General features: G+C 33.5%; 2 protein-coding genes across 2 annotated transcripts; one reads left to right on the forward strand and one right to left on the reverse strand.

Annotated features, from left to right (window-relative positions):
- Nucleotides 1-1286: 1286 nt before the first annotated feature.
- On the reverse strand, nt 1287-33229 carry LOC134688601 (exostosin-2-like). Its single transcript, XM_063549427.1, has 11 exons — nt 33140-33229; nt 31162-31701; nt 30622-30828; nt 28387-28579; nt 27797-27936; nt 27284-27509; nt 7189-7372; nt 6573-6642; nt 5782-5878; nt 3943-4086; nt 1287-2149 (listed from the first exon to the last, which is right to left on the reverse strand). The coding sequence occupies exons 2-11, from the start codon at nt 31647-31649 to the stop codon at nt 1799-1801; spliced, it is 2100 nt and encodes a 699-aa protein (XP_063405497.1). The 5' UTR covers nt 31650-31701; nt 33140-33229; the 3' UTR covers nt 1287-1798.
- Nucleotides 33230-33265: 36 nt separating this feature from the next.
- Nucleotides 33266-98968, forward strand: LOC134688603 (diacylglycerol lipase-alpha-like). Its single transcript, XM_063549428.1, has 17 exons — nt 33266-33485; nt 39674-39894; nt 48841-48942; nt 49859-50027; nt 66710-66794; nt 80761-80895; nt 82467-82669; nt 85366-85510; nt 86733-86816; nt 87109-87186; nt 88586-88666; nt 89566-89708; nt 90489-90557; nt 91236-91308; nt 91859-92058; nt 94029-94167; nt 96619-98968. The coding sequence occupies exons 1-17, from the start codon at nt 33391-33393 to the stop codon at nt 97801-97803; spliced, it is 3207 nt and encodes a 1068-aa protein (XP_063405498.1). The 5' UTR covers nt 33266-33390; the 3' UTR covers nt 97804-98968.
- Nucleotides 98969-104159: the final 5191 nt, after the last annotated feature.

Consider the following 104159-nt stretch of genomic DNA (forward strand, 5'->3'; position numbering starts at 1 on the left):
ATATTTTTGTCGAGCCTGCAACTTTTGTTGCAGAAAGCTCGACATAGGGATAGTGATACCGCGGCGGCATTAGCTCACTTCTTAAAAGATTTATATTTTAGAAGGTGGAAGACTTGGATGCTTCATACTTTGTATATAGATGCTTCATGTTACGAAGTTTCTGTCAGTCACATGTCCAATGTCCTTGACCTCATTTTCATGGTTCAGTGACCACTTGAAAAAAAAAAGTCCAGATTTTTTGTAATGTTGAATTCTCTCTTATTATAAGTAATAGGATAACTATATTTGATATGTGCGTACCTTGCAGGGTCCTCATGTCTGTCAGACAGTTTTCACTTGACCTCGACCTCATTTCATGGATCAGTGAACAAGGTTAAGTTTTGGTGGTCAAGTCCATATCTCAGATACTATAAGCAATAGGGCTTTTATATTCGGTGTATGGAAGGACTGTAAGGTGTACATGTCCAACTGGCAGGTGTCATCTGACCTTGACGTCATTTTCATGGTTCAGTGGTTAAAGTTAAGTTTTTGTGTTTTGGTGTGTTTTTCTCATACTAAATGCAACAGGTCTACTATATTTGTTGTATGGAATGATTGTAAGGTGTACATGTCTAGCGGGCAGATGTCATGTGACCTTGACCTCATTTTCATGGTTCAGTGGTCAAAGTTAAGTTTTTGAATTTTGGTCTGTTTATCTAATACTATATGCTATAGGTCAACTATATTTGGTGTATGGAAATATTTTATGATCTTTATGTCAGTCGTGCAGGTTTTATTTGACCGTGACCTCATTTACACGGTTCATTGCACAGTGTTAAGTTTTTGTGTTTTGGTCTATTTTTCTTCAACTATAATTAATAGGTCAACTATATATGTTGTATAGCAACATTGTTAGCTGTACATGTCTGCCTGGCATAGTTCATCTGACCTTGACCTCATTTTCAAGGTTCATTGGTCTTTGTTTAGTTATCTTGATTTTAAAAATGTTAAGTTTATGTGACAGTTGTAATGAAGCTTTATACTTAAGACTATCAACATAATATCAATGATTAGTACAGAAGGCGAGACATTTCAGTGTGTGCACTCTTGTTTTTAAAATCAACAATAAAGATGTTGATAAGAGGGGTATACAATTGGGATGTCAGATTTGAATGCCAATTTGAGGAACAGATGTAGCTCTGAGTCATATATATCTCCTCTGAAGATACCAGCCATTAATCCATGATGACAAAAATCAAGAAGTTGAGTTACATTTATTTATTATATTATATAAAATACATAAACATAAGACAAAATACATGAAGTGGTTAACAATACAATTAAAGTGACACATTTTGACGATGAAAATTTAAAAAAAAATGACCTTGATAATTTGTCTTTTTTACAATGAAATTTGAGACTTGTTTTTTTTATTATCTCTGTTTAACAGTATAATAAATTGTCTTATGCACAGTTCCTTTCTCGAACATCAATTAATCAATAAACACATAGTATATACAGTAAATATAAAATAGCACCATTTATCTTAACATGCAGATCATATGTTTAAAGCACTGAAATAATAACGTTTGTAAAATTCATCTTTCGTTCATCGCTATCAATCAAATTAAAACTAGTAAATTAATAAAACATCTGTTCTTGTGAGGAAATAAGAATTTATTTTTTAAATGTTTGTATTTCAACATTTCAAATAATAGAAAGATAGAAATACTGGGTCAGTTAAAAACGACGCAAAATTAAAAAAAAAACTAAAAATACGTTATGCATGTATTCTATTAATTTTTAAGTAGGATTTCTATCACAGCATTCCTATATCTTTATATTTCTTCAGTACATCAGGGAAGTCATCTTTATACAGCACAGGATCAGCACGGAACTCTATGTTCTTTAAAGGCATAGACTGGTATATACGTGTAAACTGGTTAATACAATCTGACCTCTCTATCATGTGACTGAGGTCAGAGGACAACATCTCGGTGTTCACACACTCAGGACATTTAAACTTTTTCCTTGGCGTGACCTTGATAGCAGCCTTGCCAGTGACATTTGACATCAGAAAGTTCATGGCTATGTCCTCACAGTTCATGTGCTCGTCTACCCATGTCTTCAGTTCTACAGGCATGGCATGGGTGTATAGGTAACTAAAATACTGAAAAATACAACAGGCATATCATGGGTGAAAAGGTAACTAAAATACTGAAAAATACAACAGGAATGGCATGGGTGAATAGGTAACTGAAATACTGAAAAAAACAAAGGGCAACTTGTATACTGCATACATATAGTATGTATTGAAAATGCATTGATTATTGTTTAAATAAAGACTATAGGTAAATATGCACAGAAATATTGAAAATAATAAGTAAATCTGGGGCACAGAAAGTTTATGACAATGGCTACACTTATGTAGACATGGCATAATTATATGGTTTACTAAAAACACAGCTCAATAGCATGTTTATTGGTATATGATAGAACGTTCAATTTGATGAACATCATGCATTTATTTTACTCTGTAGATAAATAAATCTTAGAGCCGTAACTAGGGTTTGAATTCAGGGGAGGCAGGGGTTTAGGGGCCACCAATTGCCCCCTATGATAGGAGGTGCGCCCCCTGACGATTTTTTTTTCTCTCTCAGTAACATGGCTAAAAATGACCCTTTTTCCTTGGATTTCCTTACTTTAGGAAGCATCAGTATTGCTTGAAACTTGAAGCAATTGTTATGCAAAAACAAGCTGAGGTTGCTGTTGGGGATGAGCGAAGGCTCTGTCCTGAAGGCCGTACTTTGGCCCAAAATAATTAACATTAAATACTTCGTGACTGCGGATTTTGTTTGGTTTTCTCTCAATAAAGTCTGTGGCTAAATATGACCCGTTTTCCTTCGATTTACATCAGTATTGCTGGATCCTGGAAGCAACTTTTATGCTAACAATTATTATCTGTATTTAAAGATATTTATGTTAGAAATCAAACTAGAAAATAAAAAAAAAACATACATCAAGATCATAGAATGCAAGATATTCTTTTTATCGAGGACCTTGAATTTCAATATTGTTGAAAGCTGAACATACAACCAGATAATATTTCTATACTAGTATATACTTAGTATGGAAAGTCCCTGCTACAACGAATGGGAGTGTTAAACTACTAAGGTAGTGACCATAGTGACATTATTGTTCTCGTACGATCGGGTGACGTTAAAAAAATATTCCAACAGCTGATTCAGCCGTAACAAATTTCCAATATCATAAAAGATTCACAATACAAAGGGAACTTACTTCCTCTGCTTAATTGAGCTCCTAAATAAATGTGAACAGTTAAGCCAGTTTTATTCAAAATTGTTGAAAGCTAAGTTTCATGTGTTCTCAAACGAATAACGTATTACATGACGGACGGCCACACGAAAAAAAACTGCATTGACAATAATGTTCTCATATGATCGGGAAACGTTAAATAAAATGATCCAACTGCTGAGGAATTTCCGAATATTAAAGATTCACAACACAAAAGAAACTTTCTATGCTTAATTGAGTCCTTAAATAAATGTGAGCAGTTAAATTTTATTCAAAATTATCGGAAAGCAAAGTTTAATATGTGTTCACGTACAAATACTGAATAACAGAGTGACGGATGGCCACACGAAAAAAAAACCCAAACAATACTGAAACGTTTCACTATCAATAAAAAATCCGGAAATGACATATATCACGTATCATGATAACACTGTTAAAACTGAAAACTTGTGTTGTTTATAATATAAATTCAAGTTCTTCGTGTACATATTGTCAATATTTCATTTTATCACTTCACTTGGTGTAGAAAGTTCAGGGGAGGCAGTTGCCTCCCCTGCCTCATAGGTAGTTACAGCCCTGATTGATTATCTGTCCCCTTACATACTTATAACCCCAATTCTTTTAAGATCCTACATATTTATTTGTTACCTTGTGATAGAAAGCAGCCCCTGTAAGGACCATTGAAATGTCATTAGTCCACTCAGATTCATACTTCCATTTGTTTGTAGTGTTGTCCAATAGATGAACTCTAGAGGGAAATCCTACCAATCGGTCAGGAAACTCCCTCCAAACCTATAAATAAAACAAATAATATTGGTTCATTAATACTATGACTAATTTTATCATCAAAAAGATACTATAACATCTGAAATGTCTCACCTGCTTTACAGACCATTAATTTTATATTGAAAGTGTTGAATATGAAAGTTTTACATCAATTAACACATAAACTCAACACATTTGAAGATCAAACAAGTCCTTTTCTAACAGACATGTACACCTTACCATTATTCCATTCACCAAATATAGCTGACCTGTTAATATTAGTTTTTTCGAAAGAAAGAAAAAACAGACCAATACACAACAAGAGTGCACACACTGAAGTGTCTCACCTTCTTTACTAATCAATGATATTTTGTTGATAGTCCTAAGTATAAAGCTTTATTACAACTGTCACTTAAACTTAACATTAACCAAGATAGCTAAACAAAGACCAATAAACCATGAAAATGAGGTCAAGGTCAGATGAACCATGCCAGGCAGACATGTACAGCTAAAAATGCTTCCATACAACAAATATAGTTGACCTTTTACTTAAAGTTTAAGAAAAATAGACCAAAACACAAAAACTTAACACTGTGCAATGAACCATGAAAATGAGGTCATGGTCAAATAAAACCTGCGGGACTGATATTTATATCATAATATATTTCAGTACACCAAATATAGTTGACCTTTGGCATATAATATTAGATAAAAAGACCAAAACTTAAAAAAATAACTTTGACCACTGAACCATGAAAATGAGGTCAAGGTCAGATTACATCTGCTCGCTAGACATGTACACCTTAAAATCATTCCATACAACAAATATAGTAGACCTATTGCATAAAATATGAGAAAAACAGTCCAAAAACACAAAAACTTTACTATAACCACTCAACCATGAAAATGAGGTCAAGGTCAGGTGACATCTGCCAGTTGGACATGTACACCTTACAGTCCTTCCATACACCAAATATACTAGCCCTATTGCTTATAGTATCTGAGATATGGACTTGACCACCAAAACTTAACCTTGTTCACTGATCCATGAAATGCGGTCGAGGTCAAGTGAAAACTGTCTGACATGCATGAGGACCTTGCATGGTACGCACATACCAAATATAGTTATCCTATTACTTATAATAAGAGAGAATTCAAAATTACAAAATTTCTGAACTTTTTTTCAAGTGGTCACTGAACCATGAAAATGAGGTCAAGGACATTGGACATGTGACTGACAGAAACTTCAGAACATGAGGCATCTATATACAAAGTATGAAGCATCCAGGTCTTTCACCTTCTAATATATTAACCTTTTAAGAAGTGAGCTAACACCGCCGCCGCTGACGTAGCCACCGCAGGATCACTATCCCTATGTCGAGCTTTCTGCAACAAAAGTTGCAGGCTCGACAAAAACTAATTTATTCTTTTTTTTATTTTAATCTAAAACAATTGTAGTAAAAGTTACATTTCACAATCAAATATAGTTATATGTGTATATATTTATTCTTTGAATTCATACAAATAACAAAATCCCCAAAAATCCTTTATTTTCTGTCTGTAGGTATTCCGTCAGAGTATAGTATATAAGATACTATTGAGAGGTAATGTTGTTTGCCTAGGTATTTAAAACACAGTGGACATGGGCCATTAACATATCTAAAAAGATACGAGTTAACAATATACTTGTATAAATGTGATCAGTATAGTGGAAATACATACTTCATAAGCAAACTCAAGTTCGTCTGCCGTTAACATTACGATATCATCATCTAAAGCTAATATACATTCAGTCTGGATCTCATCATACGGGAAAAATCTACAAAAGATAAATCATGTGACAGTCATGTGACAGTGGTTAACATTACGATATCATCATCTAAAGCTGATATACATTCTGTCTGGATCTCATCATACGGGAAAAATCTATAAAAGATAAATCATGTGACAGTCATGTGTAACAGTGGTTTACATTACGATATCATCATCTACAGATAATATACATTCAGTCTTTTTAAAAAGATAAATCAAATGTATCAGTGAAAAGAAGAAAAGTCCTTACGTAAATAGATCTGGGTATTTGGATGAAACCTGTAAAAGAGCTTTATTTTCTGATGAACTCATTTTTTTATCCACCCTGTATAACATATGCATCTAATTAAATATGTATGAATATATTCATTGGTATTGGTATTGGCTATTAACTACATTTTATTTTTAAAATGAATATAAGAATCCATAAACAAACTTGTTACCTACATACTCTTTTTTAATAAACAAATACAACTTCTGTGTCATAATGGTCTTCAGTGGAGAGATGTGTGATTGGCAATCATACCACATCTTATTTTTATATACTCAAGGTTGATGGTTCTCTTTTAATAGGCACTTCATCTTCCTTCACCGATAAAAACTGACTGCCAAGAATAAGCACAATAGTGTTGTAAGTGGCGATAAACAGCAATCAATCAATCTTACCTCATCTTATTTTTATACCTCTACTTGTTACTTACCGATTACTCATTTTATTTTTCCTAGTCTTGACAAATTTCAATGGCTTACCAATATCAGGCCATGATGTCACTGTTAAATAGAAAAGATTAACACTACAGAAATACCACAGATACATTATAAACCAAGTTCCATCTTTTTAATGGTTTATCATATCAGAAACAGATTTTTTTAAATGTAAAATTACAGAATTAGAACAATACCTTTGTAATACAACTTCCAGTTTCATAAGCTTGTGCAAATACATATTTTCCTACAATGTACATAACTATTATGGATATTTTATGGTTTTTATATGGTTACTGTTTAAATTAGTAAACATTTGTTGCTAGCTATTCAGCTAGTAATTTGCTCTGCACAAGCATTTTTAACAGCTTTGGCTTATTTCCTTTAAAATAAAATGCATAAAGATAAATGCTTTGTTAAAAATACAGATTTTCTTATTTTATCTTTAAAATATTTGACATTCAAATTCATCTGACATCTCTTGTGCCCTGTAGTTGTCTAACTGTTTGCTTTTTTATCACCAACAATCAAAAATTTATCTCATTTAGTTTAAGCCATTTGTGTTCCTGATTTGTCTTATAACTTGTTCCCTTTAGTATTACAGATACTTACTTGGAGGTGGTGACTTTTTCTGATTGTTCCAAACTACCACTACCTTTGCCAGACTGGGAACTTTAGCCACAGAATGTATAACTTTGAACAATGATTCAAGTCTGTCGTATGTCAGAATCACTGCTGTAAATCCTTGAGCACTGGGAGGTCGCAATGGTAGGAATAATGGATTCTTTAGTGTTCTCTGTAAGGGAAAGAGTATGTAAATCCTTGAGCACTGGGAGGTCGTAATGGTAGGAATAATGGATTCTTAAGTGTTCTCTGTAAGGGAAAGAGTATGTAAATCCTTGAGCACTGGGAGGTCGTAATGGTAGGAATAATGGATTCTTAAGTGTTCTCTGTAAGGGAAAGAGTATGTAAATCCTTGAGCACTGGGAGGTCGCAATGGTAGGAATAATGGATTCTTAAGTGTTCTCTGTAAGGGAAAAACTGTCTATATATATATATATATAGCACTGGGAGGTCGCAATGGTAGGAATAATGGATTCTTTAGTGTTCTCTGTAAGGGAAAAACTGTCTATATATATATATATATATAGCACTGGGAGGTCGCAATGGTAGGAATAATGGATTCTTTAGTGTTCTCTGTAAGGGAAAGAGTATGTAAATCCTTGAGCACTGGGAGGTCGTAATGGTAGGAATAATGGATTCTTAAGTGTTCTCTGTAAGGGAAAGAGTATGTAAATCCTTGAGCACTGAGAGGTCGCAATGGTAGGAATAATGGATTCTTAAGTGTTCTCTGTAAGGGAAAGAGTATGTAAATCCTTGAGCACTGGGAGGTCGCAATGGTAGGAATAATGGATTCTTAAGTGTTCTCTGTAAGGGAAAGAGTATGTAAATCCTTGAGCACTGGGAGGTCGTAATGGTAGGAATAATGGATTCTTTAGTGTTCTCTGTAAGGGAAAGAGTATGTAAATCCTTGAGCACTGGGAGGTCGCAATGGTAGGAATAATGGATTCTTAAGTGTTCTCTGTAAGGGAAAGAGTATGTAAATCCTTGAGCACTGGGAGGTCGTAATGGTAGGAATAATGGATTCTTTAGTGTTCTCTGTAAGGGAAAGAGTATGTAAATCCTTGAGCACTGGGAGGTCGCAATGGTAGGAATAATGGATTCTTAAGTGTTCTCTGTAAGGGAAAGAGTATGTAAATCCTTGAGCACTGGGAGGTCGCAATGGTAGGAATAATGGATTCTTAAGTGTTCTCTGTAAGGGAAAGAGTATGTAAATCCTTGAGCACTGGGAGGTCGCAATGGTAGGAATAATGGATTCTTTAGTGTTCTCTGTAAGGGAAAGAGTATGTAAATCCTTGAGCACTTGGAGGTCGTAATGGTAGGAATAATGGATTCTTAAGTGTTCTCTGTAAGGGAAAGAGTATGTAAATCCTTGAGCACTGGGAGGTCGTAATGGTAGGAATAATGGATTTTTAAGTGTTCTCTGTAAGGGAAAGAGTATGTAAATCCTTGAGCACTGGGAGGTCGCAATGGTAGGAATAATGGATTCTTTAGTGTTCTCTGTAAGGGAAAAGTATGTAAATCCTTGAGCACTGGGAGGTCGTAATGGTAGGAATAATGGATTCTTTAGTGTTCTCTGTAAGGGAAAAACTGTCTATATATATATTTATATAGCACTGGGAGGTCGTAATGGTAGGAACAATGGATTCTTTAGTGTTCTCTGTAAAGGAAAGAGTATGTAAATCCTTGAGCACTGGGAGGTCGTAATGGTAGGAATAATGGATTCTTTAGTGTTCTCTGTAAGGGAAAGAGTATGTAAATCCTTGAGCACTGGGAGGTCGTAATGGTAGGAATAATGGATTCTTTAGTGTTCTCTGTAAGGGAAAAGTATGTAAATCCTTGAGCACTGGGAGGTCGTAATGGTAGGAATAATGGATTCTTTAGTGTTCTCTGTAAGGGAAAGAGTATGTAAATCCTTGAGCACTGGGAGGTCGCAATGGTAGGAATAATGGATTCTTAAGTGTTCTCTGTAAGGGAAAGAGTATGTAAATCCTTGAGCACTGGGAGGTCGTAATGGTAGGAATAATGGATTCTTAAGTGTTCTCTGTAAGGGAAAGAGTATGTAAATCCTTGAGCACTGGGAGGTCGCAATGGTAGGAATAATGGATTCTTTAGTGTTCTCTGTAAGGGAAAGAGTATGTAAATCCTTGAGCACTGGGAGGTCGCAATGGTAGGAATAATGGATTCTTTAGTGTTCTCTGTAAGGGAAAAGTATGTAAATCCTTGAGCACTGGGAGGTCGTAATGGTAGGAATAATGGATTCTTAAGTGTTCTCTGTAAGGGAAAGAGTATGTAAATCCTTGAGCACTGGGAGGTCGCAATGGTAGGAATAATGGATTCTTTAGTGTTCTCTGTAAGGGAAAAACTGTCTATATATATATTTATATAGCACTGGGAGGTCGCAATGGTAGGAATAATGGATTCTTTAGTGTTCTCTGTAAGGGAAAGAGTATGTAAATCCTTGAGCACTGGGAGGTCGCAATGGTAGGAATAATGGATTCTTTAGTGTTCTCTGTAAGGGAAAAACTGTCTATATATATATTTATATAGCACTGGGAGGTCGCAATGGTAGGAATAATGGATTCTTTAGTGTTCTCTGTAAGGGAAAAGTATGTAAATCCCTGAACACTGGGAGGTCGTAATGGTAGGAATAATGGATTCTTAAGTGTTCTCTGTAAGGGAAAGAGTATGTAAATCCTTGAGCACTGGGAGGTCGTAATGGTAGGAATAATGGATTCTTAAGTGTTCTCTGTAAGGGAAAGAGTATGTAAATCCTTGAGCACTGGGAGGTCGCAATGGTAGGAATAATGGATTCTTTAGTGTTCTCTGTAAGGGAAAAGTATGTAAATCCCTGAACACTGGGAGGTCGTAATGGTAGGAATAATGGATTCTTAAGTGTTCTCTGTAAGGGAAAGAGTATGTAAATCCTTGAGCACTGGGAGGTCGTAATGGTAGGAACAATGGATTCTTTAGTGTTCTCTGTAAGGGAAAGAGTATGTAAATCCTTGAGCACTGGGAGGTCGCAATGGTAGGAATAATGGATTCTTAAGTGTTCTCTGTAAGGGAAAAACTGTCTATATATATATTTATATAGCACTGGGAGGTCGCAATGGTAGGAATAATGGATTCTTTAGTGTTCTCTGTAAGGGAAAAACATTCTATATATAAATCCTTGAGCACTGGGAGGTCGCAATGGTAGGAATAATGGATTCTTTAGTGTTCTCTGTAAGGGAAAGAGTATGTAAATCCTTGAGCACTGGGAGGTCGCAATGGTAGGAATAATGGATTCTTAAGTGTTCTCTGTAAGGGAAAAACTGTCTATATATATATTTATATAGCACTGGGAGGTCGCAATGGTAGGAATAATGGATTCTTAAGTGTTCTCTGTAAGGGAAAGAGTATGTAAATCCTTGAGCACTGGGAGGTCGTAATGGTAGGAATAATGGATTCTTAAGTGTTCTCTGTAAGGGAAAGAGTATGTAAATCCTTGAGCACTGGGAGGTCGTAATGGTAGGAATAATGGATTCTTTAGTGTTCTCTGTAAGGGAAAGAGTATGTAAATCCTTGAGCACTGGGAGGTCGTAATGGTAGGAATAATGGATTCTTAAGTGTTCTCTGTAAGGGAAAGAGTATGTAAATCCTTGAGCACTGGGAGGTCGCAATGGTAGGAATAATGGATTCTTTAGTGTTCTCTGTAAGGGAAAGAGTATGTAAATCCTTGAGCACTGGGAGGTCGTAATGGTAGGAATAATGGATTCTTTAGTGTTCTCTGTAAGGGAAAGAGTATGTAAATCCTTGAGCACTGGGAGGTCGCAATGGTAGGAATAATGGATTCTTTAGTGTTCTCTGTAAGGGAAAAACTGTCTATATATATATATATATAGCACTGGGAGGTCGCAATGGTAGGAATAATGGATTCTTTAGTGTTCTCTGTAAGGGAAAGAGTATGTAAATCCTTGAGCACTGGGAGGTCGTAATGGTAGGAATAATGGATTCTTAAGTGTTCTCTGTAAGGGAAAGAGTATGTAAATCCTTGAGCACTGGGAGGTCGTAATGGTAGGAATAATGGATTCTTAAGTGTTCTCTGTAAGGGAAAGAGTATGTAAATCCTTGAGCACTGGGAGTTCGTAATGGTAGGAATAATGGATTCTTAAGTGTTCTCTGTAAGGGAAAGAGTATGTAAATCCTTGAGCACTGGGAGGTCGTAATGGTAGGAATAATGGATTCTTAAGTGTTCTCTGTAAGGGAAAGAGTATGTAAATCCTTGAGCACTGGGAGGTCGCAATGGTAGGAATAATGGATTCTTTAGTGTTCTCTGTAAGGGAAAGAGTATGTAAATCCTTGAGCACTGGGAGGTCGCAATGGTAGGAATAATGGATTCTTTAGTGTTCTCTGTAAGGGAAAAGTATGTAAATCCCTGAACACTGGGAGGTCGTAATGGTAGGAACAATGGATTCTTTAGTGTTCTCTGTAAGGGAAAGAGTATGTAAATCCTTGAGCACTGGGAGGTCGCAATGGTAGGAATAATGGATTCTTTAGTGTTCTCTGTAAGGGAAAAGTATGTAAATCCCAGAACACTGGGAGGTCGTAATGGTAGGAATAATGGATTCTTAAGTGTTCTCTGTAAGGGAAAGAGTATGTAAATCCTTGAGCACTGGGAGGTCGTAATGGTAGGAATAATGGATTCTTAAGTGTTCTCTGTAAGGGAAAGAGTATGTAAATCCTTGAGCACTGGGAGGTCGCAATGGTAGGAATAATGGATTCTTTAGTGTTCTCTGTAAGGGAAAGAGTATGTAAATCCTTGAGCACTGGGAGGTCGCAATGGTAGGAATAATGGATTCTTTAGTGTTCTCTGTAAGGGAAAAGTATGTAAATCCCTGAACACTGGGAGGTCGTAATGGTAGGAACAATGGATTCTTTAGTGTTGTCTGTAAGGGAAAGAGTATGTAAATCCTTGAGCACTGGGAGGTCGCAATGGTAGGAATAATGGATTCTTTAGTGTTCTCTGTAAGGGAAAAGTATGTAAATCCCTGAACACTGGGAGGTCGTAATGGTAGGAATAATGGATTCTTAAGTGTTCTCTGTAAGGGAAAGAGTATGTAAATCCTTGAGCACTGGGAGGTCGCAATGGTAGGAATAATGGATTCTTTAGTGTTCTCTGTAAGGGAAAAGTATGTAAATCCCTGAACACTGGGAGGTCGTAATGGTAGGAATAATGGATTCTTAAGTGTTCTCTGTAAGGGAAAGAGTATGTAAATCCTTGAGCACTGGGAGGTCGTAATGGTAGGAATAATGGATTCTTAAGTGTTCTCTGTAAGGGAAAGAGTATGTAAATCCTTGAGCACTGGGAGGTCGTAATGGTAGGAATAATGGATTCTTAAGTGTTCTCTGTAAGGGAAAGAGTATGTAAATCCTTGAGCACTGGGAGGTCGTAATGGTAGGAACAATGGATTCTTTAGTGTTCTCTGTAAGGGAAAGAGTATGTAAATCCTTGAGCACTGGGAGGTCGCAATGGTAGGAATAATGGATTCTTAAGTGTTCTCTGTAAGGGAAAAACTGTCTATATATATATTTATATAGCACTGGGAGGTCGCAATGGTAGGAATAATGGATTCTTTAGTGTTCTCTGTAAGGGAAAAACTGTCTATATATAAATCCTTGAGCACTGGGAGGTCGTAATGGTAGGAATAATGGATTCTTAAGTGTTCTCTGTAAGGGAAAGAGTATGTAAATCCTTGAGCACTGGGAGGTCGCAATGGTAGGAATAATGGATTCTTTAGTGTTCTCTGTAAGGGAAAGAGTATGTAAATCCTTGAGCACTGGGAGGTCGCAATGGTAGGAATAATGGATTCTTAAGTGTTCTCTGTAAGGGAAAAACTGTCTATATATATATTTATATAGCACTGGGAGGTCGCAATGGTAGGAATAATGGATTCTTAAGTGTTCTCTGTAAGGGAAAGAGTATGTAAATCCTTGAGCACTGGGAGGTCGTAATGGTAGGAATAATGGATTCTTAAGTGTTCTCTGTAAGGGAAAGAGTATGTAAATCCTTGAGCACTGGGAGGTCGTAATGGTAGGAATAATGGATTCTTAAGTGTTCTCTGTAAGGGAAAAACTGTCTATATATATATTTATATAGCACTGGGAGGTCGCAATGGTAGGAATAATGGATTCTTTAGTGTTCTCTGTAAGGGAAAGAGTATGTAAATCCTTGAGCACTGGGAGGTCGCAATGGTAGGAACAATGGATTCTTAAGTGTTCTCTGTAAGGGAAAGAGTATGTAAATCCTTGAGCACTGGGAGGTCGTAATGGTAAGAATAATGGATTCTTAAGTGTTCTCTGTAAGGGAAAGAGTATGTAAATCCTTGAGCACTGGGAGGTCGTAATGGTAGGAATAATGGATTCTTAAGTGTTCTCTGTAAGGGAAAGAGTATGTAAATCCTTGAGCACTGGGAGGTCGCAATGGTAGGAATAATGGATTCTTTAGTGTTCTCTGTAAGGGAAAGAGTATGTAAATCCTTGAGCACTGGGAGGTCGCAATGGTAGGAATAATGGATTCTTTAGTGTTCTCTGTAAGGGAAAGAGTATGTAAATCCTTGAGCACTGGGAGGTCGTAATGGTAGGAATAATGGATTCTTAAGTGTTCTCTGTAAGGGAAAGAGTATGTAAATCCTTGAGCACTGGGAGGTCGCAATGGTAGGAATAATGGATTCTTTAGTGTTCTCTGTAAGGGAAAAGTATGTAAATCCCTGAACACTGGGAGGTCGTAATGGTAGGAATAATGGATTCTTAAGTGTTCTCTGTAAGGGAAAGAGTATGTAAATCCTTGAGCACTGGGAGGTCGCAATGGTAGGAATAATGGATTCTTTAGTGTTCTCTGTAAGGGAAAAGTATGTAAATCCCTGAACACTGGGAGGTCGTAATGGTAGGAATAATGGATTCTTAAGTGTTCTCTGTAAGGGAAAGAGTATGTAAATCCTTGAGCACTGGGAGGTCGTAATGGTAGGAATAATGGATTCTTAAGTGTTCTCTGTAAGGGAAAGAGTATGTAAATCCTTGAGCACTGGGAGGTCGTAATGGTAGGAATAATGGATTCTTTAGTGTTCTCTGTAAGGGAAAGAGTATGTAAATCCTTGAGCACTGGGAGGTCGTAATGGCAGGAATAATGGATTCTTAAGTGTTCTCTGTAAGGGAAAGAGTATGTAAATCCTTGAGCACTGGGAGGTCGCAATGGTAGGAATAATGGATTCTTTAGTGTTCTCTGTAAGGGAAAGAGTATGTAAATCCTTGAGCACTGGGAGGTCGTAATGGTAGGAATAATGGATTCTTTTGTGTTCTCTGTAAGGGAAAAACTGTCTATATATATATTTATATAGCACTGGGAGGTCGCAATGGTAGGAATAATGGATTCTTTAGTGTTCTCTGTAAGGGAAAGACTGTCTATATATATATATATATAGCACTGGGAGGTCGCAATGGTAGGAATAATGGATTCTTTAGTGTTCTCTGTAAGGGAAAGAGTATGTAAATCCTTGAGCACTGGGAGGTCGTAATGGTAGGAATAATGGATTCTTTAGTGTTCTCTGTAAGGGAAAGAGTATGTAAATCCTTGAGCACTGGGAGGTCGCAATGGTAGGAATAATGGATTCTTTAGTGTTCTCTGTAAGGGAAAGAGTATGTAAATCCTTGAGCACTGGGAGGTCGTAATGGTAGGAATAATGGATTCTTTAGTGTTCTCTGTAAGGGAAAAACTGTCTATATATATATTTATATAGCACTGGGAGGTCGCAATGGTAGGAATAATGGATTCTTTAGTGTTCTCTGTAAGGGAAAGAGTATGTAAATCCTTGAGCACTGGGAGGTCGTAATGGTAGGAATAATGGATTCTTTAGTGTTCTCTGTAAGGGAAAGAGTATGTAAATCCTTGAGCACTGGGAGGTCGTAATGGTAGGAATAATGGATTCTTTAGTGTTCTCTGTAAGGGAAAGACTGTCTATATATATATATATATAGCACTGGGAGGTCGCAATGGTAGGAATAATGGATTCTTAAGTGTTCTCTGTAAGGGAAAGAGTATGTAAATCCTTGAGCACTGGGAGGTCGCAATGGTAGGAATAATGGATTCTTTAGTGTTCTCTGTAAGGGAAAGAGTATGTAAATCCTTGAGCACTGGGAGGTCGTAATGGTAGGAATAATGGATTCTTTAGTGTTCTCTGTAAGGGAAAGAGTATGTAAATCCTTGAGCACTGAGAGGTCGCAATGGTAGGAATAATGGATTCTTAAGTGTTCTCTGTAAGGGAAAGAGTATGTAAATCCTTGAGCACTGGGAGGTCGTAATGGTAGGAATAATGGATTCTTTAGTGTTCTCTGTAAGGGAAAGAGTATGTAAATCCTTGAGCACTGGGAGGTCGTAATGGTAGGAATAATGGATTCTTTAGTGTTCTCTGTAAGGGAAAGAGTATGTAAATCCTTGAGCACTGGGAGGTCGCAATGGTAGGAATAATGGATTCTTAAGTGTTCTCTGTAAGGGAAAGAGTATGTAAATCCTTGAGCACTGGGAGGTCGTAATGGTAGGAATAATGGATTCTTTAGTGTTCTCTGTAAGGGAAAAGTATGTAAATCCCTGAACACTGGGAGGTCGTAATGGTAGGAATAATGGATTCTTTAGTGTTCTCTGTAAGGGAAAGAGTATGTAAATCCTTGAGCACTGGGAGGTCGTAATGGTAGGAATAATGGATTCTTAAGTGTTCTCTGTAAGGGAAAGAGTATGTAAATCCTTGAGCACTGGGAGGTCGTAATGGTAGGAACAATGGATTCTTTAGTGTTCTCTGTAAGGGAAAGAGTATGTAAATCCTTGAGCACTGGGAGGTCGTAATGGTAGGAATAATGGATTCTTTAGTGTTCTCTGTAAGGGAAAGAGTATGTAAATCCTTGAGCACTGGGAGGTCGCAATGGTAGGAATAATGGATTCTTAAGTGTTCTCTGTAAGGGAAAGAGTATGTAAATCCTTGAGCACTGGGAGGTCGTAATGGTAGGAATAATGGATTCTTAAGTGTTCTCTGTAAGGGAAAGAGTATGTAAATCCTTGAGCACTGGGAGGTCGTAATGGTAGGAATAATGGATTCTTTAGTGTTCTCTGTAAGGGAAAGAGTATGTAAATCCTTGAGCACTGGGAGGTCGTAATGGTAGGAATAATGGATTCTTTAGTGTTCTCTGTAAGGGAAAGAGTATGTAAATCCTTGAGCACTGGGAGGTCGCAATGGTAGGAATAATGGATTCTTTAGTGTTCTCTGTAAGGGAAAGAGTATGTAAATCCTTGAGCACTGGGAGGTCGCAATGGTAGGAATAATGGATTCTTAAGTGTTCTCTGTAAGGGAAAGAGTATGTAAATCCTTGAGCACTGGGAGGTCGTAATGGTAGGAATAATGGATTCTTAAGTGTTCTCTGTAAGGGAAAGAGTATGTAAATCCTTGAGCACTGGGAGGTCGTAATGGTAGGAATAATGGATTCTTTAGTGTTCTCTGTAAGGGAAAGAGTATGTAAATCCTTGAGCACTGGGAGGTCGTAATGGTAGGAATAATGGATTCTTTAGTGTTCTCTGTAAGGGAAAGACTGTCTATATATATATATATATAGCACTGGGAGGTCGCAATGGTAGGAATAATGGATTCTTAAGTGTTCTCTGTAAGGGAAAGAGTATGTAAATCCTTGAGCACTGGGAGGTCGCAATGGTAGGAATAATGGATTCTTTAGTGTTCTCTGTAAGGGAAAGAGTATGTAAATCCTTGAGCACTGGGAGGTCGTAATGGTAGGAATAATGGATTCTTTAGTGTTCTCTGTAAGGGAAAGAGTATGTAAATCCTTGAGCACTGAGAGGTCGCAATGGTAGGAATAATGGATTCTTAAGTGTTCTCTGTAAGGGAAAGAGTATGTAAATCCTTGAGCACTGGGAGGTCGTAATGGTAGGAATAATGGATTCTTTAGTGTTCTCTGTAAGGGAAAGAGTATGTAAATCCTTGAGCACTGGGAGGTCGTAATGGTAGGAATAATGGATTCTTTAGTGTTCTCTGTAAGGGAAAGAGTATGTAAATCCTTGAGCACTGGGAGGTCGCAATGGTAGGAATAATGGATTCTTAAGTGTTCTCTGTAAGGGAAAGAGTATGTAAATCCTTGAGCACTGGGAGGTCGTAATGGTAGGAATAATGGATTCTTTAGTGTTCTCTGTAAGGGAAAAGTATGTAAATCCCTGAACACTGGGAGGTCGTAATGGTAGGAATAATGGATTCTTTAGTGTTCTCTGTAAGGGAAAGAGTATGTAAATCCTTGAGCACTGGGAGGTCGTAATGGTAGGAATAATGGATTCTTTAGTGTTCTCTGTAAGGGAAAGAGTATGTAAATCCTTGAGCACTGGGAGGTCGCAATGGTAGGAATAATGGATTCTTAAGTGTTCTCTGTAAGGGAAAGAGTATGTAAATCCTTGAGCACTGGGAGGTCGTAATGGTAGGAATAATGGATTCTTTAGTGTTCTCTGTAAGGGAAAAGTATGTAAATCCCTGAACACTGGGAGGTCGTAATGGTAGGAATAATGGATTCTTTAGTGTTCTCTGTAAGGGAAAGAGTATGTAAATCCTTGAGCACTGGGAGGTCGTAATGGTAGGAATAATGGATTCTTAAGTGTTCTCTGTAAGGGAAAGAGTATGTAAATCCTTGAGCACTGGGAGGTCGTAATGGTAGGAACAATGGATTCTTTAGTGTTCTCTGTAAGGGAAAGAGTATGTAAATCCTTGAGCACTGGGAGGTCGTAATGGTAGGAATAATGGATTCTTTAGTGTTCTCTGTAAGGGAAAGAGTATGTAAATCCTTGAGCACTGGGAGGTCGCAATGGTAGGAATAATGGATTCTTAAGTGTTCTCTGTAAGGGAAAGAGTATGTAAATCCTTGAGCACTGGGAGGTCGTAATGGTAGGAATAATGGATTCTTAAGTGTTCTCTGTAAGGGAAAGAGTATGTAAATCCTTGAGCACTGGGAGGTCGTAATGGTAGGAATAATGGATTCTTTAGTGTTCTCTGTAAGGGAAAGAGTATGTAAATCCTTGAGCACTGGGAGGTCGTAATGGTAGGAATAATGGATTCTTTAGTGTTCTCTGTAAGGGAAAGAGTATGTAAATCCTTGAGCACTGGGAGGTCGCAATGGTAGGAATAATGGATTCTTTAGTGTTCTCTGTAAGGGAAAGAGTATGTAAATCCTTGAGCACTGGGAGGTCGCAATGGTAGGAATAATGGATTCTTAAGTGTTCTCTGTAAGGGAAAGAGTATGTAAATCCTTGAGCACTGGGAGGTCGTAATGGTAGGAATAATGGATTCTTAAGTGTTCTCTGTAAGGGAAAGAGTATGTAAATCCTTGAGCACTGGGAGGTCGTAATGGTAGGAATAATGGATTCTTTAGTGTTCTCTGTAAGGGAAAGAGTATGTAAATCCTTGAGCACTGGGAGGTCGTAATGGTAGGAATAATGGATTCTTTAGTGTTCTCTGTAAGGGAAAGACTGTCTATATATATATATATATAGCACTGGGAGGTCGCAATGGTAGGAATAATGGATTCTTAAGTGTTCTCTGTAAGGGAAAGAGTATGTAAATCCTTGAGCACTGGGAGGTCGCAATGGTAGGAATAATGGATTCTTTAGTGTTCTCTGTAAGGGAAAGAGTATGTAAATCCTTGAGCACTGGGAGGTCGTAATGGTAGGAATAATGGATTCTTTAGTGTTCTCTGTAAGGGAAAGAGTATGTAAATCCTTGAGCACTGAGAGGTCGCAATGGTAGGAATAATGGATTCTTAAGTGTTCTCTGTAAGGGAAAGAGTATGTAAATCCTTGAGCACTGGGAGGTCGTAATGGTAGGAATAATGGATTCTTTAGTGTTCTCTGTAAGGGAAAGAGTATGTAAATCCTTGAGCACTGGGAGGTCGTAATGGTAGGAATAATGGATTCTTTAGTGTTCTCTGTAAGGGAAAGAGTATGTAAATCCTTGAGCACTGGGAGGTCGCAATGGTAGGAATAATGGATTCTTAAGTGTTCTCTGTAAGGGAAAGAGTATGTAAATCCTTGAGCACTGGGAGGTCGTAATGGTAGGAATAATGGATTCTTTAGTGTTCTCTGTAAGGGAAAAGTATGTAAATCCCTGAACACTGGGAGGTCGTAATGGTAGGAATAATGGATTCTTTAGTGTTCTCTGTAAGGGAAAGAGTATGTAAATCCTTGAGCACTGGGAGGTCGTAATGGTAGGAATAATGGATTCTTAAGTGTTCTCTGTAAGGGAAAGAGTATGTAAATCCTTGAGCACTGGGAGGTCGTAATGGTAGGAACAATGGATTCTTTAGTGTTCTCTGTAAGGGAAAGAGTATGTAAATCCTTGAGCACTGGGAGGTCGTAATGGTAGGAATAATGGATTCTTTAGTGTTCTCTGTAAGGGAAAGAGTATGTAAATCCTTGAGCACTGGGAGGTCGTAATGGTAGGAATAATGGATTCTTAAGTGTTCTCTGTAAGGGAAAGAGTATGTAAATCCTTGAGCACTGGGAGGTCGTAATGGTAGGAACAATGGATTCTTTAGTGTTCTCTGTAAGGGAAAGAGTATGTAAATCCTTGAGCACTGGGAGGTCGTAATGGTAGGAATAATGGATTCTTTAGTGTTCTCTGTAAGGGAAAGAGTATGTAAATCCTTGAGCACTGGGAGGTCGCAATGGTAGGAATAATGGATTCTTAAGTGTTCTCTGTAAGGGAAAGAGTATGTAAATCCTTGAGCACTGGGAGGTCGTAATGGTAGGAATAATGGATTCTTAAGTGTTCTCTGTAAGGGAAAGAGTATGTAAATCCTTGAGCACTGGGAGGTCGTAATGGTAGGAATAATGGATTCTTTAGTGTTCTCTGTAAGGGAAAGAGTATGTAAATCCTTGAGCACTGGGAGGTCGTAATGGTAGCAATAATGGATTCTTTAGTGTTCTCTGTAAGGGAAAGAGTATGTAAATCCTTGAGCACTGGGAGGTCGCAATGGTAGGAATAATGGATTCTTTAGTGTTCTCTGTAAGGGAAAGAGTATGTAAATCCTTGAGCACTGGGAGGTCGCAATGGTAGGAATAATGGATTCTTAAGTGTTCTCTGTAAGGGAAAGAGTATGTAAATCCTTGAGCACTGGGAGGTCGTAATGGTAGGAATAATGGATTCTTAAGTGTTCTCTGTAAGGGAAAGAGTATGTAAATCCTTGAGCACTGGGAGGTCGTAATGGTAGGAATAATGGATTCTTTAGTGTTCTCTGTAAGGGAAAGAGTATGTAAATCCTTGAGCACTGGGAGGTCGTAATGGTAGGAATAATGGATTCTTTAGTGTTCTCTGTAAGGGAAAGACTGTCTATATATATATATATATAGCACTGGGAGGTCGCAATGGTAGGAATAATGGATTCTTAAGTGTTCTCTGTAAGGGAAAGAGTATGTAAATCCTTGAGCACTGGGAGGTCGCAATGGTAGGAATAATGGATTCTTTAGTGTTCTCTGTAAGGGAAAGAGTATGTAAATCCTTGAGCACTGGGAGGTCGTAATGGTAGGAATAATGGATTCTTTAGTGTTCTCTGTAAGGGAAAGAGTATGTAAATCCTTGAGCACTGAGAGGTCGCAATGGTAGGAATAATGGATTCTTAAGTGTTCTCTGTAAGGGAAAGAGTATGTAAATCCTTGAGCACTGGGAGGTCGTAATGGTAGGAATAATGGATTCTTTAGTGTTCTCTGTAAGGGAAAAGTATGTAAATCCCTGAACACTGGGAGGTCGTAATGGTAGGAATAATGGATTCTTTAGTGTTCTCTGTAAGGGAAAGAGTATGTAAATCCTTGAGCACTGGGAGGTCGTAATGGTAGGAATAATGGATTCTTAAGTGTTCTCTGTAAGGGAAAGAGTATGTAAATCCTTGAGCACTGGGAGGTCGTAATGGTAGGAACAATGGATTCTTTAGTGTTCTCTGTAAGGGAAAGAGTATGTAAATCCTTGAGCACTGGGAGGTCGTAATGGTAGGAATAATGGATTCTTTAGTGTTCTCTGTAAGGGAAAGAGTATGTAAATCCTTGAGCACTGGGAGGTCGCAATGGTAGGAATAATGGATTCTTAAGTGTTCTCTGTAAGGGAAAGAGTATGTAAATCCTTGAGCACTGGGAGGTCGTAATGGTAGGAATAATGGATTCTTTAGTGTTCTCTGTAAGGGAAAGAGTATGTAAATCCTTGAGCACTGGGAGGTCGTAATGGTAGGAATAATGGATTCTTTAGTGTTCTCTGTAAGGGAAAGACTGTCTATATATATATATATATAGCACTGGGAGGTCGCAATGGTAGGAATAATGGATTCTTAAGTGTTCTCTGTAAGGGAAAGAGTATGTAAATCCTTGAGCACTGGGAGGTCGCAATGGTAGGAATAATGGATTCTTTAGTGTTCTCTGTAAGGGAAAGAGTATGTAAATCCTTGAGCACTGGGAGGTCGTAATGGTAGGAATAATGGATTCTTTAGTGTTCTCTGTAAGGGAAAGAGTATGTAAATCCTTGAGCACTGAGAGGTCGCAATGGTAGGAATAATGGATTCTTAAGTGTTCTCTGTAAGGGAAAGAGTATGTAAATCCTTGAGCACTGGGAGGTCGTAATGGTAGGAATAATGGATTCTTTAGTGTTCTCTGTAAGGGAAAGAGTATGTAAATCCTTGAGCACTGGGAGGTCGTAATGGTAGGAATAATGGATTCTTTAGTGTTCTCTGTAAGGGAAAGAGTATGTAAATCCTTGAGCACTGGGAGGTCGCAATGGTAGGAATAATGGATTCTTAAGTGTTCTCTGTAAGGGAAAGAGTATGTAAATCCTTGAGCACTGGGAGGTCGTAATGGTAGGAATAATGGATTCTTTAGTGTTCTCTGTAAGGGAAAAGTATGTAAATCCCTGAACACTGGGAGGTCGTAATGGTAGGAATAATGGATTCTTTAGTGTTCTCTGTAAGGGAAAGAGTATGTAAATCCTTGAGCACTGGGAGGTCGTAATGGTAGGAATAATGGATTCTTTAGTGTTCTCTGTAAGGGAAAGAGTATGTAAATCCTTGAGCACTGGGAGGTCGCAATGGTAGGAATAATGGATTCTTAAGTGTTCTCTGTAAGGGAAAGAGTATGTAAATCCTTGAGCACTGGGAGGTCGTAATGGTAGGAATAATGGATTCTTTAGTGTTCTCTGTAAGGGAAAAGTATGTAAATCCCTGAACACTGGGAGGTCGTAATGGTAGGAATAATGGATTCTTTAGTGTTCTCTGTAAGGGAAAGAGTATGTAAATCCTTGAGCACTGGGAGGTCGTAATGGTAGGAATAATGGATTCTTAAGTGTTCTCTGTAAGGGAAAGAGTATGTAAATCCTTGAGCACTGGGAGGTCGTAATGGTAGGAACAATGGATTCTTTAGTGTTCTCTGTAAGGGAAAGAGTATGTAAATCCTTGAGCACTGGGAGGTCGTAATGGTAGGAATAATGGATTCTTTAGTGTTCTCTGTAAGGGAAAGAGTATGTAAATCCTTGAGCACTGGGAGGTCGCAATGGTAGGAATAATGGATTCTTAAGTGTTCTCTGTAAGGGAAAGAGTATGTAAATCCTTGAGCACTGGGAGGTCGTAATGGTAGGAATAATGGATTCTTAAGTGTTCTCTGTAAGGGAAAGAGTATGTAAATCCTTGAGCACTGGGAGGTCGTAATGGTAGGAATAATGGATTCTTTAGTGTTCTCTGTAAGGGAAAGAGTATGTAAATCCTTGAGCACTGGGAGGTCGTAATGGTAGGAATAATGGATTCTTTAGTGTTCTCTGTAAGGGAAAGAGTATGTAAATCCTTGAGCACTGGGAGGTCGCAATGGTAGGAATAATGGATTCTTTAGTGTTCTCTGTAAGGGAAAGAGTATGTAAATCCTTGAGCACTGGGAGGTCGCAATGGTAGGAATAATGGATTCTTAAGTGTTCTCTGTAAGGGAAAGAGTATGTAAATCCTTGAGCACTGGGAGGTCGTAATGGTAGGAATAATGGATTCTTAAGTGTTCTCTGTAAGGGAAAGAGTATGTAAATCCTTGAGCACTGGGAGGTCGTAATGGTAGGAATAATGGATTCTTTAGTGTTCTCTGTAAGGGAAAGAGTATGTAAATCCTTGAGCACTGGGAGGTCGTAATGGTAGGAATAATGGATTCTTTAGTGTTCTCTGTAAGGGAAAGACTGTCTATATATATATATATATAGCACTGGGAGGTCGCAATGGTAGGAATAATGGATTCTTAAGTGTTCTCTGTAAGGGAAAGAGTATGTAAATCCTTGAGCACTGGGAGGTCGCAATGGTAGGAATAATGGATTCTTTAGTGTTCTCTGTAAGGGAAAGAGTATGTAAATCCTTGAGCACTGGGAGGTCGTAATGGTAGGAATAATGGATTCTTTAGTGTTCTCTGTAAGGGAAAGAGTATGTAAATCCTTGAGCACTGAGAGGTCGCAATGGTAGGAATAATGGATTCTTAAGTGTTCTCTGTAAGGGAAAGAGTATGTAAATCCTTGAGCACTGGGAGGTCGTAATGGTAGGAATAATGGATTCTTTAGTGTTCTCTGTAAGGGAAAGAGTATGTAAATCCTTGAGCACTGGGAGGTCGTAATGGTAGGAATAATGGATTCTTTAGTGTTCTCTGTAAGGGAAAGAGTATGTAAATCCTTGAGCACTGGGAGGTCGCAATGGTAGGAATAATGGATTCTTAAGTGTTCTCTGTAAGGGAAAGAGTATGTAAATCCTTGAGCACTGGGAGGTCGTAATGGTAGGAATAATGGATTCTTTAGTGTTCTCTGTAAGGGAAAAGTATGTAAATCCCTGAACACTGGGAGGTCGTAATGGTAGGAATAATGGATTCTTTAGTGTTCTCTGTAAGGGAAAGAGTATGTAAATCCTTGAGCACTGGGAGGTCGTAATGGTAGGAATAATGGATTCTTAAGTGTTCTCTGTAAGGGAAAGAGTATGTAAATCCTTGAGCACTGGGAGGTCGTAATGGTAGGAACAATGGATTCTTTAGTGTTCTCTGTAAGGGAAAGAGTATGTAAATCCTTGAGCACTGGGAGGTCGTAATGGTAGGAATAATGGATTCTTTAGTGTTCTCTGTAAGGGAAAGAGTATGTAAATCCTTGAGCACTGGGAGGTCGTAATGGTAGGAATAATGGATTCTTAAGTGTTCTCTGTAAGGGAAAGAGTATGTAAATCCTTGAGCACTGGGAGGTCGTAATGGTAGGAACAATGGATTCTTTAGTGTTCTCTGTAAGGGAAAGAGTATGTAAATCCTTGAGCACTGGGAGGTCGTAATGGTAGGAATAATGGATTCTTTAGTGTTCTCTGTAAGGGAAAGAGTATGTAAATCCTTGAGCACTGGGAGGTCGCAATGGTAGGAATAATGGATTCTTAAGTGTTCTCTGTAAGGGAAAGAGTATGTAAATCCTTGAGCACTGGGAGGTCGTAATGGTAGGAATAATGGATTCTTAAGTGTTCTCTGTAAGGGAAAGAGTATGTAAATCCTTGAGCACTGGGAGGTCGTAATGGTAGGAATAATGGATTCTTTAGTGTTCTCTGTAAGGGAAAGAGTATGTAAATCCTTGAGCACTGGGAGGTCGTAATGGTAGCAATAATGGATTCTTTAGTGTTCTCTGTAAGGGAAAGAGTATGTAAATCCTTGAGCACTGGGAGGTCGCAATGGTAGGAATAATGGATTCTTTAGTGTTCTCTGTAAGGGAAAGAGTATGTAAATCCTTGAGCACTGGGAGGTCGCAATGGTAGGAATAATGGATTCTTAAGTGTTCTCTGTAAGGGAAAGAGTATGTAAATCCTTGAGCACTGGGAGGTCGTAATGGTAGGAATAATGGATTCTTAAGTGTTCTCTGTAAGGGAAAGAGTATGTAAATCCTTGAGCACTGGGAGGTCGTAATGGTAGGAATAATGGATTCTTTAGTGTTCTCTGTAAGGGAAAGAGTATGTAAATCCTTGAGCACTGGGAGGTCGTAATGGTAGGAATAATGGATTCTTTAGTGTTCTCTGTAAGGGAAAGACTGTCTATATATATATATATATAGCACTGGGAGGTCGCAATGGTAGGAATAATGGATTCTTAAGTGTTCTCTGTAAGGGAAAGAGTATGTAAATCCTTGAGCACTGGGAGGTCGCAATGGTAGGAATAATGGATTCTTTAGTGTTCTCTGTAAGGGAAAGAGTATGTAAATCCTTGAGCACTGGGAGGTCGTAATGGTAGGAATAATGGATTCTTTAGTGTTCTCTGTAAGGGAAAGAGTATGTAAATCCTTGAGCACTGAGAGGTCGCAATGGTAGGAATAATGGATTCTTAAGTGTTCTCTGTAAGGGAAAGAGTATGTAAATCCTTGAGCACTGGGAGGTCGTAATGGTAGGAATAATGGATTCTTTAGTGTTCTCTGTAAGGGAAAAGTATGTAAATCCCTGAACACTGGGAGGTCGTAATGGTAGGAATAATGGATTCTTTAGTGTTCTCTGTAAGGGAAAGAGTATGTAAATCCTTGAGCACTGGGAGGTCGTAATGGTAGGAATAATGGATTCTTAAGTGTTCTCTGTAAGGGAAAGAGTATGTAAATCCTTGAGCACTGGGAGGTCGTAATGGTAGGAACAATGGATTCTTTAGTGTTCTCTGTAAGGGAAAGAGTATGTAAATCCTTGAGCACTGGGAGGTCGTAATGGTAGGAATAATGGATTCTTTAGTGTTCTCTGTAAGGGAAAGAGTATGTAAATCCTTGAGCACTGGGAGGTCGCAATGGTAGGAATAATGGATTCTTAAGTGTTCTCTGTAAGGGAAAGAGTATGTAAATCCTTGAGCACTGGGAGGTCGTAATGGTAGGAATAATGGATTCTTAAGTGTTCTCTGTAAGGGAAAGAGTATGTAAATCCTTGAGCACTGGGAGGTCGTAATGGTAGGAATAATGGATTCTTTAGTGTTCTCTGTAAGGGAAAGAGTATGTAAATCCTTGAGCACTGGGAGGTCGTAATGGTAGGAATAATGGATTCTTTAGTGTTCTCTGTAAGGGAAAGAGTATGTAAATCCTTGAGCACTGGGAGGTCGCAATGGTAGGAATAATGGATTCTTAAGTGTTCTCTGTAAGGGAAAGAGTATGTAAATCCTTGAGCACTGGGAGGTCGTAATGGTAGGAATAATGGATTCTTAAGTGTTCTCTGTAAGGGAAAGAGTATGTAAATCCTTGAGCACTGGGAGGTCGTAATGGTAGGAATAATGGATTCTTTAGTGTTCTCTGTAAGGGAAAGAGTATGTAAATCCTTGAGCACTGGGAGGTCGTAATGGTAGGAATAATGGATTCTTAAGTGTTCTCTGTAAGGGAAAGAGTATGTAAATCCTTGAGCACTGGGAGGTCGTAATGGTAGGAATAATGGATTCTTTAGTGTTCTCTGTAAGGGAAAGAGTATGTAAATCCTTGAGCACTGGGAGGTCGTAATGGTAGGAATAATGGATTCTTAAGTGTTCTCTGTAAGGGAAAAACTGTCTATATATATATTTATATAGCACTGGGAGGTCGTAATGGTAGGAATAATGGATTCTTTAGTGTTCTCTGTAAAGGAAAGAGTATGTAAATCCTTGAGCACTGGGAGGTCGTAATGGTAGGAATAATGGATTCTTTAGTGTTCTCTGTAAGGGAAAGAGTATGTAAATCCTTGAGCACTGGGAGGTCACAATGGTAGGAATAATGGATTCTTTAGTGTTCTCTGTAAAGGAACGACTGCCTATATATATAATGCAGCTTTGATAAATCTGTGAATGTTGGCAAATGATACCACATCTTCTTATTTCTATGTTAAATATGTAAACACATCAAGCATGCAACTTAACATGGTTTAAATAAACACTTGTCTGTGCATTATCACACAATTCAATTTAAAGTGTTGACAAAAACTGTGGGATCAGTTAAATAGAATCTGTCTCCTTTTCCTTTTACTTAAGCCAAGCTAATATAATATTACTTTGCTATAGGTAGTGTTGCAACCTTACCGTATTTGGAATGTCATTCCAGTCTTCATATGACTTTCCTGCATAAGGAAAAACTCTGTCATTAATGATCTGTAATGTTGTCAAGGCAATAACCTTTGGTGAACTGAAGTATTTCTGCCATATAAAGTTAACTTGTTGTCGTAGTTCGTATATCTTTTCTTGAGAATAGGATTCTAATATCTGTATCATGTTCTCTAATTCATCTTCTAAAACAGTCACAGCTATTCTGTAATACAATAACACATTACTTTTATCTTCATTTATTAAACTAGAAGTATAAAATATTGTTATCTTTAAGTAATTTCTGTTTTTTGGTGTTTTTTTTTCTTGTGTTTAGAAACAGTTACCAAGTAACCTGGCTAAAAAATAATTATCCATGATATATAAAGTAGCCAATCGTGTCAATCAATCTTCTAGCTATTTACTTGAAAATTCGATTAAAATATCTACCTTTACATGGATAAGAGGGGATATAATTGTACCAATATAATATAACACATGTTTTAAGCATACCTTTTCCAGTCCAGAACTTCTGAGAACGGTAGAATATAACCATCAGCTACAATGACTGGAATACAGCCGGCTGACATCACATCAAATAAAGCTGGTTGGCCAATCCTAGCTCCTCTTATTACCAAACAAAACGTAGAATCCTAAAAAAAAAGAAGGAAATATTAACACTTAAGTTGACTGGCTTATTCAAGCTCCTTCTATAACGGAATATAATGTAGAATCATAATTTAGATCAAGTATAACCATGATAATAATTTATTTGGCTGGCTTAAAAAGAATGAATTAAACAGTAAACAGAAAATTATTGGTACAGCTATTAGATACTAGTACTGGTGTACAGCCAAGTTCACATGATATAAAGTTGAATAACAAAAAATCTAACAATGGTAAAACAAAACAAATGATAATATATTATTCATGCTTTTTGGAGAGTTGTCTCATTTGCACTCACACCATCCTATATCTATTTTTTCACCAGTTTTAGGATGTACTTAGGTGTGGTTTTGGAATATTTGTCAGATGTTTGGACTCTTGTAAATATCTCAAGCCTTATCATGTACCATATACTGTACTGGGATTTTACAGTTTACCTGGAGAATTTGAGGGTAATCATAAGCCACATTTTGTTTACAACGTCTGGAGAAATTCCATGGCCGTTCATCAGTCAGACACTTCTGGATAAATAAAAATCTTGGTTCCTCTTTCTCTATGTCATGTAAAACATCTCTGTATTCTTTATGCAGACTGGTCTGAGAGGATATCACCAAATATCTTCTTTTCTCTCTGATAATATATAGATTTGATATTAGTATTGGCTTCTATGTAAAATTTTAACTTATTTTAAAATATCTTTATTAACAAATATATACTTATATTTCTGATAATCCTTCATTGACAATCAGCCATTCATGAATTAGTACAAGCTTGATATTGTATGTCTGTGATGCCATGAATATTAACAAAACATGTTTTGACATGGATACTAAAACAATTGATACTAAAACATTGATACTAAAACATGGATACTAAAACATTGATACTAAAACAATTGCAATTTATAAGCACATATTCTGATTCTAACCTAAACAGATTTTCATATGATGAAGACATTATCTTTTAATGTTTAATTGAGGTCTGGAGCTGGCATGTCAGTAACAGTAATTGAGAAGCTATATTTAAAATTTTGTAAGTAAATTTTTGGTGTTACAAAGATGTGCACAAATGTAGCAGTACTGTCTGAACTGTGTAGATAACCTCTTTATATAAATTTGCTAACACATATGTCTATGTATTGGCATAGACTAGAGAATTCCCAATCTAATTTATTTGAATGAAAAGTGCTTATACTGAGTTAAAAATGATTGAGAGTAAAGCTCAAACTAGCTCCTATAATTCTTGACTCTCTAATATCATTTTCTACAGCAAAAATTGGGTATTGACCTAAATATATGTTAAAAAAGTTTATGCAAAAATAAATTAAAAAAATTACTGAAAAAACAGCTTAAATAAAATGTTCAAAATGATTGGGAGAAAATGTGAGATCTTTTTTTATTTTCAGAATCAAGGCAAATTGGATACTTATTTTTCATTCAAGAGGTCATTTCATGATGATTTGACTGTGAAAATTATTTAGATTTAAAGCACCCCCCAAAAACATAGTTAACTAAATACAGACTCAGCAATCACTGTTTAAGAATAGAAACTGGCAGACATGAATGATTTATCAATGTATGTGGTAAATATGAAATATTACCTCAACATGAGAGGATTTTTTTTATATTGTGATTCAATTTCTATTGAAAATGACATGCACTTTCTTCTGGAATGCCCTCTTGACAATAACCCCAGAAGAGATATAACTGATTATACATGTATAAAAAAAATACCCCAGTTGGGTTAATTTAAACAGAAATGATCTTTTTACATGGATTATGAGTAATGAAGATAGCAGGTTTTTTTATCTATGTATGTGCAAACCTTATAATAAGACATGCAACTTAGAAAATCAGAAAATTAGTTAAATATGCTAATAAAAATAGCAAAATTATCTCCCCTTGACCACTGAACGTTTCCTAATGCATTTGAACTATTAACTTTTTTTTTATGGGCCCTTTAATTTGGAAAAATAAAAATATTGTATTCTTGTATATTGTATATATAGTAACTGCTTGTAGTCTTTTGTCTATTTATGTATCATTGTCTTTTTAATTAGTTTCTTTTGTTTTCTGTTCTGACATGGACTCAGACTTCTTTTAAATTGAGTTTTACTGTGCCTATTGCTTTGTATTTCTTTACATTGGCTAAGAGGTATAGGGGAGGGATGAGATCTCACAAAACGTGTTTAACCATATCGCATTTTTGTGCCTGTCCCAAATCAGGAGCCTCTGGCCTTTGAAAGTCTTGTATTTTTTTTTCAATCCTACAAATGAATGTAGTTCGTTTATATGGTTTGGAGTTTAGCATGATGTCCATTTTCACTAAAATATTACTTATTTAATTTAGGGGCCAGCTGAGGCACACCTCCGGGTGCAGGATTTTTCACTGTTGAAGACCTGTTCATGGCCAATCTGCTCTTTGGTTGAGGTTTTGTCTGTTTGACATATTTCCATTTCCATTCTCAATTATATTTGGAACATCATGAGTAGAGGAATTCTGTCTCAATATCAGACAAATACATGTACACAATTGATCAATTTATGTATTGAAAAAGACCATGAAGTGTAAACTGGTTTGACAAGACTTACATGTATGATTTTTGAGGCATTTTATCAAGTTGGATTAGAGGATTATATATAGGTATATAGACATCAAATGTTCCAACTTACAGATATGATTTTTGAGGCATTTTATCAGGTTGGATAAGAGGATTATATATAGGTATTGAGACATCAAATGTTCTACGGTATGACCAGGTAGAAAATCCCCCTCCAGCAATAACTGCTTTCCCTGTGTCCACCTCTAACACGGTACTGTAATCTGGGGAACTCCCAGGTAACATGTTGAACAGAAGATGATTATTACCATTATTCCACCTATAAATAGACAATATTACACAAGATAACATGACATTAAGGTTGTAGCAAGTGATTCAAACAAATTGTTAACACAAAAATATATCTTCCTTTGAAAATGAGCTCTTTCCATTTTAATGTAGCATTTATAATTCATGCAGCACCTGAGTTTACATGTAAATTCCAGTTATCAATGGATAAAATGATGGACACATATATTTCATATAACATGTATATAAAATCTGATTACCTGTTTATTTTCAAATGTGCAACAAATTAGTCATAACATTACAAAAGGTATTAAAATATCATTGAGAACATGTACTGACAGCAACCCACTGATCAGATACATACCATGGCAATGAAGCTAATATTTGTCCAACTTCTCTTAATCTGATGCTATTCTGGTTCAAGAGATCAACAGAAGGTACTATCAAGCAGGCCATCTCAGGATCATTGGTATAGTATGGACTGTCAGCAATGGCTTCTAACATTTCATAGAACTCCTTAGACAAGGGCAAAGTGATGGCATTACCTGCCTGGTCCACATACTCATTGACAGGATAAATATACACACTTATTCTGGTCTTGTCATTGTACCCACAGTGGTACACATCACAACAGGTATGGTAGGTACATCTGGTATCTCGAGGAGAAGCACCGGGGCTTGATGTTGTTAGTTCTAATGTTTTACTGTTGTCAGACCTCAGAAACAAATGCTTTGGATCACTAATGTCTTCACTGGACGTGTATGACCATAAACTGAAACCTATTACTGCAACTACCAAAGCTCCAATCATAATCATAAGTAGGAGGGGCTTTAACTTCATCCTGATTTCCATTGGTTAGTAACTTATCATCCATTCCATTTCAGCTTAGCACCAAAAAGTTTGGCTGAAAAACATATGTACAACAATTTAGTTTAATAAATAAAGTAAAAAGTATTTATATTAATACCACAAATAAAATTTATGGACAACAATCTTGTTAAGCATTCTGTGACGGTGAGTCTGATGAACCATGGCAGACAGACTAATGTGAACTCTAAAAGCATTCAATACTTCTAAAACAATTATAAGGTCAACTATATTTGGTGTGTGCATGTTTTTAAGGTGTAAACATGTATGGCTGTCTGGCAGGGTCATATGAACCTTGACCTCATTTTCATGGTTCATTAGTCAATGTGATTTGATCAGTTTCTCAGGTACTATTAAACTCATAAGGGTCCCCCTAAACCCAGTATCTAACCTTCTTTATGAGGCTGATATACAATTTAGGAACTATGTGTAGGTACATAAATTCAACTATTATCATAAGCACCCACCAAGAGTGCATTAGTATTAATTAAATGATTAATGGAGATCTAGATTAGTCACTTATATAAATACAACCTGGGAACAGTATATGTATCAGGAAATAATCTAATAGGCTCTTTAGTGTAAAATTGATAAAATCCCAAACTATATATGAATTTTAGAAGCGTTTGACTGAAAAAAATATTAGAACTGGTCAATTAAATTTGCCACATAATTCCAATCCTAACACAATGAATGGGTATCTTTTGACATATCAATAAGATAATAGTGAGTACATATTTTACACCTGCAGTCTCTGTGTTTTTGTATTGAGTCATATATACATGTATAAACTGTAAGGCCAGTCAACTTTAATTAATTTTATAGCAGTTGTAATTAGTTTTCACATTTCATGGATTGAAGGTGGAAAATGTTGAAAATCATGCACAGAAGACTACTTGAGGCATAGCATAATGCCACATTATTGAAAAGAATGGAATATTTTTTTTACCATACTGTAAAATTGATAATGGAAATGGGGAATGTGTCAAAGAGACAAAAACCCGATCATAGAATAGATGTGTATATCTAACACTATTTTATACTGTGTATATCTAACGCCACTTACCTATGACGTTATCTAGTACTTTGGTCATCAATACAAATTCATACAGTTTAGACGTCACATCTTTAAAATTATACATATAGTTTTAGTAAAACTACTGCAAATAAGCTACATTGTATATAAGCCAATGCATAATAAATAAGTTTAGTGGGGTTGACAACTTGGATTTCAAATTTTAACGGAACTTCACAACCAGGTAACATTTAAAACAAATGCGAGTTAAGCACCTTGTGTTAATTTAGCAATAAGGATCAATAAGGTATATAGGGGAAAAAATTCAGAGACAATACATGTAGTAAAGTTTCAGGGTCTGTGGCAAAACTGAAATTACAAAATTCTTGACAATCAACTGCTTATGACATCACTCAAACCCCATATTTGATGGTGTTCAGTTCAATTTAAAAAGTTTTACCTGAACATAACTATTTCACTAAAACACATTTTTTTAATGAAATTCATTCATGAGACAATGTTTACAAACTCCACTTCCGGTTAATTATTTCATCCAATGAAAATCGTCGTTTCAAAACTGAAACGGGCACCTGCAGAAGCATCGTCTGTCAATATTTTAGCAGAGGACTTTTAGGAAATTATATTAGTTACATGGAAATATCACATATAAATAAATATTAACACACATGTTGTGGTCAGAAGGACATAGTAATGCCGGGGATAGTATTATTTCAGAGGAGGTGGTCATTTGGATCAGATGATTTAGTGGTTCCTGCTGTAGTGCTATTGTTTATGCACATTGCATGGTAAGATTATTGGCAAAGTTACTCAGATTATCGAAATATTGGAAAATACTAAAATTCTTCAAATGGATTTGATGTAGTGAAAACAACTAAAGCAGTTGTATAATAAGCGAATCAGTAGAATTAAGCTTCCATTCCAACTGTTGTGAATTGGGAATGTATATCAATCAGACTCCATCTCAGCTCTGTATATATATGTCTGAAACAACAGATGGTAGCTATAACTAATCTCCTTAATCAAATTGCTTTGTAGTAATTAACTTATGATACATTGTGTTTATTATGGTAGGTTTCATCATAGGACATATAAAATGTATACATAGTTATTCCTATTTAATGTATTGCTAGTTGAAATTTGGGATCTATACACAAATATTATTAAAACACACACACAGTGACACACAGGTTCCTGTATTGTTGTAACACACACATTAATTGTAAACTTCTGTCTTATTTATTGAAAGAGATGATAAATATGTTGACATGTTCAATATTAATTTATCCTAAATTTTTCATACTTGTATGTAATGCCATAGGTTTTAACCATTTATTGTTAATGAGTTTGGGCCAATAAAAATATTTGTATTTGTACTTGTATTTTGTATTGTTGGCGATTACCGGATAATCATTATACAGATCCAGGAATTTTCATTAAGGGGGGCACTGACTGTCTAAGAGAGGGCTGCTCCAATCATGCTTGGGTCCCTAAATAATCAACCACATTTTTCCTACAAAGAGGGGGAATGGACACCCCCTACTGTCTTGGAGAACAGCAGTGTAGTACATTTTAAATATCTGACATACATGATGTAACATTCAACAATCAATGTATGTGGATTATTTTCACCTGAAACTAAACCCTTGTGTTTATAAAAATATGTGTTAATTTTGGATGTGAATCAATCAGACAGCAATCTATCAACAACATGTAGCAAAAGACACATGACTGCTACATGTATTTAAATGTATTTTCAATTTGATTTTTAATGTAAGTTAAATATGAAGCAAGTTTGTACGGTAAATTATAAACTAAATATTTCTAAATCTTCAAAATTATCCTGGTTTGATCCCTTGAAGACTACAATATATTAATTTTAAATGTGTTGTTTTATTTCCTTTATTCCCCAGGGGGATCACTTCATTGGTTTCACTTTACATCAAATTGCAAATTTTAAACCATGTTAATGATTTTTTGCATCACATACTAACATGACTAAAACAGCATACAGCATGTATCATATGACATAAATATTTGATATTAGGAGTTACTCTTGCTTGAGATGTTCATGTATTATAACTTAAATGGATCTAAGAAAAGTCATGATGGAAATCGATATTACAGATTGGTGTGAAATGTAAAGAGTTAAGTTGTTTTATGCTAACAACACCTGTTTCACAGAAGATCAATAAGAACAGATCTATTGTAAACTTTATTGTAAGGTAACAGACTCTACATTGTACCTTAAGAAGAGTATTAAATTTGTATTTTCCACTTGTTTTTTATTTTTTAATGTTCTATAGACATCATCAGTTATCTTGGATATAAATTTTACTAAAACTTTACACATAAAACTTTTTTAGATGACACTCCGGTTCATATTTCAATAAATTTGGACAAATCTTTTATATATGCATCATCACATGCTTGATTGGTTTACTTTTGTCCTAAGGCACTTGATATGTGGTTCAGTACTCTTTTGTATTATTTTCTATCTCTTTGGCGCACAACAATTAAATGTCTTATCATTTAGAAGCTAGTAAAATCATATTTAAAGCTGAATTGTTAAACACTTAGGGGATAATTTGTGATAAAGTCCCATCTGAAGACTATGAATGTATGTAACAATATTACCCTACCAGTACATTGTATACAGGAAGCCATGTTTTCTAAATATTGCAATGCTTAATAGGGTTTCAAAAATGGTTTTTAACTTTATTGACCATCTAGCTCAAAAAGGTGTCCATTACATTTACTGTATAACAGATTTTTTTGCATGGTGCAAATTTTGGCTTATTTTCATGGATAGAACAAAATTCAAATAAACTAATTCCACCGAATTAAAAAAAACACATGCAAAGGTATTAATGAAGGTTTCAATCTGCCAAAATAATAACCGCCAAAATATTTTGTATACATGTATACCTTATTCAATGAAATTCATGAAATTTTACACCAGTGAAAATAACCCTCTATACGGTAATTCACTGACTTAATTAAGTTTTGTTTTAAATTAACCACTGCTTTACTGTAATATAAGAAAATCAGAGAGATGTGGTATGATTGCCAATGAGACAACTATATATCCACCAAAGTTGAAATGAGGTAGATGTCATAAGCAATTATATTAACTCAATTCCTTTTACAATCAGAAAAATGTCCAGGATTGAGATGATTCAAACTCTCAAAATTGATTTAAAACAAACTAAAAGATATACATGTTCATGAGAATTGTAAAAGTATAAACCTATTGTAAGTTGTCTATTATTTACCACTGATAAGACATTCCAAGATTGCAGGTAGGCATGTGAGCACTGTATAAATATACAGGTAGGCATGTGAGCACTGTATAAATATACAGGTAGGCATGTGAGCACTGTATAAATATACAGGTAGGCATGTGAGCACTGTATAAATACAAATGTATAAACAGATCAATATAATGAATATATAGTAATAGAACATGCATTATTTTAACAGCTTGATTTTTTGTGTGCAAATTGCCATTTATATTATTTTTGCCTCAAGTTGAATCAATTAAACTATAGCAGATGGATATCCTTCACTATGGATGTATCACCCTTTGCATGATTCTTAGCTGGACTGCTACTTAATAGTATAATCAAGGATTTGTATAGTTAGACTTACTATACAAATCCTTGGTATAATGATTATTTTTTAAAACAAATAATATGAAAAACAAAAAGCTTTTAACCTGTTAAAGAATGATTTTTTTTTGGTTAGTCAAAACAGTTGTGTGGAGGTTGGTGGTTTTATATGCTGTTTGTTGATTGTGGCCATGATTATCTGGGAGAAGCAGTAACAAAATCAGTCTATCTTGTGTGATTATTATGTTAAAACAGATAAGTGGCTGTTCTCAGCATCCAGATATATAACAGTATGATTAGTTATCTGTCCTTCTGCATAACATGGTTGCTCTCCATGCCATTAGTGTCCATTCACTGATTGGCCTTTTTATCATTACTTCATTTAGAAACTTTATGATAATACTGCTATTTATTGCCTAGACAAATTGATTGACCAATTACTGTTTGTCCAGTTATTTAATGTACTACCACTTAATTGTTTACATGAATGATTGGAATTATTTCATTCATTAACTAATCTATTAATAAATCAATTCAAATACCATAACAAATTCAGCCAGATTGATCAGAAATTTAATGATACATGAGTCATTTGATAAAGAACATTTGGTTTTGAATGATTCTTGACAAGACGATTCATATGGTGAAAATCATTCATTGTTTACTGTTGATTCATATGGTGAAAATCATTCATTGTTTACTGTTGATTCCAATGATTTGATTGATTTGCTCTAAGATCGAGTTATTTTCATTTATATACAAATGCTAACAATCCAGGGATATTATTTGAACGGTTTGATATCACTTTTGATTTTAAGGATTTCTTTAATTCAAATAAGAGCACACAAGAGTGGAGCACAGCAATCTTATTAAAATTAAATCCCTCACTCGATCATTTTTTAATGCTTGGTTGCTGCGTGGGCTTGGCAGGGTCGGGATTTGGGAAACAAAGAATATATTAATTTAGGTCTAATACAGGGTAATATATTTTGCCCCATAACACCTATTTTTTTTAATATAAGACTTCAAAAGCTTCTAAAAGTCATTTATCAAAATTTAAACAGATTCTTGATTTCCTTATTATACGCCCGTCGTCGACGGGACGTATTATGGTATACTGATCTCCGTCCGTCCATCTGTCCGTCTGTCGTCCACACTTCGAACAATAATTCAAAAACACTTTCACCAATTTCCATGAAACTTAAGTGAATTGTTTATATCTATTGACGTAAGCTCCCTTTCTTTTTTTTTAAATTTCAGATTTTAAGTTTTGGATTTATGGGGCTTTATTCATAAAAAAGGGGGGATTTTCAACACTTCGGACAATAACTCAAAAAGGCTTTCACCAATGTCCATGAAACTTTGGTGAATTGTTTATATCTATTGATGTAAGCTCCCTTTCAATTTTTATAAATTTCAGATTTTGTGGTTTTGGATTTATGGGGCTTTATTCATAAAAAAAGGGGGATTTTTAACACTTTGGACAAAAACTCAAAAAGCCTTTCACCATTGTCCATGAAACTTTTGTGAATTGTTTATATTTATTGATGTTAGCTCCCTTTCAATTTTTATTAATTTCAGATTTTACATTCCCGTGTTATGAATTTTTATGCTTAAAAAAGGGGGGGGGGATTTTCCAATTTTGGGACAATACATTTAAAGCATAAAAGACAAGTTAAAAGAGCAACGGGCGTATCATGCACTTAAGCGCAGCCCTTTATTTTTGATTTGAGATCCAAATAGTACCAATGCAAATATAAGGTAAAAGTGAGGAAAACTTGCATTTTCGTGGATATTTAATATCATTGCTTTGGCAAAGTCTGCATAAATGTACATACCATTAGAAAATTTGCATTTCGTTGAACATTTGAATTCGTGGTCTCCAGTACCCACAAAATCTACAAAAATTTGTATTCAACGAATATTAATGAATCTGCAGTATTATTTATGGTCACTAATCTCTTATTGACTTTTGTATGAAGTACATGTAATAGACATTTTGTACATGCATTTAAACAAATTTGTTAAGAAGGGTTAAATATATATATATCACTAAACATTATATAGCTCCTTGAGACAAGAGCTTTCAGTTATGATGGATTTTTTTAATGATGCACGGATGAGTTAGCTGATATTTGATTTTTGTAAATTTAAGCATTGTTATATTTTGAATGAATCACGATTAATGATATATTTATTGATCTAAGTCAGTGTAACCAGATTTGAGGTGAGAAAAATAAACACTCTCACCTGATGGTAATCTGTAATATACTCAACAACAAAACAAACACACCATCTTTTAATTTTTTTAATTTGTTTCCCCCTTGACAAGAAATTATCTGAAAATTGTGGATAAAATCAAGGTTAGGATAAGAATATACTAGAGTTTTGCCTAATTTTAACCAAAGCAAGAAAGTGTGATACTACTACGTCTTTGAAGAAGTGGTGTGTTATTTGCGTTTCTTAGTATAGTCATATAGAATTTCCTTCCTTCCACAGAAGCTATTGATTGGTATGATATGTCTCCAGTTTTGATATTTATATTACAATTGTGGTCAAATTAGGTTAATTGATTATACAACAGATAGTAGGATAAAAAAATTGTCCTTGTGGATAAGTATTTTATGAAAAATTTCATGAACTAATTGATTTTACTGGTAGAAGTCATCTCAATATGGGCTTAAGGAAATATTACACCAGGCTTTTCCCCCAAGTACTTTCAATTTGTTTTATAAGCTGAAATGGGTTACTTACATATTTATGCCCAGGTGTCAGTTTCAGAAAACAACTTGTGAATAATCTTAGTCACAAGTTTTCTTGTGAAACTGACTCCAGGTTATTGATGCCAAAGTATATAAACATGCATTTAAGTAAACATTAAAAAAGTACTTTTTTCAAGGAATAAAGTTACTATATAATTGAAAACAAACTAAAAGTACTTTTGTTTAAATGCAGATAATGAGATATATATATATATATATTGCCTATTAACTGTTGTATCTCCAGTTAAATTTCATACAGCTACAAATATCAACAATGAAGTATTTTTAATTAATTAAAAATTTACCAATTCCCTCCGCTCCAATTTCGATGTAATAAAACAAAACTCAACACATAAGTAATGATAATCATATTTTGGCATAAATAACAATTTACAATCATACATATGTTTTTGAGAAACAAAAACATGAGACAAAATGAAGAAGTTATTTAATAACAGTGACAGAAAGGCTATTTAACATTATAGAAGCTGCATTTGTATTTCAAGGTCACTTCTTACCAGTAAAATTGGTCGCTTCAGGGTTGCCGTGATTATGCTTTTTATGTACATGTATGATACATTTGTGTACTTTTTTTTTATCCAGGGAAATAGTACTAGCTGTTATACTTGGAGTTGTAGATTTTGAACCAGCAAAGATGTGCTCTGTTGGACTTGTTAACTTAAAGAACTATCTCCTTGGTTACCTTGTTATGATATCTGTTGCCATAGTGATAGAAGTTATTATTTTCTGGGTCAGTTTGAGAGGAACCATTCTACATGCTGAACCCAGAGATTGTATGCAGTATCTGCTTTATACTAAATTAGGTTAGTATATCTTTATCGGTATGGAATTGCATGGTTTCCATTGTGAAAAAAATGTGTACTGCAGATTCATCAATTTTTTTGTGGGTACCAATTTTCGTGGATTCAGAAAAACTTGCATGTTCATTGATATTTGATTTCGTGGTTTTGCGGAAGTCTGCGTGTACACATATATGAAATATGTCATTCTTTGAACATTCAATTTTGTGGTTCACTTGTACACATGAAAACCACGAAAATTGGTATCCAACGAAAAATAATGAATCCACAGTATTATACATTCCTGGATCAAAGAGATTAATGAACACATTCATCTGCTAGTTATAGCATCTGTTTTTATACAGATATGTCTCCTTAAAAAATGACATCAAACAACAAATTAAATTCTTAATTGTTAGCAAAAAAGATAGAACTTGTGTATAAATGTGATTTAAATTGTCAAAAATAAATGATTAGACATGTGAAAGGTAATGGTAATTCTGAGAATAAGATGGCTGTTGAAATTGGAAAGTCTTTAACAAATATATAATTTATATCTACATGTATATAGGATACAAAACATTTCCCAAGAATCAGTATCTGTTTACTTGGTACTTTAAGTTTTGAATTCCTGGTTTTTCAAGGAGAAATTTCAAGTTTTTTGCACTGAATAACTCCACAGAAAATACTTGCATTTGTTTAATGTAACAGTTCCTGTTGCAATAATTATAGAAAACCCAATCAACAGGAACAGATTCTAGGGAAAAGTTTTATTTCCTTTAAGTGGTGAGATGAAGTTATGAGAAAATTTCACATTAAACTCCAATTCCAAGAGTACTTATACATTTGGTTATACATCAGTTATAGATCATGAAACACTTGAATTCTCTCTTTTTCTCTCTCCATTTTTGATTGTTTATAGTGTGTAAAGAAACATGGAATAATGCATACAATTATTAACTGGCACAAAACAAAATGTATATTAATGAAACTTATTGATTTGAACCCTCCTCCCTCCCACAATTAAGCCTGTCAGAAACTTTTCGAGGGGTCCCACAGTAAAAAAGTGTGAAAAATGACACTTTTAGACCTAATAATGATTCTTGCATTTTTGTGCCCTTTCAGATTTCAAATCCAAAAATTTTGGTGAATGTTATATTTTGCTGGTGTTTTCAAATTGAATCAAGTATTTGATTGGATAAAGTAATTAATATGACATTGTGTAATCCCAGTGTACATAAACATGATAAATGAAATGAACAACATGACAAGTTATGTAAATAAAACATGATGCATTTATAACAAGTGAAAATTAGTGATATGCGATAAACACAAGTCTATTTTTTGTTGTATATAAAACTTCCATAAACAACACTAAAAGTTATTATAAACTTGGAAAGCTTGGCTCTAATTATTACATATTAAAAAGAAGATGTGGTATGATTGTCAATGGGACTCTCCACAAGAGACCAAAATGACACAGAAATTATCAACTATAGGTCACCCACCATATGGCCTCCAACAAAGCAAAGCTCATACTGCATTGTCAGCTAAAAAAAGGCCCTCAATGTAAAATGTAATACAATTCAAACTAGAGACTATCAGTCTAGTGTATGTATAAAATAATGAACCAAAACAAATAAGTAACACAGTCACAAATGACAACTACTATCACAAGCTCCTGACTTGGAACAGGCACATACAGAATTATAGTGGGATCCCAACCCTTCCCTGACCTGAGACAGTGGTGTGACAGTTCAACACAAGAACAAACTATACAAATCAGTTGAAAAAGACTCAACTCAACAGATGGATACACAGTGAAATAGAAATACAATATTTGTTTGGCATGAACCAAATTATTTGGATTAATTTTAAGAAATACGGATTTGCAATCATCTTTAATCAGATTAGATATACTATTCTTCTCTTGAAGATTTTTGTATAGGGGACAAAAGTATAAAACGAAATGCGCTTCATCTTCTAAGAACTATGTCTCCGCCAAATTTGCAGAATTTTTCCGTTCCTAAAACTTGTTGATTGTATCTCTTTTGTTTCAACAATGTTCAATAGAAAATAAATTTATAAAATTGAGAATTGAAATGTGGAATGTGATTAGAATCGGTGAGTTTTGATATTTTCTCTTTTGTTCTATTTATTGATATATCTGACATATATTGTCTAGGGCCTTGGGGTAAGCACTGGGGTAATGAGTTTGAATGGTGTCCATGGCAGGTGCATATTACTCTATTACATTTGTACTTATCTTTTTGAACCAGTCTAGGATTTCTTTTTTTCCTGTCGAAGGTCCATAAGGTCCTCTCTGAGTACTCCACCCCAGCTTCTTTCAACTTGTTTACTGGCATAAAGTGGGTTGAAATCTTGAAAATCAATCAACCAGTAGATACTATTCTTACAGTGAATAAATTTTTTTTGAGAAAAAAAAGAAATCTCAATGTACAATAATATACATCATTTAAATATTATTTTTGTCTTTTACTTAAAAAATGTCTTCATGCAGAGGAACATTTTATTTAAGTTTCATTTACATAAAAAAAAATTATATATATATATAGGGAAGAACCAAAAATTTGCGAAAGCAAATTTACAGATCTAACATTGTTGGGTTGATGTTTAGACGAGTTGTATATATATATATATATATATATATTGTAATAGATGTGCTTTGATGTGCCTGATTAATTCCCCTTAATTAAGACAGATTAATTATTTAGTATTTAAATGTTTATTTTAAGTTAAATTTAATTTAAATATAGTAAAGAATGTTAATTTAACTGTTTTGAGTATTTAACTTTTGATGTTTTTATAATGTTTTAAGAATATTCATTTATTTAACTTTTCTTCAGTACCTTTTTGTCGAGCCTTCGACTTTAGTCGAAAAAAGCGAGACTAAGCGATCCTACATTCCGTCGTCGTCCACAAATATTCACTCTGTGGTTAAAGTTTTTAAAATTTTAATAACTTTCTTAAACTATACTGGATTTCTACCAAACTTGGACAGAAGCTTGTTTATGATCATAAGATAGTATCCAGAAGTAAATTTTGTAAAAATAAAATTCCATTTTTTCCGTATTTAATTTTTAAATGGACTTAGTTTTTTCTGCGGGGAAACATTACATTCACTCTGTGGTTAAAGTTTTTAGAATTTTAATAACTTTCTTAAACTATCCTTGGTTTGTACCAAACTTGGACAGACACTTGATTATGATCATAAGATAGTATCCAGAAGCAAATTTTATAAAAAAATAAATCCATTTTTTCCGTATTTTACTTTTAAATGGACTTAGTTTTTTCTGCTGGGAAACATTACATTCACTCTGTGGTTAAAGTTTTTAGAATATTAATAACTTTCTTAAACTATCCTTGGTTTGTACCAAACTTGGACAGATGCTTGTTTTATGATCATAAGATAGTATCCAGAGGCAAAATTTATAAAATAATAAATCCATTTATTCCGTATTTTACCTTCAAATGGACTTAGTTTTTCTGCAGGGAAACATTACATTCACTCTGTGGTAAAAGTTTTTAAAATTTGAATATCTTTCTTAAACCATTCTGGGTTTGTACCAAACTTGGACAGAAGCATATTATGATCATAAGTTAGTAAATTTTGTATAGAAGATAACTCCATTTTTTCTGTATTTTACTTTTAAATTGACTAAGATTATCTTCCAGTTAACATTACATACAGTCTGCAGTTAAAGTTTTCAACACATTTATTAGATTCATTAACTGTCCTAGATTTTTACCAAGTTGGACAGAACCTTCTTACAATCATAGGATAGTATCAAGAGGAATATTTTTATTGATTTTTTGCCTCATTTTTGTTCAGCCTGCGATTTACAGCAAAAGTAGGCGAGACACTGGGTTCTGCGGAACCCTTACAAATTTTATGTTATAGTTCTCCTGATTAATGACAAGTTTAGGATATCATTTGATATTCAGTCGGAGTCGGCCTTGCACAGGCCTCCAAATACTCGCCGGAACTAATATTAGTACTAATAGAGTCTAGAGTTAGCCACCACTTCGGTGCAGTTCGCCAGAGTTAGTCACCCCTTTTTGGTGCAATTTTACCACTTTAAAACACAACGCGAAGCAAATTTACCTTATTTTATTTAAAAGACTAACTCTGGGAACACTCTATTTTTCATTTTACATTTGAAATTACTTTATATTTTTGAACTCCGCTTAAGAAAGTTTTCTGACTCCTGTTTATTTCCGACTTTGTTTAATATTCATGCAATTATTGTAAATTTGTGAATAAAATTATAGTTTCATTTGATTCATTGTCTGTTGTTCAGCCATAATCTGATATCAGGTATCCCAATGGTCGAATAGGGGCGAAGTACTGGCCGCTACACGTCCCGGGAGGTGTCGTCACCGACCCCCTCCGTTACAAATGGTGCCGTGACCAGGATACCTGATCCCTCAGTTTTGGTTTGAATATTTTTATTACATTTATTTTGATTTTTTCAATTTTTGATTTTAAAAATGATAAAGTTTGAACAGAAACCTTGTACTTTTGACGGTGTTAGTGCTGATGTACAAGATTATTTTATTCAATTTGAAGCAGTTAGTCTTTGGAATAACTGGAATTTATCTGAAATGGCTCTTCAGTTAGTAATAAACTTAAGAGAAGAAGCACGAACTATTTTACGTCTTCTTACTCCAACTCAGTTGCAAAGCTATGATTTTTTGAAAAGTTTACTTTTTCAACGCTTTAATCCTAAGGAAAGGATAGCATTTTATAAATTTCAACTGAATAGTTGTTTAATTTTGTCAGATGAATCTGTGTTCGATTTTGGACATAGATTCAAACTTTTATGTCATCGTGCATATCCAGATAATTTTAAAAGTATGCAAACTTATTTTATGGATCTTTTTATTGGAAAGTTAGAGAAGGAAATGGGAAAGTTTGTCCATTTTAAGCATCCTGCAACTTTTGACGATGCTATATTTTTGGCTACAGAGTTTGAGTCTTTTAATTTGACAGTTGAACCTGTTGAATGTGAAATTAAGGAAAGTGAAGAAAGTTTAGATTTTAGTTGTTTGAAGTCTGGTTTTGATAAAATTGTCAAAGTTCTTAAAAAGCTGGTTTATAGGACGTTTAAAGTTAAAACATGTTTCAATTGTTCAGTTGTTGGACATATCAGAGCTAATTGTCCCAATAAAGTTTGTAAAAGTGTCAATTCTGTTCATGTTGTTGAACCAGAAAAAAACAGTTTCTACTGCAGTTCATAAGAAAGTAAAAAAATCATGCAAAGTTGTCAACAGAGTTCAGAACTTATTTCCATCTGACTTGGTTAGATTTTCATCTGTTTATTTTGGGGATGATAATGTGCAAACTTCTTGTTGCAAGACAGGAAAAGTTAAAGTTTTCATATAGTATGTTTTATTCGTTTTAATTTGTATATTTAGTATTTTACTTATTTTGTCAGTTTATATTATTGTTTAGTAGGTATTTTTCAAAGTTTTCATTGGATTTGTTGTTTTTCTTGGTCACGTTAATGAGCCGGTTTTGCCATCAAAACAACCCTCAAAAACGTTGTTTGATTTGATTGTGTTTTTCTTTTGATGTTGGTTTGTTTAGCTTGTGGCTAAGTTTCTTGTTTGAATAGGTTTATTTATGAGTTTGCTCATTTATTTGGATTTTTAACCTTTCTGAACAAGTTTTATTGTTTTAAATTTGTTTAGTTTGGTTATGGTGTTCCTTATGTGACTTTTATAAGTCATGGCAGAAAGCTATTGAGTGGCAGTTAGTTTATGTGTGAAGACAACCAGCTGATAAAGTAAGCAGTTCTTGTTATCAAGAACACCTTTCTTACTTTTTGTACAACGTTTGAACTTTGATCATCTTGAACCCGGAATCACATGTTATACATGATTCCGTGAGATCTACAATGGTGGACTAAACCTGGTACAACGATGGACTTTTTAGAACCCGAAAACACACGTTTAAAGTGTTTTCGTGAGAACAACAATTGGTGGACTATACCTGGTACAACTTGGACCATGCAGATTATCCGTATTAATATTCCGTTTTCCGTTCGAATCTAGAACTGTGTTTTATTGACTGCTGTATAACTGTGTCCGTTTACATTTATATTCTATGGACCGTACTTTATAATTTGTGTTTACCGCCTATTCCTGGACATTTATACCGTGTTTGACTTTTCCGATGGTTGGACCGTGTGTTTATATGACATTTTTGTGACATTTATTGACATTTTATGTGCATTGATTTATATTGTTAATTGTTTTCAACACATCTATTTCAAATAGTTCTTTTCCCAAATATTAATTTCTTTAATATTTGTCCTAAGGGGGGAGGATTGTAATAGATGTGCTTTGATGTGCCTGATTAATTCCCCTTAATTTAGACAGATTAATTATTTAGTATTTAAATGTTTATTTTAAGTTAAATTTAATTTAAATATAGTAAGATAAAAGTAAAGAATGTTAATTTAACTGTTTTAGTATTTAACTTTTGATGTTTTTATAATGTTTTAAGAATATTCATTTATTTAACTTTTCTTCAGTACCTTTTATGTTAAAGTTCTCCTGATTAATGACAAGTTTAGGATATCAGTTGATATTCAGTCGGAGTCGGCCTTGCACAGGCCTCCAAATACTCGCTGGAACTAATATTAGTACTAATAGAGTCTAGAGTTAGCCACCACTTCGGTGCAGTTCGCCAGAGTTAGTCACCCCTTTTTGGTGCAATTTTACCACTTTAAAACACAATGCGAAGCAAATTTACCTTATTTTATTTAAAAGACTAACTCTGGGAACACTCTATTTTTCATCTTACATTTGAAATTACTTTATTTTTGAACTCCGCTTAAGAAAGTTTTCTGACTCCTGTTTATTTCCGACTTTGTTTAATATTCATGCAATTATTGTAAATTTGTGAATAAAATTATAGTTTCATTTGATTCATTGTCTGTTGTTCAGCCATAATCTGATATCAGGTATCCCAATGGTCGAATAGGGGCGAAGTACTGGCCACTACACGTCCCGGGAGGTGTCGTCACCGACCCCCTCCGTTACAATATATTGAGCATTTAAAGCTACAAGTTTAAGATTCCTGTGCATCAAATCATTGATTGATGGTCTTAAGTGATGTATTGACCTTAAATAATATGACATCTGTTCTCACTAGTTAGGTCGTTAATCAATTAATACCAATTACACAGCTCTATAATCAATTAATACTAATTACACAGCTCTATAATCAATTAAAACTAATTACATGGCTCTGTTGGTTTCGTCAAGTTTTATTGAGTGTTTATCATTTTACTGTTTATGGACTTAAATTGAAGCATTGTGGAAAACCAAATTAGATCTTGATTATTTGAATGATGTTTCAGACTTGACATTTGATTGGAATACAAATCTTTGTTTTTATTTGATTATCTTTTTAGTCATTGATATTACCCCAAAGCAGCTTTGAGGGGATATCAACAAGAGGTTTTGTGATGGCATATGTTTGTTTATGACTGTTTGTAAAAACATTTTTTGTGTAACAATAATTTGAGGAAAAATGACAAAATTTGAGATAGTATTTTTTGAAAATATAATTGGTATGATTGCCAATGTGACAACTCTCCCCAAGAGAACAAAATGACACAGAAATTAACAACTATAGGTCACCGTACAGCCTTCAGAAATGAGTAAAGCCAATAAAAAGGCCCCAAAATAACAATGTAAAACAATTCAAAGGAGAAAACTAATGGCCTTATTTATATAAAAAAGTGAAAACATTTTTTTTTATAAAGGCTGCAACAATTGATTCTTTAGATATGAGTTTCTGATCCCATTGGGAAGTGGAGGTAGGGGAAATTGATTAGAAATGCTGAAGTCTCTATGTCTGTTAAAGGTTGTAGGACAACTGTCTCACCAACGTTCTTCATCGATTATCATTAACATTTCAATGTTCCCTTGAAAATCAGATTGAAGTGCCCTTTTCCTGTTCAATTCTTTAATTTTGTTTTGAATCTTGCTGAACGTTTAATTTACAAACCTTGCTGAAGATAACTTCCAATTACTTAAACCTGATCTTCTGTTGATACTTATATAGTTTAATTTTACCTTAGGGAAACACAACTTAACTCACTCAGAAATCAGAGATGATGTAAAAAAGAAAAGCTTGCAGACAATACTTCTATACTGAGTTATTGGCAAAGCATGAAAGTTTTAATGTGGTTTCTGTCCTCATTTACACTTGATCTACAAAATTGAAATTGAAATGTCATTTAAAGTTGGCATGATGTTCAATGTTCTCCATTCAGTAATTGATTTTCCAGGATAAATTGAATGTTTATACACATATTAGTATTGGTGTTTACAATCTCTGTGTTCTGTAAATGATTGGGAATTCACTGTTAGGGAGATCTGTATGATGGACAGCAAAACAATTATTTATATTTTGTAGAGTTCGTCATTTGTCTTAATTAGACAAAAAGAAGGATACTTATTTAATAATGAAATTATTATTCCTGCATCAAATTTTGCTAACTTGATGGAAAATCTGGACCTTTGGTTCTCTGTTTTTGTACAATCCAAGATGGAGGAAGACACCAATACCACCTTAAAGACATAGTCCAATACACAGAAGCAGTAGGCTGCAAACATTTCCACTTTGGCTTAAAATTCATATTTATGTGGACAAATTTAAAGTATCGATCTAGTTTTAATAAATAGAAATTGACAGAAATTTATTCTTTGGAACAGGCACCAGTATCAGTCCTAGAGGGTAAAATAAATCCTGAATGAAATTAATGTATATACAGATGGAATAAAATACCGATATTTCTCAAACATTCATTTTCATTCCAGCAAAGTTTTCAGGGAGTTATGAAAATATAATCTATCTTTGTAAGTGTATAATGTATGTATTGCTTGTGGTCCTTCATGTTTTATATATATTATTTTTATTGACCTTTTCAGTTGTTGTTCTGTTTGAGTTTTCCTGGCAGATAGTTGGTATTTTATGGTTAGTCAAACATTACCAGAACTGTAAATCAGAGTCTCCTAAGAAAGCTGCTTTAGGTAAATATTTAATGTGTCGTAAATCACTTTATTTAAATGAGGTTTGTTCACTCTATGTTAAGCTCCAGGTAAGATGCACTTGTTGATCATTTTTAAGTATCAGATTTTTTAAAACTTATGAATAATTCTTATGAAACTACACAAAGTTTTTATAAATTTACATATTATATATAGCATTAGTGAATAATTTATGTCAAGATCTTCACTTCAAAATTCTGTATGTACATTTCAAAATAAAATTGAGAATGAAAATAAGGAATGTATCAGAGACAATAACCTGACCAAAGAGCAGAAACAGCTGAAAGCCAGTAATAGGTTATCAAAACAGCAAGAAAATATAGCACCCAGACACAGGCTTCAGCTGGGCCCTAAACAACATGTGTACTATTTCAGTGAAAATGGATGTCATACTAAACTCCAAAATATTAATAAACTAAAATTATACAAGAATAACAAAGGCCAGAGGCTCCTGAATAGGGAAAGACGCAACTTTACCCCTTTACCTCTAGGCAATGTAGAAAAAAAAACAAGCGAGCACACAGCAATAACCACATAATAAAAGAAGTCAGAATCTGGTGTCAGAATCTAGGTAAAATAGAAAGGAAGCAAAATGACAATGATACATAAATAAACAAAGGACTACTTTATTTAAAGACTAAAGATTATGTCTACTTACATCATATGAAAATCCAGTTCAATCACTCCCATTAGGGTTTTGAATCATATCGTCACAAAATATATGTGAAGAACATAACCTGAATCATGAATGTCAGCAACTTGATTTAGAATGAATGTGTTTATTTCCGATTGCAAAGACCTTATGCACGAATCAATATTAATACCGAAATATGCCATCTTTAATGACCTGACAACAGTATCATAACTATATCCTGATAAAAAATTTCTTACTTTTCAGCTATAATTGTTATTAACTGGATAGTAATGTTGTCTATAATAATATCTACATGGTGTACATATGACATTGCTGGTAGGAAATGGGTCAAAATGAAGAGATTCCAGGAAAGTCTGAAGGAGAAAACAAAACGAAATAAAAGAAATAGTGGACGTCGTAACTGGAGACAAAGGTAATATCATTTAAAGTTTAAACAATGGCTGACATGACTTGAGATAAAGGTTAATATTCTATTTACAAATGATTTTGTAACAGGTAGAGTATTAATGAAACATGCTGAAAACTCTGACTTTCATTCTATAACTTTATTTCTTATTACTTTAAACTCTGCAACATCACTTATAACTATTTAAGACAAATACAATTTTAGAGAAAACACATGTAGTAAAAGTTTAATGTTTGTGTTCTAGCTGTTGATGAAACAATAACCAATACAGTTTTGATTTTGATGGGTTGGATCTAGTTTTTCATATGTGTATATACTTCATCTCTGTTATAATTTGGTGAATATAGAATAGACCCTACGTGTCAAGTTTGTTTTTTGTGTCATTGGGGTTGCTGTCTCATTAATGATTACCCATGTCTCCTTTTATTCACAGTTTTAGACAAGGTTTTAGTCAAGGGTCGGGAGCCTGTAATTCAGTGGTTGTCGTTTGTTTTATGTGTTACATATTTGGTTTTTTGTTATTTTTTTTATATAAATAAGGCCGTTAGTTTTCTCGTTTTAATTGTTTTACATTGTCTTATCAGGGCCTTCTATAGCTTGCTATGCAGTATGGGCTTTGCTCAATGTTGAAGGCCGTACAGTGACCTATAGTTGTTAATGTCTGTGTCATTTTGGTTTCTTGTGGACACTAGTTGTCTCATTGGCAATCATACCACATCTTCTTTTATATAGCTCAGTAAATATAGAATAAGCTGTGTCTGACTCTTGATATTTAAATGTCATTGTTGGTTATGTCTCTGGGTTGCTGTCTCAATGATGTTTACCCATGTCTTCCTATAGTCACGGTTTAAAAGTCAAGGTCAAGTATCTTAGTAAATAAAGAATAAGCTGTGTCTGACTCTTGACCTCTAAATGTCATTGTTGGTTATATGTCTCTGGGTTGCTGTCTCAATGGTATTTACCTATGTCTTCCTATATTCACAGTTTAAGTCAAGGTCAAGTAACTGGATAAATAGAATAAGCTGTGAATTGTGACATATGCTGAAAGAAAGGGACCATTACTAATATTGACTATAAGCCTATTGTATCTATTACAATCATCATAAATGTATTACTTCTAGCACATTATATTTGTTTATACATTTTGTTTTGAACAAAGTTTTTCCAACCAAGATGTTATGCTGTTTTATTGGAGGTAAAAGGTCTTTATAACATTGTACTAAAATAGGTTTAAGGTAATGCAGATTGTGTTCTGAGTGAGTTGACTAAAATGTATAACAAAGAATATTGATGATACCAGTGGAATGAAACATTGAGAAGAAATTAAGAACAGTATAGCAAATAAGATTTATTATTTAAATGATACCTGTAGAATTTAACATTAAGAAGAAGTAATAATCTTTAAACAATTGAAAAAATATTAATGATACCAGTGCAACATTTAGATGAACAAATAAAATTATTTGTAAAGTGTACAAAATGTTCAATTTCCATCCCTTGCATTGTTCATTCCATATTGTGAGAGTTAATTTTCCTGCTGTAATTTTGACCAGGCATTTATAGAGTTGTTATACATCTGAACAAGCGATTGCATGCACATGGTCACTTATTATGATATTGGCCCAGTTTTTTAAACACCAAATTCTATTATCCTGGGTCACTCTATTAAACTGCTGTCTAAATATATCTTATCCCAGTCACCCTGAGGCTATTAAACTGCTGTCTAAATATATCTTATCCCAGTCACCCTGAGGCTATTAAACTGCTCTCTAAATATATCTTATCCATATGACCATTATTTCTTTTGTGGGCAACTTCTTTTATTCAGGAGCAGTCAGTTGATTGAACTCTCTGATGAGTCTGATCTAATCTGTTTATTGTGTTGCCTGATAGGGGACCAGCTGAGACAATACATAGGGACCCAATACAGCTTCATTATGGCTTAACACAATTTAACAAAAACTTGCAAACAAACATTTTTTTAAAAGGCAAGATACAGACGACTAAATCTCACTAAGTAGTTTTCATTTTGTTAAACTTTTAGAATGTTTGGAAAATGTTCAACTTTTATAGAATGCAATTAAATTTTAGATACTAAGACTTCGCTTGTTTATTTAATTTGGATACAACATTTCTATTTCTATCCCTACACTATGTAATGATAAGGAGGTGTTGCAAGTATAATTGATCAGTCAATTATTTTCAATAGATCATATAGACTTTAAGACCAAGGTAATTATTGTATCTTCATGATACCTTTAATTAAACAGTTATTGGATCAAGGGTATACATAGATGGTTATTGAAACTAAGATACATATTATTATAATATGATATTATAACATATAGACAGTTCATTAATCTAAAATGTATGCATTTGAATGTTTTAAGATATAAAGTTGTTTCAATAAAACAAAAAAGAAATTTCCTCCTTGACAGCCTCTATTGTTCACTTAGGCCATAAAGTCAGCAACAAGTTGTAGGTATTCCTTTCCTTAATTTTTGACAGATAAGTTTGGGTTTTGAAGTTTTATTATGTAGAAACCTTAATTCAGAGAATTATCACTTCCTCATTTTTACAGTGATGTTGTTTATAGAGCCAGTAAATTTAGATATGATCCATGTAAACTTGTTGATCCTTGAAATAAATCTATGCATGTGAACTTTGGTGGACATTTGCATCATTGGTAATCATACATCATCTCCTTATTGGCCTCAAACATATATGGTAAACACAATGCTTATTACCACAAATCAAGGACAAGGCTTCCAAAATTTCCTGACGACAGCCGGACATTTTACAAAGAAATATTTTTGATGGTCAATGATCAGCTGGATTCTTAACTGTTACTGGAAGGATGCATAAGATATATGTGTCTAAGTAATTAGAAGTGTTATATGCAATAAAATTATTTATAACTGCTTTGTTGTCTTCATTCTTAAAATACATAAAATATTTTCCTTGGTATTGTGTCATTTTTCTGTGTACCGGGGAACCAGCATTGCATCAGTCAGCTTCAGTACCTGACTTTTCTCATGTTTTTGTTTGTGTTTTAATAACCTATCTTCTCTCTGTGGGTACTTTAGTTACACTTGTAAATTAAGGCCATATTATTTCAAACTGTTGATGACAACTGGCTTTAATTGTAGTACAGCTTGATACACGTGATACTTTTCTTTTTTGTGTATTGATTACCTCAGACCACGTGACCTTTACAACTTGCGGTATTTATAGATTACATTGAGGAGGCCCAATGAAGGATCTTGTTTTAAACCGTGTACTATCTACTGAACAGTGATAAACTGTTTTTGTTGTACAATTTTCGATCCTGATTTAGAAAATAAGGAATAAATAAAAACATACTCAGTTGATAAATAATTTAATGAATAACATTTACGTTTGCCCATGACTGGCAGATTTATAAAGTTCAATTTCAAACAACGTCTTTATAGGAGTCAGAGATTGTCATAAGTGGATATTATTTTTTATGATTTCAATTGTAAAAATATTTTTTTAATATGAAAACAAGAATAGAGAACGCCCCTCTTATTCATTGGACAAGTCAGCTTGGTATACACAAGCGAAGCTTTTCTTGGTGTTTTACACGATGTACAGGGTCAAATAAAATATATATATCTGATATCATACTTATTCATTCATAAATATACTTATTTGAAGAATTACTTTTAAATATCAGGAAACTTTGTCAAACTGAATGCTTATTTAAAATAATATCTATAAAGCGTGATAAAATAGGATGTTGTTCCGTACATACTTACATATTTGACCTCGTTACCTGATCACCTTTATGTGTACAGTGTTATGCATCATTAGTTCTATTGATAAAGCGACACCCCATCAAAGGTAATCAGTGAATGATTTATGGCTTCAATATAACTTATTGAAGGGATAATGTTTTGACAGCTTGTTGTTATTTAAATAAAAGAAAACGTGTTTTTTCTACTTTTTATTGATGTACACAAGCTAAAGACCAACCGGACATTTACGTTCCCAAAAAATTAGACTAACTGAGACACTTCAAAGAATCTTTAATATGCTGCATCTATTGTAATAAACCCAATTATGACCGAAAATATCCTTGTGAAATAGTATGCCCAAGCGGACATGTCCAAAACCCAAACGGACATTTTTAATGATCGAAAGTTGGTCAAAATTGAAATGACCGTTTTATGAAAAATGCCTTGAATAAAAAAACAATTCTATTTGACCGTTTGAGGCTGAGAGCAGCCGGACTCTTTATGAAAGTTTCGGTCAAGTCCGGAATATATGACCGTTTTGGAAGCCTTGATCAAGGATGAATTTGGGTAGCGTCAATTTTACCTTTCTAGAGTAATGCCCCTTTACAAATGGAAACATTGCCGAATTTGGGTAGTGTAACTTTTGCTGTTCTTTAGTTATGTCCTTTTTTAAAGTAATTTGCAAGCAGGGACATCTATGGTGTCCCATGAACACATTCCCAATTTATTTTTTTATGAAAGGTTATCAGAAAACATTGTTCATTTATAAGTTGTAATTGACTTTGAACTAGCTTTCAGTCACTGCAGAGTTCTCTTTTAAAGATTCCTTCTTTGTATCTAATGTTTGATTGTTTTTAGTGGGTCATCTGATGAGCCAATCCCTTTCCAACAGTAAGATATATAAAGGTTGAGCTCAAGCAAACCTGAATGACGATGAATGGCATATTATGCCAAGATATTTGAACTTATTATGACATTTTAGCCAAAGCAGAGTTTAATAACACAATTCTTCTCCCGTTTATATTTCCCTTGTTTCAATATCTTCCCTCCCTGTCAGGTTAAGATATATTATCTCTCTCAGAAAACTACCTACAACTCTAAACATTACACTGTTGACTGCATGAACGCTGACTATGTTCTACTAATGATCTCTTGAGTAATAGAATGTCTCACTGATATGATTGCTGTAGTATTGGAATTGTGTAACAAATAATTGCTATACAGATATAACCATTTGCTTTGAATGAAGATGCATGAATCTTTTGAAGAGTCCGTAAATACTTCAAAGTACTTTTAACTTGAAATAAAGTATCACTTTTTTTGTTTTTTATATCTTTCTCAATTTTGCTATCCTTCCAAAAAAAATTGTTGGATAAATGTGTTAATTTATTACATTTCTTTTTCAAAATAGAACAAAATTTTTAAATTTTTAGCTAAAAAAAATGAATTTATTTACTTTTACATGCTATTGTAAATATTATCTTTGAAGTTTTATATAAAAGAGAGTAAACTACTATACATCTGCATGTTATAGATATTGTTGTACATTGACATAGCTAATATATAATCTCATGTTTTATGTTATATATATTGTGTTTGTACCAACCAGGTCAATTCTGCTTACCCGTAGTGAAGTATAGTTATATTATTCAAGTAGGTAATTATGTCTATTCTACTTCTTGAAGTACAGTTAGTAATTAGGTCAATTCTTGTTAATAATTAGGTCAATTGTTCTTATTGAAGTACAGACAAACTATTTATGTAGGTAATTACAGATGTGCACATTTCTTTTGGAGCAATTTATTTAAGTTCTAAGAAAGTAATTCTTATGTTCAAAAATAAAATTTGAAGACAAGACAAATCACCCACTACTGTTTATACTTTGGAAGGGAGCATCCCTTATGAAACTGAATTGTTTGCCGCAAACTTGCAGCAGACTTGCTGCAAGCTTGCGGCAAACAAAAAGTTTGCAGGAACACAGAAAATAGTGTTTGCAGATGTTTGCCGCTAGCTGCAATCTTCCGGCAAACATTGCTGCAAGCTTGCGGCAAGTTTGCAGAAACATTAATGTTTGCCGTAAGATTGCCAGAAAGTTTAAAATTATACAGAATGTTTGCCGCAAGATTGCAGAAAACTCTAACAAATCAATATGTTTGCCACAAGATTGCAGAAAACTTTGACCATTCTATATGTTTGCCAGAACATTGCAGGAATACACAATATTGACTGGGCATGCCTAGTTGGCACTTCCTGGATGCTAACAATTTGAAATTGTGGCTAGGTCATGTTGGTTGTGTTTGAAAATGCATTTCACATATCAGAGATCAAGTAGGCATTTTGGTTCAATAATATGGGATAATCAGTATATATATAATTGTGTAAGTACAAATGATTCATAGAACTGCATGTTTTAATAAAATAATTAATGTTATCATCATACATAATTAAGTAAGCAACTATATTTTCATGTATGTGTGATTGAAAAACTTAAGCTATTATAAGTTTGAATTTGTTACTGATGTACTGCACCATCATGATCATGTTTATTAAGATTAAGTTAAATTCTGTAATGCAATAATGGCTTGCTTTATACTCAATACATCTTGAGATTTTACCTTTTTCAGTTTTTAATACAGGTATATATTATTTCATTTGAGAATGACTCCTGCCCCTCAAACTCAAATGCATGTTTGTATTTCCTCACATCTCATGAGATTGCAAGAATTCTTTCAATGACTGTTTGTATAAAGACAGGAATTGACTTTTTAAAAATGTTGCTGTGTAATTTGAAAGAGATAAATTGAATGTGTCTACACACATGACATTGGTATATGTGTAGTTCCTGCAAGTTTGCCGCAAGTTTGCAACAAACAATTGCCGCAAGCTTGCAGCAAACAATTGCCGCAAGCTTGCGGCAAATCTAATTTGCATAATGATGTTTGCCGCAAGCTTGCGGCAAACTTCATTTGCATGGTAAAATGGTTGCGGCAAGTTTGCAGCAAACGTTTGCTGCAAGCTTGCGGCAATGTTTGCTGCAAACTTGCGGCAAATGTTTGCCGCAGGGCTTATTTTTCGGTAAGGGATTCCATCTCTTCCTCAAAAGAAGACTGAATGTCCCACAGTTTAAAAGATTGAATACCTAATGATGTTTAAAGTAGAGTGAAATTATATGTTCCTTTTTCTAAGATTCAATTTATATGTATTAAATTTTGTAACCTTGATTTGGAGCATAAGATATTCTTCAGACAACATAGTAGACTCAATGCCTATCACATTAAATTTTATAACTTTTGATAGTCCAATTAATAATGAGTTGGTTGGTACAACATGCTGGTAGACCATGCTATATTTATTGTTTTCTCTTTGTTTTTAGGAGTAGTTTTCTGAGGTTAATTTTCCGTTACCGTGATATGGAAAGGTAATAGTTTTAGTTGCAGTTTTTCCTTAATAACATAAGGATTTGACATTAACATTCAAAATATAAATCTCTTTATAATAATTTTACATAGCTTTTTTTATACATATATAAACCATATATTTAACATGGCTTGAATTTAAATGTCCAAAAAAAAGCTAATTATCTAAAAGCTTGTTAGTAGAATTTTCCCAAACTATGAAATCAAGGATCCTGAGACTACAGAAAAATTTATTGAATCCACAAAAAATGTTACCCAAGGAAATAAATGAATCCATGAATCTTGACAACTGAAAAGACTGATAACATTTGTAGTAACCCTGAAAATAAAAGTATTCATGTTTTACAAATCATCTAAAAGGCTTTGTTTTGTATTTTCCATACTTGAAAAAAATAAATTAGTCCTCTGTGTTTACTTTTTGATATGACGGTTGACATAGGCACTCATACCACATCTTCGCATTTACATACTATTACATGCTATCTGTATATCCATCTGTTAGTCCTAGCAAATCTAATGATTTCTACAGAATTCAGTGAAAATGGCAAGGGTGTATTTAAAGCAGATAGCAGAAAAATAAATTGATTTAGGGAAAACATTGTCTATCTATTACTTGAACTTTGGCTTTGAACAAGCTTGCAGTAGCTATGAATATGCCATGCTTCATGGATTGATAAGGGATGTTTACATCCTTTTTTTTTTGTTGTGTTTGTGATTTGAAGGGTCAAGGGGTTAGGGTTATGGGATGTTTACTGATCAAAGGGGTCAAGGGGTAAGGGTTGTTGGACATCCTTGTCCTTTGTTCTTAATCAGTTAAATTCTATCAAAACTAGAAATATATCATGAACTATAAATATCCAATATTATATTGATTGGGATAATTTGTATGACATGAATATTAATGTCACATCCTAGTTATTGTAAATCAATTTATTTCTACTAAATACTTTTTTCACATTTAGCTCTGCATGTTTACGAGTAAAGATCCAAGTTTAACATATTTGTAACCATTTATGCTTGCCTTATTCTTCTAATTAAGAGAGACACTGAAATGAGTTGATTTACAATATGTGTGTTATTTTACCCAGATTTCTCTTACTGTGGATTCATTTATCTTTGTTGATATCTATTTTCATGGTTAAACTAATCGTAGCTAGGGTACTTTGAGGTGCTTATTTTCACTTTTCAGAAGAAATCTACAAAAAATGATATCAACTAATATCAATGAATCCACAGTAATTACATGTTTATTATTATTTTCTTGGAATGCTTGGTTTTATACATGTTTTATGTGCTATATCAGAGCTATTATAATCACTAACACAGCCTCAGTATTTTACATTCAGACACTGTTAGCATGTTCAGTGGTAGTCACTTGTCTCAGTATAAACATCAATAGACTGGTACAGCTTGTCAAGCTCTTAAAGGGTCCTAAATAGTATGTGAATAAATTAAATAGACTGTCATAGATGATGAAAAAATCTGCCATTTGTGTGTGAATTCCTCAAAGGTATGTTTATGATAAATCTGTAATGGCCACCAAATGACCCCCATTCCCACCTGATTTTGGCTACTTTTCACAGTTTTCTATTTTTTTTTGTCCAAGAAGGACATTTTTAGGTTTTCATAACACATATATAAAAATGGTTTGTGGACTATACACTGTTAGACTGTACTCCCTGCTCTCCACACAGTTTAGCTGGAGCAGTTTAATTATTTAAGGAGGGTCATATGGGCTATAAATCCAGTCTTAATTATAATAAATAAATCATGAATATTTGTGAATAATTCATTTTCAGACCTAAATTATTTATCAATGATTCATGAACTAAAAATGAGGTCATCATATAGCCTTCAACAATGAGCAATTGTAACTTTAAATAGATGTGTTATTATGTTTTCTGGTGTGTGCGTCCATTTGTTGGTTTATTCATCTGTTCGTCCGTTCGTCTGTCTGTCCTGCTTCAGGTTTAAGTTTTTGGTCAAGGTAGTTTTTGATGAAGTTGAAGTCCAATCAACCTTAAACTTAGTACACATGTTCGCTATGATATGATCTTTTCAATCTAAATGTTAAATTTAACTTTTGACCCCAATTTGACAGAACATTGAAGATGATAGTGCAAGTGGGGCATCCGTATACTATGGTCACATTCTTGTGATTTATTGTTGAGTTGCTGTCTCATTCATCATTATTTACCCACATCTTTATTATATCCTTCTATTTTGGCTACACCATGATTACATTGGAAAAGAATATATGTCCAGATTGATTTAATATTCATGATAAAGGTCTTATCTTTTTACTTGTCTCCTTAACTGATTCTTGTAGGAAGAAGTACAGAAAACTCTTACATTATCAAGCATCCCATAATACTACAGACACATAAATCATTGGTTAATGTAGCCCAGGGATTTCATTTGCTTTGATTGTGTTTCAATTTTCTTTTTATGAGATACAGTTGAAATTTTATCCATACAATATTATTTTTAAATTGATTTGTCATATGGAATTGAGAATTTTTTTTATCAGTTTAGGAGATACATATCTCAGTTAAAAGGCAGAAGCTTTCAGTCTAAGACCATAGATGTAATACCCATGTATAACATCTATGCTAAGACCAAAACAGCTTCACTGGTAATTATTTTCTTAATACCATAAAAAAATTACACAGATTTTTCTATTCTTTAAAAAAAAATTGTTTTATTATAAATAAACACTTTTCAAATGTGATTAGTTAAGTTTGCTGGATCATAGAACACAATGTGATTTACTTATTAATAAATCTGTTGATTTTGACCCAACTTGTCATTTAAAACATGGCAACATCAAGTCTCAGAACAACACAACATAAAGTGTCAATACAATACAACATAAAGTCTAAGAACACCACAACATAAAGTCTTAATACAATACAACATAAAGTCTAAGAACACCACAACATAAAGTCTTAATACAATACAACATAAAGTCTCAATACAATACAACATAAAGTCTCAGAACACCACAACATAAAGTGTCAATACAATACAACATAAAGTCTAAGAACACCACAACATAAAGTCTTAATACAATACAACATAAAGTCTAAGAACACCACAACATAAAGTCTTAATACAATACAACATAAAGTCTCAATACAATACAACATAAAGTCTCAGAACACCACAACATAAAGTGTCAATACAATACAACATAAAGTCTAAGAACACCACAACATAAAGTCTTAATACAATACAACATAAAGTCTAAGAACACCACAACATAAAGTCTTAATACAATACAACATAAAGTCTCAATACAATACAACATAAAGTCTCAGAACACCACAACATAAAGTGTCAATACAATACAACATAAAGTCTAAGAACACCACAACATAAAGTCTTAATACAATACAACATAAAGTCTAAGAACACCACAACATAAAGTCTTAATACAATACAACATAAAGTCTAAGAACACCACAACATAAAGTGTCAATACAATACAACATAAAGTCTCAATACAATACAACATAAAGTCTCAGAACACCACAACATAAAGTGTCAATACAATACAACATAAAGTCTCAGAACACCACAACATAAAGTGTCAATACAATACAACATAAAGTCTCAATACAATACAACATAAAGTGTCAATACAATACAACATAAAGTCTCAGAACACCACAACATAAAGTGTCAATACAATACAACATAAAGTCTCAATACAATACAACATAAAGTCTCAATACAATACAACATAAAGTCTCAATACAATACAACATAAAGTGTCAATACAATACAACATAAAGTCTCAATACAATACAACATAAAGTCTAAGAACACCACAACATAAAGTCTTAATACAATACAACATAAAGTCTAAGAACACCACAACATAAAGTCTTAATACAATACAACATAAAGTCTAAGAACACCACAACATAAAGTCTCAATACAATACAACATAAAGTCTAAGAACACCACAACATAAAGTCTTAATACAATACAACATAAAGTCTAAGAACACCACAACATAAAGTCTCAATACAATACAACATAAAGTGTCAATACAATACAACATAAAGTCTCAATACAATACAACATAAAGTCTCAGAACACCACAACATAAAGTGTCAATACAATACAACATAAAGTCTCAATACAATACAACATAAAGTCTCAATACAATACAACATAAAGTCTCAATACAATACACCATAAAGTCTAAGAACACCACAACATTAAGTCTCAATACATTACATCATAAAGTCTCAATACATTACATCATAAAGTCTAAGAACACCACAACATAAAGTCTTAATACAATACAACATAAAGTCTAAGAACACCACAACATTAAGTCTCAATACATTACATCATAAAGTCTAAGAACACCACAACATAAAGTCTTAATACAATACAACATAAAGTCTAAGAACACAACAACATTAAGTCTCAATACATTACATCATAAAGTCTAAGAACACCACAACATAAAGTGTCAATACAATACAACATAAAGTCTCAATACAATACAACATAAAGTCTCAGAACACCACAACATAAAGTGTCAATACAATACAACATAAAGTCTCAGAACACCACAACATAAAGTGTCAATACAATACAACATAAAGTCTCAATACAATACAACATAAAGTGTCAATACAATACAACATAAAGTCTCAGAACACCACAACATAAAGTGTCAATACAATACAACATAAAGTCTCAATACAATACAACATAAAGTCTCAATACAATACAACATAAAGTCTCAATACAATACAACATAAAGTGTCAATACAATACAACATAAAGTCTCAATACAATACAACATAAAGTCTAAGAACACCACAACATAAAGTCTTAATACAATACAACATAAAGTCTAAGAACACCACAACATAAAGTCTTAATACAATACAACATAAAGTCTAAGAACACCACAACATAAAGTCTCAATACAATACAACATAAAGTCTAAGAACACCACAACATAAAGTCTTAATACAATACAACATAAAGTCTAAGAACACCACAACATAAAGTCTCAATACAATACAACATAAAGTGTCAATACAATACAACATAAAGTCTCAATACAATACAACATAAAGTCTCAGAACACCACAACATAAAGTGTCAATACAATACAACATAAAGTCTCAATACAATACAACATAAAGTCTCAATACAATACAACATAAAGTCTCAATACAATACACCATAAAGTCTAAGAACACCACAACATTAAGTCTCAATACATTACATCATAAAGTCTCAATACATTACATCATAAAGTCTAAGAACACCACAACATAAAGTCTTAATACAATACAACATAAAGTCTAAGAACACCACAACATTAAGTCTCAATACATTACATCATAAAGTCTAAGAACACCACAACATAAAGTCTTAATACAATACAACATAAAGTCTAAGAACACAACAACATTAAGTCTCAATACATTACATCATAAAGTCTCAATACAATACAACATAAAGTCTAAGAACACCACAAGATCAAATCTGAATGCAATACAACATGAAGTCTTAGAACACCACAACATAAAGTCTCAATACAAAACAGTATCAAGTCTTTGTACACCACAGCATAAAATCTCGATACAATACAACAAAAAGTCTTTGTACACCACAACATAAAGTCTTAATACAATACAACATAAAGTCTTAGAACACCACAACATAAAGTCTCAATACAACACAACAAAAAATCTCAATGCAACACAACATGAAGTCTCAATACAATACAACATAAAGTCTCAATACAATACAGCATAAAGTCTTTGTACACCACAACATAAAGTCTCAATACAACACAACAAAAAATCTCAAAACACCACAACAAAAAATCTCAATACAACACAACATAAAGTCTTAAAACACCACAACAAAAAGTCTTAAAACACCACAACAAAAAGTTTCAATATACCACAACATAAAGTCTAAATATACACTACAACAAAAAGTCTCAATACACTACAACATAAAGTCTCAATACACAACACTTTTAAGTATCAGTACACCACAATTTTAATTATGATTTATCCACAACACCAAGTCTCAGTATATATACAACAGAATGTCTCAATTATATCACTAAATAACTTCTCATTACATTGAAAAAAAGTCTCAGTACAAGAGGTTTTTTAGACTGGTTATTATAATTGTAGAGTTGTAAAAAAGTTCAGCAAGTTGATTATAGACAGTAATAATATTGGCCCCATTTCAAGCATAAAGAGAATTTTTATATTACAGTTTCCAATACATAATAATACAGTTGAGAGAAATGTTTTGACTTTGTTGACTTTATGTCTACAGAGAATGGATTCTTACTCTAAATGCCAATATCAATGGGAACAATGAACTTAACTTTGTAATTCATATTTTATATGTTCTTTCTGAATCAATACTTCAGATTGATAGCGTTTATTTGCTCTGATCTTTATCTTGTAGCTGTTACATTAGTGCAGTTCTAAGCTGTGTAGGTGGCTTTTGTTTTAGTTAGGTTTAGATTATTGATGCCAAACATGATTGGTTTTTTTCCAAATTAGATTTTGAAACTATAATGGTTTTTATATACATATATATAGATGAAGATTGCATATGATTTATGAATCTTTGGAGTCCCTAAATAGTACATTTGACTTAAAACAGCTAAGTATTAAAAATTGAGTACAACTATTAGACATAATTGTTGGTAAAAGACTTTAATTGTGTGGTTTAAATCAGCTTCCTTTTAAGTTTTCTGTTATATGTTTATATAAACCTTGGTACAGAGTTTGTGATATCTAGGTTTAAATGAACATGACACAGAGTTTGTGATATAGGTTTATATGAACTGTGGTTTCATTATTTTTCGGTACCAGGATTCCAATTTTTCATGGATTTCGTGGGTGCAGGTGAATCACAAATTTAAATGTTAAACGAATTACAAACTATAGACTTGTATCCCTTCCGGAGTACCTGAGATCACCCCTAGTTTTTGGTGGGGTTCATGTTGTTTATTCTTTAGTTTTCTATGTTGTGTCATGTGTACTATTGTTTTTCTGTTTGTCTTTTTCATTTTTAGCCATGGCGTTGTCAGTTTGTTTTAGATTTACGAGTTTGACTGTCCCTTTGGTATCTTTCGTCCTCTTTTGTATACTGTGACTTTTGCAAAACCACAAAATTAAATATCTACAAAAGTGTAAGTTTTACTCAATCAAAGAAAATTAATACCAAGGAAAATTAATGAATCCACAGTACCTTAGTACAGAGTCAGTGATGTCAAGTTTCATCCCTTTCTTACTTTTATTAATTCCTCTGTGATTGGGAAATAATTGTAAAATTATTATATCAGTCACATATTAGTCTAGACAGAAACAGAATTATCCGTTGTTGAGAAAATTGTTTCTAACTATTGAGGATTTCTATTTATATTGCTATGGTGAACACCTGAAAGCAGACTTTTTTCAATTGAATAAGTTTCTAGTCCTGTCATTAAGTATTTTAGTAATGGCTTCAAATTGACAATGAAAATACAGAAATGATTATGGGCCAATTTCAAGGCAGGAACCTAACATCATGCTCATGTTCCAATCCCAAATAAGAAACCTCACAGTTTGCACATTTTCGAATCTCAAGATAGGAACCTCACAACTTGGCCATATGTGCCAATCTCAAATCAAGAACCTCATAGCATGATCATGTGTAAATCTCATATCAAGAACCTCATAGCATGATCATGTGTAAATCTCAAATCAAGAACCTCATAGCATGATCATGTGTAAATCTCAAATCAAGAACCTCATAGCATGATCATGTGTAAATCTCAAATCAAGAACCTCATAGCATGATCATGTGTAAATCTCAAGTCAAGGACCTCACAGTTTGCATATGTTTCAATCTCAAATGAGGAACCTAAGGGCATATGCTGTCATGTGCCAATCTCAATCAAGAAACCTCATAGTATGCACATGTGTAAATCTCAACATAGGAATCTCACAACATGCTCATCTGCCAATCTTAAAAGAAGAACATCACAGCATGTTCATGTTGTAATCCCAAGAAACCTCATAGTATGCTCATTTGCCAATCTCAAACCAGGATCTCAAGGTATGCTCCATAATCGCCGTCAGCTGAAATTCGTAGCGGTTATCGGTAAAAATAATCTTTACTATTAACCTCGTTCTCTTGAGATATAGTTTTTCTCATTCCATTCATAAATCGATAAAGAAAAACCACTACTGACCTACCTTTTAAGTGATCGCACTGTAATAATCCTGACCTTCACATTTTCCAGAATGTTTTCCATTGTAATTCCGCCATCTTCGTTTCTATGAGGATCATTTGTTTACATGTGAAATTCGTCTTTTACGCAGTTTCCTGAAATGTTCTTTTCATTGATGTGATACAGTTTCCCGCGCTTTATGCAAATGTTATGAAATTGCACTCCACGGAAACCCTTCCGGAAAAAACAATGGCGGATTCCACCATTCAAAATAGCCTTGGAAAATGTGAAGGTCAGGACTATCGCAGTGCAATCACTTAAAAGGTAGGTCAGTGGTGGTTTTTCTTTTCGCGATTTATAAATTGAATGTGAAAAACTATATCTCGAGTGAACGTAGTTGATAGTTTAGATTATTTTTACAGATAACCGCTACGAATTTCAGCTGACGGCGACTATAGTGTCAATCTCAAGTCATGAAAATAACAGCATGTTCATATGTGAATTACTAATCAAGAACCTCACAGCATGCTTATTCTTTTGTATCTCAAATCATCAGTTACCTCACTGTATGCTCATGTGTCAAACTCAAGTCAGGAACCTCACATCATCCACATGTGTCAATTTCATGTCATGATTGTTGTAAATGGCTATAATTTTATGTTTTCTTTTTCTAGATGAGTTTTGTGTTCATAACTAATTCATAGAAATCTTCATATTTTATCTAAACTACTAGAGGTTGATTTATATTTTGTATATATCTTTATTCAATATTGGACTATCTTAAGACCAAGATGTATTTAACTTGAGATTGGCACATGAGTATGCTTTGAGATTGGCACATGAGTACATTCCCCATTTCCATTCTCAATTTTATTTGAGATTATTCAGGGTTGTTTTTATGCCCCACCTACCATAGAAGAGGGGCATTATGTTTTCTGCTCTGTGCGTCCATCCGTCCGTCATACCGTCTGTCCCACTTCAGGTTAAAGTTTTTGATGAATCAGAAGTCCAGTCAACTTGAAACTTAGCACACATGTTCCTTATGATAAGATCTTTCTAATTTTAAAGCCAAATTAGACTTTTTATCCAATTTCACGGTCCATTGAACTTGGAAATGATAGTGTGAGTGGGGCATCCGTGTTCTTTGGACACATTCTTGTTTGCCATAGTGTTGCTGTCTTACTGACAAACACCTCACATCTTTTTTCATTCATATATGAAAGAAATATCTATTATATAATGTTAAATTCAATTTTGTAGAAATTACACTGAACTTTGTATTTTCAGGAAGGCCATCAGAGCTTATGAAGAAAGTTGGGATAGAAGACTACAGTTATTATGCTGTTGTGTAGAAAGAAAAGGCAGAAACAGGGTATGTAGGACAAATATAATTTGGAAGAAACATAGAAATAGATCAGATGTTACAATATGACTAGACATAAGTTGTTGGGGTAGGGAGTATAGTGGTGAAATATATGACCGGAATCACTGGTCAGATTTTGTTAGTTGTATTGAGAGAAATAACAAATCAGCTAAATGAGAAGCAAAATGGTATGATATATATATGTGCTTATGATAATTAGAAAGTTCTTTTAGTAATTAGCATACCACAGTTTTGTTCTTCTGATGTGTAATGGATATATAATAGAGGATATATGACAGCTAGGGTAGACTGTAGGGTTCAAATGACAAAAGTTGAGTTGTAGTGTGGAAAGCATCTATAGAATCTTAAGTTTGTTATTGGTTTTGTATCTGGGATATTTGACATGTGAAATGACAGCTCCCTGTAACCACATTGTTTTAGCCTTGATTGTATTGTTAGTGTATCTGGGATATTTGACATGTGAAATGACAGCTCCCTGTAACCACATTGTTTTAGCCTTGATTGTATTGTAAGTGTATCTGGGATATTTGACATGTGAAATGACAGCTCCCTGTAACCACATTGTTTTAGCCTTGATTGTATTGTTAGTGTTTCTGGGATATTTGACATGTGAAATGACAGCTCCCTGTAACCACATTGTTTTAGCCTTGATTGTATTGATATGGCCTTTGTTTTATTACTCACTTCTATATATAATTGAATTTGTCCTCCTATATCCTGTGACAGCTGGTCTAGGAGATTATTCTTACAAGATTAAATTCACAGAGAGTATTCTAAATAAGATTAAGTGTTGACTTATAGTTCTGTATTGGAATTGATTAATTCTATATAAAGTATTATTTTATTTTGCTTTAACCTGCCCTAGGAACACTTTAATTAAAACATACTTAAATGATTAAGTCTGTTGGGTTTCCTTTATTAAATCTTAATTTGTAGTTTTGAATATTAACATGCTCAATGTAGAAGGCCGTACTTTGACCTATAATTGTTTACTAAACTTACACGTAGTGACTTGCATGGAGAGTCATCTTATTGGCCCACGTACCACATCTTTTTCTTTCTATGATTATCTTCAAAGTTCCTGTCCCAGGGAAATAGAAATAAATATGACTGATAGCATTCATATAAAGCTTTGTATTGAAAGTAGACAGAATTAAACCAAAAACGATTATCTGGGCATTATACTATTTTTTCATTAAATCTAAATTTGTACCAGCATTTTAGCTGCTTTAAAAGTCTGGATCATTAGCCTAACATTAACAGCTAGAGTAATTAGGTAACTTGTTTTTTGAAGTCTAGATCATTAGCCCAACATTAACAGCTAGAGTAATTAGGTTACTTATTCCTTAAAGTCTGTATCATTAGCCTAACATTAACAGCTAGAGTAATTAGGTAACTTATTTCTTGAAGTCTAGATCATAAGCCCAACATTAACAGCTAGAGTAATAAGGTTGCTTATTCCTTAAAGTCTGAATCATTAGCCTAACATAAACAGCTAGAGTAATTATGTTACTTATTTCTTGAAGTCTGGATCATTAGCCTGACATTAACAGCTAGAGTAATTAGGTTACTTATTCCTTAAAGTCTGAATCATTAGCCTAACATTAACAGCTAGAGTAATTCGGTTACTTATTCCTTAAAGTCTGGATCGTTAGCCTAACATTAACAGCTAGAGTAATAAGGTTACTTATTTCTTAAAGTCTGGATCATTAGCCTAACATTAACAGCTAGAGTAATTAGGTTACTTATTCCTTAAAGTCTGGATCATTAGCCTAACATTAACAGCTAGAGTAATTAGGTTACTTATTCCTTAAAGTCTATATCATTAGCCTAACATTAACAGCTAGAGTAATTAGGTAACTTATTTCTTGAAGTCTGGATCATAAGCCCAACATTAACAGCTAGAGTAATAAGGTTGCTTATTCCTTAAAGTCTGAATCATTAGCCTAACATAAACAGCTAGAGTAATTAGGTTACTTATTTCTTGAAGTCTGGATCATTAGCCTGACATTAACAGCTAGAGTAATTAGGTTACTTATTCCTTAAAGTCTGAATCATTAGCCTAACATTAACAGCTAGAGTAATTAGGTTACTTATTCCTTAAAGTCTGAATCATTAGCCTAACATTAACAGCTAGAGTAATTAGGTTACTTGTTCCTTAAAGTCTGGAACATTAGCCTAACATTAACAGCTAGAGTAATTAGGTTACTTATTACTTAAAGTCTGGATCATTAGCCTAACATTAACAGCTACAGTTATTAGGTTACCTATTCCTTAAAGTCTGGATCATTACCCTGACATTAACAGCTAGGGTAATTAGGTTACTTATTCCTTAAAGTCTGGAACATTAGCCTAACATTAACAGCTAGAGTAATTAGGTTACTTATTCCTTAAAGTCTGGATCATTAGCCTAACATTAACAGCTATAGTAATTAGGTTACTTATTTCTTGAAGTCTGGAACATTAGTCTAACATCAACAGCTAGAGTAATTAGGTTACTTATTCCTTAAAGTCTGGATCATTAGCCTAACATTAACAGCTATAGTAATTACGTTACTTATTCCTTAAAGTCTGGATCATTAGCCTAACATTAACAGCTAGAGTAATTAGGTTACTTATTTCTTAAAGTCTGAATCATTAGCCTAACATTAACAGCTAGAGTAATTAGGTTACTTATTTCTTGAAGTCTGGATCATTAGCCTGACATTAACAGCTAGAGTAATTCGGTTACTTATTCCTTAAAGTCTGAATCATTAGCCTAACATTAACAGCTACAGTTATTAGGTTACTTATTCCTTAAAGTCTGGATCATTAGCCTGACATTAACAGCTAGGGTAATTAGGTTACTTATTCCTTAAAGTCTGGAACATTAGCCTAACATTAACTGCTAGAGTAATTAGGTTACTTATTCCTTAAAGTCTGGATCATTAGCCTAACATTAACAGCTAGAGTAATTAGGTTACTTATTTCTTGAAGTCTGGAACATTAGCCTAACATCAACAGCTAGAGTAATTAGGTTACTTATTCCTTAAAGTCTGGATCATTAGCCTAACATTAACAGCTAAAGTAATTACGTTACTTATTCCTTAAAGTCTGGATCATTAGCCTAACATTAACAGCTAGAGTAATTAGGTTACTTATTTCTTAAAGTCTGGAACATTAGCCTAACATTAACAGCTAGAGTAATTAGGTTACTTATTTCTTAAAGTCTGGATCATTAGCCTAACATTAACAGCTAGAGTAATTAGGTTACTTATTCCTTAAAGTCTGAATCATTAGCCTAACATTAACAGCTAGAGTAATTAGGTTACTTATTCCTTAAAGTCTGGAACATTAGCCTAACATTAACAGCTAGAGTAATTAGGTTACTTATTTCTTGAAGTCTGGATCATTAGCCTGACATTAACAGCTAGAGTAATTTGGTTACTTATTCCTTAAAGTCTGGATCATTAGCCTAACATTAACAGCTAGAGTAATTCGGTTACTTATTCCTTAAAGTCTGGATCATTAGCCTAACATTAACAGCTAATGTAAGGGTACCCAAATTGCACAGAGTACCCAAATTGCACCTATTTAGAAAAAAAAGCAACAGTAATCTTACAAGATTTTCTAGAGACTAAACAATTTGTATTTTTTATGATTTGATACTATGCACGTTTTTCAACTTAGGTAAACATATTCAAATATACAGAAAAAGTTCACAGTATTTATCAACAGATGGACTGTTTACTGAAAAAGCAAAATGTCTGAAAATGACACCATGTGACGTCATCAAAACGTCATCTTTTTACAATTAGCAAATACAATATAGTATGAGTATCCATTTCGTAAAATATGAAGAGTAAGCATGGACTAATATCCAATTGTTCAAAATATTTAAAGAAATTTAACAAAAGCTCGGTTATTACACTTTTGACCATGTGAATTTAAGCATGGATGCAATTTGGGTACCCCTCGTGACAGAATCATGGATAGTTTGGAGGTTGATTCAAACCCATTTTTTTATGACTCATTATGGATTAAGAATTAAATTGGTGTACCTTTACAATAAAGAAGGACAGGGCTACAAAATGAACACAGTATTGTCATTTTTTTCCTGATCATAAAAAAACGTAGGTTAAAAAACTGTCAAAATAGGTGCAATTTGGGTACCGTCACGTTAGAGTTATTAGGTATAACTGTCTGGATAATTCAGATAAGTCTGAGCAGCTTCTAACATTAACAGAGCAATTAGGTTACTTATTCCTTAGAAGGTTATACTTTTCAGGATAATGAATAAAGGATTAATTTTTAAAAATTACATTCAAAAGTGAGGGAGAGTAGGAGGGGTCCTGATCCTGAAATCCCCCGCTTAAAAACACAAAATCCCAAAATCCCGGACTTAAAACATGAAATCCTGAGGTCCCGAAATTCGAAAAAAAGATCCCCGAACCTGAGGGGTCATTCTGAAATCCAGAGCTTAAAAACACCTGATCCTGGTGTCCAGATAAAGGTCATATCCCCCTTATTAGTGCATAAGAAATAGACTACTAGTAATTTATATTCTCTCTGTATAAGTTGACTGGGTTTTCTACACCAGTTTGGTAAAATTTCATTGACCATTGAATAGTTTGACTAACAAATCACTGTAGAGAATTTTGATTTTAAATCATCAATGATATCTCCATATACATATAAATAGAAGTGCTTTTATTTCAAAATATATTATTTTCAAATATAAATAGGATTCCATATGAACAATCTTCTATTTATAGTTTACAAACTGTTACGCCTGCCATGAATTATAAACATCTTTTAACAATGATTTGTGGCCATACAACTATAAAGGATATCAATGGTTTTCTGGTTTCTTTGTCTAACGTTAACTTCTTTAAGAGTCGACAATTGTTTTAATCAAGTCTAGTGTTTGTATTTTTTAATCTGTTTCTATAGCTGCTCCCATTTAAAACAACATTTTCTTGCAAATGAACTTTCTAAAAACTCATCTCTTGTTTTCTTGTGCTATTATAAGCATACGAATGTACAAATATTAAAATTATACATTTAATTTTATAAGACACCAAATTACAAGTACTTTTCTGCTATTAAAGTGTTATTTGTTCTATGGACATGATGGAGGGATAGGAATATACACTTTTTGGCAATATGTATACAAACTTTAATTTTCTATATTTATCTTATCTATTTATAACTCTGTATTGCTACTTTCACTTTTCATTGTTTCTCTCACCATGACGACGTCAAATTCAATGCACCACTTTGAGTACTTCAGGGGCTCAATTTCTGTATAAAAATTGTCCTGATGAAGCCTGCCTTGCAGGCGAAACATGTAGACATAGATAATTAAATTGCAGATCTTTTGAAGTGTTGTTGTCAATTTTAATTATTATTTAAGGATTGCATTCATTTGCATGATTTGACAACCCGGCATACCAAGGTATCCACTTCAGGGACTCTACCAAAACGATTTCACAGGCGTTGGTTCACCTCGCGGAATTTAATTTATTATTTAATCGTGAACCCCTGCATCCGAAAGGAACCGCCAAGCTAACAGCGCCGAACTACAGGCCACCAGCATATACATGGACCAAGGAATATTCCATACTTACAACGAAATAACAACTGAATCAAGATGACCAAGATGTCCGATACCACCTATACATCTATAAATGATAGCAGATATAAATGATTGCAGAAGAAACGTACCACGGGCGCCGATCTTAAATGAACTAGGAATTCACAACTATGCCATTATACAGACCAACTACTGCAGACGATCCAAAAATTATATAGTCACCAAATAATTAACAAAGGAACAGTTTTTGACAATTTTATTATCCACAGCGGCGATCATAATCTTCCTATTGTTGCCGACGCGCCGGGAAGTAGTAACCTCCAACTATGGCCAGGTTGGAAGAGAAGCCTTGCGAAGTGGTAGGAACCATGGGAAGTTCGTCCTATTAGATGCCAAGCCTTTAGAACAATTTCATGTATCATATAATAGTAAAACGAACTCAAGTTACATTGTATACAAACTTTAATTTTCTATATTTATCTTATCTATTTATAACTCTGTATTGCTACTTTCACTTTTCATTGTTTCTCTCACCATGACGACGTCAAATTCAATGCACCACTTTGAGTACTTCAGGGGCTCAATTTCTGTATAAAAATTGTCCTGATGAAGCCTGCCTTGCAGGCGAAACATGTAGACATAGATAATTAAATTGCAGATCTTTTGAAGTGTTGTTGTCAATTTTAATTATTAAATATTAAAATTATACATTTAATTTTATAAGACACCAAATTACAAGTACTTTTCTGCTATTAAAGTGTTATTTGTTCTATGGACATGATGGAGGGATAGGAATATACACTTTTTGGCAATATGCCCTCAGACATTGACATGAAAACTAATACTCTCAATATTGAAATAAGGACATATGTCATATATATAAGCACACACTAGTCAATTTGGAGCCCACTAGTCAATTTGGAGCCCTCTATAGTTTGCTGTACTGTGTGAGCCAAGGATCTATGTTGAAAGCAGTACTTTGACCTATGTATTTGTTAACTTTTTATACATTGTGACTTGGATGGAGAGTTGTCTCATTGGCACTCATACCACATCTTCTTATTTATATATATTATATACAACTCGTCTAAACATCAACCCAACAATGTATATATATATATATACTTTTTCACTTTTTTGGTCTTTTTGAAAATGTTGTTTGTGCTGTTTTTAGACCCTTCTACAACGAAATTTGTTTGACATGCACACGTATAAAAATTGCGGTTTTTATCCAACGCAATCATAGGTTTGAACGTAGTTTTCAATTTAGACTCGTATATATATATAAATTTGTTTGACATGCACACATATAAAAATTGCGGTTTTTATCCAACGCAATCATAGGTTTGAATGTAGTTTTCAATTTAGACTCGTATATATATATAAACGAGTCTAAATTGAAAACTACATTCAAACCTATGACTGCGTTGGATAAAAACCGCAAGTTTTATACGTGTGCATGTCAAACAAATTACGTTGTAGAAGGGTCTAAAAACAGCACAAACAACATTTTCCAAAAGACCAAAAGAGTGAAAAAGTATATTTAAACAAAACGCATTTGACTAACAGGTCGAACAACTGATGTTCTTTAGCCCTGCTGACTGCCATTGGTGATTGCCAAAAAAAATTGATCACAAGATGTAACAAAATGGATCTTAATATAAATTTAATATGTCCCAGAAAAAAAAATTTGTTAACTTGTGGACAGGATGTTGTGCCACAAACATTCGGTGTCAATATTTCTTTAGTACACCATATCCAGATTTCGACAATAAATGTCTCTTCAGTGATGTTAGGGATCGAAACGGTATTTGGAAGGCCATATAAAAAGTACTCTCATTTTTAGAGAAAGTACCCTCATTTTTAGATTAACTCTTGAATTTTAAGAGTCAATATATAGGATGAACGGATCATATAAACTGGAGGGAAAATATGATACATGCCCAAACAAAAAAAAATAAACGAGTCTAAATTGAAAACTACGTTCAAACCTATGACTGCGTTGGATAAAAACCGCAATTTTTATACGTGTGCATGTCAAACAAATTTCGTTGTAGAAGGGTCTAAAAACAGCACAAACAACATTTTCCAAAAGACCAAAAGAGTGAAAAAGTATATTTAAACAAAACACATTTGACTAACAGGTCGAACAACTGATGTTCTTTAGCCCTGCTGACTGCCATTGGTGATTGCCAAAAAAAAATTGATCACAAGATGTAACAAAATGGATCTTAATATAAATTTAATACGTCACAGAAAAAAAAATTGTTAGCTTGTGGACAGGATGTTGTGCCACAAACATTTGGTGTCAATATTTCTTTAGTACACCATATCCGGATTTCGACAATAAATGTCTCTACAGTGATGTTAGGGATCGAAACGGTATTTGGAAGGCCATATAAAAAGTACCCTCATTTTTAGATTAACTCTTGAATTTTAAGAGTCAATATATAGGATGAACGGATCATATAAACTGGAGGGAAAATATGATACATGCCCAAACAAAAAATATAAACGAGTCTAAATTGAAAACTACGTTCAAACTTATTACTGCGTTGGATAAAAACCGCAATTTTTATATGTGTGCGTGTCAAACAAATTTCGTTGAAGAAGGGTCTAAAAACAGCACAAACAACATTTTCCAAAAGACCAAAAGAGTGAAAAAGTATATTTAAACAAAACGCATTTGACTAACAGGTCGAACAACTGATGTTCTTTATCCCTGCTGACTGCCATTGGCGATTGCCAAAAAAAATTGATCACAAGATGTAACAAAATGGATCTTAATATAAATTTAATACGTCACAGAAGAAAAAATTGTTAACTTGTGGACAGGATGTTGTGCCACAAACATTCGGTGTCAATATTTATTTAGTACACCATATCCGGATTTCGACAATAAATGTCTCTTCAGTGATGTTAGGGATCGAAACGGTATTTGGAAGGCCATATAAAAAGTACCCTCATTTTTAGAGAAAGTACCCTCATTTTTAGATTAACTCTTGAATTTTAAGAGTCAATATATAGGATGAACGGATCATATAAACTGGAGGGAAAATATGATACATGCCCAAACAAAAAATATAAACGAGTCTAAATTGAAAACTACGTTCAAACCTATGACTGCGTTGGATAAAAACCGCAATTTTTATACGTGTGCGTGTCAAACAAATTTCGTTGTAGAAGGGTCTAAAAACAGCACAAACAACATTTTCCTAAAGACCAAAAGAGTGAAAAAGTATATTTAAACAAAATGATTTGACTAACAGGTCGAACAACTGATGTTCTTTAGCCCTGCTGACTGCCATTGGCGATTGCCCAAAAAAATTGATCACATGATGTAACAAAATGGATCTTTATATAAATTTAATACGTCACAGAAAAAAAAATTGTTAACTTGTGGACAGGATGTTGTGCCACAAACATTCGGTGTCAATATTTATTTAGTACACCATATCCGGATTTTGACAATAAATGTCTCTTCAGTGATGTTAGGGATCGAAACGGTATTTGGAAGGCCATATAAAAAGTACCCTCATTTTTAGAGAAAGTACCCTCATTTTTAGATTAACTCTTGAATTTTAAGAGTCAATATAAAGGATGAACGGATCATATAAACTGGAGGGAAAATATGATACATGCCCAAACAAAAAATATAAACGAGTCTGAATTGAAAACTACGTTCAAACCTATGACTGCATTGGATAAAAACCGCAATTTTTATATGTGTGCGTGTCAAACAAATTTCGTTGTAGAAGGGTCTAAAAACAGCACAAACAACATTTTCCAAAAGACCAAAAGAGTGAAAAAGTATATTTAAACAAAACGCATTTGACTAACAGGTCGAACAACTGATGTTCTTTAGCCCTGCTGACTGCCATTGGCGATTGCCAAAAAAAATTGATCACAAGATGTAACAAAATGGATCTTAATATAAATTTAATACGTCACAGAAAAAAAAATTGTTAACTTGTGGACAGGATGTTGTGCCACAAACATTCGGTGTCAATATTTCTTTAGTACACCATATCCGGATTTCGACAATAAATGTCTCTTCAATGATGTTAATTAGGGATCGAAACGGTATTTGGAAGGCCATATAAAAAGTACCCTCATTTTTAGAGAAAGTACCCTCATTTTTAGATTAACTCTTGAATTTTAAGAGTCAATATATAGGATGAACGGATCATATAAACCGGATATATATATATATATGGTTTGATTACCAATGAGAAACTATCCACTGTAAGAGAAATAAAGTGACTACACTATGTCACTGTACACAAGTCTTGTTGTTCAATGTAAATAGTACCAAGATTGATGTATCAATATAAGATGACAAAATAGAAGTTAAAATCTAAAGAAACCATAACTTCTCCGGAACAATTAATATATCAATATATCAGAAAGTATGAATGAAAATGACCATTACCAGACATAAACTATCCTCTTTATACCCAGTAAATACAGCTTGGATGTGATTTATAGCTATATTATGCTTTAATGTTCAATATTGTAGAGAGTTATTGTATTAAGCCTGCATCGTCAGGATATGGTTGTGTGGTAACGTGTAAATGTTCTATATTGTAGAGAGTTATTGTATTAAGCCTGCAATGTCAGGATATGGTTGTGTCGTTACGTGTAATAAATGTTCTATATAGTAGAGAGATATTGTATTAAGCCTGCATCGTCAGGATATGGTTGTGTCGTAACGTGTAATAAATGTTCTATATTGTAGAGAGTTATTGTATTAAGCCTGCATCGTCAGGATATGGTTGTGTCGTTACGTGTAAATGTTCTATATAGTAGAGAGTTATTGTATTAAGCCTGCATCGTCAGGATATGGTTGTGTCGTAACGTGTAAATGTTCTATATTGTAGAGAGTTATTGTATTAAGCCTGCATCGTCAGGATATGGTTGTGTCGTAACGTGTAAATGTTCTATATTGTAGAGAGTTATTGTATTAAGCCTGCACCGTCAGAAAGGACATCGTTGTGTCGTAACTTGTAACAAATGATCTATATGGTAGAGAGTTATTGTATTAAGCCTGCATCGTCAGGATATGGTTGTGTCGTAACGTGTAATAAATGTTCTATATGGTAGAGAGTTATTGTATTAAGCCTGCACCGTCAGGATATGGTTGTGTCGTAACGTGTAATAAATGTTCTATATGGTAGAGAGATATTGTATTAAGCCTGCACCGTCAGGATATGGTTGTGTCGTAACGTGTAATAAATGTTCTATATGGTAGAGAGATATTGTATTAAGCCTGCATCGTCAGGATATGGTTGTGTCGTAACGTGTAAATGTTCTATATGGTAGAGAGTTATTGTATCAAGCCTGCATCGTCAGGATATGGTTGTGTGGTAACGTGTAAATGTTCTATATGGTAGAGAGTTATTGTATTAAGCCTGCATCGTCAGGATATGGTTGTGTGGTAACGTGTAAATGTTCTATATGGTAGAGAGTTATTGTATCAAGCCTGCATCGTCAGGATATGGTTGTGTGGTAACGTGTAAATGTTCTATATGGTAGAGAGTTATTGTATTAAGCCTGCATCGTCAGGATATGGTTGTGTCGTAACGTGTAAATGTTCTATATGGTAGAGAGTTATTGTATCAAGCCTGCATCGTCAGGATATGGTTGTGTGGTAACGTGTAAATGTTCTATATGGTAGAGAGTTATTGTATTAAGCCTGCATCGTCAGGATATGGTTGTGTCGTAACGTGTAAATGATCTATATGGTAGAGAGTTATTGTATTAAGCCTGCACCGCCAGGATATGGTTGTGTGGTAACGTGTAAATGTTCTATATGGTAGAGAGTTATTGTATTAAGCCTGCATCGTCAGGATATGGTTGTGTCGTAACGTGTAAATGTTCTATATGGTAGAGAGTTATTGTATTAAGCCTGCATCGTCAGGATATGGTTGTGTCGTAACGTGTAAATGTTCTATATGGTAGAGAGTTATTGTATTAAGCCTGCATCGTCAGAAAGGATATGGTTGTGTGGTAACGTGTAAATGTTCTATATGGTAGAGAGTTATTGTATTAAGCCTGCATCGTCAGGATATGGTTGTGTCGTAACGTGTAAATGTTCTATATGGTAGAGAGTTATTGTATTAAGCCTGCATCGTCAGGATATGGTTGTGTGGTAACGTGTAAATGTTCTATATGGTAGAGAGATATTGTATTAAGCCTGCATCGTCAGGATATGGTTGTGTCGTTACGTGTAATAAATGTTCTATATTGTAGAGAGTTATTGTATCAAGCCTGCATCGTCAGGATATGGTTGTGTGGTAACGTGTAAATGTTCTATATGGTAGAGAGTTATTGTATTAAGCCTGCATCGTCAGGATATGGTTGTGTGGTAACGTGTAAATGTTCTATATGGTAGAGAGTTATTGTATTAAGCCTGCATCGTCAGGATATGGTTGTGTCGTAACGTGTAAATGTTCTATATGGTAGAGAGTTATTGTATTAAGCCTGCACCGCCAGGATATGGTTGTGTCGTAACGTGTAAATGTTCTATATGGTAGAGAGTTATTGTATCAAGCCTGCATCGTCAGGATATGGTTGTGTGGTAACGTGTAAATGTTCTATATGGTAGAGAGTTATTGTATTAAGCCTGCATCGTCAGGATATGGTTGTGTGGTAATGTGTAAATGTTCTATATGGTAGAGAGTTATTGTATTAAGCCTGCATCGTCAGGATATGGTTGTGTGGTAACGTGTAAATGTTCTATATGGTAGAGAGTTATTGTATTAAGCCTGCATCGTCAGGATATGGTTGTGTCGTAACGTGTAAATGTTCTATATGGTAGAGAGTTATTGTATTAAGCCTGCATCGTCAGAAAGGATATGGTTGTGTGGTAACGTGTAAATGTTCTATATGGTAGAGAGTTATTGTATTAAGCCTGCATCGTCAGGATATGGTTGTGTCGTAACGTGTAAATGTTCTATATGGTAGAGAGTTATTGTATTAAGCCTGCACCGCCAGGATATGGTTGTGTCGTAACGTGTAAATGTTCTATATGGTAGAGAGTTATTGTATTAAGCCTGCATCGTCAGGATATCGTTGTGTCGTAACGTGTAAATGTTCTATATTGTAGAGAGATATTGTATTAAGCCTGCATTGTCAGGATATGGTTGTGTGGTAACGTGTAAATGTTCTATTATGGTAGAGAGTTATTGTATTAAGCCTGCATCGTCAGGATATGGTTGTGTCGTAACGTGTAAATGTTCTATATGGTAGAGAGTTATTGTATTAAGCCTGCATCGTCAGGATATCGTTGTGTCGTAACGTGTAACACAGATATCCTGTAGTAATTTCCTTATCATTCTGCATCAGAAATCAACGAGAACATTGAACCAGATCAATAACGCTCCGTCCTGAAGTCAGGAATCAAATATTTCTATTACCCTAATTTATAACATATGGATTTCCAGTTTGATTAGGTTATCTGGTCTAACTTATTCAATATAAAATTGGTTACAAGAAGTTTTAATCCAATATATAGCCTTGGTTCTAAGATAATAAGTCACTAATGTGATGTTCAAGGTAATTAATTTTTAGATGCAGCCAAAGTAAATAAAAAAAACTTGAACTGCAGACTGAAACAAAGTAATATAGCAAATTGAAGATATGCATGGTCATGACAAATTTATAGGATCTAAGGATAAGCAGCATTGGGGTTTATCTATTGTTGCAACAGACTGATGTTAAGATTGGACATTTTATGTAGAATGTTTGCTTGTAAAGAAGGGTACACCCTAAAAAAGTTAATTATCAATATTTATACTGTAACTGTGTTGTATGCGCAAGCAAATTGCATTGAATGTAAATTCTTTTGTGGTAATTGTACTGTAACTGACTGCATTTAACCTTGTTTATAACCTTGACAATACATTGTGTAGAAATAGTTTTATGATAAAGAATATCAATTAAGAATACAGGTTTTTACATTGTCTGCTTCAATATGTTAAAGAAAATGTGGTATGATTGTCAACTCTTTACAAGATGTAAAAATGAAGATGTGGTATGATTGCCAATGAGACAACTGTCAACAAGAGACCATTATGAAACAGACATTAACAACTATAGGTCACTGTACGGCCTTCAACAATGAGCAAAGCCCATACCGAATAGTCAGCTATAAAAGGTCCCAATATGACAATGTAGAACAATTGAAACGATAAAACTAAGAAACCAAATGACACAGAGACATAGAAATTAACATTGAAAGGTCACAGTATCACCTTTAATTCATTATAATTTAAAATTGATGTTTTAACTCAAAATATTTTGTTTAGAAACAGTAATTGTAAAAGTTGCATTACTATCTAGTGACTCTCAAAATATAAAATTTTCATGTTTTTTCAGAATTCTATAGCCGAGATAGCAAAATTACTACAAGAGTTTTTCCGTGATTTAGATGTTGTTCCATCAGATGTTTTTGCTGGAATTGTGTTGCTAAGGAGACATCAGAAGATTCGAATGAGACATGTTGTATCACAGGTGAGTGTTGCTAAGGAGACATGTTGTATCACAGGTGAGTTGCTATGGAGACATGTTGTATCACAGGTGAGTGTTGCTAAGGAGACATCAGAAGATTTGAATGAGACATGTTGTATCACAGGTGAGTGTTGCTATGGAGACATCAGAAGATTCAAATGAGACTTGTTGTAACACAGGTGAGTGTTGCTAATGAGACATGTTGTATCACATGTGAGTTGCTATGGAGACAATTATGTAAGGGAGACAATAGAAAGGTTTATTTTTAGCTCTACTGGCTCAGTGGTTCACTAAATTTTACAAAAGTTTTATGACACTATACTGAGCCAATTGGTAACCCAGCTTTGCCACATTGTATCATATGATCCCACTTGCCATCAATCATGGCTGACATGGCTAAATATAGAGCATAGACTAAAATTCAAGTTTTGTCTATTATCTTAAAATCTACTTCTGATGCCTGTAAAGCAGATTTTTTACCCTCTTGACCCTCTTTAGCAGTTTTGCCTATTTATTATCTTCAAAACTATTACAGATTGATAGATACTTATCAATATATCAATATATCAGAAAGTATGAATAGAAAATAAATATCACCAAGACAAGATCTACAAGTAAGTCAGCAGGCTGAAATTGTCAGTTGGCTTCTTACCAAAGATTTTTATCATTATTATTTTTTTGGTCATAGTTGCAGATGCATTAATGATTTATATAAAGTCAATCCTTTAGTTTCCTATAACCCTGATTTCTTGTTTTCACACTTGAATTATTATTATTTTTTAATTTTTTTTTAAATATTTTTGCTAGGTTAATGATCAGGGGGATTTGGTTTAATGACTTTGACTATAAATAAGGGTCTTGTAAGCTCAGTGGTTTATGAACCTAGGATATGAAACTAATAGAAAAATATTGCTGCATTCTATTTAGTAAGAAATAGAAATTTAAAAAAAAATGTACATATATTTAGGTACAATGATATTTTCTATTTCAGTCAGAGAATGATGTATACCAGTATTTATCAGGAGTCCCTATTTTCTATTTCAGTCAGAGAATGATGTATACCAGTATTTATCAGGAGTCCCTATTTTCTATTTCAGTCAGAGAATGATGTATACCAATATATATCAGGAGTCCCTATTTTCTATTTCAGTCAGAGAATGATGTATACCAATATTTATCAGGAGTCCCTATTTTCTATTTCAGTCAGAGAATGATGTATACCAGTATTTATCAGGAGTCCCTATTTTCTATTTCAGTCAGAGAATGATGTATACCAGTATTTATCAGGAGTGCCTATTTTCTATTTCAGTCAGAGAATGATGTATACCAGTATTTATCAGGAATCCCCATTTTCTATTTCAGTCAGAGAATGATGTATACCAGTATTTATCAGGAGTCCCTATTTTCTATTTCAGTCAGAGAATGATGTATACCTGTATTTATCAGGAGTCCCTATTTTCTATTTCAGTCAGAGAATGATGTATACCAGTATTTATCAGGAGTCCCTATTTTCTATTTCAGTCAGAGAATGATGTATACCAGTATTTATCAGGAGTTCCTATTTTCTATTTCAGTCAGAGAATGATGTATACCAATATTTATCAGGAGTCCCTATTGTACCAAAAACAGAATTCCTACAGCTGAGTCACCCAGACGTCATGGATGAGTACAACAAGGTCGTCCATTACATGAGGTTTGCATTGGCAGCATATGGATGGCCAGTCTTCATGATGACAAATACTGGGTGTGGTCTATGTAAAATAACACCACAATTAAGGTAAATGTCAAGGTCATTAAGGGTCACAAGGTCATCCATTACATGAGGTTTGCATTGGCAGCATATGGATGGCCAGTCTTCATGATGACAAATACTGGGTGTGGTCTATGTAAAATAACACCACAATTAAGGTAAATGTCAAGGTCATTAAGGGTCACAAGGTCGTCCATTACATGAGGTTTGCATTGGCAGCATATGGATGGCCAGTCTTCATGATGACAAATACTGGGTGTGGTCTATGTAAAATAACACCACAATTAAGGTAAATGTCAAGGTCACTAAGGGTCACAAGGTCATCCATTACATGAGGTTTAAAAATCTAGCTATGTCTTCAAATTTCAAACTGTAGAATCTTAACAATGTTTGACTTGAGTGGAGATTTTTCTCATTTGTACTCATACCACTGTTATAAATACTTGCTGAACTTTGAAGCCAAAAGATAGCATCCATTTACATATCTTTTAAAACAAAAACCATAAAGTGACAAATATTTTTATCCATCAAAATACTTGAGACAAAAAGCCATAATCTTAACTGGACATCAAGTAAATGAGAGTTGATATGTTATTGATTTCTGTTTCATTTATGTTGTATTCATAAGTTTCTCAAACCATCCTACTTTTTCTACTCTTGACCTTTACTAAGCCTGAAGGATGATGATTTATTTACATGAAGTATTTCAAGATCTTGAAGGACCAAAAACTATTTATTTGATGTATATGCCATTATGTGTAAAGACATTTGAATTATGAGCAAAAATATTTGTTAGTGATATATGTTTTGACAGCTTTGTTTTTTTTATAAGGATGAACAGAATATTTTATGCTAACTTATAATGCATGTATGCTATGATGATTTTTTTCTTTCAAATTGATACTAAAATGTCTACAAGAAAATTGAAATGAGGTGGATTAACTTTAAATTGTAAAATAACAGTACACAATGAGTCTAGTTCTTTCTTAAACCCACAAATTTTGAGACAGATTGCCATAAGGATGTAAAAATAAGTGATTTATTGAAATATTGTAGGACTGTTTTAACAAATAACATTTTTTTCTTTGTTTGAATAAATTTTTCAGCTTAGTGTAAATTTAATGGGAGATAACTCAAATAGAATACTGTGTAGGGGAAGTTTGAGACAGATAAGCAATTAATGTGTTTATTTGAATAAAGAAGAATAAAAGATTTATTGAATAGTTAAGGCTATTTTGAATTATATCAAATATTTGTTAGAATCAATTTTTTCAACTTCACAATGTAAGGGGAGATAACTAAAAAATATACTTTGTAAGGGAATTTTTTTTTTTTTTTAATTTTACTTGTAGCAAGAAACTATTTTATTTTATTTTCTATTAGCATATTATCAAATCTGTCTTCTCATAGTTAATTTCAAATTTATATATATATCTATGAGATATTATTCACAAAAAAGTGTATTTTTCACTCCATTTGTTTTTTGGCGAGTGGGAGAGGTCACAGGGTATAATCGATTGATAAACTTACAGAAAATGACTGGACAATTACCAAAATAAATCACAAGACAAATTGATATACAAACAGAAAATTACTCAACAACTAATAAAATAAATCTTTAAATTTACTTATGAACTGACAGCAATTTGTACTATAATCTATATACGAATGAACTAACAGAAAATGACTCTACAAATAACAAAAGTCTCTTAAAATTTATTGATAAACTAACACAAAATGACTGTATAATTAACAATAACAAAAGTCTCTTAAAATCTATTGATAAACTAACCGAAGCTGACTCGACAAATAACAAAAATGTGTTTGTATTCTTTGAGAATCAATGATTGTTGACCGTGTTATTGTCCTGAGAGTTATCTGGAATTGACACGTCACATTTTGTTTGCTTCTATATCAGTCATCTGTGGTTGACATTTGTAAGACTGGTCCCCAAAGCAATTATATTTCATTTGTCTATTAGTATGGTATTAGAGAGACAAAAAATGGAGGGAGAAATTGGATTAAGTTTGATAATCAAAACACGTTTATTTTGTTTTAAATGTGTACGTGTTATCTAATAAAAAAGTAAATATACATGTGGGATCTTATAGATTTCATTTGTTGTAACAACAATATATATATAGGGAAGATCTTTTAAGAACAAATTTATAACAATATGTTTCAATTATAGTTCATCATCAGAAGGGAACAGAATTAAATCAATATTGAAATTTTATTTTCAATTATCAAAAAGTTGTTTTGTGTTATACGTTTCAGTGATTGTTATTATATTTCAGGTGTTGCTGTTCCTGTTGTGGATTGAGGCACCCTAAGGGAGTAGAATTAATTGATGATAGTTATATTTCAGGTGTTGTTGTTCCTGTTGTGGATTGAGGCACCCTAAGGGAGTAGAATTAATTGATGATAGTTATATTTCAGGTGTTGTTGTTCCTGTTGTGGATTGAGACACCCTAAGGGAGTAGAATTAATTGATGATAGTTATATTTCAGGTGTTGTTGTTCCTGTTGTGGATTGAGACACCCTAAGGGAGTAGAATTAATTGATGATAGTTATATTTCAGGTGTTGTTGTTCCTGTTGTGGATTGAGGCACCCTAAGGGAGTAGAATTAATTGATGATAGTTATATTTCAGGTGTTGTTGTTCCTGTTGTGGATTGAGGCACCCTAAGGGAGTAGAATTAATTGATGATAATTATATTTCAGGTGTTGTTGTTCCTGTTGTGGATTGAGGCACCCTAAGGGAGTAGAATTAATTGATGATAATTGTTGCCAGTGTAATTTTGCCGCATTGTTACACCTGAGTGGACTGAAACAAGCTGATTTGGTTTATGTGACTTACCATGTTGATGTATGTACACATTTCATCTTTGATTAATATATTTAACAAAAGGATGAGTTATAAGAGGTCTTAAGGATGTTCGCTACTCTGTTAAAAAATAACAAGCTTTTTAAAAGACTATTATAAATTGATAGTATATAAATATAGTAACTAAAAAAGAAGAAAAAAATGAAGGGTCCGTGTGCTCGTTTTCAAGATATAAGCCATTGAAAATTTGGCGGGAAATACTTTTCTCTAGATTTTTCATATATTTAACATTGGCACCTTATTCGTTTCAAAAAGTATGAAAAAATAACAAGAATTTTATTAAATTTTGAAATAAGGCTTTTTAAACTGTATGTTATAAAAATATAAAAAGAAAAGTAGGGGTTAGTGGGCAATTTTTTTTAATGACAATACATGGATAAAACCAGAGGATTTCGTAAATCTGGCAAAAAATAAAAAGATGGAGGAGCAAACTTCCTTAAACCTCAAATGGGAAAAACAAATTCTTAAAGATTTTCAAAATGATGTAAATTTTATTGAAGACTTATCAAGATGGTATGATCTAATAACCAACGTGCAGAAATGTCATTTGTGATGTCATATACAAGAGTAAGCCTTAACCTAAGTGATAATCGCTCTAAGACTGTTACATTGATCCCATAGATAATGTGTCTTAACGTTTGAAGTGTTTTATTTCATATATTTAATAATAATACTTTCTGTTATTTGATTTTTTGGTGTTTTAACTCCACTTTTAAGCATGGCATTTAGGCTATTTCATGGCAATCAGTTTTAAATCTGTTATTTGAAGTCAGGGCCACAACATGGCCATAATGTTTCTTCCCCCTTAGCATATGAATTGTCATTCCATAAACCTTTCATAAAATTTGCCATTTGAATATAAAAAGATTAGAGATTAATACATTCCACCCCTAATTAAGCAACTAATTGGTCACCATAACCCAGTAAATTACATTGTATTATGTTTAAATTATTTAAAAAAAAAATTCTCCAAATTATCAATCCACAAAGATACCAAAGACTGAACATCAAAGTCTGTTTAATGAACTCACTATATGTTAGACAAGATAATGATCAATGTTGTGAGTTTATTCTTCAGTTTACATAAAGTTAAATGCAAAAACAAGTTTAAGGATAATCATCTGAATTCAAAAAGAGTTTTTCTGATAAATGTGAAATGATGGATGTTTGTTTATCTGACAAAATTTTCTTTTGACCTATTTAGATTGGTGAAACACCATTTTATGTTGCTCTGGACCACAAACACAAGAAAGTAATTATCTGTATCAGAGGGACTCTATCGCTGCAGGTAAGTCTTCTGGAACCATGACTTTACAATTGTAAAGAGGGGAACCAGCTTTTATTGAATAATTTGTAATTTTATACAGTCAGTGACCGTAGAATCAAAGGAAGTGATAATTGTTATACGATTTGATGCTGAAATTTTCATTACATATATATACTTTTAGATGTGGAGATTTTGATTAAAACCCTAACTTGTGTCAGAAAAAAGTTATATTCAAACTGTTGAGTGAGCCAGCATTATGTTTTTAGTGAAATGAAGCTATGACAGCCAACCTGATGTAAGTGTTATGTTGTAGGATGTGTTAACAGATTTAAAGGCTGATGCTGAGATTCTACCATTAGACCCTATAAAGGAAGATTGGGTTGGACATAAGGTAAAGGTTGTTTGTTCAGAAAAAAGAAATAAATCTTTTTATAAATCTCAGCACAAAAATCACTTGATCAAATGGCACTGCAAGATAATAGAATTTTTCATACTGCAACATGATTGAGAGACTGAGGATGTATTATAATGTAAAAGAAGGGTTATAAAGTATTACAACCTTCAAAAAATTACTTCATACTAAAATCTATAACCAAAGGATATCACACATTATTTAAGAAATGACTGTAATATTTTTTCTGTCAGAAAATGGGGTGCAACCTGAATAACCTGTGTAGCAGGTTATTTTACAGTGTGCACCAAATTTTTATGTCCCACCTACGATAGTAGAGAGGCATTATGTTTTCTAGTCTGTGCCTCCGTTCTTTCGTCTGCACATGTGCGTCCTTTCACTATCACTTCAGGTTAAAGTTTTTGGTCAAGGAAGTTTTTGATGAAGCTGAAGTCCAATCAACTTGAAACTTAGTACACACTTGTTGCTTATGATATGAACTTTCTAATTTTAAAGCCAAATTAGACTTTTGGCCCCAATTTCACGGTCCACTGAACATAGAAAATGAAAGTGGGAGTTTCAGGTTGAAGTTTTTGGTCAAGGTAGTTTTAGATGAAGCTGAAGTCCAATCAACTTGAAACTTAGTACACTTATTGCTTATGATCTGATCTTTCTAATTTTATACCCAAATAAACTTTTGACCCCTGTTTCATGGTCCACTGAACATAGAATATGAAAGTGAGAGTTTCAGGTTAAAGTTTTTGGTCAAGGTAGTTTTTGATGAAGTTGAATTAAGTCCATTCAACTTCAAACTTAGTACACTTGTTGCTTATGATATGATCTTTCTAATTTCAATGCCAAATGAGATTTTTTACCCAATTTCACTGTCCATTGAACATGGAAAATGCTAGTGCAAGTGGGGCATCTGTGTACTCTCTTGTTTATGTTATTTCAAATAGACAGAAAAAATATTAGTCATTTCTTATAATTTAATTCAAAATTCCATTTTAAACTGTGGTAAACCATGAAAAAACAATGTCAGGATCACATTCATGACTAAATAATGTCTATAGGATGATAAACAAAACGATGTCAGCCAATCAGAAGACGCATTACATTCAAAATTTAATTATACAGTGGTGTTCTTTATCTCAAAGTCACAGTGATGGCTTCACCACAGAATAAAAACATACACCTCACTGTTAAAGACTGCTCTAGCTTCAATAAGGCAAGTTAACCAGTTTGCCTTCTACTATACCTACATACTGGTAACATTCTTGGTAAATTAAGATATTAAGGCTGAATACTCAGGTAATGGTAATAGTATGAAAGCATCAACACAACAAATATAAAAAAAATATTATGTTTAACTTAATTTGAGTTTTTTCTTATTCCAAAGGGCATGGTTCATGCAGCTGTTTACATTAAGAAGAAGATAAAAGAAGATATGGTTTTATCACAGGCGTTTGGAAAGTGTTCTGTAAGATTTATCTTGTAGCTATAACTTTTACTTAGTTCTTGTAGACCATTCTTTATATACAATTATTGTTTATTTAGAGTGTCAGTAGGGTAAATAAAGGCAACAGTAGTATACCACTGTTCAAAACTCATAAATCCATGGACAAAAAACAAAATTAGGGTAACAAAGTAAAACTGAGTGAAACCCATTAAATATAAGAGGAGAACAACGACACAACACTGAAATGTAACACACACAGACACGACCAAGCATCAGACAAAATCCCAAGAGAATAACAAATATAACATCAAAACCAAATACTTAAATTTGGGATAGACAAGTACCGTGACACGTGTTGTCGCAATGTGAATTTACACCCAAAATTAAGAGAAAACAAACGACGCAACGTTAAAATGTAACACACACAAACAAAAATAATATAACAATGGACATCTTCCTGACTCGGTACAGGACATTTTTAAAGGAAAAAATGGTGGGTTGAACCTGGTTTCTTGGCATGCCAAACCTCGCACTTTAATGGAAATGTTAAATATAACATTGAAATGACAACATAATATAACAGAACTACAATACAAATAAATAGGAGAGTGAACATGTTACAACTATTCACATTTTAAGTCTTCTAGGTAAAGTGATGAAAAACAATCTGACCAAATAAAAACTAAAGAGTAGGATTTAGAAAACACATCACTTGAAAACAATTGTTGCATTTTTGAAAATTTTGGCTTTTATCTTTTAACTTAAATATGTATAGAAGCTACACTAAACACGTTTATTGAAAAAGTTATCATAAACATAAAGTATAATGAGTATGTGCATATTATAAAAGTCCTCATTAGCAGCTATACAGATTTATACAGGTTGTGCCTCTTGTATGTTATATTTGTTTTATTTTTCAGGAGATTGGAGCAGAGAGATATGATCTTGTTTTAGTAGGACATTCTCTAGGTGCAGGAGCAGCAGTAATACTAGCCATACTACTACAGCAGGAATATCCTGGATTACATTGTTATGCTTACTCCCCTCCTGGGGGCCTCCTAAGGTTTGTATACTACAGCAAGAATATCCTGGATTACATTGTTACGCTTACTCCCCTCCTGGGGGCCTCCTAAGGTTTGTATACTACAACAAGAATATCCTGGATTACATTGTTACGCTTACACCCCTCCTGGGGGCCTCCTAAGGTTTGTATGCTACAGCAGGAATATCCTGGATTACATTGTTACGCTTACACCCCTCCTGGGGGCCTCCTAAGGTTTGTATACTACAGCAGGAATATCCTGGATTACATTGTTACGCTTACTCCCCTCCTGGGGCCTCCTAAGGTTTGTATACTACAACAAGAATAATATCCTGGATTACATTGTTACGCTTACTCCCCTCCGGGGGGCCTCCTAAGGTTTGTATACTACAGCAAGAATATCCTGGATTACATTGTTACGCTTACTCCCCTTCTGGGGACCTCTTAAGGTATACAGCATTGGTCATTGTCAGATAGATGTATGAGTTAACTGATTAAGAAAAAGCATGTAAAGAATTCAAAAGTAAAAATGCTAATTTTACATTTGTATAGAGCCTATGGAACAAGCTTTAAGGAAAAGCTTATAGTTATCACATTTTCTGTCTGGTCGTGAAACATTTAAATATTGACAAGGTTGTCAAGAGTAAGAACATGCACATAAAAATGCTGCTAAAATTGTATATTGAATTGTGGTCACACACTATATAATAGTCACAGTTTGAGATTTCCAAAAGTTGGCAGGAATGCATCAAAGATGCTAGTACACCAATAAAGTTTAATGACATGTTTTGTATATTTTAGTGAAACTTGTGTAGAGCAGACTAAGTCCTTTATAACTTCTGTTGTTGTAGGAAAAGATGTTGTACCAAGGTAGTTATTCATGTTATATTTGACTTATAAACAACAAACATAAGGGTCATTTAAAATAATTTGTGAAACAATGAAGCAGTTTTAGTTAAATGGATATAAGAAGATGTGTTATGAGTGCCAATGAGACAACTGTCCATCCAAGTCACAATTTGTAAAATTAAGTTATAATAGTGCAGCATTTAACACAGAGCCTTGGCTCACATCAAACAGCAAGCTATAAAGGGCCCCAAAAATGACTAGTGTAAAACCATTCAAACCAGATAACCAACTTTCTAATAAATAAAAATAAAATATATAAAAAACAAGGAACGAGAAACACTTATGAACCACATCAAAACTACAAATGACAACCCCTGAACAACAAGTTCCTGACTGAGGACAGGTGCAAACAAATGCAGTGTGTTTAAACGTTTTAACAGACACCAACCTTCACCCTAACCTGAAATAACACGAAGATGTAAGTATTCCTTAATCCACGAAAATTGGTACCCACGAAAATAAATGAATCCACAGTAGCTTAACTCAATCGAAAGACATATTAACAAAAATAAAACAACCCGTTTAGGGTTGGATTCCAGTACTCAAGGTGTGCACGCTACCTCAGAAGGTCATGGGGGTTACACTACTAGATTCTTACTTCCCACTATAATCTTTGACTTGTGTATTTTTGCATTACAGAATAGGACTGTTCCAAATGGAAGTACTGCGTACAGATTTAATCAATGTTATAAAGATGAGTAATAACTCCAAGGTAATGTTCTTTAGAGTAACACACAATTTGTTTAGAATTGGCAGTTACTGATTATTAATGAACACAGAATGTAGTATGAATATAAATGAGATAGTTGACGAAGGCTAATGGAGAACTTTTGGCAACCAAACATCTATAGGACTTTCAAAGAAAAAGTACAGTATAATAAAAGATTCGGACTTAAAAGTATAAAAAAAAAAACACCCAGAAAATTCCACAGAATTAGTCCAGACAAATGGGCAGAAAAACGTCACAGAAATGGTCACAATATGGATTGAAATAATTGTACAGAAAAACCACACTGACACTTCAACAGGCTTATCAAAAAAATATATAGATAAAATATAATATCAAAGACAAAAAATACTATGTACGATGTTTTTGACAAAACTTGCTGGATTTCTAGCAAGCTGAAAGACATATGATATTTCTATACTTGTAATTAGTTACATATTATTATGTTTATAAACACTAGAATATTTCGTTCTCAAACAACCTTCTGAAATATATGTAATTGGTCATTCTTTGAACCTGAAATGTTGTATTACAGTGGAAGATAATAATGAAAGGTATATGTTGTGGATCCTCTGAGACAGACAAGATGAATCTTGAACAAGTCCGAAATGAAATAGAAGAACGAGATCTTCACGCCCATCCATCAGATGATGACATAACACTCGTAGCTCATACACCGCTGTATCCTCCTGGTAAAATTATACATGTGGTCAGGAGTCATCCTAAAAATAATGGGTAAGAATATCTTATTGACAAATATAAAGATTTTTCAAATGCAAATAACACTTTATAAATGTGTGTTCCAAGTGCTTTTCTGGATTGACCTTGATCAGGATTGTAAAGGATGTTTTAACTGTTTAAACATAGAAAAAGATATATGACCAAAAAGGGGCTTTAAAGAATAACCAAATCACCACAACTTAAATTTTGTTTCATCAGCAATGCATTTGAATGATTATTTTTATGTGCAAAGTTTTTTAATATGAAAAAACAGTATATCGACTTTCTGCACTCACACACATGTAATTAAAGGAGATGAAAAGCTCAGAAAAATTCTAAACATACAGAAATACTTCTACTGTAAGAGTTTTCTGAAGCTGAATTTTGGCCATTTGCGCAATAGCCTTCCTAAGACTACTGTAGCAAGGTACTGGTTTCTTTTAGTAATATCACTCTGTGGGTAAAGTTGCTACCGAATACCACTCTGAGCAAGCCACAAAAAAAACTATCTACCAGCCTCTCTAAGTCTTGAGGTTCAATAAGTAGGGTCACAAGATGGGCAAACCTTTGTATTTGCGGTAGGTCTTTTCACCACTGAACACCACCGCACACCGCCGAACACCACCGAACACCCCAAAAGTTCATTGTTTTGTCTTTTATCGTTATCAATGTGAACTAAGGGCATACGATACAGACTCAGATACAGGGAAGGTTATGACGTTGTTAACGTAATTTGTTATTTTCGCGACGTCAAACTGACATATCGGGAAAAGATGCATTTTTCGACTGATTTTTATCATTCAAACTGATTTAATTTGAAAACGATTTCATGGACCCCTATTTTTCAAAACAGCAATTTGTTTCATTTTACAGGGAGATTATGTGACCCAAATTTTATAAAACTGTAAATAGAGGGTTTTTTTTAATTTTGATAAACATGCAGCAAAAAATGACGTATTTTCCTCATTTCATGAACATTTGATAAATATGAGTTATTTCCGAATAAAAAAATGCATAATTTTTTAGGATATTTATAAAATACAGAAATTACTGATTATTTAACAACAAAAGTTTGTGTTTATCTTTTATAATAAAAAAGTTATGTCTTTCTTTCGAAAAAGAAATTACGTCCACAAATCTGAATTTTGAGCAAATATACAAAATTTCGACCTCATTTTACTCAAAAAGTAGCACATGAAGGTATATTTTTTATTACATATTTGATTTAATCAGGTAAAAAATAGCTTATATGCAAATTTTCACGAATTTGTAAATACAGGATCAAAACTGTATCGTATGCCCTTTAATATAGTATTCAAGTTATTAATTCAACAATTCAGAAGATTAAAAGTCCAAACATCTACAGAAAACAGAAAGGAAGAGTCTTAGGCTAACACCCCACTTTTTGAACTCCACTGACAACTCAAATATACTTTTTTCCATTTTTTCTTTTTCTAACTCTTTTATGAAATAGTTGTACCAATAATAAAAGAGAAAAATATCAAAATCTTACCAATGAACAGAGATCCAGGATACTTTAACTGGTTACTATAAATTATGAATATAGTTTGAATTTTATAACAAACACAATGTAATCCGGAAAGTGATGAATCCGGAGACGTTTTCCTCATATTTACTTTCAATTTTTTAAAACATAAAAATGATGCCCATAATCATTGAAAAATTGATTAAATTATAAGTAATTTAATTTATTTTATCGTTTTATTGTATAATATCGTAGTTTTTCCTAGTAGTTGGTGGTTTGTGAGGTTTTCGGCGGTGGTGGTCGGTGGTGAAAAGACCCACCCGTTTTTCTAAGGGTATCAAACTTTTGGGATGTGATTCCTAACACACATCAAACTGGATTATATTTATATGTAGATCAAGATTGGTTTTTCGTACATTGAGTAATGCATGTACTGGATAAATCTAGGTAAATACAGGTGGAAATACATGCTTTATAAAAGTTTATTCTTTATTCACAGGTCAAGTCTATGTTGTGGTAATAATGAGCCAGTGTACCAAGCTATCTGGGCTGACAACAGAAGTTTTGATGAAGTGATTGTCTCCCCTACAATGATAAATGACCATATGCCTGATTATGTTATGGATGCATTGGAAAAGGTATAAAACAAATATCCAATTGTTTGATGGTTATTGTATGCTCTTGAAGGCCATTGGTATTGTTTGGTTGGTGTTGTCTAGTGATAACAACATTTGATCTCTTTCTTCTAAGCTATTAAGAGATTAAGTCAGACTAAATTGGTATTTTTCTATTATTTTTGTTTTAAATACATTTCTCATAAACACAAAATTCTACATACTGTAAATACAGAAATTATTGCGTGCATTTATTATTGCAATTTCATCATTTCAGACTTAATTGTGATTTTGATTTTTATGATATTGAGAAAAATCCTGATTAATTCATATAAAATAGTTCAAAATGCAAGTTTAAATTGTTGTCACATTTTTCCCAATAATGAAAACCTCACAATAATTGCTGAATTTACAGTACCTCATTCACTGGTTATCTACATGTCAGTACTGAAACAAAAACACTCAATGTACCTCATGACAAACCTCAAAGTTTATAATCTTTCGTCTAAATTTTTGTTTATTTTTGTTAGGGCTGTGTGTTGCTTATTATGATATAGAGATTTTTCTCAACAGAGCAGAGTTAGTTACCCGAAAGTGATCACCCATCAGAAAGGAGAAAACTCTGAATTATTTCAATGTCATATCAAATAAAGACACATCAAAAGTTCAATGAAGGATAAAAAACTTAATTCACATATTTTTTTCACTGACCCCCTACGCTTAACTTAATTTGGGAAAAATTGATTGACCCATACAGATATATGTAAAAATCAATGTTGGATAACCAAATCTTGCAGCAGTTCAACCCCGGCCCAAACTATTTTAATTAAGTTTTTTTTATCTTACATTGATCTTTTGATGTTGTCCTAAGGAAACTTAAGTTTTTACATAAAATAAGGACTAATGGAATATCATAAGCTTACCAAACATTATAGAAAAATGTATACCTCAGTACAAAAACACAAAAACAGCTAAATTTCTGTGTATTGACTAATATTGATGTCTTCCCCTTTCATGGTAACTTTAACTTTGTCTACTGCTTAAAATATATTGAATTACTTCCCCTGATATGCTGCCATTACATTTTTTTGCTACACAATACAAACATATGGTTTATATAACATTTAATATTGATTACAGTAACTGTAACATTTTATATAGGGATTAGAATATAACTGAGACATTATTTTTAATAGTTGCACATATTTTGCCAATTTTACAAATTTAAATGACCTACTACTTTTAAAATCAAGTCTTTATCCAGTTTGGAATTATTTCATTATTTGGGTGATTTTTCTACTCTTTATACTATTTGTTGAGTTAAAGTGCTGTATGGCATTTATAATGTAATTATAAAGAATATAAATAATGTGACAGGCAAACTAAAGACCCACTGGGGGTAAATACTATTAAAATGTTTATATTTATACTTATAATCACACATAATGTGACAACAGCACAATTTTTTTTAAGTATCGTATGGACAAAACTATTTCAGTCAAATTTTAATGGATGAAATGAAAAATGGGTAAATGTAATTTAGTCAGGAACCCCACAACACAATCACTCCATTATAGATATGACTAGGAAAGCGAAGGATTAAGTGTTAGCAAAGATGTTCAACCACATCACATAATACATTTGTAATAAAATTGAGAATGGAAATACGGGAATGTGTCAAAGAGACAACAAAAAAACAACAGCAGAAGGTCACCAACAAGGTCTTCAATGTAGCAAGAAATTTCCGCACCCGGAGGCGTCCTTCAGCTGGCCCCTAAACAAATATATACTAGTTCAGTGATAATGAACGCCATACTAATTTCCAAATTGTACACAAGAAACTAAAATTAAAATAATACAAGACTAACAAAGGCCAGAGGCTCCTGACTTTGTGTCTGTCTAAAGTCTTGAGTTATTTATTTATAGTTTGTGTCTGTCTAAAGTCTTGGGTTATTTATTCATAGTTGTTTGTTATCAGTCTGTCATATTTGTTTCTGGTTTAAATATTTTCTATGTTAAACCATATCATTGGGTTTCCCATTTCAATAATCTATTTGCCAATTGTATAGTTCCATTTAAATTTTGTACCAGGTGTTAATCTAATCCAGTAAGTAATATCCCATTAAAATTCTATCTACATATTTATGATGGACTTATTTTCACTTTCTAATTTTTAGCTAAATTTGCTCTGAAAGACTGAAAAGAAATCCCACAATTTTAGTTTACCGTAAACGTCAAATAATCTTGGGGTTATTTTTGCTTATTTGACACTAACACAAATTATTATTTGAAATTGGCCTTTTGGGTAATAAAGTTGATCTATTGCAAGCTTTTTATAGATTTTGATCTTCTGTATCTAGAAGGCAAACATAGTTTTAGGAAGGTTTATTTATGTCACATTGTCTGAAGGGGAGACATGTTTTAGCTATTTAACTTTGTGTGTTACAATGTAAATGATTTAGTGTTTTATTTCAGGTTTTAGTTAATGTAGCTCCACCAAAACCAATCAGAACTTTAACAGAAGATGAACGTCAGAATTTATTAAACAATAGAACGCCTTCTGTTGATTCTGTGCTAGGTCTGGGACAAGTGGATATCTTGATAGAACCAGAGATTGCAGATCAATCTTTAGGTCATTTACCGGTTTATGATATGAGTAACTATCATAATGAAAATGAATATTCATTAGATGCTGAAGGAAATATTGTTATCACTAAAAATAAACCAAAGATGACCTTAAACCTGAATGAAAATACAGATGCACCTTTAGCAAGTCCAGAAACTTTATCAGACCGGTCAAGCCTAGCAAGCTCAGGTAGTTTGAAAAACATTGTTAGCAGTAACCGTGACAGCTTACGGAAATCGTTACAAAGTCCGTTAGAGACAATACAACAATCACCAATGGTCAAATCTCCTAACGAAACAAGCTTTGACATGCCTTTTATTAAACAAGAATCAAAAACCAGTGATAATTCTGATCATGTGATGACTGATCAGTCAGATGTGACAGATAGTCATGTGACTGAGCGTACCGATAGTACCAATACTGATGACCAATTATTTGACAGACATTCACCTGTAGAAAGTAATTATCAGGTAGAATATGGCAGTCCTAACTGTTTCTATTCCCCTGCAGGACTAGGCTATCCACACTTTATAGACGACCAGGAACCAGAGGAAATGATGAGTGACAGCTCAGAGACATCAGAAATGAACCAGTTAATAGAACAAGAAAGTGAAAATATTCACCAGCCGTTAAAAGTTTCTCACTCTGAATGTGTGAAAATACAGAAGAAACCTCTCCAGTGTTCTCAGTCCGATTCTTATCTACAAAGTTTGTCAGACAAGTACAAGATGAGAAGGTCTAAGGAACAGGGAGATATTGCTCATTTACAAGATATAAATAACGTGTTTGAAGACTTAATTCCCATTCACGATGTAAACTGTAATCAACCATTTATTTGTACACACGATCAGCATAATAGGTCACATGGGTCAATATCAGCGGAGGAAGACTCTGATATGAGGATGTCAACATCACATGTTCAGCGTAATGGATCACATGGTTCGATATCAGCGGAGGAGGACTCTGAATTAAGACTGTCCACATCACATTCGGATGATATATTTGATATGCCTATTGAAGAAACTGATGTGTGAAGTTCCATAGGATACTACTGTCTGTCAACATAATGTTCATAAAAACTTGATAACATTGATTTGTAGAGTGTGTTTTAATATCATCTGATTATTTACTTATTTCATATTTGTCAAGGCATAAAAGTAAATATTTGCTGCTGTAGCACATAAGCTCAAATAAGTGTAAGATATTACCTATGGTTGCTCACTCACCTGATAACTGTAGGATACATTAGACAAAGGGACATTTTTAGTGGTCTAAAACTAATACACTCTTTATCAGTATTTTAATATTGTTAGTGTGAAAATATGTTGTATGGTTTTTATATGGATTTTTCGTTTCCACCCATATTAGGACAGAAAATGTTACTTTTCTTTGAAATAGATGAAGCTTCTAAATTTTGAGGTTGTTTTGTTCAAAGAAAAGAGATGTTTCTTCTGTTTTCATCTCATAAAACAAACAAAAAATGCTTTATACAGAGAATATGTTTTTTAGAAAGAATTTATTAAATTGAAATTTGGAGATTCTTATTTTCACAAAACCTTCCCATAACTGACAAAAGCACAATATTTCACATGTTCTCTGGATGCTTTATTGAGGGGCAGTTTTAGATAAAAAAAATCCAACCTTTTTGTTTGATAGGATGTTCATATCTATATACATGTTGTATTATATCATTTTTCAATGCCTTTTATATCATATGTTGTTAGTTGTTAAGTTTGATTTGTAAAATTTTATTTTTTTTATGTTTCGGGATTTTTGATGGTGGTGTATTTATTCAAAAAAAATTGTTGATGTTTTCATATCCATTTTTTTTTTTACGAGGTGCATTTGATATTTGTTGTCACGTATTTATTTATAAGAGATGAATTTGTGTTTTAATATCCATGGTGGTGTTTATATATATCATGTATATAAGAGATAAATATCTGTTATGAGTGATGATGTTCTGTTTCATGTTTTAAATCCTCCTGTCAACAGATTGATTATTTATTCTTTTGTTTTTTGGCTATTGTCTTTATATATATATATATTACAGAAAACTATCAAAATTGGTCCAAATTTTATCAAATTGAATTCTAGTCTTTATTTCTGATGCATATAGCATTGTATCTGCCATTTCATAAAAAAGTGTAAATATTCTTGAATATAATTTATTGGATTATTTAAAACCACTACATTTTGTTCATGTATCTGTCTGAATTCCAATGTTACAATTTTAAGCAATTAAAAAATGTGTTCAACTTGATACAAAATAATTTTTGTAGAAGAAATTTGTATGCATAATATGACTTCGTTTGTAGTGGTGTTAAAGTGGAGACAACTCTTGCATTTCTGTTGAAAGCAGAGAAACTTCCTTCTTGTTTTTGCATTAATTTTAGAAACAACTTTTTTAGGTTAGAAATTAAATTATATATACCTATCCCTTTCCACATAGACTTTAAAAAAAATGGAACAGCTCTTTAATAAATAATATTTTGAAGACATTTTTATAGTCCCTTGATTATCTTGTTGCGATAAAATATTTGATTTTTTTTATGTATTTAAATGTTAACTTTATTGTGTTCACATGAAGCAGTGCAATTATGTTATTTTATACTTGTATTATATTGAATTCCGCGAGGTGAACCAACGCCTGTGAAATCGTTTTGGTAGAGTCCCTGAAGTGGATACCTTGGTATGCCGGGTTGTCAAATCATGCAAATGAATGCAATCCTTAAATAATAATTAAAATTGACAACAACACTTCAAAAGATCTGCAATTTTATTATTTATGTCTACATGTTTTGCCTGCAAGGCAGGCTTCATCAGGACAATTTTATACAGAAATTGAGCCCCTGAAGTACTCAAAGTGGTGCATTGAATTTGACGTCGTCATGGTGAGAGAAACAATGAAAAGTGAAAGTAGCAATACAGAGTTATAAATAGATAAGATAAATATAGAAAATTAAAGTTTGTATACAATGTAACTTGAGTTCGTTTTACTATTATATGATACATGAAATTGTTCTAAAGGCTTGGCATCTAATAGGACGAACTTCCCATGGTTCCTACCACTTCGCAAGGCTACAGGCCACCAGCGTATACATGGACCAAGGAATATTCCATACTTACAACGAAATAACAACTGAATCAAGATGACCAAGATGTCCGATACCACCTATACATCTATAAATGATAGCAGATATTAATGATTGCAGAAGAAACGTACCATGGGCGCCGATCTTAAATGAACTAGGAATTCACAACTATGCCATTATACAGACCAACTACTGCAGACGATCCAAAAATTATATAGTCACCAAATAATTAACAAAGGAACAGTTTTTGACAATTGTATTATCCACAGCGGCGATCATAATCTTCCTATTGTTGCCCATGCGCCGGGAAGTAGTAACCTCCAACTATGGCCAGGTGGGAAGAGAAGCCTTGCGAAGTGGTAGGAACCATGGGAAGTTCGTCCTATTAGATGCCAAGCCTTTAGAACAATTTCATGTATCATATAATAGTAAAACGAACTCAAGTTACATTGTATACAAACTTTAATTTTCTATATTTATGTTATCTATTTATAACTCTGTATTGCTACTTTCACTTTTCATTGTTTCTCTCACCATGACGACGTCAAATTCAATGCACCACTTTGAGTACTTCAGGGGCTCAATTTCTGTATAAAATTGTCCTGATGAAGCCTGCCTTGCAGGCGAAACATGTAGACATAGATAATAAAATTGCAGATCTTTTGAAGTGTTGCTGTCAATTTTAATTATTGTATTATATTGATGTAATGATTGTCAAGGTCACATGACCAGAAATACTTGATACCTTTTTATCCATGTTAAAACTTGTTAAGTTACATCTTAAATCAAATAGTGGCTCTCTATTTTGTGTTCTTAGGTTAAATATGAATCTCAAGCTATTTGAATATGTTCCTCGTAATGGGTTTTAATCGACGCACAGTTTCTTAATAATTAACAATAAACATATCTTGCCATATTTATTCCCTTTGGAAAACCATATCAGTTAAATATTGATAGTTTATATCATTGTTTTAGTTTTTCCTATGAAATTCTGGTTGTAAAAAAAAACATCTGAATTTATCATATTTTTTTTAATCGACGAGAGGACTCAGATTAGCTGGTTTATTTTGTTTGGTCTAGAATGTGCAATAAAGCTGAGATACAAGTTCATTTCATGGGGAGTTAATTTATTTTCCGATTTGTATTAAGGTCTTATTTATAGCTTTAAAAGAATATATGCCCTTAAATCGGGATAACTGTTTTTTGGAGACACAAAACCATTTACTTTTATACCTTTACCCATATATACCTGTGCCATGTCAGAAAAGTTATATTATAAAAAGTATTATTTTTGTTTATTTGACGGTGTTAGTGTTTTAATTTTTTATTTAGTTTATATTTCAATTTAAAAACAAGCAGTATTCAAAGTAACCAAAAACTCCTGTCAATGCCTATTTTTTTATGATTTACTGTAAATTTAGAAATGTTTCGATTAACGGATCAGATTCTTAAAAACAAAAAATGCACATTTCATCATTTTTAATCACATTATTTGTATACAACATTTTTATGAAATCACAATAATTGATCTTGCAATTTTTAATCATTTTCAAACAATCACAATATTAAATGCAAGCATTACTAACTGAATTACAGTGATTTTTTTATGTGAAAATATAGTCCCAATATTTTATTTATTTTATATTGAAAATCTACACACCATATCTGCTTACAATATTTTATACTTTTAATTTGAAAAGTGGCTCAGTATCTGATATGTAGAAATTTTGTTTAATGAAAATTTTACACAGAAATAATGACTTAAGTTGAATTATTTGTTTTATTTTGCATTAGAATGGAGATCAACTGTAATGTTTTTGAAGCTTTGCCTACAACCTGTGGTAGTTTTACTGTTGCAAATATGTTTTAACCTATCTCAGCTACGCTTTCCCAGGTAAATTTAATCTGTGACAGTAGAACAACAGATTGATGTCTGCAAAGCTTCAGTTATCTCTAAAATGTACACTGTATATGTCAACAGAGTCACACAGTTGTTCATAGAAAATCTATGACTCACTTGTATCTGATGAAAATGTGTAACCTAATTTTCTACAAAACCATTATCTGAACACCAATTTAATTCAATTGTTTTTTATGTTACTTTCCATTAAATGTAAATGGAAGCTTTATGTATAACTTTTGTTAGCTCACCTGGCCCGAAGGGCCAAGTGAGCTTATGCCATCACTTGGCGTCCGTCGTCGTCTGTCGTCGTCGTCTGTCGTCGTCGTCTGTCGTCGTTAACTATTTCAAGAATCTTCTCCTCTGAAACTACTGGGCCAAATACTTCCAAACTTCAACTGAATGTTCCTTAGGGTATCTAGTTTATAAATTGTATCTGAAGTTTTGATTTATCAACAAACATGGTCGCCATTACTAAAAATAGAACATAGGGGTCAAATGCAGTTTTTGGCTTATAACTCAAAAACCAAAGCATTAAGGGCAAATCTGACATGGGTTAAATTGTTAATCAGGTCAAGATCTATCTGCCCTGAAATTTTCAGATGAATCAGACAACCCGTTGTTGGTTTGCTGCCCCTGAATTGATAATTTTAAGGAAATTTTGCTGTTTTTGGATATTATCTTAAATATTATTATAGATAGAGATAAACTGTAAATAGCAATAATGTTCAGCAAAGTAAGATTTACAAATAAGTCAACATGACCGAAATGGTCAGTTGACCCCTTTAGGAGTTATTTCCCTTTATAGTCAATTTTTAACCATTTTTCGTAAATCTTAGTAATCTTTTACAAAAATCTTCTCCTCTGAAACTACTGGGCCAAATACTTCGAAACTTTAACTGAATGTTCCTTAGCGTATCTAGTTTATAAATTGTATCCGAAGTTTTGATCTATCAACAAACATGGTCGCCATTGCTAAAAAAAGAACATAGGGGTCAAATGCAGTTTTTGGCTTATAACTCAAAAACCAAAGCATTTAGAGCAAATCTGACATGGGGTAATATTGTTTATCAGGTCAAGATTTATCTGCCCTGAAATTTTCAGATGAATCAGACAACCTGTTGTTGGGTTACTGCCCCTGAATTGATAATCTTAAGGAAATTTTGCTGTTTTTGGTTATTATCTTGAATATTATTATAGATAGAGATAAACTGTAAAAAGAGCAATAATGTTCAGCAAAGTAAGATCTACAAATAAGTCTATCTGACCAAAGTTGTCAATTGACCCCTTAAGGAGTTATTGCCCTTTAAAGACTTTTTTTCACAATTTGTTCATCATGTTGACTTACTTTAAAAAATCTTCTCCTTTGAAACTGCTGTATCAATTTCAGCCAAACTTAGGCTAAATGAGTTTCATAGTATCTAGTATAAATTTATATTTTATTTCCTTGTATGTCAAGAAACATAGCTTCTATGGCTAAAATAGAACATAGGAGAAAATGATTTTTTTTTTTTGCTTTTGAAGAAAATAGGTTGATCCAAAAACATTTAAATAAATTGAAAAGCCAAAATAATCATTGATGAGAGATTTAACCAAAAGAATTAAGGTGAGCGATTCAGGCTCTTGAGAGCCTCTTGTTTCTTATGTATACATGTACTGTTTACTATTCTCCATTAAATGTAAATGGAAGCTTTATGTATGACTTTTGTTTCTTATACATGTACTGTTTACTGATGTAATATGTTCAAAACAGTAGTAAAGCAATTTATCTGATTTCTTCTTCTTTTCTGGCTTTTATATATGTCATTCACATATGATATTTGTCAGTTATATTTTGTTGAGGAGAAGTTAGACATAATGATCCTCCATAAACAGAAACCCATCAAACATAAACACAATGGAATAGAGAATGGAAATGGGGTAGAGAGAATACAACCCAACCATAGAGTAAAAAGACAGGCCACTAATATGTCTTCAACACAGCAAGAATATCCTGCACCCCGAGGTGGACTACAGCTTGCCCCATAACAAATCAGAGGCGGATTTAAGGGGGGGCTTCCCTTTTGAGAGAAAAAATTGGTTGTTTATATAGGGAATCACTGAAGTGTGACGGGAGTGGGCCCTTATGAAAATTTCTAGATCCTACACTGCAAATATCTGTACTAGTTCAGTGAACTCCAATATATATAAATGCAACACTTTATATTTTGATGAATAATAGTTTATAAACCAATTAATTTTAACGAAGAAACTGATATTTGGTAGAAGTCCATGAGAGGAATACAGTCATACAATTCTATATAAATAATACAGAGTAGTTGTATAAAGTAGTTTTTTATACAGAAATTTGCATATAAAGCCTCAAAATCTGCAACACGGAAAACTAGGGCGAGGT

This window comes from Mytilus trossulus, chromosome 10 (assembly GCF_036588685.1).
Source record: "Mytilus trossulus isolate FHL-02 chromosome 10, PNRI_Mtr1.1.1.hap1, whole genome shotgun sequence".
Lineage (NCBI taxonomy): Eukaryota > Metazoa > Mollusca > Bivalvia > Mytilida > Mytilidae > Mytilus > Mytilus trossulus.

Bases quoted from the DNA above. Each gene is read 5' to 3' on its own strand.
- LOC134688601 (XM_063549427.1), bottom strand. From the start codon at position 31,649: ATGGAAATCAGGATGAAGTTAAAGCCCCTCCTACTTATGATTATGATT. The intron at 6,643-7,188 runs GTAAGTATCTGT...TCTATTTAACAG, and splicing joins GAAAAAGTCACCACCTCCAA to TGACATCATGGCCTGATATT. The intron at 4,087-5,781 runs GTATGTATTTCC...TTTTATTTATAG, and splicing joins AACTTGAGTTTGCTTATGAA to GTTTGGAGGGAGTTTCCTGA.
- LOC134688603 (XM_063549428.1), top strand. From the start codon at position 33,391: ATGCCGGGGATAGTATTATTTCAGAGGAGGTGGTCATTTGGATCAGAT. The intron at 87,187-88,585 runs GTAAAGGTTGTT...CTTATTCCAAAG, and splicing joins AAGATTGGGTTGGACATAAG to GGCATGGTTCATGCAGCTGT. The intron at 94,168-96,618 runs GTATAAAACAAA...GTTTTATTTCAG, and splicing joins TTATGGATGCATTGGAAAAG to GTTTTAGTTAATGTAGCTCC.